The sequence below is a fragment of the Durio zibethinus genome, chromosome 6 (genome assembly GCF_047325235.1).
Source record: "Durio zibethinus cultivar Kanyao isolate XHJ-2024 chromosome 6, ASM4732523v1, whole genome shotgun sequence".
NCBI lineage: Eukaryota > Viridiplantae > Streptophyta > Magnoliopsida > Malvales > Malvaceae > Durio > Durio zibethinus.
In genome coordinates, this window is record NC_143167.1 from 18824267 (window position 1) to 18968445 (window position 144179).

The following is a 144179-nucleotide window of genomic DNA, read 5'->3' on the forward strand; positions in this document are numbered from 1 at the left end:
AGGAAAACAAAATTGCTGATGCACTGGCTACTCTAGCTGCAATGATCAAAATAGATGCAAGTACTGAAATCCAACCCATCAAGCTGGATGTGAAAGATGTACCGGCACATTGCTCAGGTGTTGAAAAAGAAGTTGATGGGAAGCCATGGTATCATGATATCATGCAATACATTAAAAGCCAGCAATACCCAAAACATGCAACTAAAAATGATAAGAGGACTATCAGAAGATTGGCTATGAGTTTCTTCATTAATGGACATATCCTTTACAAAAGAGGTCGAGATCAAGTGCTCTTAAGATGTGTAAATGCAGCTGAAGCAAAGAAGATTATTGAAGAAGTGCATGATGGAGTTTGTGGGGCACATGCAAATGGTCATATGATGGTTAGACAAATTATGAGGGCTGGCTATTATTGGTTGACAATGGAGAGTGACTGTATTGATTATGCTAGGAGATGTCATAAATGTTAGATTTATGCTGACAAGATTCATGCTCCACCATCAACATTACACGTTCTAGCTCCTCCCTAGCCATTCTCAATGTGGGGTATGGATGTCATTGGTCCCATCACTCCAAAAGCTTCGAACGGGCATAGATTCATTTTTGTGATGATTGATTACTTCACCAAATGGGTAAAGGCTGCATCATATGCTAGCATGACCCGATCTGTGGTATGTAAGTTCATAAAAAGAGAGATAATATGCAGATATGGGCTTTCGGAGACAATTATTTCTGATAATGCCAAAAACTTGAACAACAAAATGATGAATGAAGTATGCACTCAATTCAAGATTTGCCATCATAATTCAGCACCATATCATCCAAAAATGAATGGGGCAGTGGAGGCTGCAAATAAGAATATCAAGAGAATCCTAGAGAAAATGACTGAAACTTACAAAGATTGACATGAGAAGTTACCTTTTGCCTTGCATGCTTATAGAACATCAGTCAGAATGTTTACTGGAGCCACACCGTTCTCTTTGTTATATGGTATGGAAACTATGCTACCAGTCGAAGTGGAAATTCCCTCACTGAGAGTCCTGATGGAGGTAGAGTTAGAGGAAGCAGAATGGGTTCGAAATCGCTACGAGCAGTTAAACCTCATAGAAGAGAAAAGACTGTCAGCACTTTGTCATGGTCAATTATATCAAAAGAGGATGATGAGAGCACATGACAAGAAAACTCGTCCCCATTGCTTTAGGGAATGAGACTTAGTGTTAAAAAGATTCCTTCCAAATCAACATGATAATCAGGGGAAATGGACACTAAATTGGGAAGGCCCGTATATGGTGAAAAAGGCTTTTTCTGGTGGGGCATTGATTTTGGCAGAAATGGACGGAGGTGATTTACCTACCCTAATAAATTCAGATGTTATGAAGAAATATTTTGCTTAAAAAAAAGAGAGAAAAAAATGATGACTTATCTAAGTTGAAAACCTAAAAAGACGGTTTAGATGTGAAGCAAAAGCATCATCAAGAAAAGATCCCACAATGCAGGGGCAAGTGTAGTTTGACGAACTCTGAATAATCAAGGAAGTCATCTGATTTAGTTTTAGAGAAAGAATCTGAGAATATTTTGTTCATGATTATCTTGTGATCATTCTTTTGACACCTTTATTTCAACTCAAACACTTTGACATACACTTGTTATCAGCCATAGGAAATACATTATCCTTCATTTGAAAATAATGCCTATCCTTTCCTTTATCCTTATCTGATATTTTTGTCCATAAGAGAAATGTGATTGCATTTTATTTGTCTTGAACTTAAAATGATGAAAAGAAAAACAAACATGAAAGATCTCAGCATTACTTTTAAAGTTGACAAAGGCAAATGAAAAAGGATAAGAAAAGCATGACAAGTCATTGATGTTGTAGACCTTTGAAGAAAAAATATTATGGTCAGATGTTGAAGACAGATTGGTCATATAAGAACTCGGATAAAAGAAGCCGAAAGTGAGAGATTTCGAGAACCTTTTTACTACAATGAACGATTTTGATTGCATTACATGCATTGCATCATGAGCACTCAATACATGTATCCATGAGAAGTTGTAACAAAGATAGAAATTTTCCTTTTCTTAATGAAAAAACAAGATTTTGGTAAAGACAATGATCAAAAAAAGGAATTCAAAAGAGAGAGATTTACTTGTTCAAAGATGAAAACTCAAATTTGAAAACAGATGAGAAATTTTAAAGTTGTGGAGCCTCTGTTGAGAGGAGCTTTTTCAGATGAGAATTTTTAAAGTTGTTGAGCCTCTGTTGAGAGGAGCTTTTCCAAGATGAGAATTTTAAAGTTGTCGAGCCTCTGTTGAGAGGAGCTTTTTCAAGAGAGAATTTTTAAAGTTATGGAGCCTCTGTTGAGAGGAGCTTTTTCCATATGAGATTTTTAAAGTTGTGGAACCTCTGCTAAGAGTAGTTTTTTTCAAGAGAGAATTTTTAAAGTTGTGGAGCCTCTGTTGAGAGGAGCTTTTTCCAAATGAGATTTTAAAGTTGTTGAGCCTCTGCTGAGATGAGCTTTTCCAGATGAGATTTTTAAAGTTGTGGAGCCTCTGTTGAGAGGAGCTTTTTCCAGATGAGATTTTTAAAGTTGTTGAGCCTCTATTAAGAGGAGCCATTTTCTGTAAAACCAAAAAATAACACAATTTATTTTCAGACAAAATCGTTGTCTTTGTCTTTGCCCTATTCCTGATTCATAGTAATGTGTAAAGAGGGGCAGCTGTAGACACCGATTTTGTCCGGGTCTACTATTTTATTTTATTTTATTTTTAATAATAATAATATTTACCAAAACAAACAAAAAAACAAACAAAAAAACAAAACGAAAATAAGGCAAAAGTCAAGGGGTTGGTACAGCGCCGAACTGCCCCGACCAATTACCCAACCAACTCTCTGACTTAGGCTTACGGAGTTCATTCCCAGTCTAAGCATACAGAGTTCATTCCCAGTCTAAGATCGGACCGGATCGAGGGTTGTGGTAGCACATGCTGGGCTCGGGCATGTGCTGGTGTCGCATTTTTCTTCGTCGGGACACCATCGCCGGAGAACTTGACCGGCGGCATTGGGGTTCCAGTGATCGGGGGGCCGGGGGGGTGTGCGCACATGATGTGCGATGGGTGCTGGTACTTGGCCCTTATATTGGCCCCCTATCCCTCATCAAACCTTGAGAACTCACACCCCCTTAAAGAGCATTTCAGATTTTACAGGTTTGCTACCAGTAGCCATTAAAGTGTTAGAAATGCGGACACTTTTTTCAAATGGTCACAAAATCTTGTACACTTCGAGTTTTTAGCTGAATTTTTTTGTGCATGCCAAAAAAAATACAAGGATCACGTCTGCAATGTTTTGGGCCAAAACTCCATCTAAAAAAATTTTAAAAAATCTCGAACCGTAAAATATTTGGAAAATAGTGAAAAATAAAAAACGAGTCGTCTTGCCATGAAACTTCCCATGAAGGCTTAAGGGACCATTGTATGAATTTACAAGCCAAAAAAATGCCATTCACACGGTAGAAATATGAAGATGTGCCTAAACCCACCTACCACCCTATCGATCCACGGTTTGCGCATCCCGCCTCTCTCGCCGGTGTAGTGCCTGCCCGCCCACCCGCTCGTTTCGTCGGTTGGCTTAGGCATACGGAGTTCATTCCCAGTCTAAGATCGGACCGGACTGAGGGTTGCAGCAGCAAGTTCGATAGCACGCAGAGGGGGACTCGGCCGATCCCCGGCTTGCGCATCCCGCCCCTCTGGCCGGCTGAGCGCCCGCACGCTCGTTTCATGGGTTGACTTAGGCATACGGAGTTCATTCCCAGTCTAAGATCAGATCGGACCGAGGGTTACGGCAGCACATGCTGGGCTCGGGCATGTGCTGGTGCCGTATTTTTCTTCACCGGGACACCATCGTCAGAGAACCTGACCGACGGCATTGGGGTTCCGAGGATCGGGGGGGCCGGGGTGGGTGTGCGCACATGATGTTCGATGGGTGCTGGTGCTTGGCCCTTATATTGGCCCCCTATCTCTCATCAAACCTCGAGAACTCACACCCCCTTAAAGCGCATTTCAGATTTTACAGGTTTGCTGCCAGTAGCCATTAAAGTATCTGAAATGGGGACACTTTTTTCAAATGGTCACAAAAACTTGTACACTTCGAGTTTTTAGCTGAATATTTTTGTGCATGCCAAAAAAAATACAAGGATCACGTCTGCCAAGTTTCGGGCCAAAACTCCTTCTAAAAAAATTTTAAAAAATCCCAAACCGTAAGAAGTTTGGAAAATCATGAAAAATAGAAAACGAGTCGTCTTGCCATGAAACTTCACATGAAGGCTTAAGGGACCATTGTATGAATTTACAAGCCAGAAAAATGGCATTGGCACAGTAAAAATATGAAGATGTGCCTAAACCCACCTACCACCCTATCGATCCAAGGCTAGCGCATCCCGCCTCTCGGCCGGCGTAGTGCCTGCCCTCCCGCCCGCTCGTTTTGTTGGTTGGCTTAGGCGTACGGAGTTCATTCCCAGTCTAAGATTGGACTGGACAAAGGGTTGCGGTAGTAGGATGGGCAGCATGCAGAGAGGGACTTGACCGATCCCCGACTTGTGCATCCCGCCCCTCTGGCCGAATGAGCGCCCGTACGCTCGTTTCATGTGTTGACTTAGGCATACGGAGTTCATTCTTAGTCTAATTATACGGAGTTCATTCCCAGTCTAAGATCGGACCAGACCGAAGGTTGCAGCAGCACAAGCTGGGCTCGGGCATGTGCTGGTGCTGTATTTTTCTTCCATGGGACACCATCGCCTGAGAACCTGACGGGCGGCATTGGGGTTCTGAAGATCGGGGAGGGCCGGGGGGTGTGCGCACATGATGTGCGATGGGTGCTGTACTTGGCCCTTATATTGGCCCCCTATCCCTCATCAAACCTCGAGAACTCACACCCCCTTAAAGAGCATTTGAGATTTTACAGGTTTGCTGCCAGTAGCCATTAAAGTGTCTGAAATGGGGACACTTTTTTCAAATGGTCAGCAAAACCTGTACACTTCGAGTTTTTAGCTGAATTTTTTTGTGCATGCCAACAAAAATAAAAGGATCACGTCTGCCAAGTTTGGGCCCAAAACTCCTTCTGAAAAAATTTTAAAAAATCCTGAACATTAAAAAGTTTCAAAAATTGTGAAAAATAGAAAACGAGTCGTCTTGCCATGAAACTTCACATGAAGGCTTAAGGGACCATTGTATGAATTTACAAGCCAGAAAAATGAAATTGGCATGGCAAAAATATGAAGATGTGCCTAAACCCACCTACCACCCTATCGATCCACGGCTTGCGCATCCCGCCTCTCAGGCCGGTGCAGTGCCTGCTTGCCCGCTCATTCGTTTTGTCGGTTGGCTTAGGCATACGGAGTTCATTCCCAGTCTAGGATTGGACCAGACTGAGGGTTGCGGCAACAGGATTGACATCACGCAGAGGAGGACCCGGTCGATCCTTGACTTGCGAATCCCGCCACTCTGGCCGACTGAGCGCCACACGCTCGTTTCGTGGGTTGACTTAGGCATACGGAGTTCATTCCCAGTCAAGATCAGACCGGACCAAGGGTTGTGGCAGCACATGCTGGGCTCGGGCATGTGCTGGTGCCGTATTTTTCTTCGTCGGGACACCATCGTCGGAGAACCTGACCGATGGCATTGGGGTTCCGACGATTGGGGGGTCGGGGTGGGTGTGCGCACATGATGTGCGATGGGTGCTGGTACTTGGCCATTATACTGGACCCCTATCTCTCATCAAACCTAGAGAACTCACACCCCCTTAGAAGCATTTGAGATTTTACGGGTTTGCTACCAGTAGCCATTTAAGTGTCTGAAATGGGGACACTTTTTTCAAATGCTCACAAAATCTTGTACACTTCGAGTTTTTAGCTGAATTTTTTTTTTGCATGCCAACAAAAATACAAGGATCACGTCTACCAAGTTTGGGGCCAAAACTCCTTCTGAAAAAATTTTAAAAAATCTGGAACCGTAAAAATTTCAAAAATCGTGAAAAATAGAAAACGAGTCGTCTTGCCATGAAACTTCACATGAAGGCTTAAGGGACCATTGTATGAATTTACAAGCTAGAAAATTGGCATTGGCATGGCAGAAATATGAAGATGTGCCTAAACCCACCTACCACCTTATCGATCCACGGCTTGCGTATCCCGCCTCTCTGGCCGACGTAGTGCCCGCCCGCCCACCCACTTGTTTCGTCGGTTGGCTTAGGCATACGGAGTTCATTCCCAGCCTAAGATCGGACCAGACTGAGGGTTGCGGTAGCAGGATCGATAGCACACAGAGTGGGACCTGGTCGATCCTCGGCTTGCGAATCCCGCCACTCTGGCCGACTGAGCGCCCGCACGCTCGTTTCGTGGGTTGACTTAGGCATAGGGAGTTCATTCCCAGTCTAAGCATGCAGAGTTCATTCCCAGACTAAGATCGGACTGGATCGGGGGTTACGACAGCACATGCTGGGCTCGAGCATGTGCTGGTGTCATATTTTTCTTCACCGGGACCCCATCACCGGAGAACCTGACCGGTGGCATTTGGGTTCCGACGATCGGGGGGGCCGAGGGTGGTGTGCGGACATGATGTGCGGTGGGAGCTGGTACTTGGCCCTTATATTGGCCCCCTATCCCTCATCAAACCTTGAGAACTCACACCCCCTTAAAGAGCATTTGAGATTTTACAGGTTTGCTGCCAGTAGCCATTAAAGTGTCTGAAATGAGGACACTTTTTTCAAATGGTCACAAAATCTTGTACACTTCGAGTTTTTAGCTGAATTTTTTTGTGCACGCCTACAAAAATACAGGGATCACGTCTACCAAGCTTGGGGCCAAAATTCCTTCTAAAAAAATTTTAAAAAATCCCGAACCGTAAAAAGTTTTTTAAATCGTGAAAAATAGAAAATGAGTCGTCTTGCCATGAAACTTCACATGAAGGCTTAATGGACCATTGTATGAATTTACAAGCTAGAAAAATGGCATTGGCATGGCAAAAATATGCAAAGAACCTGACCGGCGGCATTGGGGTTCCGACGATCGGGGGGTCTGGGAGGGTGTGCGCACATGATGTGCGATGGGTGCTGGTACTTGGCCCTTATATTGGCCCCCTATCCCTCATCAAACCTCGAGAACTCACACCCCCTTAAAGAGCATTTGAGATTTTACAGGTTTGATGCTACTAGCCATTAAAGTGTCTAAAATGGGGACACTTTTTTCAAATGGTCACAAAATATTGTACACTTCGAGTTTTTAGCTGAATTTTTTTATGCATGCCAACAAAAATACAAGGATCACGTGTACAAAGTTTGGTGCTAAAACTCGTTCTGAAAAAATTTTAAAAAATCCCGAGGAATAAAAAGTTTCAAAAATCGTGAAAAATAGAAAACGAGTCGTCTTGCCATGAAACTTCGCATGAAGGCTTAAGGGACCATTGTATGAATTTACAAGCTAGAAAAATGGCATTGGCATGGCAAAAATATGTAGATGTGCCTAAACCCACCTACCACCCTATCGATACACGTCTTGCGCATCCCCCTCTCTGGCCGACGTAGTGCCCGCCCACCCGCTCGCTCGTTTCGTCGGTTGGCTTAGGTATACGGAGTTCATTCCCTGTCTAAGATTGAACCGGGTCGAGTGTTGTGGCAGCAGGAACGACAGCATGCAGAGGGGACCCGGTTGATCCCCGGCTTGCGCATCCCGCCCCTCTAGCCAGTTGAGCGCCCGTACGCTCGTTTTATGGGTTGACTTAGGAATACAGAGTTCATTCCCAGTCTAAGCATACGAAGTTCATTCCCAGTCAAAGATCGGACCGGACCGAGGGTTTCAGTAGCACTTGCTGGGCTCGGGCATGTGCTGGTGTCACATTTTTCTTGTCCGAGGCACCATCGCTGGAGAACCTGACCGACGGCATTGGGGTTCCGACGATCGGGGGGGCCAGGGGGTGTGCGCACATGATGTGCGATGGGTGCTGGTACTTGGCCCTTATATTGGCCCCCTATCCCTCATCAAACCTTGAGAACTCACACCCCCTTACAGAGCATTTGAGATTTTACAAGTTTGCTGCCAGTAGCCATTAAAGTGTCTAAAATGGGGACACGTTTTTCAAATGGTCACAAAATCTTGTACACTTCGAGTTTTTGGCTGAATTTTTTTATGCATGCCAAAAAAAATACAAGGATCACGTCTACCAAGTTTGGGACCAAAACACCTTCTGAAAAAAGTTTAAAAAATCTCGAACCGTAAAAAGTTTCAAAAATCATGAAAAATAAAAAACAAGTCGTCCTGCCATTAAACTTCTCATGAAGGCTTAAGGGACCATTGTATGAATTTACAAGCCAGAAAAATGGCATTGGCATGGCAGAAATATGAAGATGTGCTTAAACGCACCTTCCACCCTATCGATCCACGGCTTGCGCATCCCGCCTCTCTGCCCGGCGTAGTGCCCGCCCGCTCGTTTCGCCGGTTGGCTTAGGCATACGGTGTTCATTCCCAGTCTAAGATCAGACCAAATTGAGGGTTCCGACAGTTGGATCGACAGCATGCAGAGGTGGACACGGACGATCCCCGGCTGACGCATCCCGCCCCTCTGACCGGCTGAGCGCCCGTACGCTCGTTTCGTGGGTTGACTTAGGCATACGGAGTTCATTCCCAGTCTAAGCATACGAAGTTCATTCCCAACCTAAGTTTGAACCAGACCAAGGGTTGCGGCAGCACATGCTGGGCTCGGACATGTGCTGGTGCCGTATTTTTCTTCACCGGGACGCCATCGCCGGACAACCTGACCGACGGCATTGGGGTTCCGACGATCGGGGGGGGCTGTGCGCACATGATGTAAGATGGGTGCTGGTACTTGGCCCTTATATTCGCCCCCTATCCCTCATCAAACCTTGAGAACTCGCACCCCTTAAAGAGCGTTTGAGAATTTACAGGTTTGCTGCCAGTAGCCATTAAAGTGTCTGAAATAGGGACACTTTTTTCAAATGGTCACAAAATCTTGTACACTTCGAGTTTTTAGCTGAATTTTTTTGTGCATGCCAACAAAAATAAAAGGATCACGTCTACCAAGTTTGGGACCAAAACACCTTTTGAAAAAAGTTTAAAAAATCCCGAACCGTGAAAAATTTTGAAAAGCATGAAAAATAGAAATCGAGTCGTCTTGCCATGAAACTTCACATGAAGGCTTAAGGGACCGTTGTATGAATTTACAAGCCAAAAAATGGCATTGGCATGGTAGAAATATGAAGATGTGCCTAAACCCACCTACCACCCTATCAATCCACGGCTTGCGCATCCCGCCTCTCTGGCCGGCGTAGTGCTCGCCCACCCGCCCGCTCGTTTCGTCGGTTGGCTTAGGCATACAGAGTTCATTCCCAGTCTAAAATCAGACCGGACCGAGGGTTGCAGCAGCAGGATTGACAGCACCCAGAGGGGGACCCGATCAATCCCGGGCTTGCACATCCCGCCCCTATGGCCGGCTGAGCACCTTCACGCTCGTTTCGTGGGTTGACTTAGGCATACGGAGTTCATTCCCAGTCTAAGCATACGGAGTTCATTCCCAGTCTAAGATTGGATCGGACCAAGCGTTGTGACAGCACATGCTGGGCTCGGGCATGGGCTGGTGTCGTATTTTTCTTCGTCGAGACACCATCGTCGGAGAGCATGACCGGTGGCATTGGGGTTCCGACGATCGGGGGGGCCGGGGGGTGTGCGCACATGATGTGCGATGGGTGCTGGTACTTGGCCCTTATATTGGTCCCCTATCCCTCATCAAACCTCGAAAACTCACACCCCTTTAAAGAGCATTTGAGATTTTACAGGTTTGCTACCAATAGCCATTAAAGTGTCTGAAATGGGGACACTTTTTTCAAATGGTCACAAAATCTTGTACACTTCGTGTTTTTGGCTGAATTGTTTTTTGCATGCCAACAAAAATACAAGGATCACGTCTACCAATTTTGGTGCCAAAACTCCTTCTGAAAAAATTTTAAAAAATCTCAAACCGTAAAAAGTTTCAAAAATCGTGAAAAATAGAAAACGAGTCGTCTTGCCATGAAACTTCACAAGAAGGCTTAAGGGATGATTGTATGAATTTACAAGCCAGAAAAATGGCATTGGCATGGCAGAAATATGAAGATGTGCCTAAACCCACCTACCACCCTATCGATCCATGGCTTGCGCATCCCGCCTCTCTTGTTGACGTAATGCCCGTCCGCCCGCCCGCTCATTTCATCGGTTGGCTTAGGCATACGGTGTTCATTCCCAGTCTAAGATCAGACCGGACTGAGGGTTGCGATAGTAGGATTCGCAGCACGCAGAGGGGGACCCGATCGATCCTCGGTTTACGCATCCTACCCTTCTGGCCGACTGGGTGCCCGCACGCTCGTTTCGTGGGTTGACTTAGGCATACGGAGTTCTTCGTCGAGACACCATCGTCGAAGAACTTGACCTAGGAATACGGAGTTCATCTTGCCATGAAACTTCACATGAAGGCTTAAGGGACCATTGTATGAATTTACAAGCCAGAAAAATGGCATTGGCATGGCAGAAATACAAAGATGTGCCTAAACCCACCTACCACCCTATCGATCCACGGCTTGCACATCTCGCATCTCTGGCCGGCGTAGTGCCAACCCGCCCGCTCGCTCGTTTCGTTGGTTGGCTTAGGCAGATGGAGTTCATTCCCAGTCTAAGATCAGACCAAACTGAGGGTTGTATCTACAGGATCGGCAGCACGTAGAGGGGGACCCGACCGATCCCCGGCTTGCGCATCCCGCGCCTCTAGCCTGCTGAGCACCCGCAAGCTCGTTTCGTGGGTTGACTTAGGCATACGGAGTTCATTCCCAGTCAAAGCATACGGAGTTCATTCCCTGTCTAAGATCGGACCAGACCAAGGGTTGCGGCAGCACATGCATGGCTCAGGCATATGCTGGTGCCACATTTTTCTTCGTCGGGACACCATCGTCGGAGAACCTAACCGGCGACATTGGGGTTCCAGCAATGGGGGGGGGCCGGGGGGTCTGCACACATGATGTGCGATGGGTGCTGGTACTTGGCCCTTATATTGGCCCCCTATCCCTCATCAAAGCTCAAGAACTCACACCCCCTTAAAGAGCATTTGAGATTTTACAGGTTTGCTGCCAGTAGCTATTAAAGTGTTTGAAATGGGGACACTTTTTTCAAATGGTCACAAAATCTTGTACACTTCTAGTTTTTAGCTAAATTTTTTTGTGCATGCCAAAAAAAATACAAGGATCACGTCTACCATGTTTTGGGCCAAAACTCCTTCTGAAAAAATTTTCAAAAATCCCGAACCCTAAAAAGTTTCGAAAATCATAAAAAATAGAAAACGAGTCGTCTTGCCATGAAACTTCACATGAAGGCTTAAGGGACCATTGTATGAATTGAAAAGCCAAAAAAATGGCATTTGCATGGCACAAATATGAAGATGTGCCTAAACCCACCTACCACCCTATCGATCCATGGCTTGCGCATCCCACCTATCTAGCCAGCGTAGTGCCAGCCCGCCCGCCCGCTCGTTTCGTCGGTTGGCTTAGGCATACGAAGTTCATTCCCAGTCTAAGATCAGACCGGATCGAGGGTTGCGGCAGCAGGGTCGGTAGTACGCAGAGGGGGACCCAGTCGATCCCTGGCTTGCGCATCCCGCCCTTTTGGCCGACTGAGCGCCCGCACGCTTGTTTTGTGGGTTGACTTACCATACGGAGTTCATTTCCAGTCTAAGATCGGACCAGACCAAGGGTTACAGCTGCACATGCTGGGCTCGGGCATGTGCTGGTGCCGTATTTTTCTTCGTTGGGACACCATCGTCGAAGAAACTGACCTGCGGCATTGGGGTTGCGATGATCGGGGGGCGGGGGGGTGTGCGCACATGATGTGTGATGGGTGCTGGTACTTGGCCCTTATATTGGCTCCCTATCCCTCATCAAACCTTGAGAACTCACACCCCCTGAAAGAGCATTTGAGATTTTACAGGTTTGCTGCGAGTAGCCATTAAAGTGTCTGAAATGGGGACACTTTTTTCGAATGGTCAAAAAATCTTGTACACTTTGCGTTTTTAGGTGAATTTTTTTGTGCTTGCCAACAAAAATGCAAGGATCACGTCTACCAACTTTGGGGCCAAAACTCCTTCTGAAAAAATTTTAAAAATCCCGAACTGTAAAAAGTTTCAAAAATCTTGAAAAATAGAAAACAAGTCGTCTTGGCATGAAACTTCATATGAAGGCTTAAGGGACCATTGTATGAATTTACAAGCCAGAAAAATTACATTGGCCCAGCAGAAATATAAAGATGTGCCTAAACCCACCTACCACCCTATCGATCCACGGCTTGTGCATCCCGCCTCTCTGGCTGGCATAGTGCCCGCCCGCTCGTTTCGTCGGTTAGCTTAGGCATACGAAGTTCATTCCCAGTCTAAGATCGGACTGGACTGAGGGTTGCGGTAGTAGGATCGGTAGCACGCAAATGGAGACCTGGCCGATCCTCGGCTTACGCATCCCGCCCCTCTGGCTGGCTGAGCGCCCGCACGCTCATTTCGTGGGTTGACTTAAGCATACGAAGTTCATTCCCAGTCTAAGCATATAGAGTTCATTCCCAGTCTAAGATCGAACCGGACCAAGGGTTGCGACAGCACATGCTGGGCTCGGGCATGTGCTGGTGTCGTATTTTTCATCACCGGGACACCATCGTCGGAGAACCTAACTGACGGCATTAGAGTTCCGACAATCGGGGGGGCCGGGGGGTGTGCGCATAAGATGTGCGATGGGTGCTGGTACTTGGCCCTTATATTGGCCCCCTATCCCTCATCAAACCTTGAGAACTCACACCCCCTTAAAGAGCATTTGAGATTTTACAGGTTTGCTGCAGTAGCCATTAAAGTGTCTGAAATGGGGGCACTTTTTTCAAATGGTCACAAAAACTTATACACTTTGAGTTTTTAGCTGAATTTTTTATGCATGCCAAAAACAATACAAGGATCACGTCTACCAAGTTTGGGGCCAAAAATTCTTCTAAAAAAATTAAAAAAAATCTTGAACCGTAAAAAGTTTTAAAAATCTTGAAAAATAGAAAACGAGTCGTCTTGCCAAGAAACTTCACATGAAGGCTTAAGGGACCATTGTATGAATTTACAAGCTAGAAAAATGGCATTGGCATGGCAGAAATATGAAGATGTGCCTAAACCAACCTACCACCCTATCGATCCATGGTTTGCACATCCTATTTCTCTGGCTGACGTAGTTTCGGCCCTCCCGCCCTCTCGTTTCATCGGTTGGCTTATGCATACGGAGTTCATTCCTAGTCTAAGATCGAACCAGAAGGAGGATTGTGGCAGCAGGATTGGCAGCACGCAGAGGGGGACCCGACCGATCCCCGGCTTGTGCATCCCGCCCCTCTGGCCGAATGAGTGCCTGTACGCTCATTTCGTGGGTTGACTTAGGCATACGGAGTTAATTCCCAGTCTAAGCATATGGAGTTCATTCCCACTCTAAGATCAGATCAGACCGAGGGTTACGGCAGCACATACTAGGCTCGGGCATGTGCTGGTGCCGTATTTTTTTTCGTCGGGACACCATTGCCGGAGAACCTGACTGACGGCATTGGGGTTCCGACGATTGGGAGGGCCGTGGGGGTGTGCGCACATGACGTGTGATGGGTGCTGGTACTTGGCCCTTATATTGGCCCCCTATCCCTCTTCAAACCTTGGGAACTCACACGCCTTAAAGAGCATTTGAGATTTTACTGGTTTGCTGCCAGTACCCATTAAAGTGTCTAAAATGGGGACACTTTTTTCAAATGGTCACAAAATCTTATACACATCGAGTTTTTAGCTGAATTTTTTTGTGCATGCATAGAAAAATACAGGGACCACGTCTACCAAGTTTGGGGCCAAAAATCTTTCTGAAAAAATTTTAAAAAATCCCGAACCTTAAAAGGTTTTGAAAATCGTGAAAAATAGAAAACGAGTCGTCTTGCCATGAAACTTCACATGAAGGCTTAAGGGACCATTGTATGAATTTACAAGCCAAACAAATGGCATTGGCATGGCAAAAATATGAAGATGTGCCTAAACCCACCTACCACCCAATCGATCCACGACTTGCGCATCCCGCCTATCTGGCCAACGTAGTGCTCGCCCGTCCGCTCGCTCATTTCGTCAGTTGGCTTAGGCATACGGAGTTCATTCCTAGTGTAAGATCAGACCGGACCAAGGGTTGTGGCCGTAGGATTGACAGCACATAGAGGGGGACCCGGCTGATCCTTGGCTTGCGCATCCCGCCCCTCTGGCTGGCTGAGCGACCGTACGTTCGTTTCATGGGCTGACTTAGGCATACGGAGTTTATTCCCAGTCCAAGCATACGGAGTTCATTCCCAGTCTAAGATATGACCGGACCGAGGGTTGCGGCAGCACATACTGGGCTCGGGCATGTGCTGGTGCTGAATTTTTCTTCGTCGGGACACTATTGCCAGAGAACCTGACCGACGGTATTAGGGTTCCGGCGATTGGGGGGCCGGGGGGTGTGCGCACATGATGTGCGATGGGTGTTGGTACTTGGCCCTTATATTGGCCCCCTATCCCTCATCAAACCTCAGGAAGTCACACCCCCTTAAAGAGCATTTGAGATTTTACAGGTTTGCTGCGAGTAGCCATTAAAGTGTCTGAAATGGGGACACTCTTTTCAAATGGTCACAAAATCTTGTACACTTCGAGTTTTTAGCTGAATTTTTTTGTGCATGCCTAAAAAAATACAAGGATCACATCTAATAAGTTTGGGGTCAAAACTCTTTGTAAAAAAATTTTGAAAAATCCCGAACCATAAAAAGTTTCCAAAATCGTGAAAAATAGAAAACGAGTCGTCTTGCCATGAAACTTCACATGAAGGCTTAAGGGACCATTGTATGAATTTACAAGCTAGAAAAATGGCATTGGCATGGCAAAAACATGAAGATGTGCCTAAACCCACCTACCACCCTATCGATCCACGGCCTCCGCATCCCGCCTCTCTGGCCGGCGTAGTGCCCTCCCGCCCGCCCGCTCGTTTCGTCAGTTCGCTTAGGCATACGGAGTTCATTCCCAGTCTAAGATCAGACCGGACTAAGGGCCATGGTAGCAAGATCGACAGCACGCAAAGGGGGACCCGGTCGATCCCCAGCTTACGCATCCCGCCCCTCTGGCCGGCTGAGCGCCCGCACGCTCGTTTCATGGGTCGACTTAGGCATACAGAGTTCATTCCCAGTCTAAGCATACAGAGTTCATTCCCAGTCTAAGATTGGACCGGACCGAGGGTTACGGCAGCACATGTTGGGCTCGGGCATGTACTGGTGTCGTATTTTTCTTCGCCTGGACACCATTGCCGGAATACCTGATCGACGGCATTGGGGCTTTGACGATTGGGGGGTTGGGGGTGGTGTGCGCAGATGATGTGTGATGGGTGCTGGTAGTTGGCCCTTATATTGGCCCTTTATCCCTCACCAAACCTCAGGAACTCACACCCCCTTAAAAAGCATTTGAGATTTTACAGGTTTGCTGCCAGTAGCCATTAAAGTGTCTGAAATAGGGATACTTTTTTCAAATGGTCACAAGATCTTGTACAGTTCGAGTTTTTAGCTGAATTTCTTTGCGCATGCCTACAAAAATACAAGGATCACGTCTACCAAGTTTGGGGCCAAAACTCTTTCTGAAAAAATTTTAAAAAATCTCGAAGCATAAAAAGTTTCAAAAATCATGAAAAATAGAAAACGAGTCGTCTTGCCATGAAACTTAACGTGAAGGGTTAAGGAACCATTGTATGAATTTACAAGGCAGAAAAATGGCATTGACACAGCAAAAACATGAAGATGTGCCTAAACACACCTACCACCCTATCGGTCCATGGCTTGTGCATCCCGCCTCTCTGGCCAACGTAGTGCCCGCCCGCCCGTCCGCTCATTTCGTCAGTTGGCTTAGGCATACGGAGTTCATTCCTAGTCTAAGATCGGACCGGACTGAGGGTTGCAGTAGCAGGATCGGCAGCACGCAAAGGGGGACCCGGTCGATCCCCAGCTTGGGCATCCCACCCCTCTGGCCGGCTGAGCGCCCACACGCTCGTTTCGTGAGTTGACATAGGCATACGGAGTTCATTCCCAGTCTAAGATCAGACCAAACCGAGGGTTACGGTAGCACATGCTAGGCTCGGGCATGTGCTGGTGTCGCATTTTTCTTCGCCGGGACACCATCACCGGAGAATCTGACCGGTGGCATTAGGGTTCCTACGATCGAGGGGGCCGGGGGGGTGTGCGCACATGATGTGCGATGGGTGTTGGTACTTGGCCTTTATATTCACCCCCTATCCCTCATCAAACCTCGAGAACTCACACCCCCTTAACGAGCATTTGAGATTTTACAGGTTTGTTGCCAGTAGCCATTAAAGTGTCTGAAATGGGGACACGTTTTTCAAATGGTCACAAAATCTTGTACACTTCGAGTTTTTAGCTGAATTGTTTTGTGCATGCCAACAAAAATACAAGGATCACGTCTACCAAGTTTGGGGCCAAAACTCCTGCTGAAAAAATTTTATAAAATCTCGAACTGTAAAAAGTTTTGAAAATCGTGAAAAATAGAAAACGAGTCGTCCTGCCATGAAACTTCACATGAAGGCTTAAGGGACCATTGTATGAATTTACAAGCCAGAAAATGGCATTGGCATGGCAGAGATACGAAGATGTGCCTAAACCCACATACCACTCTATTGATCCACTGCTTGCGCATCCCGCCTCTCTGGCCGACGTAGTGCCCGTTCGCCCGTCCGTTCGTTTCGTCGGTTGGCTTAGGGATACAGAGTTCATTCCCAGTCTAAGATCAAATTGAATCGAGGGCTACGGTAGCAGGATCGACAGCATGCAGAGGTGGACCCGGTCGATCCCCGGCTTACGCATCCGGCCCCTCTGTTCGGCTGAGCGCCCGCACGCTCAATTCGTGGGTTGACTTAGGCATACGGAGTTCATTCCCAGTCAAAGCATACAGATTTCATTGCCAGTCTAAGAACGGATCGGACCGAGGGTTGCGGTAGCACATGCTGGCCTCGGGCATGTGCTGGTGCCATATTTTTCTTCGCTGGGTCACCATCGCCGGAGAACCTGACCGGCGGCATTGGGGTTCCGACGATCAGGGCGGCCGGGGGGGGTGTGCGCAGATGATGTGCGATGGGTGCTGGTACTTGGCCCTTTTATTGGCGCCCTATCCCTCATCAAACCTCGAGAACTCACACCCCCTTAAAGAGAATTTGAGATTTTACAAGTTTGATGCCAGTAGCCATTAAAGTGTCTGAAATGGGGATACTTTTTTCAAATGGTCACAAAATCTTGTACACTTCGAGTTTTTAGCTGAATTTTTTTGTGCATGCCAAAAAAAATAGAAGTATCACGTCTACCAACTTTGGGGCCAAAAGTCCTTCTGAAAAAATTTTAAAAAATCCCGAACCGCAAAAAGTTTTAAAAATCGTGAAAAATAGAAAACGAGTCGTCTTGCCATGAAACTTCACATGAAGGCTTAAGGGACCATTGTATGAATTTACAAGCCAAAAAAATGGCATTGGCATGGTAGAAATATGAAGATGTGCCTAAACCCACCTACCACCCTATCGATCCACGGCTAGCGCATCTCTCGTCTCTGGCCGACGTAGTGCCCGCCCACCCACCCGCTCGTTTCGTCGGTTGGCTTAGGCATACGGAGTTCATTCCCAGTCTAAGATCGAACCAGACCAAGGGTTACGGCAGTAGGATCGACAAAATGTAGAAGGGGACCCGGTCGATCCCCGGCTTGCGCATCCTGCCCCTCTAGCCGGTTGAGCGCCCGCACACTCGTTTCGTGGGTCGACTTAGGCATACAGAGTTCATTCCCAGTCTAAAGATTGGACTGGACCGAGGGTTGCGGCAGCACATGTTGGGCTCGGGCATGTACTGGTGCCGTATTTTTCTTCGCCAGGACACCATTGTCGAAGAACCTGACCAACGGCATTGAGGTTCCGACGATTGGGGGGGTCGGGGGTGGTGTGCGCAGATGATGTACGATGGGTGCTGGTACTTGGCCCTTATATTGGCCCCCTATCCCTCACCAAACCTTGGGAACTCACACCCCCTTAAAAAAAATTTGAGATTTTACAGGTTTGCTGCCAATAGCCATTAAAGTGTTTGAAATGGGGATACTTTTTTCAAATGGTCACAAAATCTTGTACACTTCGAGTTTTTAGCTGAATTTCTTTGTGCATGCCTACAAAAATACAAGGATCACGTCTACCAAGTTTTGGGGCCAAAACTCTTTCTGAAAAAATTTTAAAAAATCTCGAACCGCAAAAAAATTTCAAAAATCACGAAAAATAGAAAACGAGTTGTCTTGCCATGAAACTTCACGTGAAGGGTTAAGGGACCATTGTATGAATTTACAAGGCAGAAAAATAGCATTGGCATGGTAGAAATATGAAGATGTGCCTAAACACACCTACCACCCTATCGATCCAAGGCTTGCGCATCCCGTCTTTATGGCCGGCATAGTGCCCACCTGCCCGCTCGCTTGTTTCGTTGGTTGGCTTAGGCATACGGAGTTCATTCCCAGTCTAAGATCAGACCAGACTGAGGGTTGCGATAGTAGGATCGATAGCACATAAAGGGGGACCCAATCGATCCACGGCTTGCGCATCCCGCCCCTCTGGCCGGCTGAGCGCCCGTACGCTCGTTTCGTGGGTTGACTTAGGCATACGGAGTTCATTCCCAGTCTAAGCATACGGAGTTCATTCCCAGTCTAAGATCGGACCGAACCGAGGGTTGCGGCAGCACTTGCTGGGCTCGGGCATGTGTTGGTGCCACATTTCTTCACCGGGACACCATCGCCAGAGAACCTGACCGGCGGCATTGGGGTTCCGACGATCGGGGGGGCCGGGTGGGGTGTGCGCACATGATGTGCGATGGGTGCTGGTACTTGGCCCTTATATTGGCCCCCTATCCCTCATCACACCTCGACAACTCACACCCCCTTAAAGAGCATTTGAGATTTTACAGGTTTGCTACCAGTAGCCATTAAAGTGTCTGAAATGGGGACTCTTTTTTCAAATGGTCACAAAATCTTGTACTGTTTGAGTTTTTAGCTGAATTTTTTTATGCATGCCAACAAAAATACAAGGATCACGCCTAAAAGTTTTGGGCCAAAATTCCTTCTGAAAAAATTTTAAAAAATCCAGAACCGTAAAAAGTTTCAAAAATCGTGAAAAATAGAAAACGGGTCGTCTTGCCATGAAACTTCACATGAAGGCTTAAGGGACCATTGTATGAATTTACAAGCCTAAAAAATGGCATTGGCACGGTAGAAATATAAAGATCTGCCTAAACCCACCTACCACCCTATCGATCCACGGCTTGCGCATCCCGCCTCTCTGGCCGGCGCAATGCCTGCCCACCCGCCCGCTCGTTTCGTCGATTTGCTTAGGCATACGGAGTTCATTCCCAGTCTAAGATCTGACCGAACCGAGGGCTACGGTAGCAAGATCGATAGCACATAGAGGGGGACCCGATCGATCCAAGGTTCGCGCATCCCGCCCATCTGGCCGGCTGAGCGCCCGCACACTCGTTTCGTGGGTTGACTTAGGCATATGGAGTTCATTTCCAGTCTAAGCATACGGAGTTCATTCCCAGTCTAAGATCGGACCGGGCCGAGGGTTGCCGCAACACATGCTAGGCTCGGGCATGTGCTGGCACCATATTTTTCTTTGTCGGGACACCTTCGTCGGAGAACTTGACTGACGGCATTGGGGTTCCGACGATCGGGGGGGTCGGGGAGGGGTGTGCGCACATGATGTGTGATTGGTGCTGGTACTTGGCCCTTATATTGGCCCCCTATCCCTCATCAAACCTCGAGAACTCACAGCCCCTTAAAGAGCATTTGAGATTTTACAGGTTTGCTACCAGTAGCCATTAAATTGTCTGAAATGGGGACACTTTTTTCAAATGCTCACAAAATCTTGTACACTTCGAGTTTTTGGCTGAATTTTTTTTGTGCATGCCAACAAAAATACAAGGATCACGTCTACCAAGTTTGGGGCCAAAACTCCTTCTGAAAAAATTTTAAAAAATCTCGAATCGTAAAAAGTTTTTAAAATCATGTAAAATAGAAAACGAGTCATCTTGCCGTGAAACTTCACATGAAGGCTTAAGGGACCATTGTATGAATTTACAAGCCAGAAAAATCGCATTGGCATGGCAGAAATATGAAGATGTGCCTAAACCCACCTACCACCCCATCGATCCATGGCTTGTGCATCCTACCACTCTGGACGGCGTAGCGTCCGCCCGCTCGTTTTGTCGGTTGGCTTAGGAATACAGAGTTCATTCCCAGTCTAAGATCAGACCAGACCGAGGGATGTGACAGCAGGATCGACAGCACGAAGAGGGGACCCGACCGATCCTCTGCTTACGCATCCCGCCCCTTGACCAGCTGAGCGCCCGCACGCTCGTTTCGTGGGTTGACTTAGGCATAGGGAGTTCATTCTCAGTCTAAGCAGACAGAGTTCATTCCCAGTCTAAGCATACGGACCGAACATTGCGACAGCACATGCTTGGCTCGGGCATGAGTTGCTACCGTATTTTTCTTCATCGGGACACCATCATCGGAGAACCTGACCGGTGGCATTGAGGTTCTGACGAACGGGGGGCTGGGGGGGTGGGCGCACGTGATGTGCCATGGGTGCTAGTACTTGGCCTTATATTGGCCCCTTTTCCCTCATCAAACCTCGATAACTCACACCCCCTTAAAGAGCATTTGAGATTTTACAGGTTTGCTGCCAGTAGCCATTAAAGTGTCTGAAATGGGGACACTTTTTTCAAATGGTCACAATATCTTGTACACTTCGAGTTTCTAGCTGAATTTTTTTGTGCATGCGAACAAAAATACAAGGATCACATCTACCAAGTTTTTTTGCCAGAACTCCTTCTGAAAAAATTTTAAAAAATCACAAACCGTAAAAAGTTTCAAAAATCATGAAAAATAGAAAACCAAGTTTGGGGCCAAGACTTCTTCTGAAAAAATTTTAAAAAATCCTGAACCGTGAAAAGTTTCAAAAATCGTGAAAAATAGAAAACGAGTCGTCTTGCCATTAAACTTCACATGAAGGCTTAAGGGACCATTGTATGAATTTACAAGCCAAAAAAATGGCATTGGCATGGAAGAAATATGAAGATATGCCTAAACCCACCTACCACCCTATCGATCCACGGCTTACGCATCTTGCCTCTCTGGCCGACATAGTGCTTGCCCGTCCGCCCGCTCATTTCGTCGGTTGGCTTAGGCATACGGAGTTCATTCCCAGTCTAAGCATACGGAGTTCATTCCCAGTCAAAGATCGGACTGGACCGAGGGTTACGGTAGCACTTGCTGGGCTCAGGCATGTGTTGGTGTCGCATTTTTCTTTTCGGGACACCATCATCGGAGAAGCTGACCGACGGCATTGAGGTCTGATGATCAGGGGGCCAAGGGGGTGTGCGCACATGATGTGCGATGGGTGCTGGTACTTGACCTTTATATTGGCCCCCTATCCCTCATCAAACCTCGAGAACTCACAGCCCCTTAAAGAGCATTTGAGATTTTACAGGTTTGCTGCCAGTAGCCATTAAAGTGTCTGAAATGGGGACACCTTTTTCAAATGGTCACAAAATCTTGTACACTTCGAGTTTCTAGCTAAATTTTCTTGTGCATGCCAACAAAAATATAGAGATCACGTATAACAAGTTTGGGGCCAAAACTTCTTCTGAAAAAATTTTAAAAAATCCCGAACCGTAAAAAGTTTCAAAAATCATGAAAAATAGAAAACGGGTCATCTTGCCATTAAACTTCACATGAAGGCTTAAGGGACCATTGTATGAATTTACAAGCCAGAAAAATGGCATTGGCACGGCAGAAATATGAAGATGTGCCTAAACCCACCTACCACCCTATGGATCCACGGCTTACGAATCCTGCCTCTCTGGCGGACGTAGTGCCCGCCCGCCCGCCCGCTCGTTTCGTCGGTTGGCTTAGGCATACGGAGTTCATTCCTAGTCTAAGATCAGACCGAACCGATGGTTGCGACAATAGGATCGACAGCACGCAGAGGGGGACCAGGTCGATCCCCCGCTTATGCATCCCGCCCCTCTGGCCGGCTGAGTGCCCGCACGCTCATTTGGTGGGTTGACTTAGGCATATGGAGTTCATTCCCAGTCTGAGCATACGGAGTTCATTCCCAGCCTAAGATCGAACCAGACCGAGGGTTGTTGCAGCACAAGCTGGGGTCGGGCATGTGCTAGTGCTGTATTTTTCTTCACCGGGACACCATCGTCGGAGAACCTAACTGACTGCATTGGGGTTCCGACGATCGGGGGGTCGGGGGGGACTGTGCGCACATGATGTGCAATGGGTTCTGGTACTTGGCCCTTATATTGGCCCCCTATCCCTCATCAAACCTCAAGAACTCACACCCCCTTAAAGAGCATTTGAGATTTTACAGGTTTGCTGCCAGTAGCTATTAAAGTGTCTAAAATGGGGACACTTTTTTCGAATGGTCACAAAATCTTGTACACTTCGAGTTTTTAGCTGAATTGTTTTGTGAATGCCAACAAAAATACAAGGATCACGTCTAACAAGTTTGGGGCCAAAACACCTTCTGAAAAAATTTTAAAAAATCTCGAACTGTAAAAAGTTTTGAAAATCGTGAAAAATAGAAAACAAGTCGTTTTGCCATGAAACTTCACATGAAGGCTTAAGGGACCATCGTATGAATTTACAAGCTAGAAAAATGGCATTGGCACGGCAGAAATATGAAGATGTGCCTAAACCCACCTACCACCCTATCGATCCACGGCTTGCGCATCCCACCTCTCTGGCCGGCGTAGTGCCCGCCAGCCCGCCCGTCCGCCCGTTCGTTTCGTCGGTTGGCTTAGGCATACGGAGTTCATTCCCAGTCTGAGATGAGATCGGACCGAGGGTTGCGGTAGCAGGATTGGCAGCACGCAGAGGGGGACCAGGCCGATCCCCAGCTTGCGCATCCCGCCCCTCTGGCCGGTTGAGTGCCCACACGCTCGTTTCGTAGGTTGACTTAGGCATACGAAGTTCATTCCCAGCGTAAGCATACAGAGTTCATTCCCAGTCTAAGATCGGATTGGATCGAGCGTTGCGGCAGCATATGCTGGGCTCGGGCATGTGCTGCTGCTGCATTTTTCTTCGCCGAGACACCATCGCTGGAGAACCTGACCTACAGCATTGGGGTTCCGACGATCGATGGGGGCTAGGGGGTGTGCGCACATGATGGGCGATGGGCGATGGGTGCTGGTACTTGGCCCTTATATTGGCCTCCTATCCCTCATCAAACCTCGAGAACTCACACCCCTTAAAGAGTATTTGAGATTTTACAGGTTTGCTGCCAGTAGCCATTAAAGTGTCTGAAACGGGGACACTTTTTTCAAATGGTTACAAAATCTTGTACACCTCGAATTTTTAGCTAAATTTTTTTGTGAATGCCAAAAAAAATACAAGGATCACGTCTACCAAGTTTGGGGATAAAGTTCCTTCTGAAAAAAGTTTAAAAAATCCTGAACCGTAAAAAGTTTCAAAAATCGTGAAAAATAGTAAACGAGTTGTCTTGCCATGAAACTTCACATGAAGGCTTAAGGGACTATTTTATGAATTTACAAGCCAGAAAAATGGCATTGGCACGGCAAAAATATAAAGATGAGCCAAAACCCACCTACCACCCTATCGATCCACGGCTTACGCATCCCGCCTCTCTGGTCGACGTAGTGCCCGCCCGCCCTCCGCTCGTTTCATCGATTGGCTTAGGCATACAGAGTTCATTCTCAGTCTAAGATCGGACTGGACTGAGGGTTGCGGCAGCAGGATCCACAGCATGCAAAGGGGGACCCGGTCGATCCTCGGTTTGTGTATCCCGCCCCTCTGGCCGGCTGAGCGCCCGCATGCTCTTTTGTGGGTTGACTTAGGCATACGAAGTTCACTCCCAGTCTAAGATTGAACTGGACCTCGGGTTCCGACAGCACATGCTATGCTCGGGCATGTGCTGGTGCTGCATTTTTCTTCGCCGGGACACCATCCTCGGAGAACCTGACCGACGGCATTGGGGTTTCGACTATCGGGGAGTGCCGGGAGGGGTGTACGCACATGATGTGCGATGGGTGCTGGTACTTGTCCCTTATATTGGCCCCCTATCCCTCATCAAACCTCGAGAACTCACATCCCCTTAAAGAGCATTTGAGATTTTATAGGTTTGCTGCCTGTAGCCATTAAAGTGTCTAAAATGGGGACACTTTTTTCAAATGGTCACAAAATCTTGTACACTTCGAGTTTTTAGCCGAATATTTTTATGCATGCCAACAAAAATGCAAGGATCACGTCTATCAAGTTTGGGGCCAAAACTCTTTCTGAAAAAATTTTAAAAAATACCGAACCGTAAAAAGTTTCAAATATCGTGAAAAATAGCAAACGAGTCGTCTTGCCATGAAACTTCATAGGAAGGCTTAAGGGACCATGGTATGAATTTACAAGCTAGAAAAATGGCATTGGCATGGCAGAAATATGAAGATGTGCCTAAACCCACCTACCACCCTATCGATTAACGGCTTGCGCATCCCGCCTCTCTGGCCAGCGTAGTGCCTGCCCGCCCGCCCACTCGTTTCGTCGGTTGGCTTAGGCATACGGAGTTCATTCCTAGTCTAAGATTGGACCGAACCGAAGGTTACGGCAGTAAGATCGGCAGCACGTAGAGGGAGACTCGATCGATCCCCGGCTTACGCATCCTGCCCCTCTGGCCGGCTGAGCTCCCGCATGCTCATTTTGTGGGTTGACTAAGGCATACAGAGTTCATTCCTAGTCTAAGCATATGGAGTTCATTCCCAGTCTAAGATCGGACCGGACCGAGGGTCACGGCAGCACATGCTGGGCTCGGGCATGTGCTGGTGCCGCATTTTTCTTCCCCAGGACACTATCGTCGGACAACCCAACCGACGACATTAGGGTTTGACTATCGGGGGGGCTGGGGGTGTGTGCACATGATGTGCGATGGGTGCTGGTACTTGGCCCTTATATTGGCCCCCTATCCCTCATCAAACCTCGAGAACTCACACCCCCTTAAAGAGCATTTGAGATTTTACAGGTTTGCTACCAGTAGCCATTAAAGTGTCTGAAATGGGGACACTTTTTTCAAACGATCACAAAATCTTGTACACTTCGAGTTTCTAGCTGAATTTTTTTGTGCAAGCCAACAAAAATACAAGGATCATCTCTACCAAGTTTGGTTCCAAAACACCTTCTGAAAGAATTTTAAAAAATCCTGAACCGTAAAAAGTTTCCAAAATCGTGAAAAATAGAAAACGAGTCGTCTTGTCATGAAACTTCTCATGAAGGCTTAAGGGACCATTGTATGAATGTACAAGCCAGAAAAATGGCATTAGCACGGTAGAAATATGAAGATGTGTCGAAACCCACCTACCACCCTATCGATCCACGGCTTACGCATCCCGCCTCTCTAGCCGGCGTAGTGCCCGCCCGCCCGCCCGCCCGTTTCGTCGGTTGGCTTACGCATACGGAGTTCATTCCCAGTCTAACATCAGACCAGATCGAGGGTTGTGGCAGCACGCAAAGGGGGACCCAGTTGATCTCCGGCTTGCGCATCTCGCCCCTCTGGCCGGTTGAGCGCCTGCACGCTTGTTTCATGGGTTGACTTAGGCATACGAAGTTCATTCCCAGTCTAAGATTGGACCGGACCGAGGGTTGCGGCAGCACATGCTGGGCTCGGGCATGTGCTGGTGCCGTATTTTTCTTCACCGGGACACCATTGTCGGAGAACCTGACCGACGGCATTGGGGTTCCGACGATCGGGGGGGCCGGGGGGGCTGTCCGCACATGATGTGTGATGGGTGCTGGTACTTGGCCTTTATATTGGCCCCTTATCCCTCATCAAACTTCGAGAACTCACACCCCCTTAAAGAGCATTTAAGATTTTACAGGTTTGCTGCCAGTAGCCATTAAAGTGTCTAAAATGGGGACACTTTTTTCGAATGGTCACAAAATCTTGTACACTTCGAGTTTTTACCTAATTTTTTTGTGCATGCCAAAAAAAATACAAGGATCACGTCTACCAAATTTGGGGCCAAAACTCCTTCTGAAAAAATTTTAAAAAATCCCAAGCCATAGAAAGTTTCAAAAATCATGAAAAATAGAAAACGAGTCGTCTTGCCATGAAACTTTACTTGAAGGCTTAAGGGACCACTGTATGAATTTACAAGCCTGAAAAATGGCATTGGCATGGTAGAAATATGAAGATGTGCCTAAACCCACCTACCACACTATCGATCCACGGCTTGCGCATCCCGCCTCTCTGGCCGGCGTAGTGCCCGCCCGCCCGCCCGCTCGTTTCGTCGGTTGGCTTAGGCAGACAGAGTTCATTCCCAGTCTAAGATCGAACCAGACGGAGGGTTGAGGTAGTAGGATCAGCAGCATGCAGAGGGGGACTCGACCGATCCTCGGCTTGCCCATCTCGCCCCTATGGCCGGCTGAGCGCCCGCACGCTTGTTTCATGAGTTGACTTGGGCATACGGAGTTCATTCCCAATCTAGGCATACGAAGTTCATTCCCAGTCTAAGATCGAATCAGACCGAGGTTGCAGCAACACATGCTGGGCTGGGGCATGTGCTGGTGTCGCATTTTTCTCCGTCGGGACACCATCGTCGGAGAACTTGACCGGCGGCATTGGGGTTTAGGCGATCGGCGGGGTCGGGGGGGTTTGCGCACATGATGTGCGATGGGTGCTGGTACTTGGCCCTTATATTGGCCACCGATCCCTCATCAAACCTCAACAACTCACACCCCCTTAAAGAGCATTTGAGATTTTACAGGTTTGCTGCCAGTAACCATTAAAGTGTCTGAAATGGGGACACTTTTTTCAAATGGTCACCAAATCTTGTACGATTTGAGTTTTTTACTGAATTTTTTTGTGCATGCCAAAAAAATACAAGGATCACGTCTTCCAAGTTTGGGGCAAAAACGCCTTCTGAAAAAATTTGAAAAAATCCCTAACCGTGAAATGTTTTGAAAATCTTAAAAAATAGAAAACGAGATGTCTTGCCATGAAACTTCACATGAGGGCTTAAGCTACCATTGTATGAATTTACAAGCTAGAAAAATGGCATTGGCATGGCAGAAATATGAAGATGTGCCTAAACCCACCTACCACCCTATCGATCGACGGCTTGCGCATCCCGCTTCTCTGGCCGACGTAATGCCCGCCCACCCGCCCCTCATTTCGTCGGTTGGCTTAGGCATATGGAGTTCATTCCTAGTCTAAGATCAGACCAGACCGAAGGTTGTGGCAGCAGGATTGACAGCACGCAGTGGGGGACCCGACCGATCCCCAGCTTACGCATCCCGCCCCTCTGGCCGGTCGAGCGCCCGCACGCTCGTTTCGTGGGTTGACTTAGGCGTACGGAGTTCATTCCCAGTCTAAGCATACGAAGTTCATTCCAAGTCTAAGATCGGACAGGACCGAGGGTTGCGACAGCACATACTGGGCTCGGGCATGTGCTGGTGCCGTATTTTTCTTCGCCCGGACACCATCACCGAAGAACTTGACCGACGGTATTGGGGTTCCGACGATCGGGGGGGCCGGGGGGATTGTACGCACATGATGTGTGATGGGTGATGGTACTTGGCCCTTATATTGGCCCCCTATCCCTCATCAAACCTCAAGAACTCACACCCCCTTAAAGAGCATTTGAGATTTTACAGGTTTGCTGCCAGTGTCTGAAATGGGGATATTTTTTTCAAATGGTCACAAAATCTTGTACACTTCTAGTTTTTAGCTGAATTTTTTTGTGCATGCCAATAAAAAGAAAAGCATCACGTCTACCAAGTTTGGGGCCAAAACTCCTTCTTAAAAAATTTTATAAAATCCCGAACCATAAAAAGTGTCAAAAATCATGAAAAATAGAAAACTACTCGTCTTGCCTTGAAACTTCACATGAAGGCTTAAGGGACCATTGTATGAATTTACAAGCCAGAAAAATAGCATTGGCTTGGCAGAAATATGAATATGTACCTAAACCCACCGACCACCCTATCGATCCACGGCTTGTGCATCCCACCTCTCTGGTCGGCGTAGTGCCCGCCCACCCGCCGGCTCGTTTTGTCGGTTGGCTTAGGCATACGGAGTTCATTCCCAATCAAAGATTGGATCAAATCGAGGGTTGCAGCAGCAGGATCGATAGCACGCAGAGGGGGACCCGGTCGATCCTCGGCTTGCACATCCAACCCCTCTGGCCGGCTGAGCGCCCGCACGCTCGTTTCGTGGGTTGACTTAGGCATACGGAGTTCATTCCCAGTCTAAGCATATTGAGTTCATTCCCAGTCTAAGATCGGACCGGAACGACGGTTGTGGCAGCACATGCTGTCCTTGGGCATGTGCTGGTGCTACATTTTTCTTCGTCGGGACAGCATCGCCGGAGAACCTGACCGGCGGCATGGGAGCCGGGGGGTGTGCGTACATGATGTGCGATGGGTGCTAGTACTTGGTGCTTATATTGGCCCCCTATTCCTCATCAAACCTCGAGAACTCACACCCCCTTAAAGAGCATTTGAGATTTTACAGGTTTGCTGCTAGTAGCCATTAAAGTGTCTAGAATGGGGACACTTTTCTTAAATGGTCACAAAATCTTGTACACTTCGAGTTTTTAGCTGAATTTTTTTGTGCATGCCAAAAAAAATACAAGGATCACGTCTACCAAGTTTGGGGCCAAAACTCCTTTTGAAAAAATTTTAAAAAATCTCGAACCGTAAAAAGTTTCAAAAATCGTGAAAAATAGAAAATGAGTCGTCTTGCAATGAAACTTCACATGAAGGCTTAAGGGACCATTGTATGAATTCTCAAGCCAGAAAAATGGCATTGGCATGGTAGAAATATGAAGATGTGCCTAAACCCACCTACCACCCTATCGATCCACGGCTTTCACATCCGCCTCTTTGGCCGACGTAGTGCCTGCCCGCGCACCCGCTCGCTTGTTTCGTCGGTTGGCTTAGGTATACGGAGTTTATTCCCAGTCTAAGATCGGACCAAACTGAAGGTTCCGGCAGTAGGATCGACAGCAAGCAGAGGGGGACCCGATCGATCCCTGACTTGCGTATCCTGCCCGTCTGGCCGGCTGAGCACCCGCACGCTCGTTTTGTGGGTTGACTTAGGCACACAGAGTTCATTCCCTGTCTAAGCATACGGAGTTCATTCCCAGTATAAGATCAGATCGGACCGAGGGTTGCTACAGTAAATGCTGGTACTTGGCCCTTATATTGGGCCCCTATCGCTCATCAAACCTCGAGAACTCAAACCCCCTTAAAGAGCATTTGAGATTTTACAGGTTTGCTGCCAGTAGCCATTAAAGTGTCTAAAATGGGGATGCTTTTTCCAAATGGTCACAAAATTTTGTACACTTCGACTTTTTAGCGTAAATTTTTTATGCATGCCAACAAAAATACAAGGATCACGTCTACCAAGTTTGGGGCCAAAACTCCTTCTGAAAAAATTTTAAAAAATCCCGAACCGTAAAAAGTTTCAAAAATCTTAAAAAATAGAAAATGAGTCGTCTTGCCATGAAACTTCTCATGAAGGCTTAAGGGACCATTGTATGAATTTACAAGCCTGAAAAATGGCATTGGCACGGTAAAAATATGAGGATGTGCCTAAACCCACCTACCACTCTATCGATCCACGGCATGCGCATCCCGCCTCTTTGGCCGGCGTAGTGCCCGCCCGCCCGTTTCGTCGGTTGGCTTAGGCATACGGAGTTCATTCCCAGTCTAAGACCGAATCGAGGGTTGTGGTAGCAGGATCGGTAGCATGCAGAAGGGGACCCGATCGATCCCTGGCTTACGCATCCCGCCCCTCTGGCCGGCTGAGCGCCCGCACGCTCGTTTCGTGGGTTGACTTAGGCATACGGAGTTCATTCCCAGTCTAAGCATACGGAGTTCATTCCCAGTCTAAGGTCAGACTGGACCGAGGGTTGCGACAGCACATGCTGGGCTTGGGCATGTGCTGATGCCGTATTTTTCTTTGTCGAGACACCATCGTCGGAGAACCTGACCAACGGCATTGGGGTTCCGACGATCGTGGGGGTCGGGGGGGTGTGCGCACATGATGTACAATGGGTGCTGGTACTTGGCCGTTATATTGGCCCCCTATCCCTCATCAAACCTCGAGAACTCACACCCCCTTAAAGAGCATTTGAGATTTTACAGGTTTGCTGCGAGTAGCCATTAAAGTGTCTGAAATGGGGACACTTTTTTCAAATGGTCACAAAATCTTGTACACTTCAAATTTTTAGCTGAAGTTTTTTGTGCATGCCAACAAAAATACAAGGATCACGTCTACCATGTTTGGGGCCAAAACTCCTTCTAAAAAAATTTAAAAAAATCTCGAACCGTAAAAAGTTTCAAAAATCATGAAAAATAGAAAACAAGTCGTCTTGCCATGAAACTTCACATGAAGGCTTAAGGGACCATTGTATGAATTTACAAGCTATAAAAATGGCATTGGCATGACAAAAATATGAAGATGTACCTAAACCCACCCACCATCCTATCGATCTACGGCTTGCACATCCCGCCTGCCCGTCCGCCTGCTTGATTCGTCGGTTGCCTTAGGCATACAGAGTTCATTCCCAGTCTAAGATCAGATCAGACCGAGGGTTACGGTAGCAGGATCGGCAGCACACAGAGAGGGACCCGACCGATCCCTGACTTACGCATCCCACCCTCTGGCCGGCTGAGCGTCCGCACGCTCGTTTCGTGGGTTGACTTAGGGATACGTTGTTCATTCCTAGTCTAAGCATACGGAGTTCATTCTCAGTCTAAGATCAGACCAGACCGAGGGTTGTGGCAGCAGATGTTGGGCACGGGCATGTGCTGGTGCCATATTTTTCTTCGTCGGGACACCATCGCCAGAGAACCTGACCGGTGGTATTGGGGTTCTGGTGATCGGGGGGGCCGAGGGGGTGTGCGCACATGATGTGCGATGGGTGCTGGTACTTGGCCCCTATAATGGCCCCCTATCCTTCATCAAACCTCGAGAACTCACACCCCCTTAAAGAGCATTTGAGATTTTACAGGTTGCTGCCAGTAGCCATTAAAGTGTCTCAAATGGGGACACTTTTTTCAAATGGTCACAAAATCTTGTACACTTCGAGTTTTTCGCGAAATATTTTTGTGCATGCCAACAAAAATACAAGGATCACGTCTACCAAGTTTCAAGCCAAAACTCCTTCTGAAAAAATTTAAAAATATCTCGAACCGTAAAAAGTTTCAAAAATCGTGAAAAATAGAAAATGAGTCTCTTGCCATGAAACTTCACATGAAGGCTTAAGGGACCGTTGTACGAATTTACAAGCCAGAAAAATGGCATTGGCAAGGCAGAAATATGAAGATGTGCCTAAACCCACCTACCATCCTATCGATCCACGGCTTGCGCATCCCACCTCTCTGGCCGGCGTAGTGCCCGCCTGACCGCCCGCTCGTTTCGTCAGTTGGCTTAGGTATACGGAGTTCATTCTCAATATAAGATCGGACTGGATTGAGGGTTACGGCAGTAGGATCGGCAGCACACAGAAGGGGACCCGACCGATCCCCGACTTGCCCATCCTTCCCCTCTGGCCGGCTGAGCACGCTCATTTCATGGGTTGACTTAGGCATATGGAGTTCATTCCCAGTCTAAGCATACAGAGTTCATTGTTAGTCTAAGATCGGACCAGACCGAGGGTTGCGGCAGCACATGCTGGGCTCGGGCAAGTGCTGGTGCCACATTTTTCTTCGTCGGGACACCATCGCCGGGGAACCTGACCGGCGGCATTGGGGTTCCGACGATTAGGGGGGACCGAGGGGTGTGCGCACATGATGTGTGATGGGTGCTGGTACTTGGCCCTTATATTGGCCCCCTATCCCTCATCAAATCTCGAGAACTCACACCTCCTTAAAGAGTATTTGAGATTTTACAGGTTTGCTGCCAGTAGCCATTCAAGTGTCTGAAATGGGGACACTTTTTTCAAATGGTCACAAAATCTTGTACACTTTGAGTTTTTAGCTAAATTTTTTTATGCATGCCAGAAAAAATACAAGGATCACGTCTACCAAGTTTGGGGCCAAAACTCCATCTGAAAAAATTTTAAAAGATCTCGAATAATAAAAACTTTCAAAAATGATGAAAAATAGAAAACGAGTCGTCTTGCCATGAAACCTCACATGAAGGCTTAAGGGACCATTGTATGAATTTACATGCCAGAAAAATGGTATTGGCATGGCAGAAATTTGAAGATGTGCCTAAACCCACCTACCACCCTATCGATCCACGGCTTGCGCATCCCGTCTCTCTGGCCGGCGTAGTGCCCGCCCGCCTGCCCGCCCGCTCGTTTCGTCGACTGGCTTAGGCATACGGAGTTCATTCCTAGTCTAAGATCGGACTGGATCGAGGGTTGCGGTAGCAGGATCGGCAGCACGCAGAGGGGGACCCGATAGATCCCCGACTTATGCATCCCGCCCCTCTAACCGGTTGAACGCCCGCACGCTCATTTCCTGGGTTGACTTAGGCATACGGAGTTCATTCCCAGTCTAAGCATACGAACTTCATTTCCAGTCTAAGATCAGACTGGACCGAGGGTTACGGCAGCACATGCTGTGCTCAGGCATGTGCTGGTACCACATTTTTCTTCGCCAGGACACCATCGTCGGAGAACCTAACCGACGACATTGGGGTTTCGACGATCGGGGGGGTGTGCGCACATGATGTGCGATAGGTGCTGGTACTCAGCCCTCATATTGGCCCCCTATCCCTCATCAAATCTCGAGAACTCACACCCGCTTAAAGAGCATTTGAGATTTTACATGTTTGCTGCCAGTAGCCATTAAAGTGCCTAAAATTGGGACACTTTTTTCAAATGGTCACAAAAGCTTGTACACTTCGAGTTTTTAGCTGAATGTTTTTATGCATGCCAACAAAAATACAAGGATCACCTTCTGAAAAAATTTTAAAAAATCCCAAACCATAAAAAGTTTCAAAAATCATGAAAAATTGAAAATGAGTCATCTTGCCATGAAACTTCACATGAAGGCTTAAGGGACCATTGTATGAATTTACAAGCCAGAAAAATGGCATTGGCACAGTAGTAATATGAAGGTGTGCCTAAACCCACCTACCACCCTATTGATCCACGGCTTGCGAATCCCGCCTTTCTGGTCGGTGTAGTGCCTGCCCACCCGCCCACTCATTTCATCGGTTGGCTTAGGCATACGGGGTTCATTCCCAGTCTAGGATCCGACTAAACTGAAGGTTGCGGCAGTCGGATCGACAGCACTCAGAGGGGGACCCGACCGATCCCTGACTTGTGCATCCCGTCCCTCTAGCCGGCTGAGCGCCCGCACGGTCGTTTCATGGGTTGACTTAGGCATACGGAGTTCATTCCCAGTCTAAGATCGGACCAGACCGAGGGTTGCGGCAGCTCATGCTAGGCTCGGGCATGTGCTGGTGCAGCATTTTTCTTCATCGAGACACCATCACCGGAGAACCTGACCGGTGGCATTGGTGTTCCGGCGATCGAGGGGGGCCGGAGGGGTGTGTGCACATGATATGCGATGGGTGCCGGTACTTGGCCCTAATATTGGCCCCCTATCCCTCATCAAACCTCGAAAACTCACACCCCCTTAAAGAGCATTTGAGATTTTATAGGTTTGCTGCTAGTAGCCATTAAATTGTCTGAAATGGGGACACTTTTTTCAAATGGTCACAAAATCTTGTACACTTCGAGTTTTTAGCTGAATTTTTTTGTGCATGGCAACAAAAATACAAGGATCACGTCTACCTAGTTTGGGGCCTAAACTCTTGAAAAAATTTTCAAAAATCCAGAATCGTAAAAAGTTTCAAAAATCGTGAAAAATAGAAAATGAGTCGTCTTGCCATGAAACTTCACATGAAGGCTTAAGGGACCATTGTATGAATTTACAAGCCAGAAAAATGGCATTGGCATGGCAGAAATATGAAGATGTGCCTAAACCCACCTACCACCCTATCGATCCACGGCTTGCGCATCCCGTCTCTCTAGTCAGCATAGTGCTCGCCCGCCCACCCGCTCGTTTCGTCGATTGGCTTACGCATAAGGAGTTCATTCCCAATCTAAGATCAGACCGAACCAAAGGTTGCGGTAGCAGGATCGGCAGCACATAGAGGGGGACCCGGCTGATCCCTGACTTACGCATCCCGCTGCTCTGGCTGGTTGAGCGCCCGCACACTTCTTTCCTGGGTTGACTTAGGCATACAGAGTTCATTCCCAGTCTAAGCATACGGAGTTCATTACCAATCTAAGATCAGACCAGACCGAGTATTGCGACAGCACATGCTGGGCTCAGGCATGTGCTGGTGCTGCATTTTTTTTCGTTGTGACACCATATCGGAGAACCTAACCGACGGCATTGGGGTTCCGACGATCGGGGGAGCCGGGGGGGTGTGCGCACATGATGCGCGATGGGTGCTGGTACTTGGCCCTTATATTGGCCCCTATATTGGCCCCCTATCCCTCATCAAACCTCAAGAACTCACATCCCCTTAAATAACATTTGAGATTTTACAGGTTTGCTGCCAGTGGCCATTAAAGTGTCTGAAATGGGGACACTTTTTTCAAATTGTCACAAAATCTTGTACACTTCGAGTTTTTAGCTGAATTTTTTTGTGCATGCCAATAAAAATACAAGCATCATATCTAATAAGTTTGGGCCCAAAACTCCTTCTGAAAAAATTTTAAAAAATCCTAAACCGTAAAAGGTTTCAAAAATGGTGAAAAATAGAAAATGAGTCGTCTTGCCATGAAACTTCACATGAAGTCTTAAGGGACCATTGTAGGAATTTACAAGACAAAAAAATGGCATTGGCACGGTAGAAATATGAAGATGTGCCTAAACCCACCGACCACCCTATCGATCCACAGCTTGCGCATCCCGCTTCTCTGGCCGACGTAGTACCCGCCGGCCCCCCGCCCGCTCGATTCGTCAGTTAGCTTAGGCATACGGAGTTCATTCCCAGTCTAAAATCAGACCAGACCGAGGGTTACGGCAGCAAGATCAACAGCATGTAGAGAGGAACTCGATCGATCCCCGACTTGCGCATCCTGCCCCGCTGGCCGGTTGAACGCCCGCACGCTCGTTTCATGGGTTGACTTAGGCATACGGAGTTCATTCCCAGTCTAAGCATACGGATTTCATTCCCAATCTAAGATCGGACCGAACCGAGGGTTGCGGCAGCACATGCTGTCCTCGGGCATGTGCTGGTGCCGCATTTTTCTTCATCGAGACACCATCTTCGGAGAACCTGACCGACGACATTATGGTTCCGATGATCGGGGGGGCCGGGGGGTGTGCGTACATTATGTGTGATGGGTGCTGGTACTTGGCCCTTATATTGGCCCCCTATCCCTCATCAAACCTCGAGAACTCACACCCCCTTAACGAGCATTTGAGATTTTACAGGTTTGCTGCCAGTAGCGCTTAAAGTGTCTGAAATGGGGACACTTTTTTCAAATGGTCACAAAATCTTGTACACTTCGAGTTTTTAGCTGAATTGTTTTGTGCACGCAACAAAAATACAAGCATCCCGTCTAATAAGTTTGGGGCTAAAACCCTTTCTGAAAAAATTTAAAAAAATCACAAACCGTAAAAGGTTTCGAAAATGGTGAAAAATAGAAAATGAGTCGTCTTGCCATGAAACTTCACATGAAGGCTTAAGGGACCATTGTATGAATTTACAAGCCAGAAAAATGGCATTGGCACGACAGAAATATGAAGATGTGCCTAAACCCACTGACCACCCTATCGATCCACGGCCTGCGTATCCTGCCTCTCTGGCCGGCGTAGTGCCTGCCCGCCCCTCCTCCCGCTCGATTCATCGGTTGGCATAGGCATACGGAGTTCATTCCCAGCCTAAGATCGGATCGAATTGAGGGTTGCGGTAACAGGATCGACAGCACGCAAAGAGGGACCCGACCAATCCTCGACGTGCGCATCCTGCCCCTCTGGCCAGCTGAACGCCCGCACCCTCGTTTCGTGGGTTGACTTAGGCATACGAAGTTCATTCCCAGTCTAAGCATACGAAGTTCATTTCTAGTCTAAGATCGGACCGGACCGAGGGTTGCGGCAGCACATGCTGGGCTCGGGCATGTGCTGGTGCCGCATTTTTCTTCATCGGGACACCATCGTCGAAGAACCTAACCTGCGGCATTGGGGTTCCAGTGATCGGGGGGGTGTACGCACATGATGTGCGATGGTGCAGGTACTTGACCATTATATTGGCCCCTTATCCCTCATCAAACCTCCAGAACTCACACCCCCTGAAAAGAGCATTTGAGATTTTACAGGTTTGCTGTAAGAAGCCATTAAAGTGTCTGAAATGGGGACACTTTTTTCGAATGGTCACAAAATCTTGTACACTTCGAGTTTTTAGCTGAATGTTTTTGTGCATGCCAACAAAAATACAACGATCATGTCTACCAAGTTTGCGTCCAATATTCCTTCTGAAAGAATTTTAAAAAATTCTGACCCATAAAAAGTTTCCAAAATCATGAAAAATAGAAAACGAGTCGTCTTGCCACGAAACTTCACATGAAGGCCTAAGGGACCATTGTATGAATTTACAAGCCAGAAAAATGGCATTGGCACGGTAGAAATATGGAGATGTGCCTAAACCCACCTACCATCGTATCGATCCACGGCTTGCGCATCCCGCCTCTCTGGCCGGCGTATTGCCCACCCGTCCGCTCGTTTCGTCGGTTGGCTTAGGCATACGGAGTTCATTCCCAGTCTAAGATCAAACTGGACCGAGGGTTGCGGTAGCAGGATCGGTAACACGCAGAGGAGGACCCGGTCGATCCCCGACTTGTGCATCCCGCCCCTCTGGCCGGCTGAGCGCCTGCACGTTCGTTTCATGGGTTGACTTAGGCATACGGAGTTCATTCCCAGTCTAAGCATACAAAGTTCATTCCCAGTCTAAGATCAGACCAGATCGAGGGTTGCGACAGCACATGCAGGGCTCGGGCATGTGCTGGAGCCGTATTTTTCTTCGTCGGGACGCCATCGTTGGAGAACCTGACCGACGGCATTGGGGTTTCGGCGATCGGGGAAGGCTAGGGGGGTATGCGCACATGATGTACGATGGGTGCTGGTACTTGGCCCTTATATTGGCCTCCTATCCCTCATCAAACCCAGAGAACTTAGACCCCCTTAAAGAGCATTTGAGATTTTACAGGTTTGCTGCCAGTAGCCATTAAAGTGTCTGAAAAGGGGACACTTTTTTCAAATGGTCACAAAATCTTGTACACTTTGAGCTTTTAGCTGAATGTTTTTGTGCATGCCAACAAAAATACAAGGATCACGTCTACCAAGTTTGGGGCTAAAACTGCTTCTGAAAAAGTTTTGAAAATCATGAAAAATAGAAAATGAGTTGTCTTGCAATGAAACTTCACATGAAGGCTTAAGGAACCGTTGTATGAATTTACAAGCCAGAAAAATGGCATTGGCATGGCAGAAATATGAAGATGTGCCTAAACCCACCTACCACCCTATCGATCCACGGCTCGCGTATCCCGTCTCTCTAGCCGACGTAGTACCCGCCCGCCCGCCCGCTCATTTCGTCGGTTGGCTTAGGGTTACGGAGTTCGTTCCCAGTCTAAGATCAGACCGGATCGAGGGTTGTGGCAATAGGATCGGCAGCATGCGGAGGGGACCCGGCCGATCCCCGACTTGTGCATCTCGCCCCTCTGGCCGGTTGAGCCCCCGCACGCTCGTTTCGTGGGATGACTTAGGCATATGAAGTTCATTCCCAGTCTAAGATCGGATCAGAACGAGGGTTGCAGCTGCACATGCTGGGCTCGGGCATGTGCTGGTGCCACATTTTTCTTCGTCGGGAAACCATCGTCGGAGAACCTGACCGGCGGTATTGGGGTTACGACGATTGGGGGGCAGGGGGTGTGCACTCATGATGTGCGATGGGTGCTGGTACTTGGCCCTTATATTGGCCCCCTAGCCCTCATCAAACCTCCAGAACTCACACCCTCTTAAAGTGCATTTCAGATTTTACAGGTTTGCTGCCACTAGCCATTAAAGTGTCTGGAATGGAGAAACTTTTTTCAAATGGTCACAAACTCTTGTACACTCTGTTTTTTTTGCTGAATTTTTTTGTGCATGCCAATAAAAATACAAGGATCATGTCTACCAAGTTTGCGTCCAAAACTCCTTCTGAAAAAATTTTAAAAAATCTCGAACTGTAAAAAGTTTCAAAAATCATGAAAAATAGAAAACGAGTCGTCTTGGCATGAAACTTCACATGAAGGCTTAAGGGACCATTGTATGAATTTACAAGCCAAAAAAATGGCATTGGCATAGCAGAAATAAGAAGATGTGCCTAAACCCACCTACCACCCTATCGATCCACAGCTTGTGCATCCCGCCTCTCTGGCCGACGTAGTGCCCGCCCGCCCGCCTGCTCTTTTCGTCGGTTGGCTTAGGCATACGGAGTTCATTCCTAGTCTAAGATCAGATCAGACCGAGGGTTGTGATAGTAGGATCGATACCGTGCAGAGGGGGACCCGATCGATCCCCGGCTTGCGCATCCCGCCTCTCTGGCCGGCTGAGCACCCGCACGCTCGTTTCGTGGGTTGGCTTAGGCATACAGAGTTCATTCCCTGTCTAAGCATACTGATTTCATTCGCAGTCTAAGATCGGATCAGACCGAGGGTTGCGGCAGCACATGTTGGGCTGGGGCATGTGCTTGTGCCGTATTTTTCTTCATCGGGACACCATCGCCGGAGAACCTGACCGACGACATTGGGGTTCCGGTGATCGGAGGGGTCGGAGGGGTGTGCACACACGATGTGCGACGGATGCTGGTACTTGGCCCTTATATTGGCCCCTATCCCTCATCAAACCTTGAGAACTCACACCCCCTTAAAGAACATTTGAGATCCACGGCTTGCGCATCCCGCCTCTCTGGCCGACATAGTGCTCGCCCGCCCCGCTCGCTCGTTTCGTCGGTTGGCTTAGGCATACGGAGTTCATTCCCAGTCTAAGATCAAACTAGACCGAGGGTTGCGGTAGTAGGATTGGTAGCACGCAGAGGGGGACCCGCCCGATCCCCGGCTTGCGCATCCCGTCCCTCTGGCCGACTGAGCACCCACACGCTCATTTTGTGGGTTGACTTAGGCATACGAAGTTCATTCCCAGTCTAAGCATACGGAGTTCATTTCCACTCTAAGATTGACCAGACCGAGGGTTGCGGCAGCACATGTTGGGCTCAGGAATGTGCTGCTGCCACATTTTGCTTCGTCGGGACACCATCGCTGGAGAACCTGATCGGCGACATTCGGGTTCTGACGATCAGGGCGGCCGAGGGGGGTGTGCGCACATGATGTGCGATGGGTGCTGGTACTTGGCCGTTATATTGGCCCCTATCCCTCATCAAACCTTGAGAACTCACACCCCCTTAAGGAGCATTTGAGATTTTACAGGTTTGCTGCCAGTAGCCATTAAAGTGTCTGAAATGGGGACATTTTTTTCAAATGGTCACAAAATCTTGTACACTACGAGTTTTTAGCTGATTTTTTTTTGTGCATGCCAACAAAAATACAAGGATCATGTCTACCAAGTTTGGGGCCAAAAATCCTTCTGAAAAAATTTTAAAAAATCTCGAACCGTAAAAAAATAGAAAACGAGTCGTCTTGCCATGAAACTTCACATGAAGGCTTAAGGGACCATTGTATGAATTTACAAGAAAGAAAAATGGCATTGGCATGGCAGAAATATGAAGATGTGCCTAAACTCACCTACCACCCTATCGATCCACGACTTGCGCATCCCGCTTCTCTGGCCAGTGTAGTGCCCGCTCGCCCGCCCGCTCGTTTCGTCGGTTGGCTTAGTCATACGAAGTTCATTCCCAGTCTAAGATTCGATCGGACTGAGGGTTGCGGCAGCAGGATCGGCAGCACGCAGAGGGGGACCCGATCGATCCCCGACTTGTGCATCCTGCCACTCTGGCTGGCTAAGCGCCCGCACGCTCGTTTCGTGGGTTGTCTTAGGTATACGGAGTTCATTCCTAGTCTAAGATCGGACCGGACCGAGGTGCCTTATTTTTCTTCGCCGGGACACTATCACCGGAGAACCTAATCGACGGCATTGGGGTTCCGACGATCGGGGGGGCCGGGGGGGTGTGCGCACATGATTTACGATGGGTGCTGGAACTTGGCCCATATATTGGCTCGCTATCCCTCATCAAACCATGAGAACTCACACCCTCTTAAAGAGCATTAGAGATTTTACAGGTTTGCTGCCAGTAGCCATTAAAGTGTCTAAATTGGGGACATTTTTTTCAAATGGTCATAAAATCTTGTACACTTCCAGTTTTTAACAGAATTTTTTTTTGCATGCCAACAAAAATACAAGTATCATGTCTACCAAGTTTGGGGCCAAAATTCCTTCTGAAAAAATTTTAAAAAATCCCGAACCGTAAAAATTTCAAAAATCATGAAAAATAAAAAACGAGTCATCTTGCCATGAAACTTCACATGAACGCTTAAGGGACCATTGTACGAATTTACAAGCCAGAAAAATGGCATTGGCATGGCAGAAATATGAAGATGTGCCTAAACCCACCTACCACCCTATCGATCCACAGCTTGCGCATCCCGCCTCTCTTGCCGGCGTAGTGCCCGCCCGCCCTCCCGCACGCCCGCTCGTTTCGTCGGTTGGCTTAGGCATACGGAGTTCATTCCAAGGCTAAGATCAGACCGGACCGAGGGTTACGGCAGCAGGATCGGTACCGCACAAAGGGGGACCCGACCAATCCCCGGCTTGCGTATCCCGCCTCTCTGGCCAGCTGAGCGCCCGCACGCTCGTTTCGTGGGTTGACTTAGGCAGACGGAGTTCATTCCCTGTCTAAGCATGCTGATTTCATTCCCAGTCTAAAATCGGATCAGACCGAGGGTTGTGGCAGCACATGCTGGGCTCGGGCATGTGCTGGTGCCACATTTTTCTTCGTCGGGACACCATCGCCTGAGAACCTGACCGGCGGCATTGGGGTTCCGGTGATCGGGGGGGCCGGGGGGGTGTGCGCACATGATGTGCGGTGGGTGCTGGTACTTGGCCCTTATATTGGCCCCCTATCCCTTATCAAACCTCGAGAACTCACACCCCCCTAAAGAGCATTTGAGATTTTACAGGTTTGCTACCAGTAGCCATTAAAGTGTCTGAAATGGGGACACTTTTTTCAATTGGTCACAAAATCTTGTACACTTCGAGTTTTTAGCTGAATTTTTTTTTGCATGCCAACAAAAATACAAGGATCATGTCTAACAAGTTTGGGGTAAAAACTCTTTCTAAAAAAATTTTAAAAAATCCCGAACAGTAAAAAGTTTCAAAAATTGTGAAAAATAGAAAACGAGTCATCTTGCCATGAAACTTCACATGAAGGCTTAAGGGACCATTGTATGAATTTACAAGCTAGAAAAATGGCATTGGCATGGCAGAAATATGAAGATGTGCCTAAACCCACCTACCACCCTATCGATCCACGGCTTGCGCATCTCGCCTCTCTGGCTGGCGTAGTGCCTGCCCGCCCACTCGTTTCATCAATTGGCTTAGGCATACGGAGTTCATTCCCAGTCTAAGATTGGATCGGACTGGGGGTTATGGTAGCAGGATCGGTAGCATGCAGAGGGGGACCCGACTGATCCCTGACTTGCGCATCTGCCCCTCTGGTCGGTTGAGCGCCTGCACGCTCGTTTCGTGGGTTGACTTAGGCATTCGAAGTTCATTCCTAGTCTAAGCATACGGAGTTCATTCCTAGTCTAAGATCAAATCAGACCGAGGGTTGCGATAGCACATGCTGGCCTCGGGCATGTGCTGGTGCCATATTTTTCCTCGCCAGGACACCATCGTCAAAGAACCTGACCGGCGGCATTGGGGTTCCGATGATCGGGGGGGCCAGGGGGGTGTGCGCAAATGATGTGTGATGGGTGCTGGCGCTTGGCCCATATATTGGACCCCTATCCCTCATCAAACCTCGACAACTCACACCCCCTTAAAGAGCATTTGAGATTTTATAGGTTTGTTGCCAGTAGCCATTAAAGTGTCTAAAATGGGGACACTTTTTTCAAATGGTCACAAAATCTTGTACACTTTTAGTTTTTAGATGAATTTTTTTGTGCATGCCAACAAAAATACAAGGATCACGTCTACCAAGTTTGGGGCAAAAACTCCTTCTGAAAAAATTTTAAAAAATCCCAAACCGTAAAAAGTTTCAAAAATCATGAAAAATAGAAAAGGAGTCGTCTTGCCATGAAACTTCACATGAAGGATTAAGGGACCATTGTTTGAATTTACAAGCCAGAAAAATGGCATTGGCACGACAAAAATATGAAGATGTGCCTAAACCCACCTACCACCCTATCGATCCACGGCTTGCGCATCCCGCCTCTCTGGCCGACGTAGTGCCCGCCCGCTCATTTCGTCGATTGGCTTAGGCATACGGAGTTCAGTCCCAGTCTAAGATCAGACCAGATAGAGGGATGAGGCAACAGGATCTGCAGCATGTAGAGGGGGACTCGACCGATCCCCGGCTTGCGCATCCCGCCCCTCTGGCCGGCTGAGCGCCCGCACGTTCAATTCGTGGGTTGACTTAGGCATACGGAGTTCATTCCCAGTCTAAGCATACGGAGTTCATTCCCAATCTAAGATTGAATCAGACCGAGGGTTGCAGCAGCACATGCTGGGCTCGGGCACGTGCTGGTGCCGCATTTTTCTTCGTCGGGACACCATCGTCGGAGAACCTGACTGACGGTATTGGGGTTCCGACGATCGGGGGGCCGGGGGGGTGTGCGCACATGATGTGCGATGCGTGTTGGCACTTGGCCCTTATATTAGCCCTCTATCCCTCATCAAACCTTGAGAACTCACACCCCCTTAAAGAGCATTTGAGATTTTACAGGTTTGCTGCTAGTAGCCATTAAAGTGTCTGAAATGGGGACAATTTTTTCAAATGGTCACAAAATCTTGTACACTTCGAGTTTTTAGCTGAATTTTTTTGTGCAATCCAACAAAAATACAAGGATCACGTCTAGTAAGTTTGGGGCCAAAACTCATTCTGAAAAAATTTGAAAAAAATCCCGAACCGTAAAAAGTTTTGAAAATCATGCAAAATAGGAAACGAGTCATCTTGCCATGAAACTTCACATGAAGGCTTAAAGGACCATTGTATGAATTTACAAGCCAAAAAAATGGCATTGGCATGGCAGAAATATGAAGATGTGCCTAAACCCACCTACCAACCTATCGATCCTCGACTTACGCATCCCACCTTTCTGGCCGGCGTAGTGCCCGCCCGCTAGCCCGCTCGTTTCGTCGGTTGGCTTAGGCATACGGAGTTCATTCCCAGTCTAAGATCAGATCAAACCGAGGGTTGTGGCAGCAGGATCAACAGCACAGAGATGGGGACCCGACCGATCCTCAGCTTGCGCATCCCGCCCTTCTGGCCAACTGAGAGCCCACACGCTCGTTTCATGGGTTGACTTAGGCATACGGAGTTCATTCCAAGTCTAAGCAGAAGGAGTTCATTTTCAGTCTAAGATCGGACCGGACTAAGGGTTGTGGCAGCAAATGCCCCCCCTTAAAGAGCATTTGAGATTTTGCAGGTTTGCTACCAGTAGCCATTAAAGTGTCTGAAATGGGAACACTTTTTTCAAATGGTCACAAAATCTTGTACACTTCGAGTTTTTAGCTGAATTTTTTTTTGCAAGCCAACAAACATACAAGGATCACATCTAACAAGTTTGGGGCCAAAACTCTTTCTGAAAAAATTTTAAAAAATCCCGAACGGTAAAAAGTTTTGAAAATCATGAAAAATATAAAATGAATCATCTTGCCATGAAACTTCACATGAAGGCTTAAGGGACCATTATATGAATTTACAAGCCAGAAAAATGGCATTGGCATGGCAGAAATATGAAGATATGCCTAAACCCACCTACCACCCTATCGATCCACGGCTTACGCATCCCGCTTCTCTGGCCGACGTAGTGCGCGCCCACCCACTCGCTCGTTTCGTCGGTTGGCTTAAGCATACGAAGTTTATTCCCAGTCTAAGATCAGACCAGACCGAGGGTTGCGGCAGTAGGATCGAAAGCACGTAAAGTGGGACCCGACCGATCCCTGACTTGCGCATCCCGCCCCTCTGGCCAGCTGAAAGCCCGCACGCTCGTTTTGTGGGTTGCCTTAGGTATAGGGAGTTCATTCCCAAGCTAAACGTATGGAGTTCATTACCAGTCTAAGTTCAGACCAGACCGAGGGTTACGGCAGCACGCAGAGGGGGATCCGGCCGATCCCCAACTTGTGCACCCCACCCCTCTGGCCAGTTGAGCGCCCGCACGCTCGTTTCGTGGGTTGACTTAGGCATATAGAGTTCATTCCCAGTCTAAGCATACGGAGTTCATTCCCAGTCTAAGATCTGATCGGATCGAGGGTTGAGGCAGCACATGCTGGGCTCAGGAATGTGCTGGTGCCACATTTTTCTTCGCCAGGACACCATCGCCAGAGAACCTGACCGGCAGAATTGGGGTTCCGACGATCGAGGGGCGGGGGTGTGCGCACATGATGTGCAATGGGTGCTGGTACTTGGCTCTTATATTGGCCCCCTATCCCTCATCAAACCTCGAGAACTCACACCCTCTTAAAGAGCATTTGAGATTTTACAGGTTTGCTGCCAGTAGCCATTAAAGTGTCTGAAATGGGGGACACTTTTTTGAAATGGTCACAAAATCTTGTACACTTCGAGTTTTAAGCTGAAGTTTTTTGTGCATGCCAAAAAAAATACAAGGATCACATCTACCAAGTTTGGGGCCAAAACTCCTTCTAAAAAAATTTTAAAAAATCCTAAACCGTAAAAAGTTTCAAAAATCATGAAAAATAGAAAACGAGTCGTCTTGCCATGAAACTTCACTTGAAGGCTTAAGGGACCATTGTATGAAGTTACAAGCTAGAAAAATGGCATTGGCATGGCAGAAATATAAAGATGTGCCTAAAGCCACCAACCACCCTATCGATCCACGGCTTGCGCATCCCGTCTCTCTGGCCGACGTAGTGCCCGTCCGCCCGCCCGTCCACCCGTTTCGTCGGTTGGCTTAGGCATACGAAGTTAATTCCCAGTCTAGGATTGGACTGGATCGAGGGTTGCGACAGTAGGATCGGTAGCATGCAGAGGGGGACCTGATCGATCCTCGGCTTGCGCATCCCGCCCTCTAGCCGGCTGAACGCCTGGACGCTCATTTCATGGGTTGACTGAGGCATACAGAGTTCATTCCCAATCTAAGCATACGAAGTTCATTCCCAGTCTAAGATCAGACCAGACCGAGGGTTGCGGCAGCTCATGCTGGGCTCGAGCATGTGCTGGTGCCGCATTTTTCTTCGTCGGGACACCATCGCCAGAGAACCTGACTGACGGCATTGGGGTTCCAACGATGGGGGGACCAGGGGGTGTACGCACATGATGTGCGATGGGTGCTGGTACTTGGCCCTTATACTGGCCCTCTATCCCTCACCAAACGTCGAGAACTCACACCCCTTAAAGAGCATTTGAGATTTTACAGGTTTGCTGCCAGTAGCCATTAAAGTGTTTGAAATGGGGACACCTTTTTCAAATGGTCACAAAATCTTGTACACTTCGAGTTTTTAGCTGAATTTTTTTGTGCATGCCAACAAAAATACAGGGATCACGTCTACCATGGGGCCAAAACTTCCTCTGAAAAAATTTTAAAAAATCTCGAATCGTAAAAAGTTTCAAAAATCGTGAAAAATAGAAAACGAGTCGTCTTGCCATGAAACTTCACATGAAAGCTTAAGGGACCATTGTATTAATTTACAAGCCAGAAAAATGGCATTGGCACAGCAAAAATATGAAGATGTGCCCAAACCCGCCTACCATCCTATCGATCCACGCTTGCGCATCCCACCTCTCTGGCCGGCGTAGTGCCCGCCCGCCCACCCGTTTTGTCGATTGGCTTAGGCATACTGGCAGAATTACGGTTCCGACGATCGGGGGGCCAGGGGGTGTGCGCACATGATGTGCGATGGGTGCTGGTACTTGGCCCTTATATTGGACCCCTATCCCTCATCAAACCTCAAGAACTCACACCCCCTTAAAGAGCATTTGAGATTTTACAGGTTTGTTGCCAGTAGCTATTAAAGTGTCTGAAATGGGGACACTTTTTTCAAATAGTCACAAAATCTTGTACACTTCAAGTTTTTAGCTGAATTTTTTTGTGCAAGCCAACAAAAATACAAGGATCATGTCTACCAAGTTTGGGTCCAAAACTCCTTCTGAAAATTTTTTCAAAAATCCCGAACCGTAAAAAGTTTCAAAAATCGTGAAAAATAGAAAAGGAGTCGTCTTGCCATGAAACTTCACATGAAGGCTTAAGGGACCATTGTATGAATTTACAAGCCAGAAAAATGGCATTGGCATGGTAGAAATATGAAGATGTGCCTAAACCCAACCATCATCCTATCGATCTACGGCTTGCGCATCCCACCTCTTTGACCGACATAGTGCCCGCCCGCCCGTCCACTTGCTCGATTCGTCGGTTGGCTTAGGCATACGGAGTTCATTCCCAGTCTAAGATTGGACCAAACCGAGGGTTACGACAGCAGGATCGACAGCATGCAGAGAGGGACCCGATCGATCCCCGGCTTGCGCATCCCGCCCCTCTGGCCGGTTGAGCGTCCGCATGCTCATTTCGTGGGTTGACTTCGGCATACAGAGTTCATTCCCAGTCTAAGATAGGACCAGACCGAGGGTTATGGCAGCAGATGCTGGGATCGGGCATGTGCTGGTGCCGTATTTTTCTTCGCCAGGACACCATCGCCAGAGAACCTGACCGACGGTATTGGGGTTCTGGCGATCGGGGGGGGCCGGGGGGGTGTGCGCACATGATGTGCGATGGGTGCTGGTACTTGGCCCTTAAAATGGCCCTCTATCCCTCATCAAACCTCGAGAACTCACACCCCCTTAAAGAGCATTTGAGATTTTACAGGTTTGCTGCCAGTAGCCATTAAAGTGTCTGAAATGGGGACACTTTTTTCAAATGGTCACAAAATCTTGTACACTTCGAGTTTTTCAGTGAATTTTTTTGTGCATGCCAAAAAAAATACAAGGACCATTTCTTCCAAGTTTCGGGCCAAAAATCCTTCTGAAAAAATTTTAAAAAATCCCGAACCGTAAAAAATTCCAAAAATTATGAAAAATAGAAAACGAGTCGTCTTGCCATGAAACTTCACATGAAGGCTTAAGGGACCATTGTATGAATTTACAAACCAGAGAAATGGCATTGGCATGGTAGAAATATGAAGATGTGCCTAAACCCAGCTACCACCCTATCGATCCACGGCTTACGTATCCCGCCTCTCTGGCCGGCATAGTGCCCGCCTGCCCGCCCGCTCGTTTCGTCGGGTGGCTTAGGCATACGGAGTTCATTCCTAGTCTACGATCGAACTAGATTGAGGGTTGGGGTAGCAGGATCGGCACACGCTGAGGGAGACCCGATCGATCCCCGACTTGTGTATCCCGCCCTTCTGGCCGACTGAGTGCTCGCACGCTCGTTTCGTGGGTTGACTTAGGCATACGGAGTTCTTTCCCAGTCTAAGCATACGGACTTCATTCCTAGTCTAAGATTGGACCAGACCAAGGGTTGTGGTAGCACATGCTATTCTCGGGCAAGTGTTGGTGCTGCATTTTTCTTCTTCGGGACAACATCGCCGGAGAACCTGACAGGCGGCATTGGGGTTCCGACGATCGGGGGGGATCGGGGGGGTGTGCGCACATGATGTGCGATGGGTGCTGGTACTTGGCCCTTATATTGGCCTCCTATCCCTCATCAAATCTCGAGAACTTACACCCCCTTAAAAAGTATTTGAGATTTTACAGGTTTGTTGCCAGTAGCCATTAAAGTGTCTGAAATGGGGACACTTTTTTCAAATGGTCACAAAATATTGTACACTTCGAGTTTTTGGCTGAATTTTTTTATGCATGCCAGAAAAAATACAAGGATCACGTCTACCAAGTTTGGGGCCAAAACTCCTTCTGAAAAAATTTTAAAAGAACTCGAATTGTAAAAACTTTCGAAAATCATGAAAAATAGAAAATGAGTCGTCTTGCCATGAAACTTCACATGAAGGCTTAAGGGACCATTGTATGAATTTACATGCTAGAAAAATGGCATTGGCTCGACAAAAATGTAAAGATGTGCTTAAACCTACCTACCACTCTATCGATCCACGGCTTGCGCATCCTGCCTCTCTGGCTGCCGTAGTGCCCGCCCGCCCGCCCGCTCGTTTCGTCGGGTGGCTTAGGCATACGGAGTTCATTCCCAGTCTAAGATCGGACTGGATCGAAGGTTGTGGTAGCAGGATCGGCAGCACACAGAGAGGGACTCGGTCGATCCCCGGCTTGCGCATCCTACCCCTCTGATCAGCTGAGCGCCCGCACGCTCATTTTGTGGGTTCACTTAGGCATACGGAGTTCATTCCCAGTCTAAGATCAGATCAGAAACAGGGTTACGGCAGCACATGCTGGGCTCGGGCATGTGTTGGTACCGCATTTTTCTTCATCGGGTCACCATCGTCGGAGAACCTGACCGGCGGCATTGGGGTTCCGACGATCGAGGGGGAACGGGGGGAGTGAGCACATGATGTGCGATGGGTGCTGGTACTTGGCCCTTATATTGGCCCTCTATCCGTCATCAAATCTCGAGAACTCACACCACCTTAAAGAGCATTTTAGATTTTACAGGTTTGCTACCAGTAGCCATTAAAGTGCCAAAAATGGGGACACTTTTTTCAAATAGTCACAAAATATTGTACACTTCAAGTTTTCAGCTGAATTTTTTTGTGCATGCCTAAAAAAATACAAGGATCACGTCTACCAAGCTTGGGCCCAGAACTCTTTCTGAAAAAATTTTAAAAAATCCTGAACCGTAAAAAGTTTTGAAAATCGTGAAAAATAGAAGAAGAGTCATCTTGCCATGAAACTTCACTTGAAGGCTTAAGGGACCATTGTATGAAAGTACAAGCCAAAAAAATGGTATTGGCATGGTAGAAATATGAAGATGTGCCTAAACCCACCTACCACCCTATCGATCCACGGCTTGCACATCCCACCTCTCTGGCCGACGTAGTGCCTGCCTGCCTGCCTGCTCATTTCATCAGTTAGCTTAGGCATACAAAGTTCATTCTCAGTCTAAGATCAGACCGGACCTAAGGTTACGGTAGCAGGATTGATAGCATGCAGAGGGGGACTTGATCGATCCTCGGCTTGCGCATCCCACCCCTCTGTTCGGTTAAGTGCCCACACGTTTGTTTCGTGGGTTGACTTAGGCATACGGAGTTCATTCCCAGTCAAAGCATATGGAGTTCATTCCCAGTCTACGATCGGACCGGACCAAGGGTGGCGGCAGCACATGCTGGGCTCGGGCATGTGCTGGTGCCGCATTTTTCTTCGTCGGGACACCATCGTCGGAGAACCTAACCAATGGCATTAGGGTTCCAGCGATCGGGGGGGGCTGAGGGGGTGTGCACACATGATGTGCGATGGGAAGCTGGTACTTGGCCCTTATATTGGCCCCCTATCCCTCATCAAACCTCGAGAACTCACACCCCCTTAAAGAGCATTTTTGATTTTACAGGTTTGCTGCCAGTAGCCATTAAAGTGTCTGAAATGGGGACAATTTTTTAAAATGGTCACAAAATCTTGTACACTTCGAGTTTTTAGCTGAATTTTTTTGTGCATGCCAACAAAAATACAAGGATCACATCTACCCAGTTTGGGGCCAAAACTCCTTCTGAATGAATTTTATAAAATCCTGAACCGTAAAAAGTTTTGGAAATCATGAAAAATAGAAAACGAGTCATCTTGCCATGAAACTTCACATGAAGGCCTAAGGGACCATTGTATGAATTTGCAAGCCAGAAAAATGGCATTGGCATGGCAGAAATATGAAGATGTGCCTAAACCTACCTACCACCCTATGGATCCACGACTTGCGCATCCTGCCTCTCTGGTCGACGTAGTGCCCGCTTGCTCATTTCTTCGGTTGGCTTAGACATACGGAGTTCATTCCCAGTATAAGATGGGTTCAGACTGATGGTTGCGACAGCAGGATCGGCAGCACGCAGAGGGGGACCCGTCGATCCCCAGCTTGCGCATCCGACCCCTCTAGGTGGCTGAACGCTCGCACGCTCGTTTCGTGGGTTGACTTTGGCATACGAAGTTCATTCCCAATCTAAGATCGGACCAGACCGAGGGTTGCGGCAGCACATGCTGGGATCGAGCATGTGCTAGTGCCATATTTTTCTTCGTCGGGACACCATCGTCGAAGAAGCTAACCGGCGACATTGGGGTTCCGACGATCAGGGCGGCCGGGGGGTGTGCGCACATGATGTGCGATGGGTGCTGGTACTTGGCCCTTATATTGGCCCCCTATCCCTCATCAAACCTCGGGAACTCACACCCCCTTAAAGAGCATTTGAGATTTTACAGGTTTGCTGCCAGTAGCTATTAAAGTGTCTGAAATGGGGATACCTTTTTCAAATTCTTCCAAAATCTTGTACACTTCGAGTTTTTAGCTGAATTGTTTTGTGCATGCCAACAAAAATACAAGGATCATGTCTATGAAGTTTGTAGCCAAAAGTCCTTCTGAAAAAATTTTAAAAAATCCTGAACCACAAAAAGTTTTAAAAATCATGAAAAATAGAAAACGAGTTGTCTTGCCATGAAACTTCACATGAAAGGTTAAGGGACCATTGTATGAATTTACAGGCCAGAGAAATGGCATTAGCATGGCAAAAATATGAAGATGTGCCTAAACCCACCTACCATCCTATCGATCCACGGCTTGCGCATCCCGCCTTTATGGTCGACGTAGTGCCCGCCCGCCCGCTCATTTCGTCGGTTGGCTTAGGCATACAGAGTTCATTCCCAGTCTAAGATTAGACCGGACCGAGGGTTGTGGCAGCAGGATCGGTAGCATGCAGAGGGAGACCCGACAGATCCCCGGCTTGCGCATTCCGCCCCTCTGGCCGGTTGAGCGCCCGTACGCTCGTTTCGTGGGTTGACTTAGGCATACAGAGTTCATTCCCAGTCTAAGCATACAGAGTTCATTGCCAGTCTAAAATCAGACCAGACCGAGTGTTGTGGCAGCACATGCTGGGCTCGAGCATGTGCTGGTGCCGTATTTTTCTTCGCCGGGACACCATCGTCGGAGAACCTGACCGACGGCATTAGGGTTCCGACGATCGGGGGGGGCTGGGGGGTGTGCGCACATTATGTGCGATGGGTGCTGGTACTTGGCCCTTATATTGACCCCCTATCCCTCATCAAACCTCGAGAACTCACACCCCCTTAAAGAGCATTTGAGATTTTACAGGTTTGCTGCCAGTAGCAATTAAAGTGTCTGAAATGGGGATACTTTTTTCAAATGGTCACAAAATCTTGTACACTTCGAGTTTATAGCTGAATGTTTTTGTGCATGACAACAAAAATACAAGGATCACGTCTATCAAGTTTGTAGGCAAAAGTCCTTCTGAAAAAATTTTAAAAAATCCCGAACCGTAAAAAGTTTTAAAAATCGTGAAAAATAGAAAACGAGTCGTCTTGCCTTGAAACTTCACATGAAGGCTTAAGGGACCATTGTATGAATTTACAAGCTAGAAAAATGGCATTGGCATGGCAGAAATATGAAGATGTGCCTAAACCCACCTACAACCCTTCGATCCATAACTTGCGCATCCCGCCTCTCTGGCCGACGTAGTGCCAGACCGCCCACCCGCTCGTTTTGTCGGTTGGCTTAGGCATACGGAGTTCATTCCCAATCGAAGATTGGATTGGACCGAGGGTTGCGGCAACAGGATCGACAGCACGCAGAGGGGGACCCGACCGATCCTCGGCTTGCGAATCCTGCCACTCTGGTCGGCTGAGTGCCTGCACGCCGTTTCGTGGGTTGACTTAGGCATACGGAGTTAATTCCCAGTCTAAGCATACGAAGTTCATTCCCAGTCTAATATCAGACCGGACCGAGGGTCGCAGTAGCAAATGCTGGGCTCGGGCATGTGCTGGTGCCGTATTTTTCTTCGTCGGGACACCATCGTCAGAGAACCTGACCGACGGCATTGGGGTTCCGACGATCGGGGGGGGCCGAGCGGGTGTGTGCACATGATGTGCAGTGGGTGCTGGTACTGGCCCTTATATTGGCCCCCTATCCCTTATCAAACCTCAAGAACTCACACCCTCTTAAAGAGCATTTGAGATTTTACAGGTTTGCTGCCAGTAGCCATTAAAGTGTCTGAAATGGGGAGACTTTTTTCAAATGGTCACAAAATCTTGTACACTTCTAGTTTTTAGCTGAATTGTTTTGTGCATGCCAACAAAAATACAAGGATCATGTCTACCAAGTTTGGGGCCAAAACGCCTTCTGAAAAAATTAAAAAAAATCCTAAACCGTAAAAAGTTTCAAAAATCGTGAAAAATAGAAAACGAGTCATCTTGCCTTGAAATTTCACATGAAGGCTTAAGGGACCATTATATGAATTTACAAGCCAGAAAAATGGCATTGGCATGGTAGAAATATGAAGATATGCCTAAACCCACCTACCACCCTATCAATCCATGGCTTGCGCATCCAACCTCTCTGGCCGGCGTAGTTCCCGTTCGCTCGCCCGCTCGTTTCGTCGGTTGGCTTAGGCATGCGAAGTTCATTTCCAGTCTAAGATCAGATCGGACTGAGGGTTGCGGTAGTAGGATCGGCAGCACGCAAAGGGGGATCTGGCTGATCCCCGACTTGCGTATCCCGCCCCTCTGGCCGGCTGAGCACCCACACGCTCGTTTCATGGGTTGACTTAGGCATACGAAGTTCATTCCCAGTCTAGGATCGGACCAGACCGAGGGTTGCGGTAGCACGTGCTGGGCTCGGGCATGTCCTGGTGCCGTATTTTTCTTCGCCACGACACCATCGTCGAAGAACCTGACCGGCGGCATCGGGGTTCCGGCGATCGATAGGGGGCCGGGGGGTGTGCGCACATGATGTGCGATTGGAGCTAGTACTTGGCCCTTATATTGGCCCCCTATCCCTAATCAAACCTCGAGAACTCATACCCTATTAAAGAGCATTTGAAATTTTACAGGTTTGCTGCCAGTAGCCATTAAAGTGTCTAAAATAGGGATACTTTTTTCAAATGGTCAAAAATCTTTTACACTTTGAGTTTTTAGCTGAATGTTTTTGTGCATGCCAACAAAAATACAAGGATCACGTCTACCATGTTTGGGGCCAAAAGTCCTTCTGAAAAAAATTTTAAAAAATCTCGAACCGCAAAAAGTTTTAAAAATCGTGAAAAATAGAAAACGAGTCGTCTTGCCAAGAAACTTCACATGAAGGATTAAGGGATCATTGTATGAATTTACAAGCCAGAAAAATGGCATTGGCATGGCAGAAATATGAAGATGTGCCTAAACCCACCTACGACCCTTCGATCCATGGCTTGCACATCCCGCCTCTCTGGCCGACGTAGTGCCTGCCTGCCCATCCGCTCGTTTCGTCGGTTGGCTTAGGCATACAGAGTTCATTCCCAAGCTAAGATCGAACTAGACTGAGGGTTGTGGGAGAAGGATCGACAGCACGTAGAGGGGGACCCGACAGATCCCCGACTTACGAATCCCGCCACTCTGGCCGGCTGAGTGCCTGCACGCTCGTTTCGTGGGTTGACTTAGGCATGCAGAGTTCATTCCCAGTCTAAGCATATAGAGTTCATTCCCAGTCTAAGATCAGACCGGACCGAGGGTCACGCAGCAAATGCTGGGCTCGAGCATGTGCTGGTGCCACATTTTTCTTTGTCGGGACACCATCGTCGGAGAACCTGACCGACAGCATTGGGGTTCCGACAATTGGGGGGGCCGGGGGGGTGTGCGCACATGATGTGCGGTGGGTCCTGGTACTTGGCCCTTATATTGGCCCCCTATCCCTCATCAAACCTCGAGAACTCACACCCCTTAAAGAGCATTTGAGATTTTACAGGTTTGCTGCCAGTAGCAATTAAAGTGTCTGAAATGGTGACACTTTTTTCAAATGGTCACAAAATCTTGTACACTTCTAGTTTTTAGCTGAATTGTTTTGTGCATGCCAACAAAAATACAAGGATCACGTCTATCAAGTTTGGGGCCAAAACTCCTTCTGAAAAAATTTTAAAAAATCCTGAGCCGTAAAAAGTTTCGAAAATCATGAAAAATAGAAAACGAGTCGTCTTGCCATGAAACTTCACATGAAGGCTTAAGGGACCATTGTATGAATTTACAAGCCAGAAAAATGGCATTGGCATGGCAGAAATATGAAGATGTGCCTAAACCCACCTACCACCCTATCGTTCCACGGCTTGCGCATCCCGCCTCTCGGGTCGGCGTAGTGCCCGCCCGCCCGCCCGCTCTTTTCATCGGTTGGCTTGGGCATGCGGGGTTCATTCCCAGTCTAAGATCGGCTGGGACTGTGGGTTGCGGTAGCAAGATCGACAGCACGCAGAGGGGGATCCGATCGATCCTCGACTTGCGCATCCCACCCCTCTGGCCGGCTGAGCGCCCACACGCTCGTTTCGTGGGTTGACTTAGGCATACGGAGTTCATTCCCAGTCTAAGCATACACAGTTCATTCTCAGTCTAAGATCGGACCGGACCGAGGGTTGCGGCAGCACGTGCTGGGCTCGGGCATGTCCTGGTGCCTTATTTTTCTCTGCCACGACACCATCGCCGAAGAACCTGACCGGCGGCATTGGGGTTCCGATGATCGGCGGGGGCCGGGGGGTGTGCGCACATGATGTGCGATGGGTGCTGGTACTTGGCCCTTATATTGGCCCCCTATCCCTTATCAAACCTCAAGAACTCACACCCCCTTAAAGACCATTTGAGATTTTACAGGTTTGCTGCCAATAGCCTTTAAAGTGTCTAAAATGGGGACACTTTTTTCAAATGGTCACAAAATCTTGTACACTTCGAGTTTTTAGCTGAATTTTTTTGTGCATGCCAAAAAAAAATACAAGGATCACGTCTACCAAGATTGGGGCTAAAAAGCCTTTCGAAAAAATTTTAAAAAATACTGAACCGTAAAAAGTTTCAAAAATCGTGAAAAATAGAAAACGAGTCGTCTTGCCATGAAACTTCACACGAAGGCTTAAGGGACCATTGTATGAATTTACAAGCCAGAAAAATGGCATTGCCATGGCAGAAATATGAAGATGTGCCTAAACCCACCTACCACCCTATCGATCCACGGCTTGCACATCCCGCCTCTCTGGCCGACGTAGTGCTCGCCTGCACGCCCGCTCTTTTCGTCGGATGGCTTAGGCATTCAAAGTTCATTCCCTGTCTAAGATCGGACCGGATCGAGGGTTACGGCAGCAGGATTGGCAGCATGCAGAGGGGGACCTGATCGATCCCCAGCTTACGTATCCTGCCCCTCTGGCTGGCTGAGCGCCCCCACGCTCGTTTCGTTGGTTGACTTAGGCATACAGAGTTCATTCCCAGTCTAAGATCGGACTACACCGAGGGTTACGGCAGCACATTCTGGGCTCGAGCATGTGCTGTGCTGCATTTTTCTTCACCGGGACACCATCACCGGAGAACCTGATCGGCGACATTGCGGTTCGGACGATCGGGGGGGTCGGAGGGGGTGTGCGTACATGATGTGTGATGGGTGCTGGTACTCGGCCCTTATATTGGCCCCTTATCCCTCATCAAACCTCGAGAACTCACACCCCCTTAAAGAGCATTTGAGATTTTACAGGTTTACTGCCAGTAGCCATTAAAGTGTCTAAAATGGGGATACTTTTTTCAAATGGTCACAAAATCTTGTACACTTCGAGTTTTTAGCTGAATTTTTTTGTGCATGCCAATAAAAATACAAGGATCACGTATAAAAAGTTTGGGGCCAAAATGCCTTCTGAAAAAAGTTTAAAAAATCTCGAACCGTAAAAAGTTTTGAAAATCTTGAAAAATAGAAAACGAGTCATCTTGCCTTGAAACTTCACATGAAGGCTTAAGGGACCATTGTATGAATTTACAAGCTAGAAAAATGGCATTGGTGTGGCAGAAATATGAAGATGTGCCTAAACCCACCTACCACCCTATCGATCCATGGCTTGCACATCCCGCCTCTCTGGCAGGCATAGTGCCCGCCGCCCGCCCGCTTGTTTCGTCGGTTGGCTTAGGCATACGGAGTTCATTCCCAGTCTAAGATCAGACCAGACAGAAGGTTGCTGCAGCAGGATCGGCAGCCCACAGAGGGGGACCCGGCCGATCCCCGGCTTGCACATTCCGTCCCTCTGGCTGGCTGAACGCCAGCACGCTAGTTTCATTGGTTGACTTAGGCATACGAAGTTCATTCCCAGTCTAGGCATACGAAGTTCATTCCCAGTCTAAGATCAGACCAGACTGAGGGTTACAGTAGCACATGCTGGGCTCGGGCATGTGCTGGTGTCGTATTTTTCTTCGTCGGGACACCATCGTCGTAGAACCTGACCGACGGCATTGAGGCTCCGGCGATCGGGGGGCCGGGGGGTGTACGCACATGATGTGCGATGGGTGCTGGTACTTGGCCCTTATATTGGCCCCCTATCTCTCATCAAACCTAGAGAACTCACACCCCCTTAAAAAGCATTTGAGATTTTACAGGTTTGCTGTCAGTAGCCATTAAAGTGTCTAAAATGGGGACACTTTTTTCAAATGGTCACAAAATCTTGTACACTTCGAGTTTGTGGCTGAATTTTTTTGTGCATCCCAACAAAAATACAAGGATCATGTCTACCAAGTTTGGGGCCCAAACTCCTTCTGAAAAAATTTTAAAAAATCTCAAATCTTAAAAAGTTTCAAAAATCGTGAAAATTAGAAAATAAGTCGTCTTGTCATGAAACTTCACATGAAGGCTTAAGGGACCATTGTATGAATTTACAAGCCAGAAAAATGGCATTGATATGGGAGAAATATGAAGATGTGCCTAAACCCACCTACCATCCTATCGATCCACGGCTTGCGCATCCCGCCTCTCTGAACGACATAGTGCTCGCCGTCTAGCCCGCTCGTTTCGTCGGTTGGCTTAGGCATACGGAGTTCATTCCCAGTCTAAGATAAGACTGGACCGAGGGTTGCTGCAGCAGGATCGGCAGCACGCAGAGGGGGACCCGACCGATCCCCAGCTTGCGCATCCCGGCCTTTTGGCCGGTTGAGCGCCCGCACGCTCGTTTCGTAGGTTGACTTAGGTATACGGAGTTCATTCCCAGTCTAAGCATACGCAGTTCATTCCTAGTTGAAGATCAGACCAGACCAAGGGTTCCAGCAGCACATGATGGGCTCGAGAATGTGCTGGTGCCGGATTTTTCTTCGTCGGGACACCATCATCGGAGAACCTGACCGGTGGCCTTGAGGTTTCGGTGATCGAGGAGGGCCGGGGGGGGTGTGCGCACATGATGTACGATGGGTACTGGTACTTGGCCCTTATATTGGCCCAATATACCTCATCAAACCTCGAGAACTCACACCCTCTTAAAGAGCATTTGAGATTTTACAGGTTTGCTGCCAGTAGCCATTAAAGTGTCTGAAATTGGGACATTTTTTTCAAATGGTCACAAAATCTTGTACACTACGAGTTTTTAGCTGAATTTTTTTGCTCTTGCCAAAAAAACTACAAGGATCACGTCTACCAAGTTTGGGGCCAAAACTCCTTCTAAAAAAATTTTAAAAAATCTCAAACCGTAAAAAGTTTCGAAAATCACGAAAAATAGAAAACGAGTCGTGTTGCCGTGAAACTTCACATGAAGGCTTAAAGGACCATTGTATGAATTTACAAGCCATAAAAATGGCATTGGCATGGTAGAAATATAAAGATACGCCTAAACCCACCTACCACCCTATCGATCCACGTCTTGCACATCCCGCCTCTCTGGCCGGCGTAGAGCCCGTCTGCCCACCCGCTCTTTCGTCGGTTGGCTTAGGCATACGGAGTTCATTCCCAGTCTAAGATCAGACCGGATAGAGGGTTACGGTAGCAGGATCGGTAGCACGTAGAGGGGGACCCGACCGATCCTCGGCTTGTGCCTCCCAACCCTCTGGCCGGCTGAGTGCCTGCACTCTCGTTTCGTGGGTTGACTTAGGCATACGGAGTTCATTCCCAATCTAAGCATACGGAGTTCATTACCAGTTGAAGATCGAACCAGATCGAGGGTTACGGTAGCACTTGCTGGGCTCGAGCATGTGCTGGTGCCGTATTTTTCTTCTCCAGGACACCATCATCGGAGAACCTGACCGGTGGCATTAGGGTTCCGGTGATCGGGGGGGCCGGGGGTGTGCGCACATGATGTGCGATGGGTGCTGGTACTTGGCCCTTATATTGGCCCCCTATCCCCCATCAAACCTCAAGAACTCACACCCCCTTAAAGATCATTTGAGATTTTACAGGTTTGCTGCCAGTAGCCATAAAAGTGTCTGAAATGTGGACACTTTTTTCAAATGGTCACAAAATCTTGTACACTTCGAGTTTTTAGCTGAATTTTTTTGTGCATCCCAACAAAATTACAAGGATCATGTCTACCAAGTTTGGGGCCAAAACTCCTTCTGAAAAAATTTTCAAAAATCCCGAACCGTAAAAAGTTTTAAAAATCGTGAAAAATAGAAAACGAGTCGTCTTGCCATGAAACTTCACATGAATGCTTAAGGGACCATTGTATGAATTTACAAGCCAGAAAAATGGCATTGGCATGGTACAAATATGAAGATGTGCCTAAACCCAGCTACCACCCTATCGATCCACGGCTTACGCATCCCGCCTCTCTGGCCGGCATTCGCCCGCCACTCGTTTCGTCGGTTGGCTTAGGCATACGGAGTTCATTCCCAGTCTAAAATTGGATCAAACCGAGGGTTACGACAGTAGGATCGACAGCACGTAGAGGGGGACCCGACCAATCCTCGGCTTACGCATCTCGCCCCTCTTTCCGGCTGAGCGCCCGCAAGCTCGGACTTAGGCAAACAGAGTTCATTCCCAGTCTAAGCATACGGAGTTCATTCCCAGCCTAAGATCGAATCGGACCGAGGGTTGCGGCAGCATATCCTAGGCTTGGGCATGTGCTGGTGCCGCATTTTTCTTCGCCAGGACACCATCGCTGGAGAACCTAACCGACGGCATTGGGGTTCCGACGATCGGGGATATGGGGGGGAGCTGTGCGCACATGATGTGCGATGGGTGCTGGTACTTGGCCCTTATATTGGCCCCCTATCCCTCATCAAACCTCGAGAACTCACACCCCCTTAAAGAGCATTTGAGATTTTAGAGGTTTGCTGCCGGTAGCCATTAAAGTGTCCGAAATGGAGACACTTTTTTCAAATGGTCACAAAATCTTGTACACTTCGAGTTTTTAGCTGAATTGTTTTGTGCATGCCAAAAAAAATACAAGGATCATGTCTACCAAGTTTGGGGCTAAAACTCCTTCTAAAAAAATTTTAAAAAATCTCGAACCGTAAAAAGTTTTAAAAATCGTGAAAAATAGAAAACGAGTCATCTTGCCGTGAAACTTCACATGAAGGCTTAATGGACCATTGTATGAATTTACAAGCTAGAAAAATGGCATTGTCACGACCAAAATATGAAGATGTGACTAAACCCACCTACCACCCTATCGATCCACGGCTTGCGCATCCCGCCTTTCTGGCCGGCGTAGTGCCCGCCCGCTCGTTTCGTCGGTTGGCTTAGGCATACGGAGTTCATTCCCAGTCTAAGATCGAACCGAACTGAGGGTTGCAGCAGCAGGATCGGCTGTACACAGATGGGGGCCCGACCGATCCCCGGCTTGCGCCTCCCGCCCCTCTAGCTGGCCGAGTGTCCGCACGCTCGTTTTGTGAGTTGACTTAGGCATACGGAGTTCATTCCCAGTCTAAGCATATGGAGTTCATTCCTAGTCTAATATCGAACCAAACCGAAGGTTACGACAGCACATGCTAGGCTCGGGCATGTGATGGTGCCGCATTTTTCTTCACCGGGACACCATTACCGGAGAACCTGATCGACGGCATTGGGGTTTCGGCGATCGGGGAGGCCAGGTAGTGTGCGTACATGATGTGCGATGGGTGCTGGTACTTGGCCCTTATATTGGCCCCCTATCCCTCATCAAACCTCGAGAACTCAGGCCCCCTTAAAGAGCATTTGAGATTTTACAGGTTTGCTGTCGGTAGCCATTAAAGTGTCTAAAATGGGGACACTTTTTTCAAATGGTCACAAAATCTTGTACACTTCGAGTTTTTAGCTGAATTTTTTTATGCATGCCAACAAAAATACAAGGATCACATCTACCAAGTTTGGGGTCAAAAATCGTTCTAAAAAAATTTTTAAAAATCCTGAACCGTAAAAAGTTTTGAATATCATGAAAAATAGAAAATGAGTCGTCTTGCCATGAAACTTCACATGAAGGCTTAAGGGACCATTGTATGAATTTACAAGCCAGAAAAATGGTATTGGCATGGTAGAAATATGAAGATATGCCTAAATCCACCTACCACCCTATCGATCCATGGCTTGTGCATCCCGCCTCTCTAGCCGGCGTAGTGCCCGCCCGCCCGCCCGCTCGTTTCGTCGGTTGGCTTAGGCATACGGAGTTCATTCCCAGTCTAAGATCAGACTAGATCGAGAGTTACGCCAGCAGGATCGGCAGCGTGCAGAGGGGGACACGACCGATCCCTGGGTTGCGTAACCTGCCCTTCTGGCCGGCTGAGCACCCGTACTCTCGTTTCGTGGGTTGACTTAGGCATACAAAGTTCATTCCCACTCTAAGCATACGGAGTTCATTCCCAGTCAAAGATCAGACCGGACTGAGGGTTGCAGCAGCACATGCTGGGCTCGAGCATGTGCTGGTGCCACATTTTTCTTCGTCGGGACACCATCACCGGAGAACCTGACCGACGGTATTGGGGTTCCAGCGATCGAGGGGGGCCGAGGGGGTGTGCGCACATGATGTGCGATGGGTACTGGTACTTGGCCCTTATATTGGCCCGATATCCCTCATCAAACCTTGAGAACTCAGACCCCCTTAAAGAGCATTTGAGATTTTACAGGTTTGCTGCCAATAGCCATTAAACTGTTTGAAATGGGGACATTTTTTTCAAATGGTCACAAAATCTTGTACACCTCGAGTTTTTAGCTGAATTTTTTTATGCAAGCCAACAAAAATACAATGATCAAGTCTACCATGTTTGGGTCCAAAACTCCTTTCGAAAAAATTTAAAAAAATCTTGAACCGTAAAAAGTTTTGAAAATCATGAAAAATAGAAAACGAGTCGTCTTGCCATGAAACTTCACATGAAGGCTTAAGGGACCATTGTATGAATTTACAAGCCATAAAAATGGCATTGGCACCACAAAAATATGAAGATGTGCCTAAACCCACCTACCACCCTATCGATCCACGGCTTGTGCATCCCTCTCTCTGGCCGAGGTAGTGCCCGCCCGCTCGCACGCTCGTTTCGTCGGTTGGCTTAGGCATACGGAGTTCATTCCTAGTCTAAGATCGAACTGGGCTGAGGGTTAAGGCAGCAGGATCGGTAGCACACAGAAGGGGACCCAGCCGATCCCCGGCTTACGCATCCCGTCCCTCTCGCCGGCTGAGTGCCCGCACACTCGTTTCGTGGGTTGACTTAGGCATACGGAGTTCATTCCCAGTCTAAGCATACGGAGTTCATTCCCAGTCAAAGATCGGACCGGACCGAGGGTTGCGACGGCACTTGCTGGACTTGGGCATGTTCTGGTGCCGTATTTTTCTTCACCGGAACACCATCGTCGGAGAACCTGATCGGTGGCAATGGGGTTTCGACGATCGGGGGGGCCGGGGGGGTGTGCGCACATTATGTGTGATGGGTGCTGGTACTTGGCCCTTATATTGGCCCCCTATCCCTCATCAAACCTCGAGAACTCACACCCCCTTAAAGATCATTTGAGATTTTACAGGTTTACTGCCAGTAGCCCTTAAAGTGTCTAAAATGGGGACACTTTTTTCAAATGGTCACAAAATCTTGTACATTTCGAGTTTTTAGCTGAAGTTTTTATGCATGCCAAAAAAAATACAAGGATCATATCTACCAAGTTTGGGGGCAAAACTCCTTCTGAAAAAATTTTAAAAAATCCCAAACCGTAAAAAGTTTTGAAAATCTTGAAAAATAGAAAACGAGTCGTCTTGCCTTGAAACTTCACATGAAGGCTTGAAGGACCACTGTATGAATTTACAAGCCAGAAAAATGGCTTTGGCATGGCAGAAATATGAAGAAGTGCCTAAACCCACCTACCACCCTAGCTATTCACGGCTTGCGCATCCTGCCTCTCTGACCGGCGTAGTGCCAGCCCGCCCGCTCGTTTCGTCGGTTGGCTTAGTCATACGGAGTTCATTCCTAGTCTAAGATCGGACTAGACCGAGGGTTACAGTAGCAGGATCTGCAGCATGCAGAGGGGGACCCAATCGATCCCCGGTTTACGCATCTTGCCCCTCTGGCCGGCTGAATGCCCGCACGCTCATTTCGTGGGTTGACTTAGACATACAGAGTTCATTCTCAGTCTAAGCATACGGAGTTCATTCCCAGTCTAAGATCGAACCAGACCGAGGGTTACGGCCCCAAGATCGGCAGCACGCAGAGGGGGACCCGGCCGATCCTTGGCTTGCACATCCCGCCCTTCTAGCGGGCTGAACGCCCGCACACTCGTTTCGTGGGGTGACTTAGGCATACGAAGTTCATTTCCAGTCTAAGATCGGACCGGGCCGAGGGTTGCGGCAGCACATCCTGGCCTAGGGCATGTGCTGGTGCCATATTTTTCTTCGTCGGGACACAATCGTCGGAGAACCTGACCGACGGCATTGGGGTTCCGGCGATCGAGGGGGCCGGGAGGGGGTGTGCGCACATGATGTGTGATGGGTCCTGGTACTTGGCCCTTATATTGGCCCCCTATCCCTCATCAAACCTCGAGAACTCACACCCCCTTTGAAAAGCATTTAAAATTTTACAGGTTTTCTGCCAGTAGCCATTAAAGTGTCTGACATGGGGACACTTTTTTCAAATGGTCACAAAATCTTGTACACTTCGAGTTTTTAGCTGAATTTTTTTGTGCATGCCAACAAAAATACAAGGATCACGTCTACCAAGTTTGGGGCTAAAACTCATTTTAAAAAAATTTTAAAAAATCTCGAACCATAAAAAGTTTCGAAAATCATGAAAAATAGAAAACAAGTCGTCTTGCCACGAGCCTTCACATGAAAGCTTAAGGGACCATTGTATGAATTTACAAGCCAGAAAAATGGCATTGGCACGACAGAAATATGAAGATGTGCCTAAACCCACCTACCACCCTATCGATCCACGGCTTGCGCATCCTGCCTCTCTAGCGGGCGTAGTGCCCGCCCGCCCGCCTGCTCGTTTCATCGATTGGCTTAGGCATACGGATTTCACTCCCAGTCTAAGATCGGATCAGACCGAGGGTTGCAGCAGCACATGCTGGGCTCGGGCATGTGCTGGTGCCGCATTTTGTTCGTCGGGACACCATAGTCGGAGAACCTAACCGGCGACATTGGGGTTTCGGCATTCGGGGGGGCCGGAGGGGTGTGCGCATATGATGTGCGATGGGTGCTGGTTCTTGGCCTTTATATTGGCCCCCTATCACTCATCAAACCTCGAGAACACACACCCCCTTAAAGAGCATTTCAGATTTTACAGGTTTGCGGCCAGTAGCCATTAAAGTGTCTGAAATGGGGACACTATTTCCAAATGATCACAAAATCTTGTACACTTCGAGTTTTTAGCTGAATTTTTTTATGCATGCCAACAAAAATACAAGGATCACGTCTACCAAGTTTAGGACCAAAACTCCTTCTGAAAAATTTTAAAAAATCCCGAACCGTAAAAAGTTTTCAAAATCGTGAAAAATAGAAAACGAGTGGTCTTGCCATGAAACTTCACGTGAAGGCTTAAAGGACCATTCTATGAATTTAGAAGCCAGAAAAATGGCATTGGCACGGCAAAAATATAAAGATGTGCCTAAACCCACCTACCACCCTATTGATCCACACCTTACGCGTCCTGCCTCTTTGGCCGGTATAGAGCCTGCCTGTCCGCCCGCTCGTTTCGTCGGTTGGCTTAGGTATACGAAGTTCATTCCTAGTCTAAGATCAGACCGGACTGAGGGTTGCAGCAACAAGATTGACAGCACGCAGAGAGGGACCCAGCCGATCCCCGGCTTACGCATCTCACCCCTTTGGCCGGTTGAGCGCCCGCACGCTCCTTTCGTGGGTTGACTTAGGCATACGGAGTTCATTCCCAGTCTAAGCATACGGAGTTCATTCCCAATCAAAGATCGGATCAGATTGAGGGTTAAGACAGCACATGCTGGGCTCGGGCATGGGCTGGTGCCGTATTATTCTTCGTCGGGACACCATCGCCGGAGAACCTGACCGGCGTCATTAGGGTTCCGACAATCGGAGCGGGCCGGGGGGCGTGCACACATGATGTGCGATGGGTGCTGGTACTTGGCCCTTATATTGGCCCGCTATCCCTCATCAAACCTCGAGAACTCACTCCCCCTTAAAGAGCATTTGAGATTTTACAGGTTTGCTACCAGTAGCCATTAAAGTGTCTGAAATGGGGACACTTTTTTCAAATGGTCACAAAATCTTGTACACTTCGAGTTTTTAGCTGAAGGTTTTTGTGCATGCCAACAAAAATACAAGGATCATGTCTAAGAAGTTTTGGGCCAAAACTCCTATTGAAAAAATTTTAAAAAATCCCGAACCGTAAAAGTTTCAAAAATCATGAGAAATAGAAAACGAGTCGTCTTGCCATGAAACTTCACATGAAGGCTTAAGGGACCATTTTATGAATTTACAAGCCAAAAAAATGGCATTGGCACGGTAGAAATATCATGATGTGCCCAAACCCAGCTACCACCCTATCGATCCACGGCTTACGAATCCCGCGTCTTTGGTCGGCATAGTGCCCGCCGGCCCGCCCACTCGTTTCATCGATTCGCTTAGGCATACAGAGTTCATTCCCAGTCTAAGATTGGACCAGAGTGAGGGTTGCGGCAGCAGGATCGACAGCACGCAAAGGGGGACCCGATTGATCCTCGGTTTACGCATCCCGCCCCTCTGGTCGGCTAAGCCCGTACGCTCGTTTCGTGGGTTGACTTAGGCATACGGAGTTCATTCCCAGTCTAAGATCAAACCAGACCGAGGGTTGCGGCAGCACATGCTGTGCTCGGGCATGTGCTGGTGCCATATTTTTCTTCCCCGGGACACCATCGCTGAAGAACCTGATTGGCAGCATTGGGGTTCCGACGATCGAGGGGTGCCGGGGGGGTGTGCGCACATGATGTGCTATGGGTACTGGTACTTGGCCCTTATATTGGCCCCCTATCCCTCATCAAACATCGAGAACTCACACCCCCTTAAAGAGCATTTGAGATTTTACAGGTTTGCTGCCAGTAGCCATTAAAGTGTATGGAATGGGGACACTTTTTTCAAATGGTCACAAAATCTTGTACACTTTCCAGTTTTTAGCTGAATTATTTTATGCATGCCAACAAAAATACAAGGATCACGTCTACCAAGTTTGAGGCCAAAACTCCTTCTGAAAAAATTAAAAAAAATCCTGAACCGTAAAAAGTTTCAAAAATCGTGAAACATAGAAAACGAGTCGTCTTGCCATGAAACTTCACATGAAGGCTTAAGAGACCATTGTACAAATTTACAAGCCAAAAAAATGGCATTGGCACGGCAGAAACATGAAGATGTGCCTAAAGCCACCTACCACCCTATCGATCCACGGCTTGTGCATCCCGCCTCTCTGGCCGATGTAGTGCCCGCCCACCCGCCCGCTCGTTTCCTCGATTGGCTTAGGCATACAGAGTTCATTCCCAGTCTAAGATCGGATCGGACCAAGGGTTACGGCAGCAGGATCGGTAGCACGCAAAGGGGGACCTTGCGTTCATTCCCAGTCTAAGCATACAGAGTTCATTCCCAGTCTAAGATCGGACCGGACCGAGGGTTGCTGCAGCACATGTTGGGCTCGGACATGTGCTGGTGCCGTATTTTTCTTCGTCGGGACACCATCATCGGAGAACCTGATCGACGGTATTGGGGTTCCGGCGATCGGGGGGCCGGGGGTGGTTTGCGCACATGATGTGCGATGGGTGCTGGTACTTGGCCCTTATTTTCACCATATATCCCTCATCAAACCTCGAGAACTCACACCCGCTTAAAGAGCATTTGAGATTTTATAGGTTTGTTGCCAGTAGCCATTAAAGTGTCTGAAATGGGGACACTTTTTTCAAATGGTCACAAAATCTTGTACACTTCGAGTTTTTTGCTGAATGTTTTTGTGCATGCCAAAAAAAATACAAGGATCACGTCTACCAAGTTTGGGGCCAAAACTCCTTCTGAAAAAATTTTAAAAAATCTCGAACCGTAAAAAGTTTTGAAAATCATAAAAAATAGAAAACAAGTCGTCTTGCCATGAAACTTCACATGAAGGCTTAAGGGACCATTGTATGAATTTACAAGCCAAAAAAATGGGATTGGCATGGCAGAAATATGAAGATGTGCCTAAACCCACCTACCACCCTATCGATCCACGGCTTGCACATCCTGCCTCTCTGGTCGGCGTAGTGCCCGCACGCCCTCCCACTCGTTTCATCGGTTGGCATAGGCATACGGAGTTCATTCCCAGTCTAAGATCGAACCAGACCGAGGGTTGCGACAGTAGGATCGGCCGCATGTAGAAGGGGACCCACCCAATCCTCGACTTGCGCAGCCCGCCCCTCTGGCCGACTGAGCGCCCGCACGCTCATTTTGTGGGTTGACTTAGGCATACGGAGATCATTCCCTATATAAGCATACGAAGTTCATTCTCAGTCTAAGATCGGACCGGACCGAGGGTTACGTCAGCACATGCTGGGCTCGAGAATGTGCTGGTGCCGCATTTTTCTTCGTCGGGACACCATCGCCGGAGAACCTGACCGACGACATTAGGGTTTCAGCTATTGGGGCGGGTTGAGGGGTGTGCGCACATGATGTGCGATGGGTGCTGGTACTTGGCCCTTATATTGGCTCCCTATCCCTCATCAAACCTCGAGAACTCACACCCCCTTAAAGAGCATTTGACATTTTACAGGTTTGCTGCCAGTGGCCATTAAAGTGTCTGAAATGAAGACACTTTTTTCAAATGGTCACAAAATCTTATACACTTTGAGTTTTTAGCTGAAGTTTTTTGTGCGTGCCAACAAAAATACAAGGATCACGTCTAACAAGTTTGGGGCCAAAACTCCTTTTGTAAAAATTTTAAAAAATCAGGAACCGTAAAAATTTTAAAAGTCACGAAAAATAGAAAACGAGTCATCTTGCCATGAAACTTCACATGGAGGCTTAAGGGACCAATGTATGAATTTACAAGCCAAAAAAATGGAATTGGCATTGTAGAAATATGAAGATATGCCTAAACCCACTTACCACCCTATCGATCCATGGCTTGTGCATCCCGTCTTTCTGGCCGACGTTGTGCTCGCCCGCCCGCCTGCTCGTTTCGTCGGTTGTCTTAGACATACGGAGTTCATTCCCAGTCTAAGATCAGACCAAATTGAGGGTTACGGCAGCAAGATTGGCAGCGCGTAGAGGGGGACCCGACCGATCCCCGGCTTGCGCATCCCGCCCCTCTGGCCGGCTGAGCGCCCGTACGCTCGTTTCGTGGGTTGACTTAGGGATACGGAGTTCATTCCCAGTCTAAGTATACGGAGTTGATTCCCAGTCTAAGATCGGAATGGACAGAGGGTTGTGACAGCACATGCTGGGCTCGGGCATGTGCTGGTGCCATATTTTTCTTCATAGGCACACCATCGTCGGAGAACCTAACCGACGACATTGGGGTTCCGGCGATCGGGGGGCCGAGAGGGGGTGTGCGCACATGAAGTGCGATGGGTGCTGGTACTTGGACCTTATATTGGCCCCCTATCCCTCATCAAACTTTGATAACTCACACCCCCTTAAAGAGCAGTTGAGATTTTATAGGTTTGCTGCCAGTAGCCAATAAAGTGTTTGAAATGGTGACACTTTTTTCAAATGGTCACAAAATCTTGTACACTTTGAGGTTTTAGCTGAATTTTTTTGTGCATGCCAAAAAAAATACAAGAATCAAGTCTACCAAGTTTGGGGCCAAAACTCCTTCTGAAAAAATTTTATAAAATCTCGAACAGTAAAACGTTTCAAAAATCGTGAAAAATATAGAACGAGTCGTCTTGCCATGAAACTTCACATGAAGGCTTAAGGGACAATTGTATGAATTTACAAGCCATAAAAATGGCATTGGCACAGCAAAAATATGAAGATGTGCCTAAACCCACGTACCACCCTATCGATCCATGGCTTACGCATCACACCCCTTTGGCCGGCGTAGTGCCCGCCCGCCCACCCGCTTGTTTCATCGGTTAGCTTAGGCATACGGAGTTCATTCCTACTCTAAGATTAGATCGAATTGAGGGTTACGGTAGCAGGATCTGGAGCACGTAGAGGGGACCTGACAGATCCTCGGCTTACGCATCCTGCACCTCTGACTGGCTGAGCACCCGCACGCTCGTTTCATGGGTTGACTTAGGCATACGGAGTTCATTCCCAATCTAAGCATACGGAGTTCATTAACAGTTGAAGATCGAATCGGATCGAGAGTTATGGTAGCACTTGCTGGGCTCAAGCATGTGCTGGTGCCGTATTTTTCTTCTCCGGGACACCATCATCGGAGAACCTGACCGGTGGCATTAGGGTTCCGGTGATCGGGGGGGCCGGGGTGTGCGCACATGATGTGTGATGCATGCTGGTACTTGGCCCTTATATTGGCCCCCTATCCCCCATCAAACCTCGAGAACTCACACCCCCTTAAAGATCATTTGATTTTACAGGTTTGCTGCCAGTAGCCATAAAAGTGTCTGAAATGTGGACACTTTTTTCAAATGGTCACAAAATCTTGTACACTTCGAGTTTTTAGCTGAATTTTTTTGTGCATCCCAACAAAAATACAAAGATCATGTCTACCAAGTTTGGGGCCAAAAATCCTTCGGAAAAAATTTTCAAAAATCCCGAACCGTAAAAAGTTTTCAAAATCGTGAAAAATAGAAAACGAGTCGTCTTGCCATGAAACTTCACATGAAGGCTTAAGGAACCATTGTATGAATTTACAAGCCAGAAAAATGGCATTGGCATGGTAGAAATATGAAGATGTGCCTAAACCCAGCTACCACCCTATCGATCCACGGCTTGCGCATCCCGTCTCTCTGGCCGGCATCCGCCCGCCACTCGTTTCGTCGGTTGGCTTAGGCATACGGAGTTCATTCTCAGTCTAAGATCGGACCGGATGAGGGTGGCGGCAGCAAGATCGGTAGCACGCAGAGGGGGACCCGGTCAATCCCTGACTTGCGCGTCTCGCCCCTCTGGCCGGCTGAGAGGCTGCACGCTCGTTTCGTGGGTTGACTTAGGCATACAGAGTTCATTCCCAGTCTATGATCGGACCAGACCGAGGGTTGCGACAGCACATGCTGGGCTCAGGCATGTGCTGGTGCCACATGAGGGTTACGGCAGCACGCAGAGTAGGACCCGGCCGATCCCTGGCTTGCGCATCTTGCCCCTCTGGCTGACTGGGCGCCCGCACGCTCGTTTCGTGGGTTGACTTAGGCATACGGAGTTCATTCCCAGTCTAAGCATACGGAGTTCATTCCCAATCTAAGATCGGACCGGACCGAGGGTTGCGACAGCACATGCTGGGCTCGGGCATGTACTGGTGCCGCATTTTTCTTCACCGGGACACCATCGTCAGAGAACCTGATCGACGGCATTGGGGTTTCGACGATCGGGGGGCCGGGGGGGGCTGTGCGCACATGATGTGCGATGGGTGCTGGTACTTGGCCCTTATATTGGCCCCCTATCCCTCATCAAACCTCGAGAAGTCACACCCCCTTAAAAAGCATTTGAGATTTTACAGGTTTGCTGCCAGTAGCCATTAAAGTGTCTAAAATGGGACACTTTTTTCAAATGGTCACAAAATATTGTACACTTCGAGTTTTTAGCTGAATCATTTTGTGCATGCCAACAAAAATACAAGGATCATGTCTACCAAGTTTGGGGCCAAAACTCCTTCTGAAAAAATTTTTAAAAATCCCGAACCGTAAAATGTTTCGAAAATCATGAAAAAAAACAACGAGTCGTCTTGCCATGAAACTTCACATGAAAGCTTAAGGGACCATTGTATGAATTTACAAGCCAGAAAAATGGCATTGGCACGGTAGAAATATGAAAATGTGCCTAAACCCACCTACCACCCTATCGATCCGCGGCATGCGCATCCCGCCTCTCTGGCTGACGTAAATCCCGCACGCCCGCCCGCTCATTTCATCGGTTGGCTTAGGCATACGGAGTTCATTTCCAGTCTAAGATTGGACCGAATCGAGGGTTTCGGCAGCAGGATCGGCAGCACGCAGAGGGGGAGCTGACTGATCCCCGACTTGCGCATCTCGTCGCTCTGGCCGGCTGAGCGCCCGCACGCTCCTTTCGTGGGTTGACTTAGGCATATGGAGTTCATTCCCAGTCTAAGATCGGACCGGACCGAGGGTTGCGGCAGCACATGCTGGGCTCGGGCATGTGCTGGTACCACATTTTTCTTCGCTGAGACACCATCGTTGGAGAACCTGACCGACGGTATTGGGGTTCCAGCGATCGGGGGGGCCGGGGGGTGTGCGCACATGATGTGCGATGGGTGCTGGTACTTGGCCCTTATATTGGCCCCCTATCCCTCATCAAACCTCAAGAACTCACACCCCCTTAAAGAGCATTTGAGATTTTACAGGTTTGCTGCCAGTAGCCATTAAAGTGTCTAAAATGGGGACACTTTTTTCAAATGGTCACAAAATCTTGTACACTTCGAGTTTTTGGCTGAATTTTTTTGTGCATGCCAACAAAAATACAAGGATCACGTCTACCAAGTTTGGGACCAAAACTCCTTCTGAAAAAATTTAAAAAAATCCCAAACCGTAAAAAGTTTCAAAAATCGTGAAAAATAGAAAACGAGTCATCTTGCCGTGAAACTTCACATGAAGGCTTAAGGGACCATTGTGTGAATTTACAAGCCAGAAAAATGGCATTGGCATGGTAGAAATATGAAGATGTGCCTAAACCCACCTACCACCCTATCGAGCCACAGCCTGCGCATCCCGCCTCTCTGGCCGGCGTAATGCCCTCCTGCCCGCCCGCTCGTTTTGTCGGTTGGCTTAGGCACACGGAGTTCATTCCCAGTCTAAGATCAGACCAGAACAAAGGTTGCGGCAGCAGGATCGACAGCAAGCAGGCGGGGACCGATCGATCCCCAGCTTGCGCATCCCGCCCTTCTGGCCGGCCGAGCACCCGCACGCTCGTTTTGTGGGTTGACTTAGGCATACGGAGTTCATTCCCAGTCTAAGAACAGACCAGAACGAGGGTTACAATAGTTGGATCGGCAGCACGCAGAGGGGGACCTGGTCGATCCTCGGCTTGTGCATCCCGCACCTTTGGCCGGTTGAGCGCCCGCACGCTCGTTTCGTGGGTTGACTTAGGCGTATGAACTTCATGCCCAGTCTAAGCATACAGATTTCATTTCCCAGTCTAAGATCGGATTGGACCGAGGGTTGCAACAGCACATGCTGGGCTCGAGCATGTGCTGGTGCCGTATTTTTCTTCGTCGGGACACCATCACCGGAGAACCTGACTGACGGCATTGGGGTTCCGGCGATTTGGGGGGCTAAGGGGGGTGTGCGCACATGATGTGCGATGGGTGCTGGTACTTGGCCCTTATATTGGCCCCCTATCCTTCATCAAACCTCGAGAACTCACATCCCCTTAAAGAACATTTGAGATTTTACAGGTTTGCTGCCAATAGCCATTAATGTGTCTCAAATGGGGACATTTTTTTCAAATGGTCACAAAATCTTGTACACTTCGAGGTTTTTGATGAATTTTTTTGTGCATGCCAACAAAAATACAAGGATCACGTCTACCAAGTTTGGGGCCAAAATGCCTTCTGAAAAAATTTGAAAAAATGTCGAATCGAGAAATGTTTTGAAAATCTTGAAAAATAAAAAACGAGTCATCTTCCCATGAAACTTCACATGAAAGCTTAAGGGACCATTGTATGAATTTACAAGCCAAAAAAATGGCATTGGCATGGCAGAAGTATGAAGATGTGCCTAAACCCACCTACCACCCTATCAATCCACGGCTTGCGCATCCCGCTTCTCTGGCCGGTGTAATGCCCGCCCGCCCGCCCGCTCGTTTCATCGGTTGGCTTAGGCATACGGAGCTCATTACCAGTCTAAGATCAGACCGGAATGAGCGTTGTGGCAGCAGGATCGACAGCACGCAGTAGGGGACCTGGACGATCCTCGGCTTGTGCATCCCGCCCCTCTGGCCGACTGAGCGCCCGCACGCTCATCTCGTGGGTTGACTTAGGCATACAGAGTTCATTCCCAGTCTAAGCATACGGAGCTCATTCCCAGTCTAAGATCAGATCAGAATGAGTGTTGTGGCAGCAGGATCGACAGCACGCAGTGGGGGACCTGGACGATACCCGACTTATGCATCCCGCCCCTTTGGCTAGCTGAGTGCCCGTACGCTCGTTTCGTGGGTTGACTTAGGCATACGGAGTTCATTCCTAGTCTAAGATCAGATCGGATCGAGGGTTGCGGTAGCAGGATCGGTAGCACGCAAAGTGGGACGCGATCGATCCCCGGCTTGCGCATCTCGCCCTTTTGGCCGGCTGAGCGGCCGCACGCTCATTTTGTGGGTTGACTTAGGCATACGGAGTTCACTCCCAGTCTAAGCATACGGAGTTCATTCCCAGTCTAAGATCAGACCAGACCGAGGGTTGCGACAGCACATACTGGGCTTGGGCATGTGCTGGTGCTGCATTTTTCTTTGCCGAGACACCATCATCGGAGAACCTGACCAACGGCATTGGGGTTCCGACGATCGGGGGGGCCGGGGGGGTTGTGCGCACATGATGTGCGGTGGATGCTGGTACTTGGCTCTTATATTGGCCCCCTATCCCTCATCAAACCTCAAGAACTGACACCCCCTTAAAGAGCATTTGAGATTTTACAGGTTTGCTGCCAGTAGCAATTAAAGTGTCCGAAATAAGGACACTTTTTTCAAATGGTCACAAAATCTTGTACACTTCGAGTTTTTAGCTGAATTTTTTTGTGCAAGCCAATAAAAATAAAAGGATCATGTCTACCAAGTTTGGGGCCAAAACTGCTTCTGAAAAAATTTTAAAAAATCTTGAACCGTAAAAAGTTTCGAAAGTCGTGAAAAATAAAAAACGAGTCGTCTTGCCATGAAATTTCACATGAACGCTTAAGGAACCATTAGATGAATTTACAAGCAAGAAAAATGGCATTGGCATGGCAGAAATATGAAAATGTGCCTAAACCCACCTACCACCCTATCGATCCACGACTTGCACATCCCGCCTCTCTGGCCGGCGTAGTGCCCGCCCGCTCGTTTCTTCTGTTGGCTTAGGCATATGGAGTTCATTCCCAGTCTAAGATCGGACCAGACCAAGGGTTGCTGCAGCAGGATTGGCAGCACGCAGAGGGGGGCCCGATCGATCCCCGGCTTGTGTATCGGGCCCCTCTGGCCGGCTGAGTGCCTGCACGCGTGTTGCGTGGGTTGACTTAGGCATACGGAGTTCATTCCCAGTCTAAGCATACGGAGTTCATTCCCAGTCTAAGATCAGACCAGACCGAGGGTTGCGACAGCACATACTGGGCTTGGGCATGTGCTGGTGCTGCATTTTTCTTTGCCGAGACACCATCATCGGAGAACCTGACCAACGGCATTGGGGTTCCGACGATCGGGGGGGCCGGGGGGGTTGTGCGCACATGATGTGCGGTGGATGCTGGTACTTGGCTCTTATATTGGCCCCCTATCCCTCATCAAACCTCAAGAACTCACACCCCCTTAAAGAGCATTTGAGATTTTACAGGTTTGCTGCCAGTAGCAATTAAAGTGTCTGAAATAAGGACACTTTTTTCAAATGGTCACAAAATCTTGTACACTTCGAGTTTTTAGCTGAATTTTTTTGTGCAAGCCAATAAAAATAAAAGGATCATGTCTACCAAGTTTGGGGCCAAAACTGCTTCTGAAAAAATTTTAAAAAATCTTGAACCGTAAAAAGTTTCGAAAGTCGTGAAAAATAAAAAACGAGTCGTCTTGCCATGAAATTTCACATGAACGCTTAAGGAACCATTAGATGAATTTACAAGCAAGAAAAATGGCATTGGCATGGCAGAAATATGAAAATGTGCCTAAACCCACCTACCACCCTATCGATCCACGGCTTGCACATCCCGCCTCTCTGGCCGGCGTAGTGCCCGCCCGCTCGTTTCTTCTGTTGGCTTAGGCATATGGAGTTCATTCCCAGTCTAAGATCGGACCAGACCAAGGGTTGCTGCAGCAGGATTGGCAGCACGCAGAGGGGGGCCCGATCGATCCCCGGCTTGTGTATCGGGCCCCTCTGGCCGGCTGAGTGCCTGCACGCGTGTTGCGTGGGTTGACTTAGGCATACGGAGTTCATTCCCAGTCTAAGCATACAGAGTTCATTCCCAGTCTAAGATCAGACCAGACCGAGGGTTGCGACAGCACATACTGGGCTTGGGCATGTGCTGGTGCTGCATTTTTCTTTGCCGAGACACCATCATCGGAGAACCTGACCAACAGCATTGGGGTTCCGACGATCGGGGGGGCCGGGGGGGTTGTGCGCACATGATGTGCGGTGGATGCTGGTACTTGGCTCTTATATTGGCCCCCTATCCCTCATCAAACCTCAAGAACTCACACCCCCTTAAAGAGCATTTGAGATTTTACAGGTTTGCTGCCAGTAGCAATTAAAGTGTCTGAAATAAGGACACTTTTTTCAAATGGTCACAAAATCTTGTACACTTCGAGTTTTTAGCTGAATTTTTTTGTGCAAGCCAATAAAAATAAAAGGATCATGTCTACCAAGTTTGGGGCCAAAACTGCTTCTGAAAAAATTTTAAAAAATCTTGAACCGTAAAAAGTTTCGAAAGTCGTGAAAAATAAAAAACGAGTCGTCTTGCCATGAAATTTCACATGAACGCTTAAGGAACCATTAGATGAATTTACAAGCAAGAAAAATGGCATTGGCATGGCAGAAATATGAAAATGTGCCTAAACCCACCTACCACCCTATCGATCCACGGCTTGCACATCCCGCCTCTCTGGCCGGCGTAGTGCCCGCCCGCTCGTTTCTTCTGTTGGCTTAGGCATATGGAGTTCATTCCCAGTCTAAGATCGGACCAGACCAAGGGTTGCTGCAGCAGGATTGGCAGCACGCAGAGGGGGGCCCGATCGATCCCCGGCTTGTGTATCTGGCCCCTCTGGCCGGCTGAGTGCCTGCACGCGTGTTGCGTGGGTTGACTTAGGCATACGGAGTTCATTCCCAGTCTAAGCATACGGAGTTCATTCCCAATATAAGATCAGACCAGACCAAGGGTTGCGACAGCACATACTGGGCTCGGGCATGTGCTGGTGCAGCATTTTTCTTCACCGGGACACCATCGTCGGAGAACCTGACCGGCGGCATTGGGGTTCTGGCAATCGGGGGGTGTTCGCACATGATGTGCGATGGGTGCTGGTACTTGGCCCTTATATTGGCCCCCTATCCCTCATCAAACCTTGAGAACTCACACCCCCTTAAAGAGCATTTGAGATTTTACAGGTTTGCTGCCAGTAGCCATTAAAGTGTCTGAAATGGGGACACTTTTTTCAAATGGTCACAAAATCTTGTACACTTCGAGTTTTTAGCTGAATTTTTTTGTGCATGCCAACAAAAATACAAGGATCACGTCTACCAAGTTTGGGACAAAAACGCCATGTGAAAAAATTTTAAAAAATCCTGAACCATAAAAAGTTTCAAAAATCGTGAAAAATAGAAAACGAGTCATCTTGCCATGAAACTTCACACGAAGGCTTAAGGGACCATTGTATGAATTTACAAGCCAGAAAAATGGCATTGGCCGGGCAAAAATATGAAGATGTGCCTAAACCCACCTACCACCCTATCGATCCACGGGTTAAGCATCCCGCCTCTCTGGCCGACGCAGTGCTCGCCCGCCCGCCCGCCCGCCCGCTCATTTCATCGGTCGGCTTAGGCATACAGAGTTCATTCCCAATCTCAGATCAGATCGGACTGAGGGTTACGGTAGCAGGATCGATAGCACGCAGAGGGGGACCCGGTCGATCCTCGGCTTGCGTATCCCGCCCCTCTAGCCGACTGAGTGCCCGTACGCTCGTTTCGTGGGTTGACTTAGGCATACGGAGTTCATTCCAAGTCTAAGCATACGGAGTTCATTCCTAGTCTAAGATCGGACCGGACTGAGGGGGGACCCGACCCATCCCCGGCTTGCGCATCCCGCCCCTCTGGCCGGCTGAGCGCCCGCACACTCGTTTCATGGGTTGACTTAGGCATACGGAGTTCATTCCCAGTCTAAGCATACGGAGTTCCTTCCCAGTCTAAGATCGGACCGGACTAAGGGTTGCGGCAGCACATGCTGGGCACGAGCATGTGCTGGTGCTGCATTTTTTTTCGCCGGGACACCATCGCCGGAGAACCTGACCGACGGCATTACGGTTTCAGTGATCGGGGGGGCTGGGGGGTGTGCACACATGATGTGCGATGGGTGCTGCTACTTGGCCCTTATATTGGCCCCTATCCCTCATCAAACCTCGAGAACTCACACCCCCTTAAAGAGCATTTGAGATTTTACAGGTTTGCTGCCAGTAGCCATTAAAGTGTCTGAAATGGGGACACTTTTTTCAAATGGTCACAAAATCTTATACACTTCGAGTTTTGAGATGATTTTTTTTGTGCATGCCAACAAAAATACAAGGATCACGTCTACCAACTTTGGGGCCGAAACTCCTTGTGAAAAAATTTTATAAAATCTCGAACCGTAAAAAGTTTTAAAAATCGTGAAAAATAGAAAACGAGTCGTCTTGCCATGAAACTTCACATGAAGGCTTAAGGGACCATTGTATGAATTTACAAGCCAGAAAAATGGCATTGGCATGGCAGAAATATGAAGATGTGCCTAAACCCACCTACCACCCTATCGATCTACAGCTTGTGCATCCCGCCTCTCTAGCCGGCATAGTGCCCGCCCGCCTGCTCGTTTCATCGGTTGGCTTAGGCATACGGAGTTCATTCCCAGTCAAAGATATCGGATTGAGGGTTGCGGCAGCAGGATAGGTAGCATGCAGAAGGGGACCCGATCGATCCCCGGTTTGCACATCCGACCCCTCTGGCCGGCTGAGCGCCCGCACGCTCGTTTCGTGGGTTAACTTAGGCATACGGAGTTCATTCCTAGTCTAAGCATATAGAGTTTGTTCCCTGTCTAAGATCGGACCGGACTGAGGGTTGCGACAGCACATGCTGGGCTTGGGCATGTGCTGGTGCCGCATTTTTTTTTGTCGGGACACCATCGTCGGTGAACCTGACCGACGGCATTGGGATTTCGACGATCAGGGGGGCCGGGGGGGTGTGCGCACATGATGTGCAATGGGTGCTGGTACTTGGCCCTTATATTGGCCCCCTATCCCTCATCAAACCTCGAGAACTCACACCCCCTTAAAGAGCATTTGAGATTTTACAGGTTTGCTGCCAGTAGCCATTAAAGTGTCTGAAATAGGGACACTTTTTTCAAATGGTCACAAAATGTTGTACACTTCGAGTTTTTTGCTGAATTGTTTTGTGCACGCCATCAAAAATACAAGGATCACGTCTACCAAGTTTGGGGCCAAAACTCCTTCTGAAAAAAATTTAAAAAATCTCGAACCGTAAAAAGTTTCAAAAATCATGAAAAATAGAAAACGAGTCATCTTGCCATGAAACTTCACATGAAGGCTTAAGGGACCATTGTATGAATTTACAAGCCAGAAAAATGGCATTGGCTTGGCAGAAATATGAAGATGTGTCTAAACCCACCTACCACCCTATCGATACACGGCTTGCGCATCCCGTCTCTCTAGCCGACGTAGTGCCCGCCCACCCGTCCGCTCGTTTCGTCGGTTGGCTTAGGCATACAGAGTTCATTCCCAGTCTAAGATCAGACCGAACCAAGGGTTGCGACAGCAGGATCGGCAGTACGTAGGTGGGGACTCGACCGATCCCCGACTTGCGCATCCTGCCCCTCTGGTCGGCTGAGCGCCCGTACGCTCGTTTCGTGGGTTGACTTAGGCATACGGAGTTCATTCCCAGTCTAAGCATACGGAGTTAATTCCCAGTCTAAGATGGGACCGGAACGAGGGTTGCGACAGAACATGCTGGGCTCGGGCATGTGCTTGTGCCGTATTTTTCTTCGCTGGGACACCATCGCTGGAGAACCTGACCGGCGGCATTGGGGTTTCGGCGATCGGGGGGGTCGGGGGGGTGTGCGCACATGATGTGCGATGGGTGCTGCTACTTGGCCCTTATATTGGCCCCCTATCCCTCATGAAATCTCGAGAACTCACACCCCCTTAAAGAACATTTGAGATTTTACAAGTTTCTGCCAGTAGCCATTAAAGTGTCTGAAATAGGGACACTTTTTTCAAATGGTCACAAAATCTTATACACTTCGAGTTTTTAGCTGAATTGTTTTGTGCATGCCATCAAAAATACAAGGATCACGTCTACCAAGTTTGGGGCCAAAACTCCTTCTGAAAAAAATTTAAAAAATCTCGAACCGTAAAAAGTTTCAAAAATCATGAAAAATAGAAAACGAGTCGTCTTGCCATGAAACTTCACATGAAGGCTTAAGGGACCATTGTATGAATTTACAAGCCAGAAAAATGGCATTGGCATGGCAGAAATATGAAGATGTACATAAACCCACCTACCACCCTATCGATCCACGGCTTGCGCATCCCGTCTCTCTGGCTAACGTAGTGCCCACTCGCCCGCATGCTCATTTCGTCGGTTGGCTTAGGCATACGAAGATCATTCCTAGTCTAAGATCGGATTGGATCGAGGGTTGCAACAGCAGGATCAGCAACACGCAGAGGGGGACCCAATCGATCCCCGGCTTGCACATCCCGCCACACTGGCCGACTTAGCGCCCGTACGCGTCTTTTCGTGGGTCGACTTAGGCATATAGAGTTCATTCCCAGTCAAAGCATACGAAGTTCATTCCCAGTCTAAGATCGAACCGGACCGAGGGTTGCGGTAGCACATGCTGGGCTCGAGCATGTGCTGGTGTCTCATTTTTCTTCGTCGGGACATCATCACCGGAGAACCTGACCGGTGGCATTGGGGTTTCGGCGATCGGCGGGGCCGGGGGGGTTGTGTGCACATGATGTACGATGGGTGCTGGTACTTGGCCCTTATATTGGCCCCCTATCCCTCATCAAACCTTGAGAACTAACACCTCCTTAAAGAGAATTTCAGATTTTACAGGTTTGCTGCCAGTAGCCATTAAAGTGTCTGAAATGGGGACACTTTTTTCAAATGGTCACAAAATCTTGTACACTTCAAGTTTTTAGCTGAATGTTTTTGTGCATGCCAAAAAAAATACAAGGATCACGCTACCAAGTTTGGGGCCAAAAGTCCTTCTGAAAAAATTTTAAAAAATCTCGAACCGTAAAAAGTTTCAAAAATCATGAAAAATAGAAAATGAGTCGTCTTGCCATGAAACTTCACATGAAGGCTTAAGGGACCATTGAATGAATTTACAAGCCAGAAAATAGGCATTGGCATGGCAGAAATATGAAGATGTGCATAAACCCACCAACCACCCTATCGATCCACGGCTTGCGCATCCCGCCTCTCTGGCTAACGTAGTGCCCGCCCGCCCGCCCGTTCGTTTCGTCGGTTGGCTTAGGCATACGGAGTTTATTCCTAGTCTAAGATCGAACCGAAATGAGGGTTGCGGTAGGAGGATCGGTAGCTCGCAGAGGGGGACTCGATCGATCGCTGACTTACGCATCCCACCCCTCTGGCCGACTGAGCACCCGCACGCTCGTTTCGTGGGTTGACTTAGGCATACGGAGTTCATTCCCAGACTAAGCATACGGGGTTCCTTCCCAGTCTAAGATCGGACTGGACCGAGGGTTGCGACAGCACATGTTGGGCTCGGGCATGTACTGGTGTCGCATATTTCTTCATCGGGACACCATCGTCGGCATTGGGGTTCCGACGATCGAGGGGGCCAGGGGGGTGTGCGCACATGATGTGCGATGGGTGGTGCTACTTGGCCATTATATTGGCCCCCTATCCCTCATCAAACCTCGAGAACTCACACCCCCGTAAAGTGCATTTGAGATTTTACAGGATTGCTGCCAGTAGCAATTAAAGTGCCTGATATGAGGACACTTTTTTAAATGATCACAAAATCTTGTACACTTCGAGTTTTTAGCAGAATTTTTTTATTCATGCCAACAAAAATACAAGGATCACGTCTACCAAGTTTGGGGCCAAAACTCCTTCTGAAAAAATTTTAAAAAATCCAGATCCGTTAAAAGTTTCAAAAATCGTGAAAAATAGAAAACGAGCCGTCTTGCCATGAAACTTCACATGAAGGCTTAAGGGACCATTGTATGAATTTACAATCCAGAAAAATGGCACTGGCACAGTGGAAATTTGAAGATGTACCTAAACACGCCTACCACCCTATCGATCCACGGCTTGTGCATCTCGCCTCTTTGGCTGGCGTATTGCCCGCCCGCCCGCTCGTTTCATCGGTTGGCTTAGGCATATGGAGCTCATTCCCAGTCTAAGATCGGACCGAACCAAGGGTTGCAGCAGCAGGATCGGCAACAGGCAGAGGGGACCTGGCCGATCCTTGGCTTGCGCATCCCGCCCCTCTGGCCGACTGAGCGCCCGTACGCTCGTTTCATGGGTCGACTTAGGCATACGGAGTTCATTCCCAGTCTAAGCATACAGAGTTCATTCCCAGTCTAAGATCAGACCGGACCAAGGGTTGCGGCAGCACATGCTGGGCTCGGGCATGTGCTGGTGTCGTATTTTTCTTCGTCGGGACACCATCATCAGAGAACCTGACCGGCGGCATTGGGGTTCCGACGATCGAGGCGACGGGGGGGGTTTGCGCACATGATGTGCGATGGGTGCTGGTACTTGGCCCTTATATTGGCCCGCTATCCATCTTCAAACCTCGAGAACTCAAACCCTCTTAAGGAGCATTTGAGATTTTACAAGTTTGCTGCCAGTAGCCATTAAAGTGTCTGAAATGGGGACAATTTTATCAAATGGTCACGAAATCTTGTACACTTCGAGTTTTTAGCTGAATTTTTTTGTGCATGCCAACAAAAATACAAGGATCACGTCTACCAAGTTTGGGCCAAAATGCCTTTTGAAAAAATTTTAAAAAATCTCGAACCGTAAAAAGTTTCAATAATCGTGAAAAATAGAAATCGAGTCATCTTGCCATGAAACTTCAAGTGAAGCCTTAAGGGACCATTGTATGAATTTACAAGCAAGAAAAATGGCATTGGCACGACAAAAATATGAAGATGTGCCTAAACCCTCCTACCACCCTATCGATCCACGGCTTGCGCATCCCGCCTCTTTGGCCGGCATAGTGTCCGCCCGCCTGCTCGTTTTGTCAGTTGGCTTAGGCATACGGAGTTCATTTCCAGTCTAAGATAGGAGCAGACCGAGGGTTGCGGCAGCAGGATCGGTAGCACGCAGAAGGGGACCCGGTAGATCCCCGACTTGCGCATCCTGCCAATCTGGCCGGTTGAGCACCCGCACGCTCGTTCCGTGGGTTGACTTAGGCATACGGAGTTCATTCCCAGTCTAAGATCGAACTGCACCAAGGGTTACGATAGCACATGCTGGGCTCGGGCATGTGCTGGTGCCGTATTTTTCTTCGTCGGGACACCATCGCCGGAGAACCTAACCATCGGATTGGGGTTCCGATGATCGGGAGGTGTGCGAACATGATGTGCGATGGGTGCTGGTAGTTGGCCCTTATATTGGCCCCCTATCTCTCATCAAACCTCGGGAACTCACACCCCTTTAAAGAGCATTTGAGATTTTACAGGTTTGCTGCCAGTAGCCATTAAAGTGTTTGAAATGAAGACACTTTTTTCAAATGGTCACAAAATCTTGTACACTTCAAGTTTTTAGCTTAATGTTGTTGTACATGCCAACAAAAATACAAGGATCATGTCTACCAAGTTTGGGGCCAAAACTCTTTCTCAAAAAATTTTAAAAAATCCCGAACCGTAAAAAGTTTTGAAAATCATGAAAAATAGAAAACGAGTCGTCTTGCCATGAAACTTCACATGAAGGCTTAAGGGACCATTGTACGAATTTACAAGCCAGAAAAATGGCATTGGCACGGCAGAAATATGAAGATGTGCCTAAACCCACCTACCATCCTATCGATCCACGGCTTGCACATCCCGCCTCTCTGGCCGGCATAGTGCCCGCTCGCCCGCCCGCCTGCTCGTTTCGTCGGTTGGCTTAGGCATACGGAGTTCATTAGTAGTTTAAGATCAGACCAGACTGAAGGTTGTGGTAGCAGGATCGGTAGCACGTAGAGGGGGACCCGGTCGATCCCCAGCTTGCACATCCCGCCCCTCTGGCCGACTGAGCGCCTGTACGCTCGTTTCATGGGTTGACTTAGGCATACGAAGTTCATTCCCAGTGTAACCATATGGAGTTCATTCCCAGTCTAAGATCGGACTGGACTAAGGGTTGCAGCAACACATGCTGGGCTCGGGCATGTGCTGCTATCGTATTTTTCTTCGTCGGGATACCATCGCCGGATAACCTGACCGACAGAATTGGGGTTCCGACGATTGGGGGGTGTGCGCACATGATGTGCGATGGGTGCTGGTACTTAGCCCTTATATTGGCCCGTTATCCCTCATCAAACCTCGAGAACTCCCACCCCCTTAAAGAGCATTTGAGATTTTACAGGTTTGCTGCCAGTAGCCATTAAAGTGTCTGAAATGGGGACACCTTTTTCAAATGGTCAAAAAATCTTGTACACTTCGAGTTTTTAGCTGAATTTTTTTTTGCATGCCAACAAAAATACAAGGATCACGTCTACCAAGTTTGGGGCCAAAACTCCTTCTGAAAAAATTTTAAAAAATCCGAAACCCTAAAAAGTTTCAAAAATCATGAAAAATAAAAAATGACTCGTCTTGCCATGAAACTTCACATGAAGGCTTAAGGGACCATTGTATGAATTTTCAAGCTGAAAAAATGGCATTGGCACGGCAGAAATATGAAGATGTGCCTAAACCCACCTACCACCCTATCGATCCATGGCTTGCGCAACCCGCCTCTCGGCCGGCATAGTGCCCACCCGCCCGCCCGCTCGTTTCCTCCGTTGGCTTAGGCATACGGAGTTCATTCCCAGTCTAAGATTGGACCGGACTGAGCATTGCAGCAGCACATGCTGGGCTCGAGCATGTGTGGTGCCTCATTTTTCATCACCGGGACACCATCGCCAGAGAACCTGATCGACGGCATTGGGGTTCCAGCGATCGGGGGGGCCGGGGGGTGTGCGCACAGGACGTGCGATGGGTGCTGGTACTTGGCCCTTGTATTGGCCCCCTATCCCTCATCAAACCTCAAGAACTCACACCCCCTTAAAGAGAATTTGAGATTTTACAGGTTTGCTGCCAGTAGCCACTAAAGTGTCTGAAATGGGGACATTTTTTTCAAATGATCACAAAATCTTGTGCACTTCGAGTTTTTAGCTGAATTTTTTTGTACATAACAACAAAAATACAAGGATCACGTCTACGAAGTTTGGGCTAAAACTCCTTCTGAAAAAATTTTAAAAAATCCCAAACCGTAAAAAGTTTTAAAAATTGTGAAAAATAGAAAACGTGTCGTCTTGCCATGAAACTTCACATGATGGCTTAAGGGACCATTGTATGAATTTACAAGCCAGAAAAATGGCATTGGCATGGCAGAAATATGAAGATGTGCCTAAACCCACCTACCACCCTATCGATCCACGACTTGCGCATCCCGCCTCTCTGGCCGGCGTAGTGCCCGCCCGCCCGCCCGCTCGTTTCGTCGGTTGACTTAGGCATATGAAGTTCATTCCCTGTCTAAGATCGGATTGGACTGAGGGTTACGGCACCAGGATTGGCTGCACGAAGAGGGGGACCCGGCCGATCCCCGTCTTGCGCATCCCGCCCCTCTGGCCTGTTGAGCGCCCGCACGCTTATTTCGTGGGTTGACTTAGGCATACGGAGTTCATTTCCAGTTTAAGATCAGACCGGACCGAGGGTTGCAACAGCACATGCTGGGCTTAGGCATGTGCTGGTGCCGTATTTTTCTTCGTCGGGACACCATCGTCAGAGAACCTGACCGGCAGCATTGGGGTTCCGGCAATCGACAGGGGCTGGGGGGGTGTGCACACAGGACGTGCGATGAGTGCTGGTACTTGGCCCTTATATTGGCCCCCTATCCCTCATCAAACCTCAAGAACTCACACCCCCTTAAAAAGAATTTGAGATTTTACAGGTTTGCTGCCAGTAGCCATTAAAGTGTCTGAAATGGGGACACTTTTTTCAAATGGTCACAAAATCTTGTGCACTTCGGGTTTTTAGCTGAATTGTTTTGTGCATGCCAACAAAAATACAAGGATAACGTCTACCAAGTTTGGGGCCAAAAATCCTTCTAAAAAAATTTTAAAAAATCTTGAACCGTAAAAAGTTTCCAAAATCATGAAAAATAAAAAACGAGTCGTCTTGCAATGAAACTTCACATGAAGGCTTAAGGGACCATTGTATGAATTTACAAGCTAGAAAAATGGCTTTGGCACGGTAAAAATATGAAGATTTGCCTAAAAACACCTACCACCCTATCGATCCACGGCTTACGCATCCCGCCTCTCTGGCCGGCGTAGTGCCCGCCCACCCGCCCGCTCGTTTCGTCAGTTGGCTTAGGCATACGGAGTTCATTCCCAGTCTAAGAATGGACAGGACTGAGGGTTGCGGCAGCAGGATCGACAGCACGTCGAGGGGGACCCGGTTGATCCCTGACTTGCGCATCCCGCCCCTGTCACCGGTTGAGCACCCGCACTCTCGTTTCATGGGTTGACTTAGGCATACCGAGTTCATTCCCAGCCTAAGATCGGACCGGACCGAGGGTTACAGCAGCACATGCTGTCCTCTGACATGTGTTGGTGTCACAATTTTCTTCGTCGGGACACCATCGTCGGAGAACCTGACAGGCGGCATGGGGGCCGGAGGGGTGTGCGCACATGATGTGCGATGGCTGCTGGTACTTTGCACTTATATTGGCCCCCTATTCCTCATCAACCCTCGAGAACTCACACCCCCTTAAAGAGCATTTGAGATTTTACAGGTTTGCTGCCAACAGCCATTAAAGTGTCTAAAATGGGGACACTTTTTTCAAATGGTCACAAAATCTTGTACACTTCGCGTTTTTAGGTGAATATTTTTGTACATGCCAACAAAAATACAAGGACCACGTCTACCATGTTTGGGGCTAAAACTCATTCCAAAAAAATTTTAAAAAATCTCGAACCGTAAAAAGTTTAAAAAATCATGAAAAATAGAAAACGAGTTGTCTTGCCATGAAACTTCACATGAAGCCTTAAGGGACCATTGTAAAAATTTTCAAGCCATAAAAATGGCATTGGCACGGTAGAAATATGAACATGTGCCTAAACCCACCTACCACCCTATCGATCCACGGCTTTCGCATCCCACCTCTCTAGCTGGCGTAGTGCCCGCCCGCCCGCCCGCTAATTTCATCGGTTGGCTTAGGCATATGGAGTTCATTCCCATTCTAAGATTGGACCGGATCGAGGGTTGTGACAGCAGGATCGGCAGCAATCAGAGGGGGACCCGACCAATCCCTGGCTTGCGCATCCTACCCCTCTGGCCAGTTGAGCCCCCGCACGCTCGTTCTGTGGGTTGACCTAGGCATACAGAGTTCATTCCTAGTCTAAGCATACGGAGTTCATTCCCAGTCTAAGATCGGACCAAACTGAGGGTTACAGTAGCACATGCTGGGCTCGAGCATGTGCTGGTGGTGCATTTTTCTTCATCGGGACACCATCGTCGGAGAACCTGACCGACGGTATAGGGGTTCCAGCGATCGGGGGTGGTCGGAGGGGGTGTGTGCACATGATGTGCGATGGGAGCTGGTACTTGGCCCTTATATTGGCCCCCTATCCCTCATCAAACCTCGAGAACTCACACCCCTTTAAAGAGCATTTGACATTTTATAGGTTTGCTGCCAGTAGACCTTAAAGTATCTGAAATGGGGATACTTTTTTCAAATGGTCACAAAATCTTGTACACTTTGAGTTTTTAGCTGAATTTTTTTGTGCATGCCCACAAAAATACAAGGATCACTTCTACCAAGTTTGGGGCCAAAACTCATTCTGAAAAAGGTTTAAAAAATCCCAAACTGTAAAAAGTTTCAAAAATCATGAAAAATAGAAAACGAGTCGTCTTGCCATGAAACTTCATATGAAGGCTTAAGGGACCATTGTACTAATTTACAAGCCAGAAAAATGGCATTGGCATGGCAGAAATATGAAGATGTAACTAAATCCACCTACCACCATATCGATCCACCGCTCGCGCATCCCGCCTCTCTAGCCGGCGTAGTGCCCGCCTGCCCGCCCGTTCGATTCGTCAGTTGGCTTAGGCATACAGAGTTCATTCCCAGTCTAATGTCAGACCAGACTGAGGGTTGCTGCAGCAGGATCGGTAGCATGCAGAGGGGGACCCGGCCGATCCCCGACTTGTGCATCCAGCCCCTCTGGCCAGCTGAGTCCCCTCACACTCGTTTCGTGGGTTGCGACAGCACATGCAGCACTTGAGCAGGTGCTGGTGCCATATTTTTCTTCATCGGGACAACATCGTCGGAGAACCTGACCGGCGGCATTAGGGTTCCGGTGATCGGGGGGCGGGGGGTGTGCGCACATGATGTAAGATGGCTGCTGGTAGTTGGCCCTTATATTGGCCCCCTATCCCTCATCAAACCTCGAGAACTCACACCCCCTTAAAGAGCATTTGAGATTTTACAGGTTTGCTGCCAATAGGCATTAAATTGTCTGAAATTGGGACACTTTTTTCAAATGGTCACAAAATCTTGTACACTTTGAGTTTTTAGCTAAAGTTTTTTGTGCATGCCAATAAAAATACAAGGATCCTGTCTACCAAGTTTGGGACGAAAACTCCTTCTGAAAAAATTTTAAAAATTCCCGAACCATAAAAAGTTTTGAAAATCATGAAAAATGGAAAACGAGTCGTCTTGCCATGAAACTTCACATGAAGGCTTAAGGGACCATTGCATGAATTTACAAGCCAAAAAAATGGCATTGGCAAGGCAGAAATATGAAGATGTGCCTAAACCCACCTACCACCCTATTGATCCACGGCTTGCGCATCCTGTCTCTCTGGCTGGCGTAGTGCCCGTCCGCCCGCTCGATTCATCGGTTGGCTTAGGCATACGGAGTTCATTCCTAGTCTAAGATCAGATCGGACTGAAGGTTGCGGCAGCAGGATCGGTAGCATGCAAAGAGGGACCCGACCGATCCCCTTTGGCCGACTGAGTGCCCGCATGCTGGTTCCGTGGGTTGACTGCAGTCTAAGCATACAAAGTTCTTTCCCAGTCTAAGCATACGGAGTTCATTCCCAGTCTAAGATTGAACCGGATCGAGGGTTGCAGCAGCACATGCTGGGCTCGGGCAACTGCTGGTGCCGTATTTTTCTTCACCGGGACACCATTGCCGGAGAACCTGATCGGTGGCATTGGGGTTCCAGCGATCGGGGGGGTCGGGGGGTGCGCACATGATGTGCGATGGGTGCTGGTACTTGGCCCTTATATTGGCCCCCTATCCCTCATCAAACCTCGAGAACTCACACCCCCTTAAAGAGCATTTGAGATTTTACAGGTTTGCTGTCAGTAGCCATTAAAGTGTCTGAAATGGGGACACTTTTTTCAAATGGTCACAAAATCTTGCACGCACTACCACGTTTGGGGCCAAAACTCCTTCTGAAAAAATGTTTAAAAATCCTGAACCATAAAGAGTTTTGAAAATCGTGAAAAATAGAAAACGAGTCGTCTTGTCATGAAACTTCACATGAAGGCTTAAGGGACCATTTTATGATTTTACAAGCCATAAAAATGGCATTGGCATGGCAGAAATATGAAGATGTGCCTAAACCCACCTACCACCCTATCGATCCACAGCTTGCGCATCCCGCCTCCTTGCCCGGCGTAGTGCCCGTCCGCATGTCCGCTCGTTTTGTCGGTTGGCTTAGGCATACAAAGTTCATTCCTAGTCTAGGATCGGACCAAACCGAGGGTTGAGGCGGCAGGATCGACAGCACATATTGGGGTACCCGATCGATCCCCGGCTTTCGCATCTCGCCCCTCTGGTCGGCTGAGCGCCCGCACCCTCGTTTGGTGGGTTGACTTTGGCATACGGAGTTCATTCCCAGTCTAAGCATACGGAGTTTATTCCCAGTCTAAGATCAGACCGGACCGAGGGTTACGGCAGCACAGGCTGGCCTTGGGCATGTACTGGTGCCACATTTTTCTTCACCGGGACAGCATCGTTGAAGAACCTGACCGACGGCATTGGGGTTCCAACGATCTGGGGGGGCCGGGGGGTGGGGGTGTGCACACATGATGTGCGATGGGTGCTGGTACTTGGCCCTTATATTGGCACCCTATCCCTTAACAAACCTCAAGAACTCACACCCCCTAAAGAGCATTTGAGATTTTACAGGTTTGCTGCCAGTGGCCATTAATGTGTTTGAAATGGGGACACTTTTTTCAAATGGTCACAAAATCTTGTACACTTCGATTTTTAGCTGAATTTTTTTATGCATGCCAATAAAAATACAAGGATCACGTCTACCAAGTTTGATGCCAAAAGTCCTTCTGAAAAAATTTTAAAAAATCCCGAACCGTAAAAAGTTTTAAAAATCGTGAAAAATAGAAAATGTGTTGTCTCGCCATGAAACTTCACATGAAGGCTTAAGGGACCATTGTATGAATTTACAAGCCAGAAAAATGGTATTGGCAAGGCTGAAATATGAAGATGTGCCTAAACCCACCTACCACCCTATCGATCCACAGCTTGCGCATCCCGCCTCTCTGGCTGGCATAGTGCTCGCCCGTCCGCTCGATTCGTCGTTTGGCTTAGGGATATGGAGTTCATTCCTAGTCTAAGATCAGATCAGACTGAAGGTTGCGCCGGTAGGATTGGCAGCACGTAAAGAGGGACCCAACCGATCAATGGCTTACGCATCCCGCCCCTCTGGCTGGCTGAGCGCCCGCACGCTCGTTCCGTGGGTTGACTTATGCATACGGAGTTCATTCCCAGTCTAACCATACGAAGTTCGTTCCCAGTCTAAGATCGAACCGGACCGAGGGTTGCAGCAGCACATGCTGGGCTTGGGCATGTGTCAGTGCCGTATTTTTCTTCACCGGGACACCATTACCGGAGAACCTGACCGACGGCATTGGGGTTCCGGCACTCAGGGGAGCCGGGGGAGTGTGCGCACATGATGTGCGATGGGTGCTGGTACTTGGTCCTTAATTGGCCCTCTACCCTCATCAAACCTCGAGAATTCATACCCCCTTAAAGAGCATTTGAGATTTTACAGGTTTGCTGCCAGTAGCCATTAAAGTGTCTGAAATGGGGACACTTTTTTCAAATGGTCACAAAATCTTGTACACTTCGAGTTTTTTGCTGAATTTTTTTGTGCATGCCAACAAGAATACAAGGATCGCGTCTACCAGGCTTGGGGCGAAAACTCCTTCTGAAATAATTTAAAAAATCCTAAACCGTAAAAAGTTTCAAAAATCGTGAAAAATAAAAAATGAGTCGTCTTGCCATGAAACTTCACATGAAGGCTTAAGGGACCATTGTATGAATTTACAAGCTAGAAAAATGGCGTTGGCTTCGCAAAAATATGAAGATATGCCTAAACCCACCTACCACCCTATCGATCCACGGCTTGCGCATCTCGCCTCCTTGGCCGACGTAGTGCCCGTCGGCATGTCCGCTCGTTTTGTCGGTTGGCTTAGGCATACAAAGTTCATTCCTAGTCTAAGATCGGACCGGACTGAGGTTTGCGACAGTAGGATCAGCAGCATGCAGAGGGGGACCCGGTCGATCCCCGGCTTGTACATTTCGCCTCTCTGGTCGGCGTAGTGCCCGCCCGCTCATTTCGTCGGTTGGCTAAAGCATACGGACTTCATTCCCAGTCTAAGATCGGACTGGTCTGAGGGTTGCGATAGCAGGATCAACAGCACGCAGAGGGGGACCCGATCGATCCCCGGCTTGTGTGTCCCGTCCCTCTGGCCGGCTGAGCGCCCGCACGATCGTTTCGTGGGTTGACTTAGGCATACGAAGTTCATTCCCTGTCTAAGCATATGGAGTTCATTCCCAGTCTAAGATCAGACCGGACTGAGGGTTGCAGCAGCACATGCTGGGCTCGGGCATGTGCTGGTGCCGTATTTTTCTTCATCGGGACACCATCGCCAGAGAACCTGACCTGCGCCATTGGGGTTCCGACGATCGGGGGAGCCGGGGGGAATGCACACATGATATGCGATGGGTGCTGGTACTTGGACCTTATATTGGCCCCCTATCCCTCATCAAACCTCAAGAACTCACACCCCCTTAAAAAGCATTTGAGATTTTACAGGTTTGCTGCCAGTAGCCATTAAAGTGCCTAAAATGGGGACACTTTTTTCAAATGGTCACAAAATCTTGTACACTTTGAGTTTTTAGCTGAATTTTTTTATGCATGCCAACAAAAATAAAAGGATCACGTCTACCAAGATTGGGGTGAAAACTCCTTCAAAAAAAATTTTCAAAAATCCCAAACCTTAAAATGTTTCGAAAATCATGAAAAATAGAAAACGAGTCGTCTTGCCCTGAAACTTCACATGAAGGCTTAAGGGACCATTGTATGAATTTACAAGCCAAAAAAATGGCACTGGCATGATAGAAATATGAAGATATACCTAAGCCCACCTACCACCCTATCGATCCACGGCTTGCGCATCCCGCCTTTCTGGCCGGCGTAGTGCCCGCCTGCCCGCCCACTCGTTTCGTCGGTTGGCTTAGTCATACGGAGTTCATTCCCAGTCTAAGATCAGACTGCATCGAGGGTTGCGACAGTAGGATCGGCAGCACGCAGAGGAGGACTCGGCCGATCCCTGATTTGTGCATCCCGCCACTCTGGCCGACTGAGCGCTTGCACGTTCGTTTCGTGGGTTGACTTAGGCATACAGAGTTCATTCCCAGTCTAAACATATGGAGTTCATTCCCAGTCTAAGATCGGACCGGACCGAGGGCTGCGACAGCACATGCTAGGCTTGGGCATGTGCTGGTTTTGCATTTTTCTTCATCGAGACACCATCGTAGGAGAACCTGATCGGCGGCATTAGGGTTTTGGTGATCGAGGGGGTCGGGGGGTGTGCGCACATGATGTGCGATTGGTGCTGGTACTTGGCCCTTATATTGGCCCCCTATCCCTTATCAAACCTCAAGAACTCGTACCCCCTTAAAGAGCATTTGAGATTTTACAGGTTTGCTGCCAGTAGCCATTAAAGTGTTTGAAATGGGGACAATTTTTTCAAATGGTCACAAAATCTTGTACACTTCGAGTTTTTAGCTGAATTTTTTTATGCATGCCAACAAAAATAAAAGGATCACGTCTTCCAAGTCTGGGGCAAAACTCCTTCTGAAAAAATTTTAAAAACTCCTGAATCGTAAAAAGTTTCAAAAATCATGAAAAATAGAAAACAAGTCGTCTTGCCATGAAACTTAACATGAAGGCTTAAGGGACCATTGTATGAATTTACAAGCCAGAAAAAATGGCATTGGCATGGCAAAAATATGAAGATGTGCCTAAACTCACTTACCACCCTATCAATCTATAGCTTGCACATCCCACCTCTTTGGCCGACGTAGTGCCCGCCTGCCCGCCCGCTCGTTTCGTCGGTTGGCTTAGGCATACGGAGTTCATTCCTAGTCTAAGATTAGATCGGATCGAGGGTTACGGTAGCAGGATCGGTAGCACGCAGAGGGGGACCCGACCGATCCCCGACTTGCACATCCCGCCCCTCTGGCCGATTGAGCACCCGCACGCTTGTTTCGTGGGTTGATTGAGGCATACGGAGTTCTTCGCCGGGACACCATCACCGGAGAACTTGACCAACGGTATTGGGGTTCCGACGATCGGGGGGGCCAGGGGAGTCTGCGCAAATGTTATGCAATGGGTGCTGGTACTTGGCCCTTATATTGGACCCCTATCCCTCATCAAACCTCGAGAACTCATACCCCCTTAAAGAGCATTTGAGATTTTACAGGTTTGTTGCCAGTAGGCATTAAAGTGTTTGAAATGGGGACACTTTTTTCAAATGGTCACAAAATCTTGTACACTTTGAGTTTTTAGCTGAATTGTTTTGTGCATGCTAACAAAAATACAAGGATCACGTCTACCAAGTTTGGGCCCAAAACTCCTTCTGAAAAGATTTTAAAAAATCCAGAACCATAAAAAGTTTTAAAAATCATAAAAAATAGAAAACGAGTCGTCTTGGCATGAAACTTCACAAGAAGGCTTAAGGGACCATTGTATGAATTTACAAGCCAGAAAAATGGCATTGGCACAGCAGAAATATGAAGATGTGCCTAAACCCACCTACCACCCTATCGATCCACTGCTTGCGCATCCCGCCTCTCTGGCCGGTGTAGTGCCCACCCGCCCGCCCGCTCGTTTCGTTGGTTGGCTTAGGCATACGGAGTTCATTCCCAGTCTAAGATCGGATCGGACCTAGGGTTGCGATAGCAGAATTGGCACGGTAGAAATATGAAGATGTGCCTAAACCCACCTACCACCCTATCGATCAATGGCTTGCGCATCCCGCCTCTCTCGCAGGCGTAGTGCCCGCTCGCCCGTCCGTTCGATTCGTCGGTTGGCTTAGGCATACGAAGTTCATTTCCTATCTAAGATCAGACTGAATCGAGGGTTACAGCAGCAGGATCGGCAGCACGCAGAGAGGAACCCGATCGATCCCCGGCTTGCGAATCCCGCCCCTCTGACCGGCTGGGCGCCCGAACGCTCGTTTCGTGGGTTGACTTAGGCATACGGAGTTCATTCCCAGTCTAAGATTGGACCAGACCGAGGGTTGCAGCAGCACATTCTGGGCTCGAGCATGTGCTGGTGTCATATTTTTCTTCGTTGGGACACCATCGCCGAAGAACCTGATCGGCGGTATTGGGGTTCCGACGATCGGGGGGGCCGGGGGGGTGTGCGCACATTATGTACGATGGGTGCTGGTACTTGGCCCTTTTATTGGACCCCTATCCCTCATCAAACCTCAAGAACTCACACCCCCTTAAATAGCATTTGAGATTTTACAGGTTTGCTGTCAGTGGCCATTAAAGTGTCCGAAACGAGGACACTTTTTTCAAATGGTCCCAAAATTGTGTACACCTCGAGTTTTTAGCTGAATTTTTTTGTGCATGCCAACATAAATACAAGGATTATGTCTACCAAGTTTGGGGCCAAAACTCCTTTTGAAAAAATTTTAAAAAATCCCGAACCGTAAAAAGTTTCAAAAATCCTAAAAAATAGAAAATGAGTCGTCATGCCACGAAACTTCACATGAAGGCTTAAGGGACCTTTGTATGAATTTACAAGCCAGAAAAATTGCATTGGCATGGCAGAAATATGAAGATGTGCCTAAACCCACTTATCACCCTATCGATCCACGGCTTGCGCATCCCGCCTCTCTGGCCGGCGTAGTGCCCACCCGTCTGCCCGCTCATTTCATCGATTGGCTTAGGCATACGGAGTTCATTCCCAGACTAAGATTAGACCGGACCGAGGGTTGCGGTAGCAGAATTGGTAGGGCAAAAATATGAAAATGTGCCTAAACCCACCTACCACCCTCTCGATCCACGGCTTGCGCATCCCGCCTCTCAGGCCAGTGTAGTGCCCGCCCGCCCGCCCACTCGTTTCATCTGTTGGCTTAGGCATACGAAGTTCATTCCCAGTCTAAGATCAAACCAAACCAATGGTTACGGTAGCCAGATCGGCAGCACGCAAAAGGGGACCTGACCGATCCCCAGCTTGCGTATACCACCTCTTTGGTCGGTTGAGCGCCCACACGCTCTTTTCGTGGGTTGACTTAGGCATACGATGTTCATTCCCAGTCTAAGCATACGGAGTTCATTCCCAGTCTAAGATTGGAGTGGACCGATGGTTGCGGTAGCACATACTGGCCTCGGGCATGTGCTGGTGCCGCATTGTTTTTCGTCGGGACACCATTGTCGGAGAACCTGATCGACGGCATTGGGGCTTCGACGATTGGGGTGGCCGGGGGGGTGTGCGCCCATGATGTGCAATGGGTGCTGGTACTTGGCCCTTATATTGGGCCCCTATCCCTTATCAAACCTCGGGAACTCACACCCCTTAAAGAGCATTTGAGATTTTACAGGTTTGCTGCCAGTAGCCATTAAAGTGTTTGAAATGGGGAGACTTTTTTCAAATGATCACAAAATCTTGTACACTTCGAGTTTTTAGCTGAATATTTTTGTGCAAGCCTACAAAAATACAAGGATCACGTCTACCAAGTTTGGAGCCAAAACTCTTTCTGAAAAAATTTAAAAAAATCTGGAACCATAAAAAGTTTTGAAAATCGTGAAAAATAGAAAACGAGTCGTCTTGCCATGAAACTTCACATGAAGGCTTAAGGGACCATTGTATGAATTTACAAGCCATAAAAATGGCATTGGCATGGCAAAAATATGAAGATGTGCCTAAACCCACCTATCACCCTATCGATCCGCGGCTTGCGCATCCCGCCTCTCTGGCCGGCGTAGTGCCCGCCCGCCCGCTCGTTTCATCGATTGGCTTAGGGATACGGAGTTCATTCCCAGTCTAAGATCAGACCAGAATGAGGTTTGCGATAGTAGGATCGGTAGCACACAGAAGGGGACCCGACCGACCCTCGGCTTGCGCATCCCGCCCTTCTGGCCGGCTGAGTGCCCACACACTCGTTTCATGGGTTGACTTAGGCATACGGAGTTCATTCCCAGTCTAATCATACGAACTTCATTCCCAATCTAAGTTTGGAGTGGACCGAGGGTTACGGCAGCACATGCTGGGCTCGGGCATGTGCTGGTGTAGTATTTTTCTTCGCTGGGACACCATCGCCAGAGAACCTGACCGACGGCATTGGGGTTCCGGCGATCGGGGGGGCCAGGGGGTTTGCGCACATGATGTGTGATGGGTGCTGGTACTTGGCCCTTATATTGGCCCCCTATCCCTCATCAAACCTCGAGAACTCACACCCCCTTAAAGAACATTTGAGATTTTACAGGTTTTTTGCCAGTAGCCATTAAAGTGTCTGAAATGGGGACACTTTTTTCAAATGGTCACAAAATCTTGTACACTTCGAGTTTTTAGCTGAATTTTTTTATGCATGCCTATAAAAATACAAGGATCACATCTACCGAGTTTGGGGCCAAAAATATTTCTGAAAAAATTTTAAAAAATCCCAAACCGTAAAAAGTTTCAAAAATCGTGAAAAATAGAAAACGAGTTGTCTTGCCATGAAACTTCACTTGAAGGTTTAAGGGACCATTGTATGAATTTACAAGCCAGAAAAATGGCATTAGCATGGCAGAAATATGAGGATGTGCCTAAACCAACCTACCATCCTATCGATCCACGGCTTGCGCATCCCGCCTTTATGGCCTGCGTAGTGCCCACCCGCCCGCTCGTTTCGTCGGTTGGCTTAAGCATACGGAGTTCATTCCCAGTCTAAGATCAGACCAGACCGAGGGTTGCGGCAGCAGGATTGGTAGCACGCAGGAGGGGGACCCGGTCGATCCCCGACTTACGCATCCCGCCCCTATGGCTGGCTGAGTGCCCGAACGCTCATTTTATGGGTTGACTTAGGCATACGGAGTTCATTCCCAGTCTAAGCATACGGAGTTCATTCCCAGTCTAAGATCGGACCTGACCAAGGGTTGCAGCAGCACAAGCTGGGCTCGGGCATGTACTAGTGTCGCATTTTTCTTCGTCGGGAGACCATTGTCAGTGAACCTGACCGACGGCATTGGGGTTTTGGCGATTGGGGGGGTCGGGGGGGGTGTGCGCACATGATGTGCGATGGGTGCTGGTACTTGGCCCTTATATTGGCCCCCTATCCCTCATCAAACCTCGGGAACTCACACCCGCTTAAAGAGCATTTGAGATTTTACAGGTTTGCTGCCAGTAACCATTAAAGTGTCTGGGATGGGGATACTTTTTCAAATGGTCACAAAATCTTGTACACTTCGAGTTTTTAGCTGAATTTTTTTATGCATGCCTACAAAAATACAAGGATCACGTCTACCAGGTTTGGGGCCAAAAGTCCTTCTGAAAAAATTTTAAAAAATCTTGAACAGCAAAAAATTTTAAAAATCGTGAAAAATAGAAAACGAGTCGTCTTGCCATTAAACTTCACGTGAAGGCTTAAGGGACCATTGTATGAATTTACAAGCCAAAAAAATGGCATTGGCATGGCAGAAATATGAAGATGTGCCTAAACCCACCTACCACCTTATCGATCCACGGCTTGCGCATCCCGCCTCTCTCGCCGGCGTAGTGCCCGCCCTCCCGCCCGCTCGTTTCGTCAGTTGGCTTAGGCATACGGAGTTCATTCCCAGTCTAAGATCCGACCGGACTGAGGGTTGCTATAGCAGGATTGGCAACACGCAGAGGGGGACCCAATCGATCCCCAGCTTGTGCATCACGCCCCTCTGGCCGACTGAGTGCCTGCACGCTCGTTTCATGGGTTGCCCGCATTTTTCTTCGCTGAGACACCATCGCCGGAGAACCTGATCGGCAGCATTGTGGTTCCGACGATCGGGGGGGCTGGGGGGGTGTGCACACATGATGTGCGATGGGTGCTGGTACTTGGCCCTTATATTGGCCCCCTATCCCTCATCAAACCTCGAGAACTCACACCCCCTTAAAGAGCATTTGAGATTTTACAGGTTTGTTGCCAGTAGCCATTAAAGTGTCTGAAATGGGGATACTTTTTTCAAATGGTCACAAAATCTTGTACACTTCGATTTTTTAGCTGAATTTTTTTGTGCATACCAACAAAAACACAAGGATCACCTCTGCCAAGTTTCGGGTCAAAACTCCTTCTGAAAAAATTTTAAAAAATCTCAAACCGTAAAAAGTTTCAAAAATCATGAAAAATAGAAAACGAGTCGTCTTGCCATGAAACTTCACATGAAGGCTTAAGGGACCATTGTATGAATTTACAAGCCAGAAAAATGGTATTGGCATGGCAGAGATATGAAGATGTGCCTAAATCCACCTACCACCCTATCGATCCTCGGCTTGTGCATCCCGCCTCTCTGGCTGACGTAGTGCCCGCCCGCCCGCTCGTTTTGTCGGTTAGCTTAGGCATATGGAGTTCATTCCCAGTCTAAGATGGGATCGGACCGAGGGTTATGGCAGCAGGATTGGCAGCACGCAGAGAGGGACCCGACCGATCCCCGGCTTGCGCATCCTGCCCCTCTGGCAGGCTGAACGCCCGCACGTTTCGTGGGTTGACTTAGGCATACGGAGTTCATTCCCAGTCTAAGCATACGGAGTTCATTCCTAGTTGAAAATCGGACCGGACCGAGGGTTGTGGCAGCACATGCTGGGTTCAGGCATGTGCTGGTGCCACTTTTTTCTTCGTTGGGACACCATCACCGGAGAACCTGACCGACGGCATTGGGGTTTCAGCGATCGTGGGGGGCCGGGGGGGGTGTGCGCACATGATGTGCGATGGGTACTGATACTTGACCCTTATATTGGCCCCATATCCCTCATCAAACCTCAAGAACTCACACCCCCTTAAAGAGCATTTGAGATTTTATAGGTTTGCTGCCAGTAGCCATTAAAGTGTCTAAAATGGGGACACTTTTTTCAAATGGTCACAAAATCTTGTACACTTTGAGTTTTTAGCCGAATGTTTTTGTGCATGCCCAAAAAATTACAGCGATCATGTCTACCAAGTTTAGGGTGAAAACTCCTTCTGAAAAAATTTTAAAAAATCCTGAACCGTAAAAAGTTTTGAAAATCTTGAAAAATAGAAAATGAGTGGTCTTGCCATGAAACTTCACATGAAGGCTTAAGGGACCATTGTATGAATTTACAAGCCAAAAAAATGGCATTGGCATGGCAGAAATATGAAGATGTGCCTAAACCCACCTACCACCCTATCGATCCACGGCTTGCGCATCCCCCTCTCTGGCCGGTGTAGTGCCCGCCTGCTCACCCGCTCGTTTCGTCGGTTGGCTTAGGCATACGGAGTTCATTCCCAGTCTAAGGTCAAACCGGGCTGAGGGTTACAGCAGCAGGATCGGCAGCGCATAGAGGGGGACTTGGCCGATCCCCGGCTTGCATATCCCGCCCCTCTGGCCGACTGAGCACCTGTACGCTCATTTTGTGGGTTGACTTAGGCATACGGAGTTCATTCCTAGTCTAAGCATATGAAGTTCATTCCCAATCGAACATCGGACTGGACCGAGGGTTGTGGTAGAAATTGCTGGGCTCGGGCATGTGTTGGTGCCGTATTTTTCTTCTCCGGGACACCATCGTCGGAGAACCTGACCGACGGCATTGGGGTTCCGACGATCGCGGGGGCCAGGGGGGTGTACGCACATGATGTGCGATGGGTGCTGGTACTTGGCCCTTATTATGGCCCCCTATCCCTTATCAAACCTTGAGAACTCACACTCGCTTAAAGGGCTTTTGAGATTTTACAGGTTTACTGCCAGTAGCCATTAAAGTGTTTAAAATGGGGACACTTTTTGCAAATGTTCACAAAATCTTGTACACTTCGAGTTTTTAGCTGAATTTTTTTGTGCATGCCAACAAAAATACAAGGATCACGTCTACCAAGTTTGGGGCCAAAACTCCTTGTGAACAAATTTTAAAAAATCCTAAACCATAAAAAGTTTCGAAAATCTTAAAAAATAGAAAATGAGTCGTCTTGACATGAAACTTCACATGAAGGCTTAAGGGACCATTATATGAATTTACAAGCCAAAAAAATGGCATTGGCACAGTAGAAATATGAAGATGTGCCTAAACCAAGTTTGAGGCCAAAACTCCTTTTGAAAAAATTTTAAAAAATCCGGAACCATAAAAAGTTTCAAAAAATCGTGAAAAATATAAAAAGGAGTCGTCTTGCCATGAAACTTCACATGAAGGCTTAAGGGACCATTGTATGAATTTACAAGTAAGAAAAATGGCATCGGCACGGCAGAAATATGAAGATGTGCCTAAACTCACCTGCCACCCTATCGATCCACAGCTTACGCATCCGGCCTCTCTGGCCGGCGTAGTGCCCGCCCGATCGATCCTTGTCTTGCGCATCCTGCCCCACTGGTCGACTGAGCGCCCGCACGCTCGTTTCGTGGGTTGACTTAGGCATACGGAGTTCATTCCTAGTCTAAGCTTACGTAGTTCATTCCCTGTCTAAGATCGGATCAGACCGAGGGTTGCGGCAGCGCATGCTGGGCTCAGGCATGTGCTGGTGCCGTATTTTTCTTCGTCGGGACACCATCGCCGGAGAACCTGACTGACGGCATTGGGGTTCCGACGATCGGGGGGGCCGGGGGGTGTACGCACATGATGTGTGATGGGTGCTGGTACTTGGCCTTTATATTGGCCCCCTATCCCTCATCAAACCTCTAGAACGCACACCCCCTTAAAGAGCATTTGTGATTTTACAGGTTTGCTACCAGTACCCATTAAAGTGTCTAAAATGGGGACACTTTTTTCAAATGGTCACAAAATCTTGTACACTTCGAGTTTTTAGCTGAATGTTTTTGTGCTTGCCAACAAAAATACAAGGATCACGTCTACCAAGTTTGGGGCCAAAACTCCTTCTGAAAAAATTTTAAAAAATCTCGAACCGTAAAAAGTTTCAAAAATCGTGAAAAATAGAAAATGAGTAGTCTTGCCATGAAACTTCACATGAAGACTTAAGGGACCATTGTATTAATTTACAAGCCAAAAAAATGGGATTGGCATGGCAGAAATATGAAGATGTGCCTAAACCGACCTACCACCCTATCGATCCACGGCTTGTGCATCCCACCTTTCTGGTCGACGTAGCGCCCGCCCGCTCGTTTCATCGGATGGCTTAGGCATACGGAGTTCATTACCAGTCTAAGATCGGATTGGAGTGAGGGTTACGGCAGTAGGATCCGCAGCATGTAGAGGGGGACCCGATCGATCCCCGACTTGCGCATCCCGCCCATCTAGCCAGCTGAGCGCCCGCACGCTTGTTTCATGGGTTGACTTAGGCATACGAAGATCATTCCCTGTCTAAGCATACGAAGTTCATTCCTAGTCTAAGATCAGACCAGATCGAGGATTGCGGCAGCACATGCTGGGCTCGGGCATGTGCTGGTGCCACATTTTTCTTCGTCGGGACACCATCGCCGGAGAACCTGACCGACGGCATTGGGTTCCGGCTATCGAGGGGGCCGAGGGGTGTACACGCACATGATGTGCGATGGGTGCTGGTGCTTCGCCCTTATATTGGCCCCCTATCCCTTATCAAACCTCGAGAACTCACACCCCCTTAAAGAGCATTTGAGATTTTACAGGTTTGCTGCCAGTAGCCATTAAAGTGTCTAAAAAGAGGACACTTTTTTCAAATGGTCACAAAATCTTGTACACTTCGAGTTTTTAGCTGAATTGTTTTTTGCATGCCAACAAAAATACAAGGATCACATCTACCAAGTTTGGGGCCAAAACCCCTTCTGAAAAAATTTTAAAAAATCCCAAACCATAAAAAGTTTTGAAAATCGTGAAAAATAGAAAACAAGTCGTCTTGCCATGAAACTTCACATGAAGGCTTATGGGACCATTTAATGAATTTACAAGCCAGAAAAATGGAATTGGCATGGCAGAAATATGAAGATGTGCCTAAACCCACCTACTACCCTATCGATCCTCGGCTTACGCATCCCGCCTCTCTGGCCGGCGTAGTGTCCACCCGCCCACCCGCTCATTTCGTTAGTTGGCTTAGGCATACAGAGTTCATTCCCAGTCTAAGATTAGACCGAACCGAGGGTTGTGGCAGCAGGATCGGCAGCACGCAGAGGGGGATTCGGCCGATCCTCGGCGTCCGCATCCCGCACCTCTGGCCGGCTGAGCGACTGCACACTCGTTTCGTGGGTTGACTTAGGCATATTGAGTTCATTCCCAGTCTAAGATCGGACCGGACCGAGGGTTGCGGCAGCACATGCTGGGCTCGGGCATGTGCTGGTGCCGCATTTTTCTTCGTCGGGACACCATCGTCGGAGAACCTGACCGTCGGTATTGGGGTTCCGGCGATCGGGGGGGGCCGTGGGGGTTGTGTGCACATGATGTGCGATGGGTGTTGGTACTTGGCCCTTATATTGGCCCCCTATCCCTCATCAAACCTTGAGAACTCACACCCCCTTAAAAAGCATTTGAGATTTTACAGGTTTGCTGCCAGTAGCTATTAAAGTGTCTGAAATTGGGACACTTTTTTCAAATGGTCACAAAATCTTGTACACTTCGAATTTTTAGCTGAATTTTTTTGTGCATGCCAACAAAAATACAAGTATCACGTCTACCAAGTTTAGGGCCAAAACTCCACCTGAAAAAATTTTAAAAAATCCTGAACCGTAAAATGTTTCAAAAATCATGAAAAATAAAAAACAAGTCGTCTTGCCATGAAACTTTACATGAAGGCTTAAGGGACCGTTGTATGAATTTAGAAGCCAGAAAAATGGCATTGGCATGGTAGAAATATGAAGATGTGCCTAAACCCACCTACCACCCTATCGATCCACGACTTGTGCATCCCGCCTCTCTGGCCGGCATAGTGCCCGCCCGTCTGCCCGCTCGTTTCGTCGATTGGCTTAGGCATACAGAGTTCTTTCCCTGTCTAAGATCAGACCGGACCAAGGGTTGCGGCAGCAGGATTGATAGCACGCAGAGGGGGACCTGGCCGATCCCCGGCTTGCGCATCCCACCCTTCTGGCCAGCTTAGCGCCCGCACGCTCGTTTCGTGGGTTGACATAGGCATACGGAGTTCATTCCCAGTCTAAGCATACGGAGTTCATTCCCAGTCTAAGATTCGATTGGACCGAGGGTTACGGCAGCACATGCTGGGCTCGAGCATGTGCTGGTGCCACATTTTTCTTCGTTGTGACAACGTCGCCAGAGAATCGGACCGACGACATTGGGGTTTCGACAATCGGGGGGCCCGGGGGGTGTGCGCACAGGATGTGCGATGGGTGCTCATACTTGGCCCTTATATTGGCCCCCTATCCCTCATCAAACCTCGAGAACTCACACCCCCTTAAAGAGCATTTGAGATGTGACAGGTTTGCTGCCAGTAGCCATTAAAGTGTCTGAAATGGGGACACTTTTTTCAAATGGTCACAAAATCTTGTACACTTCGAGTTTTTAGCTAAATTTTTTTGTGCATGCCAATAAAAATACAAGGGTAACGTCCACCAAGTTTGGGGCCAAAAAGCCTTCTGAAAAAATTTTAAACAATCTCGAATCGTAAAAAGTTTTGAAAATCATGAAAAATAGAAAACGAGTCGTCTTGCCATGAAACTTCACATGAAGGCTTAGGGGACCATTGTATGAATTTAGAAGCCAAAAAAATGGCATTGGCATGGCAGAAATATGAAGATGTGCCTAAACCCACCTACCACCCTATCGATCCACTGCTTGCGCATCCCGCCTCTCTGGCCGGCACAGTGCCCGCCTGCCCGCTCGTTTCATCGGTTGGCTTAGGCATACGGAGTTCATTCTCAGTCTAAAATCAGACCGGACCGAGGGTTATGGTAGAAGGATCGGCAGCACGCAGAGGGGGACCCAGTCGATCCCCGACTTGCGCATCCCGCCCCTCTGGCCGGCTGAGCGCCCGTACGCTCATTTCGTGGGTTGACTTAGGCATACAGAGTTCATTCCCAGTGTAAGATTGGACTGGACTGAGGGTTGTGGCAGCAGGATCAGTAGCTCGCAGAGGGGGACCAGGTCGATCCATGGCTTGCGCATCCAGCCATTCTGGCCGGCTGAGCGCCCGCACGCTCGTTTCGTGGTTTGACTTAGGCATACGGAGTTCATTCCCAGTCTAAGCATACGGAGTTCATTCCCAGTCTAAGATTGGACCTGACTGAGGGTTGTGGCAGCACATGCTGGGCTCGAGCATGTGCTGGTGTTGTATTTTTCTTCACTGGGACACCATCGTCGGAGAACCTGACCGACGGCATTGGGGTTCCGACGATGGGGGGCCCGGGGGGGTGTGTGCACATGATGTCCGATACACTTCGAGTTATTAGCTGAATTTTTTTTGTGCATGCGAGCAAAAATACAAGGATCATGTTTACTAAGTTTGGGGCCAAAACTCCTTCTGAAAAAATTTTAAAAAATCTCGAACCGTAAAAAGTTTCAAAAATCGTGAAAAATAGAAAACGAGTCGTCTTGCCATGAAACCTAACATGAAGGCTTAAGAGACCATTGTATCAATTTACAAGCCAAAAAAATGGCATTGGCAAGGCAAAAATATGAAGATGTGCCTAAACCCACCTACCACCCTATCGATCCACGGCATGCGCATCCCGCCTCTCTTGCTGGTGCAGTGCCCGCCCGTCCGCCCGCCCGTTTCGTCGGTTGGCTTAGGCATATGGAGTTCATTCCCAGTCTAAGATCAAACCAGATCGAGGGTTGCGGTAGCAGGATCGGCAGCACGCAGAGGGGTACCCGATCGATCCCCGGCTTACGCATCCCGCCCCTCTAGCCGGCTAAACTCCCGCACGCTCGTTTCATTTGTTGACTTAGGCATACGGAGTTCATTCCCAGTCTAAGCATACGGAGTTCATTACCAGGCTAAGATCGGACCGGACCGAGGGTTGCGGCAGCACATGCTGGGCTCGGGCATGTGCTGGTGTCGCATTTTTCTTCGTCGGGACACCATCATCGGAGAAGCTGACCGGCGGCATTGGGGTTCTAGCGACGGGGGGGATCGGGGGGTGTGCGAACATGGTGTGGGATGGGTGCTGGTACTTGGCCCTTATATTGGCCCCCTATCCCTCATCAAACCTCGAGAACTCACACCCCCTTAAAGAGCATTTGAGATTTTACAGGTTTGCTGCCAGTAGCCATTAAAGTGTCTGAAATGGGGACACTTTTTTCAAATGGTCACAAAATCTTGTACATTTTGAGTTTTTAGCTGAATTTTTTTTGTGCATGCCAAAAAAAATTCAAGGATCACGCCTACCAAGTTTGGGGCCAAAAATCCTTCTGAAAAAATTTTAGAAAATCCTGAACCGCAAAAAGTTTCAAAAATCGTGAAAAATAGAAAACGGGTCGTCTTGCCATGAAACTTCACATGAAGGCTTAAGGGACCATTGTATGAATTTACAAGCCAGAAAAATGGCATTGGCACAGCAAAAATATGAAGATGTGCCTAAACCCACCTATCACCCTATCGATCCATGACTTACGTATCCTGCCTCTCTGACCGGCGTAGTGCCCGTCTGCCCGTCCGCCCGCCCGTTTCGTCGGTTGGCTTAGGCATACGAAGTTCATTCCCAGTCTAAGATCAGACCGGACCGAGGGTTGCGGTAACAGGATCGACAGCACGCAGAGAGGGTCCCGATCGATCCCTGGCTTGCACATCTCGCCCCTCTGGCCGGCAAAGCGCCCGCACACTCGTTTCTTGGGTTGACTTAGGCATACGGAGTTCATTCCCAGTCTAAGATCGGACCAAACCGAGGGTTGCGACAGCACATGTTAGGCTCGGGCATGTGCTAGTGCCGCATTTTTCTTCGCCGGGACACCATCGTCTAAGAACCTGACCGACGGTATTGGGGTTCTGACGATGGGGGGGACCGGGGGGGTGTGCGCACATGATGTGCGATGGGTGCTGGTACTTGGCCCTTATATTGGCCCCTTATCCCTCATCAAACCTCGAGAACTCACACCCCCTTAAATAGCATATGAGATTTTGCAGGTTTGCTGCCAGTAGCCATTAAAGTGTCTAAAAAGAGGACACTTTTTTCAAATGGTCACAAAATCTTGTACAATTCCAGTTTTTAGCTGAATTTTTTTGTGCATGCCAACAAAAATACAAGGATCACATCTAACAGGTTTGGGGCCAAAACGCCTTATGAAAAAACTTTAAAAAATCCCAAACCATAAAAAGTTTTGAAAATCGTGAAAAATAGAAAACGAGTTGTCTTGCCATGAAACTTCACATGAAGGCTTAAGGGACCATTGTATGAATTTACAAGCCAAAAAAATGGAATTGGCATGGTAGAAATATGAAGATGTGCCTAAACCCACCTACTACCCTATCGATTCTCGGCTTACGCATCCCGCCTCTCTGGCCCGCGTAGTGTCCACCCGCCCGCCCGCTCGTTTCGTCAGTTGGCTTAGGCATACAGAGTTCATTCCCAGTCTAAGATTAGACCAAACCGAGGGTTGTGGCAGCAGAATCGGCAGCACGCAGAGGGGGATCCGGCCGAACCTCGGCTTGCGCATCCCGCCCCTCTGGCTGGCTGAGCGCCCGCACACTCGTTTCGTGGGTTGACTTAGGCATACGGAGTTCATTCCCAGTCTAAGCATACGGAGTTCATTCCCAGTCTAAGATCGGATCGGACCGAGGGTTGCGGTAGCACATGCTGGGCTCGGGCATGTGCTGGTGCCGTATTTTTTTTCGCCGGGACACCATCGTCTGAGAACCTGACCGACGGCATTGGGGTTCTGACGATGGGGGGGACCGAGGGGTGTGCGCACATGATGTGCGATGGGTGCTGGTACTTGGCCCTTATATTGGCCCCGTATCCCTCATCAAACCTCGAGAACTCACACCCCGTTAAAGAGCTTTCGAGATTTTACAGGTTTGCTGCCATGAGCCATTAAAGTGTCTGAAATGGGGACACTTTTTTCAAATGATCACAAAATCTTGTACACTTCGAGTTTTTAGCTGAATTTTTTTGTGCATGCCATAAAAAATACAAGGATCACATCTACCATGTTTGGGGCCAAAACTCCTTCTGAAAAAATTTTAAAAAATCTTGAACCGTAAAAAGTTTCAAAAATCGTGAAAAATAGAAAATGAGTCGTCTTGCCATGAAACTTCACATGAAGGCTTATGGACCATTGTATGAATTTACAAACCAGAAAAATGGCATTGGCGTGGCAGAAATATGAAGATGTGCCTAAACCCACCTACCACCCTATCGATCCACGATTTGCGCATCCCACCTCTCTGGACGGCATAGTGCCCGCCCGCCAGCCCGCTCGTTTCGTCAGTTGGCTTAGGCATACGGAGTTCATTCCTAGTCTAAGATCGGATCGAACTGAGGGTTGCGGCAGCAAGATCGGCAGCATGCAGAGGGGGACCCGGTTGACCCCCGACTTGCGCATCCCCCCCTCTGGTCGGCTGAGCGCCCGCACGCTCGCTTCGTGGGTTGACTTAGGCATACAGAGTTCATTCCTAGTCTAAGCATACAGAGTTCATTCCTAGTCTAAGCATACGGAGTTCATTCCCAGTCTAAGATTGGACCGGACCGAGGGTTGCGGCAACGCATGCTGGGCTCGGGCATGTGCTGGTATCGCATTTTTCTTTGCCAGGACACCATCGCCGAAGGACCTGACCGGCGGCAATGGGGTTTCAGCGACCGTGGAGTGTGCACACATGATGTGCGATGGGTGCTGGTACTTGGCCCTTATATTGGCCCCCTATTCCTCATCAAACCTCGAGAACTCACACCCCCTTAAAGAGCATTTGAGATTTTACAAGTTTGCTGCCAGTAGCCATTAAAGTGTCTGAAATTGGGTCATTTCTTTCAAATGGTCACAAAATCTTGTATACTTAGATTTTTTAGCTGAATGTTTTTGTGCATGCCAAAAAAAATACAAGGATCACGTCTACCAAGTTTGGGGCCAAAACTCCTTCTGAAAAAATTTTAAAAAATCTCGAACCATAAAAAGTTTCAAAAATCGTGAAAAATAGAAAACGAGTCGTCTTGCCATGAAACCTCACATGAAGGCTTGAGGGACCATTGTATTAATTTACAAGCCAGAAAAATGGCATTGGCACGGTAGAAATATGAAGATGTGCCTAAACCCACCTACCACCCTATCGATCCACGGCTTGCGCATCCCGCCTCTCTGGCCGGCGTATTGCCCGCCCGCCAGCTCGTTTCATCGGTTGGCTTAGGCATACGGAGTTCATTCCCAGTCTATGATTAGACCAAACAGAGGGTTGTAGCAGCAGGATCGACAGCACGTAAAGGGGGACCCGACTGATCCCCGGCTTCCGCATCTCACCCTTATGGCCGGCTGAGCGTCCGTACGCTCGTTTCGTGGGTTGACTTAGGCATACGGAGTTCATTCCCAGTTTAAGCATACGGAGTTCATTCCCAGTCTAAGATTGGACCGGATCGAGGGTTGCGGTAGCACATGCTGGGCTCGGGCATGTGCTGGTGCCGCATTTTTCGTCGTCGGGACACGATCGCCGGTGAACCTGACCGGTGGCATTACGGTTCTGGCATTCTGAGGGGCTGGGAGGGCAGGGTGTGCTAGTACTTTGCCTTTATATCGGCCCCCTATGCCTCATCAAACCTTGAGAACTCACACCCGCTTAAAAAGCATTTGAGATTTCACAGGTTTGCTGCCAGTAGCCATTAAAGTGTCTAAAATGGGGACACTTTTTTGAAATGGCCACAAAATCTTGTACGTTTCGAGTTTTTAGCTGAATTTTTTTGTGCATGCCAGAAAAAATACAAGGATCACTTCTACCAAGTTTGGGGCCAAAAATCCTTCGAAAAAAATTTTAAAAAATCCAAAACCGTAAAAAGTTTTGAAAATCATGAAAAATGGAAAACGAGTCGTCTTGCCATGAAACTTCACATGAAGGCTTAAGGGACCATTGTATGAATTTACAACCTAGAAAAATGGCAATGGCATGGCAAAAATATGAAGATGTGCCTAAACCCACCTACTACCCTATCGATCCACCGCTTGCGCATCTCGCCTCTCTGGCCGACGTAGTGCCCGCCCGCTCGTTTCGTCGGTTGGCTTAGGCATACGGAGTTCATTCATAGTCTAAGGTCAGATCGAACCGAGGGTTGCGATAGCAGGATTGGTAGCACGTAGAGGAGGACCCGACCGATCCCCGACTTGCGCATCTCGCCCCTCTGGCCGACTGAGCGCCCGCACGCTCGTTTCGTGGGTTGACTTAGGCATACGGAGTACATTCCCAGTCTAAGATCAGATCGGACTGAGGGTTGCGGCAGCACATGCTGGGCTCGGGCATGTGCTGGTGCCGTATTTTTCTTCACCGGGACACCATTGCCAAAGAACCTGACCGAAGGCATTGGGGTTCTGGCGATCGGGGGGGCCGGGGGGTATGCGCGCATGATGTGCGATGGGTGCTGGTACTTGGCCCTTATATTGGCCCTCTATCCCTCATCAAACCTCGAGAACTCACACCCCTTTAAAGAGCATTTGAGATTTTACATGTTTGCTGCCAGTAGCCATTAAAGTGTCTGTAATGGGGACACTTTTTTCAAATGATCACAAAATCTTGTACACTTCGAGTTTTTAGCTAAATTTTTTTATGCATGCCAACAAAAATACAAGGATCACGTCTACCAAGTTTGGGGCCAAAACTACTTCTGACAAAATTTTAAAAAATCCCAAACCATGAAAAGTTTCAAAAATCATGAAAAATAGAAAACGAGTCATCTTGCCATGAAACTTCACATGAAGGCTTAAGGGACCATTGTATGAATTTACAAGCCAGAAAAATGGTATTGGCATGGCAGAAATATGAAGATGTGCCTAAACCCACCTAGCACCCTACCGATCGACGGCTTCTGCATCCCCCTCTCTGGCCGACGTAGTGCCCGCCCGTCCGCCCGCTGGTTTCGTCAGTTGGCTTAGGCATACAAAGTTCATTCCCAGTCTAAGATCGAACCAGGTCAAGGGTTGCGACAGCAGGATCGACAGCACGCAGAGAGGGACCCACCAATCCCCGGCTTGCGCATCCCGCCCCTCTGGCTCGCTAAGCGCCCGCACGCTCGTTTTGTGTGTTGACTTAGGCACATGGAGTTCATTCCTAGTTTAAGCATACATAGTTCATTCCCAGTCTAAGATCGGATCAGACTGGACCAAGGGTTACAGCAGCACATGCTGGGCTCAGGCATGTGCTCCGCATTTTTCTTCGTCGGGACACCATCGCTAGAGAACCTGATCGGGGGCATTGGGGTTCCGACGATCGGGGGGACCGGGGGGTGTGCGCACATGATGTGCGATGGGTGCTAGTACTTGGCCCTTATATTGGCCCCCTATCCCTCATCAAGCCTCGAAAACTCACACCCCCTTAAAGAGCATTTGAGATTTTACAGGCTTGCTGCTAGTAGCCATTAAACTGTCTGTAATGGGGACACTTTTTTCAAATGGTCACAAAATCTTGTACACTTCGAGTTTTTAGCTGAATTTTACACTTTTTTCAAATGGTCACAAAATCTTGTACACTTCGAGTTTTTAGCTGAATTTTTTTATGCGTGCCAAAAAAAATACAAGGATCACATCTACCAAGTTTGGGGCCAAAACTCCTTCTGAAAAAATTTTAAAAAATCCCAAGCCGTAAAAAGTTTCAAAAATCGTGAAAAATAGAAAACAAGTCGTCTTGCCATGAAACTTCACATGAAGGCTTAAGGGACCATTCTTTGAATTTACAAACCAGAAAAATGGTATTGGCATGGCAGAAATATGACGATGTGCCTAAACCCACCTACGACCCTACCGATCCACGGCTTGCGTATCCCCCTCTCTAGTTGGCGTAGTGCCCGCCCGCCCGCCCGCTCGTTTCATCGGTTAGCTTAGGTATACAAAGTTCATTCCCAGTCCAAGATCAAATCGGGCTGGGGGTTGCGGCAGCAGGATCGACAGCACGCAGAGGGGGACCCGATCGATCCCCGGCTTGCTCATCCCGCCCCTCTCGCAGGCTGAGCACCCGCATGCTCGTTTCGTGGGTTGACTTAGGCACACGGAGTTCATTCCCAGTTTAAGCATACGTAGTTCATTCCCAGTCTAAGATCGGACCGGACCGAAGGTTGCGGCAGCACATGCTGGGCTCGGGCATGTGCTGGTACCGTATTTTTCTTCGTCAGGACACCATCGCCGGAGAACCTGACCGGCGGCATTAGGGTTTTTAGGTTAATTTTTTTGTGCATGCCAAAAAAAATACAAGGATCACGTCTACCAAGTTTGGGGCCAAAACTCCTTCTGAAAAAATTTTAAAAAATCCCTAACCATAAAAAGTTTTGAAAATCATGAAAAATAGAAAACGAGTCGTCTTGCCATGAAACTTCACATGAAGGCTTAAAGGACCATTGTATGAATTTACAAGCCAGAAAAATGGTATTGGCACGGCAGAAATATGAAGATGTGCCTAAACCCACCTACCACCCTATCGATCAATGGCTTGCGCATCCCGCCTCTCTAGCCGGCACAGTGCCCGCCCGCCCGCCCACTCGTTTCGTCGGTTAGCTTAGGCATACGGAGTTCATTCCCAGTCTAAGATTGGATCAGACCGAAGGTTGTGGTAGCAGGATTGGCAGGACGCAGAGGGGGACCCAGTCGATCCCCGACTCGCACATCCCGCCCCTCTGGCCGGTTGAGCGCCCGCATGCTCGTTTCATTGGTTAACTTAGGCATACGGAGTTCATTCCTAGTCTAAGCATAAGGAGTTCATTCCTAGTCTAAGATTGGACCGGATCAAGGGTTGCGGCAACACAAGCTAGGCTTGGGCATGTGCTGGTGTCGTGTTTTTCTTCGTCGGGACACCGTCGCCGGAGAACCTGACCTGCGATATTGGGGTTCCGGCGATTAAGGGGGCCCGGGGGGGTGTGCGCACATGATGTGCGATGGGTGCTGGTACTTGGCCCTTATATTGGCCCATTATCCCTTATCAAACCTCAAGAACTCACACCCCCTTAAAGAGCATTTGAGATTTTACAGGTTTGCTGCCAGTAGCCACGAAAGTGTCTGAAATGGGAACATTTTTTTCAAAATGGTAACAAAATCTTGTACACTTCGAGTTTTTAGCTGAATGTTTTTGTGCATGCCAACAAAAATACAAGGATCACGTCTACAAAGTTTGGGGCCAAAACTCCTTCTGAAAAAATTTTAAAAAATCCCGAACCTTTAACAGTTGCGAAAATCCTGAAAAATAGAAAACGAGTCGTCTTGCCATGAAACTTGACGTGAAGGCTTAAGGGACCATTGTATAATTTACAAGCCATAAAAATGACATTGGCATGGCAAAAATATGAAGATGTGCCTAAACCAGCCTACCACCCTATCGATCCACGGCTTGCGCATCCCGCCACTCTGGCCAGCGTAGTGCCCGCCCGCCCGTTCGCTCATTTCGTCGGTTGGCTTACGCATACGGAGTTCATTCCTAGTCTAAGATCAGATCAGATTGAAGGTTACGACAGCACGCAGAGGGGGACTCGGTCGATCCTCGGCTTGTGCATCCCGCCCCTCTGGCCGGCTGAGCGCCTAGACGTTCATTTCGTTGGTTGACTTAGGCATACGGAGTTCATTCCCAGTCTAAGCATACGGAGTTCATTCCCAGTCTAAGATCAGACCGGACCGAGGGTTGTGGCAGAATATGCTGGGCTCAGGCATGTGCTGGTGCCGCATTTTTCTTCGTCGGGACACCATCGCTGGAGAACCTGACCGGCGGCATAAGGGTTCAGGCGATCGGGGGGCCGACAGGGTGTGCGCACATGATGTGCGGTGGGTGCTGGTACTTGGCCATTATATTGGCCCCCTATCCCTCATCAAAACTTGAGAACTCACACCCCCCTAAAGAGCATTTGAGATTTTACAGGCTTGCTGCCAGTAGCCATTAAAGTGTCTAAAATGGGGACACTTTTTTCAAATGGTCACAAAATCTTGTACACTTCCAGTTTGTAGCTGAATTTGTTTGTGCATGCCAACAAAAATAAAAGGATCACGTCTACAAAATTTGGGGCCAAAACTCCTTCTGAAAGAATTTTAAAAAATCCAGAAGCGTAAAAAGTTTCAAAAATCGTGAGAAATAGAAAACGAATCGTCTTGCCATGAAACTTCACATGAAGGGTTAAGGGACCATTGTATGAATTTACAAGCTAGAAAGATGGCATTGGCATTGCAGAAATATGAAGATGTGCCTAAACCCACCTACCACCCTATCGATCCACGGCTTGCGGATCCCACCTCTCTGGCCGACGTAGTGCCCCCCCCGCCCGCCCACTCGTTTCGTCGGTTGGCTTAGGCATACTGAGTTCATTCCCAGTCTAAGATCAGATTGGACCAAGGGTTACGACAGCACGCAGAAGGGGACCCGACCGATCCTTAACTTGTGCATCCCGCCCCTCTGGCCGACTGGGCGCCCGCACGTTCGTTTCGTGGTTTGACTTAGGCATACGGAGTTCATTCCCAGTCTAAGCATACGGAGTTCATTTTTAGTCTAAGATCGGACCAGACCGAGGGTTGCATCAGCACATGCTAGGCTCAGGCATGTGCTGGTGCCGTATTTTTCTTCGTCGGCGCACCATCGCCTTAGAACTTGACCGGCGGCATTGGGGTTTCGAATATCGAGGGGGCCAGGGGGTGTGCGCACATCATGTGCGATGGGTGCTGGTACTTGGCCCTTATATTGGCCCCCTATCCCTCATCAAACCTCCAGAGCTCACACCCCGTTAAAGAGCATTTGAGATTTTACAGGTTTGCTGCCAGTAGCCATTAAAGTGTCTGAAATGGGGACATTTTTTTCAAATGGTCACAAAATCTTGTACACTTCGAGTTGTTAGCTGAATTTTTTTGTGCATGCCAACAAAAATACAATGATCACGTCTACCAAGTTTGGGGCCAAAACTCCTTCCAAAAATATTTTAAAAAATCCCGAACCATAAAAAGTTTCAAAAATCGTGAAAAATAGAAAACGAGTCGTCTTGCCATGAAACTTCACACGAAGGCTTAAGGGACCATTGTATCAATTTACAAGCCTGAAAAATGGCATTGGCACGATAGAAATATGAAGATGTGCCTAAACCCACATACCACCCTATCGATCCACGGCTTGCGCATCCCACTTCTCTAGCCGGCGTAGTGGCCGCCCGCCCGCTCGCTCGTTTTGTCGGCCGACTTAGGCATACGAAGTTAATTCCCAGTCTAAGATTGGACCAGACCAAGGGTTGCGACAGTAGGATCAGCAGCACGTAGAAGGGGACCCGGCCGATCCCCGGCTTGCACATCCGGCCCCTCTGGCCGGCTGAGCGCTCGTACGCTCATTTTGTGGGTTGACTTAGGCATACGGAGTTCATTTCCAGCCTAAGCATACGGAGTTCATTCCCAGTCTAAGCATATGGAGTTCATTCCCAGTCTAACATCAGACCAGACAGAGGGTTACGGCAGCACATGCTGGACTCGAGCATGTGCTGGTGCCATATTTTTTTTCATCGGGACACCATCACCGTAGAACCTGACCAGGGGCATTGGGGTTTCGGTGATCGGGGGGGTCCGGAGGGGGTGGGCGCACATCATGTGCGATGGGTGCTGGTACCTGGCCCTTATATTGGCCCCTTATCCCTCATCAAACCTCGAGAACTCACACCCCGTTAAAGAGCATTTGAGATTTTACAGGTTTGCTGCCAGTAGCCATTAAAGTGTCTGAAATGGGGACATTTTTTTCAAATGGTCACAAAATCTTGTACACTTCGAGTTTTTAGCTGAATTTTTTTGTGCATGCCAACAAAAATACAAGGATCACGTCTACCATGTTTGGGGCCAAAACTCCTTCTGAAAAAATTTTAAAATATCCTGAACCGGAAAAAGTTTCAAAAATCGTGAAAAATAGAAAACAAGTCGTCTTGCCATGAAACTTCACATGAAGGCTTAAGGGACCATTGTATGAATTTGCAAGCCAGAAAAATGGCATTGGCAGGGCAAAAATATGAAGATGTGCCTAAACCCACCTACCACCCTATCGATCCACGACTTGCGCATCCCGCCTCTCTACCTGGCGTAGCGCCCGCCCGCTCGCCCGCTCGTTTCGTCGGTTGGCTTAGGCATACGGAGTTCATCCCAAATCTAAGATTAGACTGGACTGAGGGTTGTGGCAGCAGGATCGGCAGTACACAGAGGAGGACCCGGTCGATCCTCGGCTTGCGCATCCCGCCCCTCTGGCTGGCTGAGCGATCGCACGCTCGTTTCGTGGGTTGACTTAGGCATACGGAGTTCATTCCTAGTCTAAGCATACGGAGTTCATTCCCAGTCTAAGATCGGACCGGACCGAGGGTTGCGGTAGAACATGCTATGCTCGGGCATGTGCTGGTGCCGTATTTTTCTTCACTGGGACACCATCGTCGGAGAACCTGACCGACGGAATTGGGGTTCCGACGATCGGGAGGGGCCGGGGGGGTGTGCACACATGATGTGCAATGGGTTCTGGTACTTGGCCCTTATATTGGCCCCTTATCCCTCATCAAACCTTGAGAATTCACACCCCCTTAAAGAGCATTTGAGATTTTACAAGTTTGCTGCCAGTAGCCATTAAACTGTATGAAATGGGGACACTTTTTTCAAATGGTCACAAAATCTTGTAAACTTTGAGTTTTTGGCTGAATTTTTTTGTGCATGCCAAAAAAAAAAACAAAGATCACGTCTACCAAGTTTGGGGCCAAAACTCCTTCTGAAAAAATTTAAAAAAATATCGAACCGTAAAAAGTTTCAAAAATCATGAAAAATAGAAAACGAGTCGTCTTGCCATGAAACTTCACAAGAAGGGTTAAGGGACCATTGTATGAATTTACGAGCCAGAAAAATGGCATTGGCACTGCAGAAACATGAAGAGGTGCCTAAACACACCTACCACCCTATCGATCCACGGCTTGCGCATCCCGCCTTTCTGGCCGACGTAGTGCCCGCTCGCCCGCTCGCTTGTTTCGTCGATTGGCTTAGGCATACGGAGTTCATTCCCAATCTAAGATCGGATCGGACCGAGGGTTGCGACAGCACATGCTGGGCTCGAGCATGTGCTGGTGCCACATTTTTCCTCATCGGGACACAATCGCTGGAGAACCTTCTGAAAAAATTTAAAAAAATACTGAACCGTAAAAAGTTTCAAAAATCATGAAAAATAAAAAATGAGTCGTCTTGCCATGAAACTTCACATGAAGGCTTAAGGGACCATTGTATGAATTTACAAGCCAGAAAAATGGCATTGGCAGGGCAAAAATATGAAGATGTGCCTAAACCCACCTACCACCCTATCGATCCACGGCTTGCACATCCCTTCTTTCTGGTCGACATAGTGCCCGCCCGCCCATCCGCCCGTTTCGTCGGTTGGCTTAGGTATATAGAGTTCATTCTTAGTCTAAGATCGGATTGGACCAAGTGTTGTGGCAGCAAGATTAGCAGCATGCAGAGGGTGACCCGGTCGATCCCTGGCTTGCGCATCACGCCCCTCTGGTCGACTGAGCGCTTGTACGATTGTTTCGTGGGTTGACTCAGGCATACAAAGTTCATTCTCAGTCTAAGCATACGGAGTTCATTCCCAGTCTAAGATCAGATCGGACCGAGGGTTGCGGCAGCACATGCTGGGCTCGGGCATGTGCTGGTGCCACATTTTTCTTCGTCGGGATACCATCGTCGGAGAACCTGACCGGTGGCATTGGGGTTCCGACGATCAGGGGGGTCGGGGGGGTTGTGCACACATGATGTTCGATGGGTGCTGGTACTTGGCCCTTATATTGGCCCCCTATCCCTCATCAAACCTCGAGAACTCACACCCCCTTAAACAGCATTTGAGATTTTACAAGTTTACTCCCAGTAGCCATTAAAGTGTCTGAAATGGGGACACTTTTTTCAAATGGTCACAAAATCTTGTACACTTCGAGTTTTTAGCTGATTTGTTTTGCGCAAGCCAACAAAAATACAAGGATCACGTCTACCAATTTTGGGGCCAAAACTCCTTCTGACAAAATTTTAAAAAATCCCAAACTGTAAAAAGTTTTGAAAATCGTGAAAAATAGAAAACGAGTCGTCTTGCCATGAAACTTCACATGAAGGCTTAAGGGACCATTGTATGAATTTACAAGCCAAAAAAATGGCATTGGCAAGGCAGAAATATGAAGATGAGCCTAAACCCACCTACCACCCTATCGATCCACGACTTGCGCATCCCGCCTCTCTGAGCGACGTAGTGCCCGCTCGCTTATTTCGTCGGTTGGCTTAGGCATACGGAGTTCATTCCCAGTCTAAGATCGAACCGAATCGAAGGTTGTGGTAGCAGGATTGGCAGCACACAAAGGGGGACCCGGTCGATCCCCGGCTTGCGCATTCCACCCCTCTGGCCGGCTAAACGCCCGCACGCTCGTTTCGTGGGTTGAGTTAGGCATACGGAGTTCATTCCCTGTCTAAGCATACGGAGTTCATTCCCGGTCTAAGATCGGACCGGACCGAGGGTTGCAGCAGCACATGCTGGGCTCAGGCATGTGCTGCTGCCACATTTTTCTTCGTCGGGACACCATCGTCGGAGAACCTGACCGACGACATTGGGGTTCCGACGATCGGGGGGCGCCGGGGGGTGTGCGCACATGATGTGCGATGGGTGCTAGTACTTGGCCCTTATATTGGCCCCCTATCCCTCATCAAACCTCGAGAACTCACACCCCCTTAAAGAGCATTTGAGATTTTACAGGTTCACCGCCAGTAGCCATTAAAGTGTCTGAAATGGTAACACTTTTTTCAAATGGTCACAAAATCTTGTACACTTCGAGTTTTTAGCTGAAGTTTTTTTTGCATGCCAACAAAAATACAATGATCACGTCTGCCAAGTTTGGGGCCAAAACTCCTTCTAAAAAAATTTTAACAAATACCGAACCGTAAAAAGTTTCAAAAATCATGAAAAATAGAAAACGGGTCGGCTTGGCATGAAACTTCACACGAAGGCTTAAGGGACCATTGTATGAATTTACAAGCCAGAAAAATGGCATTGGCACGGCAGAATTATGAAGATGTGCCTAAACTCACGTACCACCCTATCGATCCACGGCTTGCGCATCCCGCCTCTCTGGCCTGCGTAATGCCCGCCCGCCCGCTCGTTTCGTCATTTGGCTTAGGCATACGGAGTTCATTCCTAGTCTAAGATCGAACCGAATCAAGGGTTGCGATAGCAGGATCGACAGCACGCAGAAGGGGACCCGATCGATCCTCGACTTACGTGTCCCACCCCTCTGGCATACTGAGAGCCCGCACGCTCGGTTTGTGGGTTGACTTAGGCATACGGAGTTCATTCCCAGTCGAAGATCAGACCGGGCTGAGGGTTGCGACAGCACTTGCTGGGCTCGGGCATGTGCTGATGCCGTATTTTTCTTCGTCGGGACACCATCGTCGGAGAACCTGACCGGTAGCATTGGGGTTCCGACGATCGAGGGGGTCGGGGGGGTATGCGCACATGATGTGCGATGGGTGCTGGTACTTGGACCTTATATTGGCCCCCTATCCCTCATCAAACCTCGAGAACTCACACCCCCTTAAAGAGCATTTGAGATTTTACAGGTTTGCTACCAGTAGCCATTAAACTGTCTGAAATAGGGACACTTTTTTCAAATGGTCACAAAATCTTGTCCAGTTCGAGTTTTTAGCTGAATGTTTTTATGCATGCCAAAAAAAATACAAGGATCACGTCTACCAAGTTTGGGGCTAAAACTCTATCTGAAAAAATTTTAAAAAATCCCTAAGAGCAAAAAGTTTCGAAAATCATGAAAAATAGAAAATGAGTCGTCTTGCCATGAAACTTCACATGAAGGCTTAAGGGACCATTGTATGAATTTACAAGCCAAAAAAATTGCATTGGCACGGTAGAAATATGAAGATGTGCCCAAACCCACCTCCCACCCTATCGATCCACAGCTTGCGCATCCCGCCTCTCTAGCCGACGTAGTGCTCACCCGTCTGTCCGTTCATTTCGTCGGTTGGCTTAGGCATACGGAGTTCATTCCCAGTCTAAGATCGGCCCAAATGAAGGGTTTCAGTAGCAGGATCGACAGCACGCAGAGGGGAACCCGGTCGATCCCTGGCTTACGCATCCTGCCCCTCCGGCCGGCTGAACGCCCGCACGCTCACTTCGTGGGTTGACTTAGGCATACGGAGTTCATTCCCAGTCTAAGATCGGACCCGATCGAGGGTTGCGGCAGCACATGCTGGGCTCGGGCATGTGCTGGTGCCGCATTTTTCTTCGTCGGGACACCATCGTCGGAGAACCTGACCGGCGGCATTAGGGTTCCGGTGATCGAAGGGGGTCGGGGGGGTGTGCGCACATGATGTGCGATGGGTTCTGGTACTTGGCCCTTATATTGGCCCCCTATCCCTCATCAAACCTCGAGAACTCACACCCCCTTAAAGTGCATTTGAGATTTTACAGGTTTGCTGCCAGTAGCCATTAAAGTGTCTGAAATGGGGACACTTTTTTCAAATGGTCACAAATCTTGTACAATTCGAGTTTTTGGCTGAATTGTTTTGTGCATGCCAAAAAAAATACAAGGATCACGTCTACCAAGTTTGGGGTCGAAACTCCTTCTGAAAAAATTTGAAAAACTCTTGAACCGTAAAAAGTTTTAAAAATCGTGAAAAATAGAAAACGAGTCGTCTTGCCATGAAACTTCACATGAAGGCTTAAGGGACCATTGTATGAATTTACAAGCCAGAAAAATGGCATTGGCATGGCAGAAATATGAAGATGTGCCTAAACCCACCTACCACCCTATCGATCCACGGCTTGCGCATCCCGCCTCTCTAGCCGGCGTAGTGCCCTCCCGCCCGCCCGCTCGTTTCGTCGGTTGGCTTAGGCATACGGAGTTCATTCCCAGTCTAAGATCAGACCGGATCAAGGGTTTTGGTAGTAGGATCGATAGCACATAGAGGGGGACCCGATCGATCCCCGGCTTGCGCATCCCGCCCCTAGGCCGATTGAGCGCCCGTACGCTCGTTTCGTGGCTTAACTTAGGTATAAGGACTTCATTCCCAGTCTAAGCATACAGAATTCATTCCCAGTCGAAGATCGAACCGGACCGAGGGTTACGGTAGCACATGCTGAGCTCAGGCATGTGCTGGTGCCGCATTTTTCTTCGTCGGGACACCATCACCGGAGAACCTGATCGACGGCATCGGGGTTCCGGTGATCGGGGGGGTCAGGGGGGGACGTACATGACGTGCGATGGGTGCTGGTATTTGGCCCTTATATTGGCCCCCTATCCCTCATCAAACCTCAAGAACTCACACCCCCTTAAAGAGCATTTTAGATTTTACAGGTTTGCTGCCAGTAGCCATTAAAGTGTTTGAAATGGGGACACTTTTTTCAAATGGTCACAAAATCTTGTACACTTCAGTTTTTAGCTGAATGTTTTTGTGCATGCCAACAAAAATACAAAGATCACGTCTACCACGTTTGGGGCCAAAACGCCTTCTGAAAATATTTTAAAAATTCCCGAACCGTAAAAAGTTTCAAAAATCGTGAAAAATAAAAAACGAGTCGTCTTGCCATGAAACTTCACATGCAGGCTTAAGGGACCATTGTATGAATTTACAAGCTAGAAAAATGGCATTGGCATGGCAAGAATATGAAGATGTGCCTAAACCCACCTACCACCCTATCGATCCACGGCTTACGCATCCCGCCTCTCTGGCCGGCGGAGTGCCCGCCTGCCCGCTCGCTCGTTTCGTCGGTTGGCCAAGGCATATGGAGTTCATTCCCTGTCTAAGATCAGACCGAACCGAGGGTTGCAGCAGCAGGATCGACAGCACACAGAAGGGGACCCGACCGATCCCCGGCTTGCGCATGCCGCCCCTCTGGCTGGCTGAACGCTCACAGGCTTGTTTCGTGGGTCGACTTAGGCATACAGAGTTTATTCGCAGTCTAAGCATACGGAGTTCATTCCCAGTCTAAGATTAGATCGAACCGAGGGTTACGGCAGCACATGCTAGGCTCGGGCATGTGCTGGTGCCATATTTTTCTTTCTCGGGACACCATCGTCGGGGAACCTGGCCGACGGCATTGGGGTTCCGACGATCGGGGGGGGGTCAAGGGGAGTCCGCACATGATGTGCGATGGGTGCTGGTACTTGGCCCTTATATTGGCCCCCTATCCCTCATTAAACCTTGAGAACTCACACCCCCTAAAGAGCATTTGAGATTTTACAGGTTTACTGCCAGTAGCCATTAAAGTGTCTGAAATGGGGACACTTTTTTCAAATGGTCACAAAATCTTGTACACTTCGAGTTTTTAGCTGAATTTTTTTGTCCATGCCAACAAAAATACAAGGATGACATCTATGAAGTTTGGGACCAAAACTCCTTATGAAAAAAGTTTTGAAAATCATGAAAAATAGAGAACGAGTCATCTTGCCATGAAACTTCACATGAAAGCTTGAGGGACCATTGTATGAATTTACAAGCCAGAAAAATGGCATTGGCACAGCAAAAATATGAAGATGTGCCTAAACCCACCTACCACCCTATCGATCCACGGCTTGCGCATCCCGCATCTCTGGCTGGCGTAGTGCCCGCTTGCCAACCCGCTCGTTTCGTCGGTTGGCTTAGGCATACAGACTTTATTCCCAGTCTAAGATCGGATCAGACCGAGGGTTGCGGTAGTAGGATCGACAGCACATAGAGGGGGACCTAGCCGATCCCTTGCTTGTGCATCTCGCCCCTCTGGTCGGCTGAGTGCCCACACACTCGTTTCCTGGGTTGACTTAGGCATACGGAGTTCATTCCCAGTCTAAGCATACGGAGTTCATTCCCAGTCTAAGATCAGACCAGACCGAGGGGTGCAACAGCACATACTGGGCTCGGGCATGTCCTGGTGTCACATTTTTCTTCGTTGGGACACCATCGTCGGAGAACCTGACCGGCAGCATTGGGGTTCCGGCGATCAGGGGGCCAGGGGGTGTGCGCACATGATGTGCGAAGGGTGCTGGTACTTGGCCCTTATATTGGCCCCCTATCCCTCATCAAACCTCGAGAACTCACACCCCCTTAAAGAGCATTTGAGATTTTACAGGTTCGCCGTCAGTAGCCATTAAAGTGTCTGAAATGGTAACATTTTTTTCAAATGGTCACAAAATCTTGTACACTTCGAGTTTTTAGCTGAAGTTTTTTGTGCATGCCAACAAAAATACAATGATCACGTCTGCCAAGTTTGGGGCCAAAACTCCTTCTAAAAAAATTTTAAAAAATACCGAACCGTAAAAAGTTTCAAAAATCGTGAAAAATAGAAAACGGGTCGTCTTGCCATGAAACTTCACATGCAGGCTTAAGGGACCATTGTATGAATTTACAAGCCAGAAAAATGGCATTGGCACAGCAGAAATATGAAGATGTGCCTAAACCCACCTACCACCCTATCGATCCACGGCATGCGCATCCCGCCTCTCTGGCCGGCGGAGTGCGCGCCCGCCCGCTCGCTTATTTTATTGGTTGGCCTAGGCATATGGAGTTCATTCCTTGTCTAAGATCAGACCGAACTGAGGGTTGCAGCAGCAGGATCGACAACACGCAGAGGGGGACCCGATCGATCCCTGGCTTGCGCATGTCGCCCCTCTGGCCGACTGAACGCTCACAGGCTCGTTTCGTGGGTTGACTTAGGCATACGGAGTTTATTCGTAGTCTAAGCATACGAAGTTCATTCCCAGTCTAAGATCAGACCGGACCTAGGGTTACGGCAGCACATGCTGGGCTCGGGCATGTGCTGGTGCCATATTTTTCTTTGCCGGGACACCATCGTCGGGGAACCTGACCGGCGGCATTGGGGTTCTGACGATCGGAGGGGTGTCCGCACATGATGTGCAATGGGTGCTGGTACTTGGCCCTTATATTGGCCCCCTATCCCTCATTAAACCTCGAGAACTCACACCCCCCTAAAGAGCATTTGAGATTTTACAGGTTTGCTGCCAGTAGCTATTAAAGTGTCTGAAATGGGGACATTTTTTTCAAATGGTCACAAAATCTTGTACACTTCGAGTTTTTAGCTGAATTTTTTTGTCCATGCCAACAAAAATACAAGGATGATGTCTATGAAGTTTAGGACCAAAACTCCTTATGAAAAAAGTTTTGAAAATCATGAAAAATAGAGAACGAGTCATCTTGCCATGAAACTTCACATGAAAGCTTGAGGGACCATTGTATGAATTTACAAGCCAAAAAAATGGCATTGGCACGGCAGAAATATGAAGATGTGCCTAAACCCACCTACCACCCTATCGATCCACGGCTTGCGCATCCCGCCTCTCTGGCCGACGTAGTGCCCGTCTGCCAGCCCACTCGTTCTGTCGGTTGGCTTAGGCATACAGACTTCATTCCCAGTCTAAGATTGGATCAGACCGAGGGTTGCGGTAGCAGGATCGACAGCACGTATAGAGGGACCTAGCCGATCCCCGGCTTGTGCATCCCGCCCCTCTGGTCGACTGAGCGCTCGCACACTCGTTTCCTGGGTTGACTTAAGCATACGGAGTTCATTCCCAGTCTAAGCATACAGAGTTCATTCCCAGTCTAAGATCGGACCGGACCGAGGGGTGCGACAGCACATACTGGGCTCGGGCATGTCCTGGTGTCGCATTTTTCTTCGTCGGGACATCATCGTCGGAGAACCTGACCGGTGGCATTGAGGTTCCGACGATCGGGGGGCCAGTGGGTGTGCGCACATGATGTGTGATGGGTGCTGGTACTGGCCCTTATATTGGCCCCCTATCCCTCATCAAACCTCGAGAACTCACACCCCCTTAAAGAGCATTTGAGATTTCACAGGTTTGCTGCCAGTAGCCATTAAAGTATCTGAAATGGGGACACTTTTTTCAAATGGTCACAAAATCTTGTACACTTCAAGTTTTTATCTGAATTTTTTTATGCATGCCAAGAAAATTAAAGGATCACGTCTAACAAGTTTGGGGCCAAATCTCCATCTAAAAAAATTTTAAAAAATCTCGAACCTAAAAGGTTTTGAAAATCATGAAAAATAGAAAACGAGTCGTCTTGCCATGAAACTTCACATGAAGGCTTAAGGGACCATTGTATGAATTTACAAGCCAAAAAAATGGCATTGGCATGGTAGAAATACGAAGACGTGCCTAAACCCACCTACCACCCTATCGATCCACAGCTTGCGCATCCTGCCTCTCTGGCCGGCGTAATGCCCGCCCGGCCGCTCGTTTCGTCGGTTAGCTTAGGCATACGGAGTTTATTCCCAGTCTAAGATCAAACCGGACCAAGGGTTACGGTAGCACGTAGAGAGGGACCCGATCGATCCTCGACTTACGCATCCCACCCCTCTGGCCCGCTGAGCGACTGCACGCTCGTTTCGTGGGTTGAGTTAGGCATACGGAGTTCATTCCCAGTCTAAGATCAGACCAGATCGAGGGTTACGACAGAACATGCTGGGCTCGGGCATGTGCTGGTGCCGCATTTTTCTTCGTCGGGACACCATCATCGGAGAACCTGACCGGCGGCATTGGGGTTTAGGCGATCGGGTGGGCTGGGGGGGTGTGCGCACATGATGTGCGATGGGTGCTGGTACTTGGCCCTTATATTGGCCCCCTATCTCTCATCAAACCTCGAGAACTCACACCCCCTTAAAGAGCATTTGAGATTTTACAAGTTTGCTGCCAGTAGCCATTAAAGTGTCTGAAATGGGGCCCTTTTTTCAAATGGTCACAAATTCTTGTACACTTCGAGTTTTTAGCTGAATGTTTTTGTGCACGCCAAAACAAATACAAGGATCATGTCTACCAAGTTTGGCACCAAAAGTCCTTCGAAAAAAATTTAAAAAAATCCGAAACCATAAAAAGTTTAGAAAATCGTGAAAAATAGAAAACGAGTCGTCTTGCCATGAAACTTCACATGAAGGATTAAGGGACCATTGTATGAATGTACAAGCCAGAAAAATGGCATTGGTATGGCAGAAATATGAAGATGTTCCTAAACCCACCTACCACCCTATCGATCCACGGCTTGCGCATCCCGCTTCTCTGGCCGACGTAGTGCCCGTCCGTCCGCCCGCTCGATTCGTCGGTTGGCTTAGGCATACGGAGTTCATTCCCAGTCTAAGATCGAATCGGATCGAGGGTTGCGATAGCAGGATCGGCAGCATGCAGAGGGGGACCCAGCTTGCGCATCCCGCCCTTTTGGTCGACTGAGCTCCCGCATGCTTGTTTCGTGGGTTGACTTAGGCATACGGAGTTCATTCCCAATCTAAGCATACGAAGTTCATTCCTAGTCTAAGATCAGACCGGACCGAGGGTTGCGGCAGCACATGCTGGGCTCGAGCATGTGCTGGTGCCATATTTTTCTTTGCCAGGACACCATCGTCGGAGAACCTAACCGGCGGCATTAGGGTTCCGACGATCGAGTGGTGCTGGGGGGGTGTTCGCACATGATGTGCGATGGGTGCTGGTACTTGGCCCTTATACTGGCCCCCTATCCCTCATCAAACCTCGAGAACTCATACCCCCTTAAAGAGCATTTGATATTTTACAAGTTTGCTGTCGGTAGCCATTAAAGTGTCTGAAATGGGGACACCTTTTTCAAATGGTCACAAAATCTTGTACACTTCGAGTTTTTAGCTGAATTGTTTTATGCACGCCAACAAAAATACAAGGATCATGTCTACCAAGTTTGGGGCTAAAACTCCTTCTGAAAAAATTTGAAAAAATCTCGAACCGTAAAAAGTTTCCAAAATCGTGAAAAATAGAAAATGAGTCGTCCTGCCATGAAACTTCACATGAAGGCTTAAGGGACCATTGTATGAATTTACAAGCCAGAAAAATGGCATTGGCATGGCAGAAATATGAAGATGTGCCTAAACTCACCTACCACCCTATCGATCCACGGCTTGCGATCTCGCCTCTCTGGCCGTCGTAGTGCCCACCAGCCCTCCCGCTCGTTTCGTCAGTTGGCAGAGGGGGACCTGGCCAATCCCCAGCTTACGAATCTCGCCCCTCTGGCCGGCTGAACGTCCGCACGCTCGTTTTGTGGGTTGACTTAGGCATATGGAGTTCATTCCTAGTCTAAGCATATGGAGTTCATTCCCAGTCCAATATCGGACCGGACTGAGGGTTGCGGCAGCACATGCTGGGCTCGGGCATGTGCTGGTGCCACATTTATCTTCGCCAGGACACCATCGACGAAGAACCTGACCGGCGGCAATGGGATTCCGACGATGGGGGGGGTCGGGGGGTGTGCGCACATCATGTGCGATGGGTGCTGGTACTTGGCCCTTATATTGGCCCCCTATCCCTCATCAAACCTCGAGAACTCACACCCCCTTAAAGAGCATTTCAGATTTTACAGGTTTGCTGCCAGTAGCCATTAAAGTGTTTGAAATGGGGACATTTTTTTCAAATGGTCACAAAATCTTGTACACTTCGAGTTTTTAGCTGAATTTTTTTTTGCATGCCAACAAAAATACAAGGATCACATCTACCAAGGGGCCAAAACTCCTTCTAAAAAAATTTTAAAAAATCCCAAACCGTAAAAAGTTTCAAAAATCATGAAAAATAGAAAACGAGTCGTCTTGCCATGAAACTTCACATGAAGGCTTAAGGGACCATTGTATGAATTTACAAGCCAGAGAAATGGCATTGGTATGGTAGAAATATAAAGATGTGCCTAAACCCACCTACCACCCTATCGGTCCACGGCTCGCACATCCCGCCTCTCTGGCCGACGTAGTACCCGCCCGTCCGTCCACTCGTTTCGTCGGTTGGCTTCGGCATACGGAGTTCATTCCCAGTCTAAGATTGGACCGGACCGAGGTTTGTGGCAGCAGGATCGGCAACACGCAGAGGGGGACCCGGCCGATCCCCGACTTGTGCATCTAGCCCCTCTGGCCGGCTGAGCGCCCGCACGCTCGTTTCGTGGGTTGACTTAGGCATACGGAGTTCATTCCCAGTCTAAGCATACAGAGTTCATTCCCAGTCTAAGATCGCACCAGACCAAGGGTTGTGGCAGCACATGCTGTCTGCGGGCATGTGCTGGTGCCGCATTTTTCTTCGCCAAGACACCATCGTCGGAGAACCTGACCGACGGCATTGGGGTTCCGATGATCGGGGGGGCCGAGGGGGTGTACGCACCTGATGTGCGATGGGTGCTGGTAGTTGGCCCTTATATTGGCCCCCTATCCCTCATCAAACCTTGAGAACTCACACCCCCTTAAAGAGCATTTGAGATTTTACAAGCTTGCTGCCAGTAGCCATTAAAGTGTCTGAAATGAGGACCCTTTTTTCAAATGGTCACAAAATCTTGTACACTTCGAGTTTTTAGCTGAATTTTTTTGTGCATGCCAACAAAAATACAAGGATCACGTCTACCAAGTTTGGGGCCAAAACTCCTTCTGAAAAAATTTTAAAAAATCCCAAACCATAAAAAGTTTTGAAAATCATGAAAAATAGAAAACGAGTCGTCTTGCCATGAAACTTCACATGAAGGCTTAAGGGACCATTGTATGAATTTACAAGCCATAAAAATGGCATTGGCATGGAAAAAATATGAAGATGTGCCTAAACCCACCTACCACCCTATCGATCCAGGGCTTGCGCATTCCGTCTCTCTGGCCGACGTAGTGCCCGCCCGCCCGCCCGCTCGTTTCGTCGGTTGGCTTAGGCATATGGAGTTCATTCCCAGTCTAAGATCGGACCAGACTGAGGGTTGCGACAGCACATGATATGCAATAGGTGCTGGTACTTGGCCCTTATATTGGCCCCCTATCCCTCATCAAACCTCGAGAACTCACACCCCCTTAAAGAGCATTTGAGATTTTACAGGTTTATTGCCAGTAGCCATTAAAGTGTCTAAAATGGGGACACTTTTTTCAAATGGTCACAAAATATTGTACACTTCGAGTATTTAGCTGAATTTTTTTATGCATGCCAACAAAAATACAAGGATCACGTCTACCAGGTTTTGGGCCAAAACTCCTTCTGAAAAAATTTTAAAAAATCCCGAACAATAAAAAGTTTCAAAAATCATGAAAAATAGAAAACGAGTCGTCTTGCCATGAAACTTCACATGAAGGCTTAAGGGACCATTGTATGAATTTACAAGCCAGAAAAATGGCATTGACATGGCAAAAATATGAAGATGTGCCTAAACCCACCTACCACCCTACCGATCCACGGCTTACGCATCCCCCTCTCTGGCCGGCGTAGTGCCCGCCCACCCACCCGCTCGTTTCATCAATTGGCTTAGGCATACGGAGTTCATTCCCAATCTAAGATCGAACCGGGCCAAGGGTTGCAGTAGCAGGACCGGCAGCATGCAGAGGGGGATCCGACCGATCCCCGGCTTGCTCATCCCGCCCCTCTAGCCAGCTAAGCGCCCGCACGCTCATTTCGTGGGTTGACTTAGGCATACGGAGTTCATTCCCAGTCTAAGCATACGGAGTTCATTCCCAGTCAAAGATCGGATCGGACAGAGGGTTACGGTAGCACTTGCCGGGCTCGGGCATGTGCTGGTGCCACATTTTTCTTCTCCGAGGCACCATCATCGGAGAACCTGACCGACGACATTGGGGTTCCGACGATCAGGGGGGCCGGGGGGGTGTGCGTACATGAAGTGCGATGGGTGCTGGTACTTGGCCCTTATATTGGCCCCCTATCCCTTATCAAACCTCGAGAACTCACACCCCCTTAAAGAGCATTTGAGATTTTACAGGTTTGCTGCCGGTAGCCATTAAAGTGTCTGAAATGGGGACACTTTTTTCAAATGGTCACAAAATCTTGTACACTTCGAGTTTTTTGCTGAATATTTTTTTGCATGCCAACAAAAATGCAAAGATCATGTCTACCAAGTTTCGGGCTAAAACTCCTTTTGAAAAAATTTTAAAAAATCCCGAACCGTAAAAGGTTTCAAAAATCGTGAAAAATAGAAAACGAATCGTCTTGCCATGAAACTTCACATGAAGGCTTAAGGGACCATTGTATGAATTTACAAGCCACAAAAATGGCATTGGCATGGCAGAAATATGAAGATGTGCCTAAACCCACCTACCACCCTATCGATCCACGGCTTATGCATCCTGCCTCTCTGGCTCGTGTAGTGCCCGCCTGCCCGATCGCTCGTTTTGTCGGTTGGCTTAGGCATGCAGAGTTCATTCCCAGTCTAAGATCAAACCAGACCGAGGGTTGCGGCAGCAGGATCGGCAGCACGTAGAGCGTGACCTGACCGATCCCCGGCTTGCACATCCCGCCCCTCTGGTCGGCTGAGCGCCCGTACGCTCGTTTCATGGGTTGACTTAGGCATACGGAGTTCATTCCCAGTCTAAGCATACGGAGTTCATTCCAAGTCTAAGATCAGACCAGACCGAGGGTTGCGACAGCACATACTGGGCTCGGCCATGTGCTGGTGCCGCATTTTTCTTCACCGGGACACTATCACCAGAGAACCTGACTGGCTGCATTTGGGTTTCGACGATCGGGGGGGGCCGAGGGGGTGTGCGCACATGATGTGCGATGAGTGCTGGTGCTTGGCCCTAATATTGGCCCCTATCCCTCATCAAACCTCGAGAACTCACACCCCCTTAAAGAGCATTTGAGATTTTATAAGTTTGCTACCAGTAGCGATTAAAGTGTGTGAAATGGGGACACTTTTTTCAAATGGTCACAAAATCTTGTACACTTCGAGTTTTTAGCTGATTTTTTTTGTGCATGCCAACAAAAATACAAGGATCACATCTACCATGTTTTAGGCCAAAACTCCTTCTGAAAAAATTTAAAAAAATCCTGAACCGTGATAAGTTTCAAAAATCGTGAAAAATAGAAAATGAGTCGTCTTGCCATGAAACTTCACATGAAGGCTTAAGGGACCATTGTATGAATTTACAAGCCAGAAAAATGGCATTGGCATGGCAGAAATATGAAGATATACCTAAACCCGCCTACCACCCTATCGATCCACGGCTTGCGCATCCCGCCTCTCTGGCCAGCGTAGTGCCCGCCCGCACGCCCGCTCGTTTAATTCGTTGGCTTAGGCATACGGAGTTCATTCCCAGTCTAAGATCGGACCAAACCGAGGGTTACGGCAACAGGATCGGCAGCACGCAGAGGGGGACCAGGCTGATCCCCGACTTACGCAACCCGCCCCTCTGGTCGGTTGAGCACCTGCACCCTCGTTTCGTGGGTTGCATTCCCAGTCTAAGCATACGGATTTCATTCCCAGTCTAAGATCAGACCGGACCGAGGGTTGCGACAGCACATGCTGGGCTCGGGCATGTGCTGGTGCCGTATTTTTCTTCGTCGGGACACCTTCTCGGGCATTGGGTTTTGGCGATCAGGGGGCCGGGGGGTGTGCGCACATGATGTGCGATGGGTGCTGGTACTTGGCCCTTATATTGGCCCCCTATCCCTCATCAAACCTCATGAACTCACACCCACTTAAAGAGCATTTGAGATTTTACAGGTTTGCTGCCAGTAGCCTTTAAAGTGTCTGAAATGGGATACTTTTTTCAAATGGTCAAAAAATCTTGTACACTTCGAGTTTTTAGCTGAATTTTTTTGTGCATGCCAACAAAATGCAAGGATCACGTCTACCAAGTTTGGGGCCAAAACTCCTTCTGAAAAAATTTTAAAAAATCTTGAACCGTAAAAAGTTTCAAAAATCGTGAAAAATAAAAAACGAGTCATCTTGCCATGAAACTTCACATGAATGCTTAAGGGACCATTGTATGAATTTACAAGCCAGAAAAATGGCATTGGCGTGATAGAAATATGAAGATGTGCCTAAACCCACCTACCACCCTATCGATCCACGGCTTGCGTATCCCGCCTCTCTGGCCGGCGTACTGCCCGCCCTCCCGCCCGCTCGTTTTGTCGGTTGGCTTAGGCATACGGAGTTCATTCCTAGTCTAAGATCAGATCGGACTGAAGGTTGTGGCAGCAAGATCGGTTGCATGCAGAGAGAGACCCCATCGATCCCCGACTTGCGCATGCCGCCCCTCTGGCCAGCTGAGCGCCCGCACGCTCGTTCCTCGGGTTGACTTAGGCATACGGAGTTCAATCCCAGTCTAAGCATACGGAGTTCATTCCCAGCCTAAGATCAGACCAGACCGACGGTTACGACAGCACAAGCTAGGCTCAGGCATGTGCTGGTGTCGTATTTTTCTTCACCGGGACACCATCGTTGGAGAACCTGACTGGCGGTATTGGGGTTCCAACGTTCGGGGGGGCCGGGGGGTGCGCTCATGATGTGCGATGGGTGCTGGTACTTGGCCCTTATATTGGTCCCCTATCCCTCATCAAACCTCGAGAACTAACACCCCTTTAAAGAGCATTTGAGATTTTACAGGTTTGCTGCCAGTAGCCATTAAAGTGTCTAAAATGGGGACACTTTTTTCAAATGGTCACAAAATCTTGTACACTTCGAGTTTTTAGCTGAATTTTTTTGTGCATGCCAACAAAAATACAAGGATCACGTCTAGCAAGTTTCGAGCCAAAACTCCTTCTAAAAGAATTTTAAAAAATCTCGAACCGTAAAAAGTTTCAAAAATCATGAAAAATAGAAAACGAGTCGTCTTGCCATGAAACTTCACATGCAGGCTTAAAGGACCATTGTATGAATTGACAAGCCAGAAAAATGGAATTGGCATGGCAGAAATATGAAGATGTGCCTAAACCCACCTACCACCCTATCGATTCACGTCTTGCACATCCAGCCTCTCTGGCCGACATAGTGCCCGCCCGCCCGCCCGCTCGTTTCATCGGTTGGCTTAGGCATACGAAGTTCATTCCCATTCTAAGATCGAACCGGACTGATGATTACGACAGCAGGATCGATAGCACGCACAGGGGGACCTGGTTGATCCCCGGCTTGCGTATCCCACCCCTCTGGCCGGCTGAGCGCCTGTACGCTTGTTTCGTAGGTTGACTTAGGCATACGGAGTTCATTCCCAGTCTAAGATCGGATTGGATCGAGGGTTGCGGCAGCACAGGCTGGGCTCAGGCATGTACTGGTGCCGTATTTTTCTTCGTCGGGACACAATCGTCGGAGAACCTGACAGGCGGCATTGGGGTTCCGACGTTCAGGGAGGGCCGGGGGGTGTGCGCACATGATTTGCGATGGGTGCTGGTACTTGGCCCTTATATTGGCCCCCTATCCCTCATCAAACCTCGAGAACTCACACCCCCTTAAAGAGCATTTGGGATTTTACAGGTTTGCTGCTAGTAGCCATTAAAGTGTCTGAAATGGGGACACTTTTTTCAAATGGTCACAAAATCTTGTACACTTCGAGTTTTTAGCTGAATTCTTTTTTGCATGTGAACAGAAATACAAGGATCACGTCTACCAAGTTTGGGGCCAAAACTCCTTCTGAAAAAATTTAAAAAAATCTGAAACCGTAAAAAGTTTTAAAAATCGTGAAAAATAGAAAATGAGTCGTCTTGCCATGAAACTTCACATGAAGGCTTAAGGGACCATTGTATGAATGTACAAGCCAAAAAAATGGCATTGGCATGACAAAAATATGAAGATGTGCCTAAACCCACCTACCACATGATCGATCCACGACTTGCGCATCCAGCCTCTCTGGCCGGCGTAGTGGCCGCCTGCCCGTCCGCTCGTTTTGTCGGTTGGCTTAGGCATACGGAATTCATTCCCATTCTATGATCTGATCGGAGGGAGGGTTACGATAGCAGAATCGGTAGCACGCAGAGGGGGACCCGATCGATCCCCGGCTTGCACATCCCATCCCTCTGGCCGGCTGAGCGCCCGCATGCTCGTTTCGTGGGTTGACTTAGGCGTACGGAGTTCATTCCCTATCTAAGCATACGAAGTTCATTCCCAGTCTAAGATTGAACCGTACCGAGGGTTACAACAGCACATGCTGGGCTCGAGCATGTGCATGTGCAGCATTTTTCTTCACCGGGACACCGTCGTCGGAGAACCTGACTGGCGGTATTGGGGTTCCAGCGATCGGGGGGGCCGTGGGGGTGTGCGCACATGATGTGTGATGGGTGCTGATACTTGGCCCTTATATTGGCCCCCTATCCCTCATCAAACCTTGAGAACTCACACCCCTTTAAAGAGCATTTGAGATTTTACAGGTTTGCTCCCAGTAGCTATTAAAGTGTCTGAAAAGGGGACACTTTTTTCAAATGATCAAAAAATCTTGTACACTTCGAGTTTTTAGCTGAATTTTTTTATGCATGCCAAGAAATTGCAAGGATCATTTCTAGCAAGTTTGGGGGCAAAACTCCTTCTGAAAAAATTTTAAAAAATCTTGAACCGTAAAAAGTTTCAAAAATCATGAAAAATAGAAAACGAGTCGTCTTGCCATGAAACTTCACATGAAGGCTTAAGGGACCATTGTATGAATTTACAAGTCAGAAAAATGGAATTGGCATGGAAGAAATATGAAGATGTGCCTAAACCCACCTACCACCCTATCGTTCCACGGCTTGCGTATCCCGCCTCTCTGGCCGTCGTAGTGCCCGCCCTCCCGCCCGCTCATTTCGTCGGTTAGCTTAGGCATATGGAGTTCATTCCCAGTCTAAGATCAGATCAGACTGAGGGTTACAGCAACAGGATCGATTGCACGCAGAGAGGGACCCGGTCGAGCCTCGGCTTGCGCATCCCGCCCCTCTGGCCGGCTGAGCGCCCGCACGCTCGTTTTGCGGGTTGACTTAGGCATACGGAGTTCATTCCCAGTCTAAGCATACGGAGTTCATTCCCAGCCTAAGATCGGATCGTACCGACGATTGCGGCAGCACAAGCTGGGTTCGGGCATGTGCTGGTGCCGCATTTTTCTTCGTCGGGACACCATCGTCGGAGAACCTAACTGGCGGTATTGGGGTTCCGACGATCGGGGGGCCGGGGGGGTGTGCGCTCATGATGTGCGATGGGTGCTGGTACTTGGCCCTTATATTGGCCCCCTATCCCTCATCAAACCTTGAGAACTCACACCCTTTTAAAGAGCATTTGAGATTTTACAGGTTTGCTACCAGTAGCCATTAAAGTGTCTGAAATGGGGACACTTTTTTCAAATAGACCCAAAATCTTGTACACTTCGAGTTTTTAGCTGAATTTTTTTACGCATGCCAACAAAAATACAGGGATCACATCTAGCAAGTTTCAGGCCAAAACTCCTTCTGAAAAAATTTTAAAAAATCCTAAACCGTAAAAAGTTTCAAAAATCATGAAAGATAGAAAACGAGTCGTCTTGCCATGAAACTTCACATGAAGGCTTAAGGGACCATTGTATGAATTGACAAGCCAAAAAAAATGGCATTGGCATGGCAGAAACATGAAGATGTGCCTAAACCCACCTACCACCCTATCGATTCACGGCTTGCACATCCCGCCTCTCTGGCCAACGTAGTGCCCGCCCACCCGCCCGCTCATTTCGTCGGTTGGCTTAGGCTTACGGAGTTCATTCCCAGTCTAAGATCAGACTGGACCGAGGGTTGCGGCAGCAGAATCGACAGCACGCAGAGGGGGACCCGATTGATCCCCGGCTTGCGCATCCCGCCCCTCTGGTCGGCTGAGCGCCCGTACGCTCGTTTCGTGGGTTGACTTAGGCATACGGAGTTCATTCCCAGTCTAAGATCGGATCAGACCGAGGGTTGCGGCAGCATAGGCTGGGCTCGGGCATGTGCTGGTGCCGCATTTTTCTTCGTCGAGACACCATCACCGGAGAACCTGACAGGCGACATTGGGGTTCCGGTGATTGGGGTGGGCCGGGGGGGTGTGCGCACATGATATGCGATGGGTGCTGGTACTTGGCCCTTATATTGGCCACCTATCCCTCATCAAACCTTGAGAACTCACACCCCCTTAAAGAGCATTTGAGATTTTACAGGTTTGCTCCCAGTAGCCATTAAAGTGTCTGAAATAGGGACACTTTTTTCAAATGGTCACAAAAATCTTGTACACTTCGAGTTTTTAGCTGAATTTTTTTGTGCATGCCAATAAAAATACAAGGATCACGTCTACCAAGTTTGGGGCCAAAAATCCTTCTGAAAAAATTTTAAAAAATCTAAAACCGTAAAAAGTTTCGAAAATCATGAAAAATAGAAAGTGAGTCATCTTGCCATGAAACTTCACATGAAGGCTTGAGGGACCATTGTATGAATTTACAAGCTAGAAAAATGGCATTGGCATGGCAGAAATATGAAGAAGTGCCTAAACCCACCTACCACTCGATCGATCCACGGCTTGCGCATCCCGCCTCTCTGGCCAGCGTAGTGCCCGCCTGCCCGCCCGCTCGTTTCGTCGGTTGGCTAAGGCATACAGAGTTCATTCCCAGTCTATGATCGGACCAGAGGGAGGGTTACGGTAGCAGAATTGACAGCATGCAGAGGGGGACCCGATCGATCCCTGGCTTGCGCATCCCACCCCTTTGGCCGGCTGAGCGCCCGCATGCTCATTTCGTGGGTTGATTTAGGCATACGGAGTTCATTCCCAGTCTAAGCATATGAAGTTCATTCCCAGTCTAAGATCAGATCGGACCGAAGGTTGTGATAGCACATGCTGGGCTCGAGCATGTGCATGTGTCGTATTTTTCTTCACCGAGACACCGTCATCGAAGAACCTGATTGGCGGTATTGGGGTTCCCGTGATCGGGGAGGTCGAGGGGGTGTGCGCACATGATGTGCGGTGGGTGCTGATACTTGGCCCTTACATTGGCCCCCTATCCCTCATCAAACCTCGAGAACTTACACCCCCTTAAAGAGCATTTGAGATTTTACAGGTTTACTGCCAGTAGCTATTAAAGTGTCTGAAATGGGGACACTTTTTTCAAATGGTCACAAAATCTTGTACACTTCGAGTTTTTAGCTGAATTGTTTTATGCATGCCAACAAAAATACAAGGATCACGTGTACCAAGTTTGGGGCCAAAACTCCTTCTGAAAAAATTTGAAAAAATCTCGAACCGTAAAAAAGTTTCCAAAATCGTGAAAAATAGAAAACGAGTCGTCTTGCCATGAAACTTCACACGAAGGCTTAAGTGACCATTGTATGAATTTACAAGCCACAAAAATGGCATTGGCATGGCAGAAATATGAAGATGTACCTAAACCAACCTACCACCCTATCGATCCACGGCTTGCACATCCCACCTCTCTGGTCGGCGTAGTGCCCGCCCGCCCATCCACTCATTTCGTCAGTTGGCTTAGGCATACGGAGTTCATTCCCAGTCTAAGATCGGATTGGACCGAGGGTTGCGGCAGCAGGATAGGTAGCACGCAGAGGGGGACCCGACCGATCCCCGACTTGCGCATCCTGCCCCTCTGGCCGGTTGAGCGCCCACACTCTCGTTTTGTAGGTTGACTTAGGCATACGGAGTTCATTCCCAGTCTAAGCATATGGAGTTCATTCCTAGTCTAAGATCGGATCGGACCGAGGGTTACGACAGCACATGCTGGGCTCTGGCATGTGCTGGTTTTGCATTTTTCTTCATCGGGACACCATCGTCGGAGAACCTGACCAGCAGCATTGGGGTTCCGATGATCGGGGGTGTGCGCACATGATGTGCGATGGGTGCTGGTACTTGGCCCTTATATTGTCCCCCTATCCCTCATCAAACCTCGAGAACTCACACCCCCTTAAAGAGCATTTGAGATTTTACAGGTTTGCTGCCAGTAGCCATTAAAGTGTCTGAAATGGGGACACTTTTTTCAAATGGTCACAAAATCTTGTACACTTCAAGTTTTTAGCTGAATTGTTTTGTGCATGCCAACAAAGATACAAGGATCACATCTACCATGTTCGGGGCTAAAACTCATTCTGAAAAAATTTTAAAAAATCTCGAACCGTAAAAAGTTTCAAAAATCGTGAAAAATAAAAAACGAGTCGTCTTGCCATGAAACTTCACATGAAGGCTTAAGGGACCATTGTATGAATTTACAATCCAGAAAAATGGCATTGGCATGACAAAAATATGAAGATGTGCCTAAACCCACTTACCACCCTATCGATCCATGGCTTGCGCATCCCGCCTCTCAGGCCGGCGTAGTGCCCGCCCGCCCGCCCGTTCGTCTCGTCGGTTGGCTTAGGCATACGGAGTTCATTCCCAGCCTAAGAGCAGACCAGACCGAGGGTTGCGGCAGCACATGCCGAGCTCAGGCATGTGCTGGTGCCGTATTTTTCTTCTTTGGGACACCATCGCCGGAGAACCTGACCGGCGGCATTGGGGTTCCGGCGATCGGAGGGGCCGGGGGGTGTCCACACATGATGTGCTATGGGTGCTGGTACTTGGCCCTTATATTGGCGACCTATGCCTCATCAAAACTCGAGAACTCACACCCCCTTAAAGAGCATTTGAGATTTTACAGGTTTACTGCCAGTAGCAATTAAAGTGTCTGAAATGGGGACACTTTTTTCAAATGGTCACAAAATCTTGTACACTTCGAGTTTTTGGCTGAATTATTTTGTGCATGCCAAAAAATATACGAGGATCACGTCTACCAAGTTTTGGGCCAAAACTCTTTCTGAAAAAATTTTAAAAAATCCCGAACCGTAAAAAGTTTCAAAAATCGTGAAAAATAGAAAACGAGTCGTGTTGCCATGAAACTTCACATGAAGGCTTAATGGACCATTGTATGAATTTACAAGCCAGAAAAATGGCATTGGCACGGCAAAAATATGAAGATGTGCCTAAACCCACCTACCACCCTATCGATCCAAGGCTTGCGCATCCCGTCTCTTTGGCCAGCGTAGTGCCCGTCCGCCCGCCCGCTCGTTTCGTCGGTTCGCTTAGGCATACGGAGTTCATTCCCAGTCTAAGATCAGACCAGACCAAGGCTTACGATAGCAGGATCGGTAGCACGCAGAGGGGGACCCGATCGATCCCCGACTTGTGCATCCTGCCCTTCTGGCCGGCTGAGCGCCCGCACGCTCGTTTCGTGGGTTGACTTAGGCATACGGAGTTCATTCCCAGTCTAAGCATATGGAGTTCATTCCCAATCTAAGATCAGACTGGACCGAGGGTTGCTGCAGCACATGCTGGGCTCGGGCATTTGCTAGTGCTGCATTTTTCTTCGCCGGGCCACCATCGCCGGAGAACCTGACCGACGGTATTGGGTTCCGACGATCGGCGGGGTCGGGGGTGTGTACGCACATGATGTGCGATGGGTACTAGTACTTGGCCCTTATATTGGCCCCTTATCCCTCATCAAAGCTCAAGAACTCACACCCCCTTAAAGAGCATTTGAGATTTTACAGGTTTGCTGCCAGTAGCTATTAAAGTGTCTAAAATGGGGACACTTTTTTCAAATGGTCACAAAATCTTGTATGCTTCGAGTTTTTAGCTGAATTTTTTTGTGCATGCCAACAAAAATACAAGGACCACATCTACTAAGTTTGGTTCCAAAACCCCTTCTAAAAAAATTTTAAAAAATCCCGAACCGTAAAAAGTTTCAAAAATCATGAAAAATAGAAAACGAGTCGTCTTGCCATGAAACTTCACATGAAGGCTTAAGGGACCATTGTATGAATTTACAGGCTAGAAAAATGGCATTGGAATGGCAGAAATATGAAGATGTGCCTAAACTAACCTAGCACCTTATCGATACAAAGCTTGCGCATCCCACCTCTCTAGCCGGCATAATGTCCGCGCGCTCGTTTCGTCGATTGGCTTAGGCATACGGAGTTCATTCCCAGTCTAAGCATACGGAGTTTTTTCCCAGTCTAAGATCAGACCTGATCGAGGGTTGCGACAGTAGGATCGGTAGCACGCAGAGGGGGACCCGATCGATCCCCAACTTGTGCATCCTGCCCCTCTGGCCGGTTGAGCACCCGCACGTTCGTTTCGTGGGTTGACTTAGGCATACGGAGCTCATTCCCAGTCTAAGCATAAGGAGTTCATTCCCAATCTAAGATCGGACCGGAGCGAGGGCACCGACAGCAGATGCAGTCCTCGAGCATGTGTTGGTGTCACATTTTTCTTCATCGGGACACCATCACCGGAGAACCTGACCGACGACATTGGGGTTCCGACGATCGGGGGGGCCACGGGAGGTGTGCGCACATGACGTGCGATGGGTGCTGGTACTTGGCCCTTATATTGGCCCTTATATCACGTCTACCAAGTTTGGGGCCAAAACTCTTTCTAAAAAAATTTAAAAAAATCTCGAACCGTAAAAAGTTTTGAAAATCGTGAAAAATAGAAAACGAGTCGTCTTGCCATGAAACTTCACATGAAGGCTTAAGGAACCATTGTATGAATTTACAAGCCAGAAAAATGGCATTGGCACGGCAGAAATAAGAAGATGTGCCTAAACCCACCTACCACCCTATCGATCCACGACTTGCGCATCCCGCCTCTCTGGCCAACGTAGTGCCCGCCCGTTCATTTCGTCGATTGGCATAGGCATACGGAGTTCATTCCCAGTCTAAGATTGAACCAGACAGAGGGTTGTGGCAGCAGGATCAACAGCACGCAGAGGGTGACCCGACCAATCCCCAGCTTGCGCATCCCGCCCCTCTGGCTGATTGAGCGCCCGCACGCTCGTTTCGTGGGTTGACTTGGCATACGGAGTTCATTCCTAGTCTAAGATCAGACTGGACTGAGGGTTGCGAAAGCACATGCTAGGCACGGGCATGTGTTGGTGCCGTATTTTTCTTCACCGAAACACCATCGCCGGAGAACCTGCCGGTGGCATTTGGGTTTCGGTGATCGGAGGGATCGGGGGGGTGTGCGCACATGATGTGAGATGGGTTCTGGTACTTGGCCCTTGTATTGGCCCCCTATCCCTCATCAAACCTCGGGAACTCACACCCGCTTAAAGAGCATTTGAGATTTTACAGGTTTGCTGCCAGTAGCCATTAAAGTGTCTGAAATGGGGACACTTTTTTCAAAAAGTCACAAAATCTTATACACTTCGAGTTTTTAGCTGAATTGTTTTATGCATGCCAACAAAAATACAAGGATCACGTCTACCAAGTTTGGGGCCAAAACTCCTTCTGAAAAATTTTTAAAAAATTCCAAACCATAAAATGTTTCAAATATCATGAAAAATAGAAAACGAGTTGTCTTGCCATGAAACTTCACATGAAGGCTTAAGGGACCATTGTATGAATTTACACACCAGAAAAATGGCATTGGCATGGCAAAAATATGAAGATGTGCCTAAACCCACCTACCACCCTATCGATCCACGGCTTGCGCATCCCGCCTCTCTAGCCGACGTAGTGCCCGCCCGCCCGCCCGCTGGTTTCATCGGTTGGCTTAGGCATATGGAGTTCATTCCCATTCTAAGATCAGATCGGACTGAAGGTTGCAGCAGCTGGATGAGCAGCATGCAGAGTGGGACCCGACCGATCCCCGGCTTGCGCATCCTGCCCCTCTGATCGGCTGAGCGCCCGCAGGCTCATTTCGTGGGTTGACTTAGGCATACGGAGTTCATTCCCAGTCTAAGATCAGATCGGAGTGAGGGTTGCAGCAGCTGGATCAACAACATGCAGAGTGGGACCCAACCGATCCCCGGCTTGCGCATCCCGCCCCTCTGACCGGCTGAGCGCTCGCACGCTCGTTTCGTGGGTTGACTTAGGCATACGGAGTTCATTCCCAGTCTAAGCATATGGAGTTCATTCCTAGTCTATGATCGGACCAGACCGAAGGTTGCGGCAACACATGCTGGGCTCGGGCATGTGCTGGTGCCACATTTTTCTTCACCGGGACACCATCACCGGAGAACCTGACCGACGGCATTAGGGTTTCGGTGATCGGGTGGGGCCAGGGGGGAGTGTGCAAATTATGTGTGATGGGTGCTGGTACTTAGCCCTTATATTGGCCCCCTATCCCTCATGAAACCTAGAGACTCACACCCCCTTAAAGAGCATTTGAGATTTTACAGGTTTGCTGCCAGTAGCCATTAAAGTGTCTAAAATGGGGGCACGTTTTTCAAATGGTCACAAAATCTTGTACACTTCGAGTTTTTAGCTGACTTTTTTTGTGCATGCCAACAAAAATACAAAGATCACGTCTACCAAGTTTGGGTCCAAAACTCCTTCTGAAAAAATTTTAAAAAATTCCGAACCGTAGAAAGTTTCAAATATCATGAAAAATAGAAAACGAGTTGTCTTGCCATGAAACTTCACATGAAGGCTTAAGGGACCATTGTATGAATTTACACACCAAAAAAATGGCATTGGCATGGCAAAAATATGAAGATGTGCCTAAACCCACCTACCACCCTATCGATCCACGGCTTGCGCATCCCACCTCTCTGGCCGGCGTAGTTCCCGCCCGCCCGTTCGCTCGTTTCTTCGGTTGGCTTAGGCATACAAAGTTCATTCCTAGTCTAAGATTAGACCGGACTGAGGTTTGTGGTAATAGGATCAACAGCACGCAAAAGGGGACCCGATCGATCCCTGACTTATGCATCTCACCCCTCGGCCGGTTGAGCGCCCGCATGCTCGTTTCGTGGGTTGACTTAGGCATACGGAGTTCATTTCCAGTCTACGATCAGATCTGACAGAGGGTTGTAGCAGCTGGATCAATAGCATGCAGAGTGGGACCCGATCGATCCCCGACTTGTGCATCCCGCCCTTCTGGCCGACTGAACGCCCGCATGCTCGTTTCGTAGGTTGACTTTAGCATACGGAGTTCATTCCCAGTCTAAGCATACGGAGTTCATTCCCAGTCTAAGATCGGACCGAACCGAGGGTTGCGACAGCACATGCTGGGCTCGAGCATGTGTTGGTGCCACATTTTTCTTCATCGGGACACCATCGCCGGAGAACCTGACCGACGACATTAGGGTTCCGGCGAACGGGTGGGATCGGGGAGAGTGCGCAAATTATGTGCGATGGGTGCTGGTACTTAGCCCTTATATTGGCCCCCTATCCCTCATCAAACCTAGAGACTCACACCCCCTTAAAGAGCATTTGAGATTTTACAGGTTTGCTGCCAGTAGCCATTAAAGTGTTTGAAATGGAGACACATTTTTCAAATGGTCACAAAATCTTGTACACTTCGAGTTTTTAGCTGACTTTTTTTGTGCATGCCAACAAAAATCCAAAGATCACGTCTACCGAGTTTGGGTCCAAAACTCCTTCTGAAAAAATTTTAAAAAATCTCGAACCATAAAAAGTTTCAAAAATCATGAAAAATAGAAAACAAGTCGTCTTGCCATGAAACTTCACATGAAGGCTTAAGGGTCCATTGTATGAATTTACAAGCCAAAAAAATGGCATTGGCGTGGCAGAAATATGAAGATGTGCCTAAACCCACCTACCACCCTATCGATCCACAGCTTGCGTATCCCACCTCCCTGGCCGGCGTAGTGCCCGCCTGCCCGCTCGCTCGTTTCTTCGGTTGGCTTAGGCATACGAAGTTCATTCCCAGTCTAAGATTAGACCGGACTGAGGGTTGCGACAGTAGGATCGACAGCACGCAAAAGGGGACTCGGTCGATCCCCGACTTACGTATCCCGCCCCCCGACCGGCTGAGCGTCCGTACGCTCATTTCGTGGGTTGACTTAGGCATACGGAGTTCATTCCCTATCTAAGCATAGGAGTTCATTCCCAGTCTAAGATCGGACCAGACCGAGGGTTGCGACAGCACATGATATGCAATAGGTGCTGGTACTTGGCCCTTCTATTGGCCCCCTATCCCTCATCAAACCTCGAGAACTCACACCCCCTTAAAGAGCATTTGAGATTTTACAGGTTTGCTGCCAGTAGCCATTAAAGTGTCTGAAATTGGGACATCTTTTTCAAATGGTCACAAAATCTTGTACACTTTGAGTTTTTTAGCTGCATTTTTTTTTTGCATGCCAACAAAAATACAAGGATCATGTCTACCAAGTTTAGGGCCAAAACTCTTTCTGAAAAAATTTTAAAAAATCTTGAACCGTAAAAAGTTTCAAAAATCATGAAAAATAAAAACGAGTCGTCTTGCCATGAAACTTCACATGAAGGCTTAAGGGACCATTGTATGAATTTACAAGCCAAAGAAATTGCATTGGCATGGCAAAAATATGAAGATGTGCCTAAACCCACCTACCACCCTATCGATCAACGGCTTGCGCATCTCGCCTCTCTGGTCGGCGTTGTGCTGCCTGCCCGCCCACTCGTTTCGTCGATTTTCTTAGGCATACGGAGTTCATTCCTAGTCTAAGATCGGATCAAACCGAGGGTTGCGGCAGTAGGATCGGTAGCACGCAGAGGGGAACCCGATCGATCCCCGGCTTGCGCATCCAGCCCCTCTGGTCGGCTGAGCGCCCGCATGCTTATTTCGTGGGTTGACTTAGGCATATAGAGTTCATTCCTAATCTAAGATCGGATCGGATCGAGGGTTGCGCTAGTAGGATCGACAGCACGCAGAGGGGGACCCGGTCGATCCCCGTCTTGCGCATCCTGCCCCTCTGGCCGGCTGAACGCCCGCACGCTCATTTCGTTGGTTGACTTAGGCATACGGAGTTCATTCCCAATCTAAGCATATGAAGTTCATTCCCAGTCTAAGATCGGACCGGACCGAGGGTTACGGCAGCACATGCTGGGTTCGGGCATGTGCTGGCACCGTATTTTTCTTCGTCGGGACACCATCGTCGGAGAACCTGACCGACGGCATTGGGGTTCCGACGATCGGGGGGTCGGGGGGTTGTGCGCACATGATGTGCGATGGGTGCTGGTACTTGGCCCTTATGTTGGCCCCTTATCCCTCATCAAACCTCGAGAACTCACACCCCCTTAATGAGCATTTTTTGATTTTACAGGTTTGCTGCTAGTAGCCATTAAAGTGTCTGAAATTGGGACACTTTTTCAAATGGTTACAAAATCTTGTACACTTCGTGTTTTTAGCTAAATTCTTGTGCATGCCAACAAAAATACAAGGATCACGTCTACCAAGTTTGGGGCTAAAACTCCTTCTGAAAAAATTTTAAAAAATCTCGAACTACAAAAAGTTTCAAAAATCGTGAAAAATAGAAAACGAGTCATCTTGCAATGAAACGTCACATGAAGGCTTAAGGGACCATTGTATGAATTTACAAGCCAGAAAAATGGCATTGGCATGGCAGAAATATGAAGATGTGCCTAACCCCACCTACCACCATATCGATCCACGGCTTGCGCATCCCGCCTCTCTGGCCGGCGTAGTGCCCGCCCGCCCGCCCACTCGTTTCATCGGTTGGCGTAGGCATATGGAGTTCATTCCCAGTCTAAGATCAGACCGGACTGAAGGTTACGACAGCAGGATCGACAGCACCTAGAGGGAGACCCGGCCGATCCCCGGCTTGCGCATCCCGCCCCTCTTGCTGGCTGAGCGCCCGCACGCTCGTTTCGTGGGATGACTTAGGCATATGGAGTTTATTCCTAGTCTAAGCATACGGAGTTCATTCCCAGTCTAAGATCAGATCAGACCAAGGGTTACGGCAGCACATGCTGGGCTTGGGCATGTGCCGTTGCCTCATTTTTCTTCACCGGGACACCATCGCCGGAGAACCTGACCAGTGGCATTGGGGTTCTGGCGATCGGGGGAGGCCGGGGGGATGTGCGCACATGATGTGCAATGGGTGCTGGTACTTGGCCTTTTATTGGCCCCCTATCCCTCATCAAACCTCGAGAACTCTCACCCCCTTAAAGAGCATTTGAGATTTTACAGGTTTGCTGTCAGTAGCAATTAAAGTGTCTGAAATGGGGACACTTTTTTCAAAAGGTCACAAAATCTAGTACACTTTGAGTTTTTAGCTGAATTTTTTGTGCATGCCAACAAAAATACGCGGATCACGTCTACCAAGTTTGGGGCTAAAACACCTTTTGAAAAAATTTTAAAAAATCCCGAACCGTAAAAAGTTTTGAAAATCATGAAAA